We start from the raw sequence: 118699 nt of genomic DNA, 5'->3' as shown, positions 1-118699 counted from the left end.
ATTCCTCTATTTTGATATTCCGTGAAATAATGTTGGCTAACTAAAACCCTCAGCCCTGCCCACATAGTTTTATCCTATTGATGAATATATTTTCTACACGATTAACTACTTTTAAGCACTCCCATTTATTGTATTCTGACTAGAACACGGTTTAAACAAAAAAAGTTCAACAAAAAAACAGTCGCAATGTGCTCACGTCAATGTTGCTGGTAAATGAAAACTTGTTGCTTATAACCGGAATAAACCGATTCAGAGAGAGCCATCGATACTATCGACTGGATGCGAGTGGTGCGCGCCAAATATAAATTGTTTGAAAGTGAATGACCTAAATGGATTTAAGAGAAATTAAATTACCTTTGAAAATTAAACCTAATAGATGAAATTGATAAAATATTCCATTATCTACCGATATACCATATACCGTCGGCTCAACCTCAAAAAATACCGAAAATTATTAAAAGTACCTTAAACGGTGAATTACAGATGACAATTAGAGCCGCAAATCTACTCACTGCACTTTAAAGAAATCACTTAAATCGCCATCATCTATGGTCCAACTTCAGGTCTATGGCCATTTGAATGGATTTCGTTGGTTCTAAAAAAACCACCAGCATTTGGCCAGCACTAAACGCATCGAGAAAATAGCTCACTGCTATGACGCTGAATCAGGGTACATATGGTTGTCTCACTCTAGCATGCGCCAGCTGCTGGTTAACTTAGTTGCCCGCCCAATTTGAAAAATTCAAATGAAAACCAAACCTTTTTGTTTCTCTTTCTTTCGCTTTTTCGCTTCACTTTTTATTTCAATCAAAACTCTCACTCGTTCCACTGCCTCAGTTCCTTTACAAATGTCTCATACCATTATTTTTGAATTAACAAACGTGTGCCATGTTTTAATTTTTGGGAGTTCTTTGATATTTGCGGGGGGAAGTTTTTCAAACAGCGCGAATGCGTCTTATAGTGTAACGAACTTTAGTTATTTTTGTCTTTTAGTTTAGTTTCTCGCGGCTATTCTCTCTCTGTTCTCATGTCATTTCCTTATTCTCATTTCTTGTGCAGCAAAAATACAACGTTGCAGTCGGAATTCATTTCTCGATTTTGTTTCGGGCCTTCTCCTTAACACTAGGGGGGAGAGGGGGGGTACTATTCTCTACTCCTTTCAATGGGAGATGAGATGCCATCAATCAGAGCGATCAGATTGTCTTCCTGATTGATGGATCATTTGGTTAGAGTCCCATTTAGGCGATAGTTTCATATGGGCTTACTTGTTTTTTCTTTTACTTAGGGGGAGGGAGTAATACTTCGCCTCGCTTAAAATCTATATAAATATATATATATATATATGTATATATATATGTATGTATATCGAGTATTCAATCGAGTATCAAGGGGTCGGGTCGGGTCGTTTTGGGTTTGGTTTGGGTTGGGTTGGGTCGTGGTAAGTACTGGATATACAATATATTTAATAGAGGTAACCTATTACCTATATTAGTTAGTGTATTTGATACTTTGCAAGGTAATTGAATTACGTTTACGTTTACGTTTAAGAATTCTCGATTAGGCGATTTATTTCTTACAATACCTACATATACATATGTACATATAAACATATATACGAGTATGTATGCATATGTACCTATGTATAACTCAGTCTAGCACCCCTAGAGATTGAACTTGGATAAAAGGATCGATCGATTCTCGGCTCTCTCTCTCTCTCTCTCTCTCTATCTCTCTCTCTCTCTCTCTCGACTTTATCAATATACAATTGGAGTTAATTAATGTATAATTAATAACTATATATGTATGTATGTATATAGTATCGTATGTATATGTATATGTGTATGTATATGTATATATCTGTAGGTATTTGTATACTGTTTAATAATTAGATTTACGGGGCCGTAATCGACCTAATGTTTGGACTAAAAAATTTCCCATAACTAAAAGGACTAAACACAAATTGAACACACCAAACAATTTCCTTGGAATCTAAAGTGCACTTAACGAAATGAACTCCTATTTGATTCGATTCGATTCGAGTCGAGTCGGCTCGATCATTATACAATCTACATATACAATATATATATGAAATAAATCGTATACACTTGGCCCTGGCGCTTTATCCATAACTATGAGAACTGATCAAATATACCACATGGATGTTTTTGTTTCTTTGTTTTTTATATTCATCTAAACTTCTACTGGTTCTCTAGGCACTTTTTCTATCTGATAGATCTTCGGTTTTTCTCGTTTTTTTTCGTTTTTGTTTTTTTGGTTTTCTGGTTGCATTACAAAAATTACCCAAAATATAAACGATCTACAAATGATGTACTTGTACAGTGCGTTTCGAGACTGTAATTGAGTAAGCTATCATTGAATAAGGACACCAATTGAATGCCAGATATCAAAGTCAAGTCAGTTATCGTTATCATCCCCCCATTGACTCGTCTAATCATCAAATAAGAGTAGACATCTACATATGTGAGTATCGATTATCGGCTATCGGATCAGTTAGGGATCAGAGTATGGGTAAGCTCAATTATCGGATATAATCAAATCGTTTGGCATTATCTTCTCTTCTGCGGAAACGCACTGTATCTGTATCTGGATACAAAAAAAAAACTAATCCCATCCTCCTCATATGGTTTGGTAGCAATAATTATGGAAAAAGGTGTGTATTTTTGGTTTATTTCCTTCTCTCTCTGTCTCTCTCCCTCTATTATCATTGATCTCTTCTCTGCTTCTCACTTAGCTTCCTCCTTTTGTAGGTTTTTCTTTGTTTTAGGTACTGCAGCACAAAAACAGGGATAAAATAAAGATTTGGTAGTACGTTTTGTGGTTTGTAGTATTTTACATTTTGGTTTCGAAACCTACGGTTATGTTCTTAAGTTCTTGGAAATCTCTCTTCGTGTCTTTCTCTCTTCCGATCGCATTTGCTTTCTTTATATTGCTTTCTGTGGTAGGGGAATAAAGTGAGAAGGGTGCCGGGGGCCGGGGGAATCTTTCAAAAACCAACCAAAGTTCTTCCAGTTCTCTTGGGGCTGGTTGCACTGGGTTGGGTTGGGTTGGGTGGTGGGTGGGGGTTATGATTTTTGCCAATTATTGTAACCGAAATTAACCGAAATAAAAACAAATTTTGTTGTAATTTTTGTTGTTTTGAAAATGTTTTTTGTTGTATTTTTTGCTTTAATTTTTTGTTTTTTGTTTTTAATGATACGTTTTTTTCGCTTGTTTTTTTCTTCTTCTCATCTGTTTTGCTTTTGACCAATGTACTTTATGAATAATATATATGTATATATATATATTTTATAATATATAATAAATCATTGAATTTCTTCTGCTGCTTCTTCTAGCTGTTGTTGTTTTATAGATATAGTATGTATATATATATATATATATATGTATTTGTATATATAATTTGTTTAAATATTTATTTTACACTTTCTCTCTCACTATTTTTAGTCGCTTTTCTATGACAATTTTCAAATAATCTATACAATTTATATTCTCCATATTCTCAATATATATATATATATATACATATATATATATATATATATATTTCCATCTGTAGTTTGCTTTCTTTCCTTTTTTCGTTTCGTTTAATTTAATTAATTGTATACTTATGTAAGTGTGTGTGTAGGTGTGTGGGTGTGTGTGTGTTTATGTGTGTGGGTTTTTGCATTTTGCTTTTTAAATTTAATTTACTTAATGTTAGCAAAAATAATTTACTTACAAGTTACAAACAGATTTAGGTTTAGATTTAGTTTCTATATCGATTGCTGCTGCTGCTGCTGCTAAGCCGCTGCCACGCCCACATATTTTGAATTGTATGCGGGCGATATGTATGTACAAAATGTATTTTTTGCTTTCTTTCAACTTCTGCTAGTACATCGACTCCACTTCGTCACTTAATAGCTACTAAATAAAGGATGATTCTAATTAATATACGGTGTAGGGGTATGTGTGTGTGAGTGTGTGTGTGTGAGTGTGTGTGTGAGGGGGTGCGTGGTCTAGTAATAGTAGTGGGCGTAACTTAGACTCTTACAAAAATTGAACTAATACGCGCGAGTTTTAGAAACTTCTCTCTTCTTCCACGAAAAAAAAAAAAAAAAATAACATTCATTTAGGGTCTTACATACGTACATCATACATTATACATTATACATCATAGTACATCTATCTTTTAAGGGACTCTACAATCCACCTCTGGCTTCTCTGCTTTCTTTTCCTTACATTTCCTTTCGTTTCTTTTCGTTTAGTTTAATTTAATTTAAAATTCAATTTTTATACCTGTTTTGCATAGTTTTTTTTTTCTTTTTCTCTTAAACTTTTCAAGCTAATTTCCGCTTCTCGCTTCTCTTAATCCTCATCCAAAAAACAAGAACAGAAAACGTAGTGTATTCGCACAACAAAATATTATAGAAAAAAGAAAATCATAATCAAATGTTACTTTCAAACATTCTTTTGTTTCAGAAGCACAAAAAAATCAAAGCCAAATGGTAATTTCCACTAAATTTCTGTTTTTACAACTTATGTAAATCATAAATGTATGATATATACATATATATATATGTATATATATATATATATTTTGTTGCTTCACATATAGATCCATGTCTATATATTTTTATTTTTTGTTTTGTTTTGTTTTGTTTTTTTTTTGTGTTCATGTTTTGTGTGGATTTTTCAGCTTTTTTTGTAGTTTTTTTTCTCTCACATATTTTTCATCGTTTTTGTTTTTTGTTTTTGTTTTAAATAGAGGTTGTTGCTCAAGTCTTATACGTTTCTTTATAGGGCAAATAAGCAATTACAGAAAATCATAATTGTACAAAAAAAATCCAGAGTGGAGAAAACAAACGAAAAAATGTTACAATTTAAACAATTAGGCATAATAATGACAATGATAAATAAATGATAATTAGCATAGGATTATACACATGTATACATATAATATAAGATAATATAATATAATTTAACAAGAAAGTCCAGCAGCGTTTGTGCCGCCTGCCGACTGTAGTGTCTGGGAAGGGGGGGCACAAAGGGGTTTGGGGGCACTGCCACTAATCCTTTCTGTTTTGCGGTTTGCGGGCCTTCTGATGTGTGTGTGTTTTTTTGTTGTTGTTGTTGGTTTTACCCATATACAATATACATATATAGTGGTATAGTGGTTTACAATAGTTACGATTCTATACCAAAATGTACAATAAATCAACGAAATCTTCAGATACGCGTACATATACATATATACATATAGATATATATATATATTACAATTTTACAGTTTCGACACATTTTCCTAGTACATTTCGCTTTTCACACAATAATTAAATTAAATACAGTTTTTCCATCTGCTTTTCTTGTATCAAATCTGACCGCTTGCCTGCTCGCCTGCTCGCCCGCTCCGTTCCGCTTTGCAACGTACCGTTTCCGTTTCCGTTGCGGTTCCCGTTCCTCCCAGCCCCCCCTTGGATTTCGATCTATATCTCAATCTGATGCTAGTTCGGTAATTCATTTAAATTGTGACTAACTACGCACTAAAAAATTATTACAAGTTATACTAAATTCTAGGCAAATCTTAGGGCGGGGCGGGGTGGATCTTTCGGTTGCGGTAGCGGCTGAGCGGACTGAGTGGGCTTCTGCTCTGCTCTGCTCTGCTACATATTGTATATAAATATTTAATTTAAGCTTCGAATCGAATTGAATTTACTTATAATTAGATTACTTTAGTTTAGGTTTAACTTTAGTTTAGCTTTAGTTTTAGTTTTAGTTTTATTTTACTTTTAGCTTTAGTTATATTAGTATTCTCTGCCCTAAGAGCAATCCAAACGATCGACGATCGACAAACGATACAAACAGAAACAGAAATTGGGTTCTAATTAGCACTAGAAATTTTTATCTTTATGTGTTTTCCCCGTCATTATTCATATTCATCATCATTATCATCATCACCGCGTTTCCTTCTGCTGCTTTGCCTTTGCTTTGCACTAAATTTCGTCTAAATTAGAATTGAATTTCTCATTGCTACAGCTAGTCGTAAGTTTACAATCGCGTTTGCATCCGCGTGCGCGTCCGAATCCTCACTTGGACGCCGTCTTCTTTGTCGGCGACGTCCCCGTTGTTTTCGCCTCCTGCTGTTGCCGGCTGCCGAGCGCATTCACCGGCGAGCTGCGTCGTGCCGTTGGAGAGCTGTTCGAGGAGGCGGCAGATGAATTCGAGTGGGCGGCGGCCACAGCCAGACTGTTGCTGCTGCGGCTCGAGCAGGATATGGTAGCGGCTCCCGTCGACGACGATGACGTCGATGCCGATGAGGAAGCGGATGAGGAGGTGGAGTCGCCGTAGCTCAGCTTGCGCATATTCTCGATGGCCTCGGACCAGTGAATGGCATAGCCCTCGGGATCGTCCAAGTAGTAGGTGCGACTCGGCTGTAAAATTTAGAGGAAAAGGAATAGAGATTAGTCAGACGCTCGAATTGGGAAACATTCACCCACTGCCACTGCCATTGCCATTGCCATTGCCCAGTGCCAGTGGCAGTGGCAGTGCCACTGCCCCGACTTCCCCGACTAGTTCTCTCGCTTTTATCTGTGTTGCGTGTGCAGTTTTCAATGCCGCATTTAATTTGTTTTCATCGCCAACACGTGCCGGAGTCGTAAAGTGCCGCTCAAATGGCTTTTTTTTTTTTAGTGGGCGTGTGAATGGGGCTGTGACGTCACCACTCAGCACAGCCGTCGAATGGTTCAACAAACTTCTCGCATTGCATGCTTCCGGGGTCGTCCCTCTATGTCCCATAGTCCTTCCCGTTGTGCCCCACAACACTTACCGTATGGACAAAGAAGATCTTAAAGTTCTTGTATTCGGCCCGCAGTTCAGGACTCCAGCGGATCTCGCCCTTCTTGATCATCTGCACTGGATCGATGTAGATGAGGCGGGGTCCAGTCGTGAGCAGAAGCATACGCTTGCGGGCAAACAGTCCCTTGCGCTTGTTCACGAATCCCTTCTTGAGGATCACCTCGCCGTCGGCAAACACATGCCACTTGTCAGTCTTCTGCTGCTCCAGACGCTGCAGCTTCTCGGCATCGCTCAAGTCAAAGGAGTCTGGAGGGAAAGATGGAGACATGGAGAGGTTAGAATGCTGCTCACGAAAGGAGGGCCGAATAGATGGGACTTACTCTTAGCTGTGGACCGCTTGGCGGGCATGGCCACTCCCAGTTCGGCGCTGAGCAGGCGGGTGATCTGGCGCTCATCAAGACCGGGCTCCAGATCCCCGGGCACACTGTAGCTGGAGCGGAAGTCCTCGTCCTGGCTGACGCCGGGCAGGTAGGGGTAGATGGGAGGTGGAGTCTGTTGGCGGAGTGTTTCCCAGTTGACGCCGGCGAAGAAGGGATGTGCACGGATGCTGTCGTAGTAGCCGAACTCATCCTGGGCGCCGAGGCGGTCGCGGGGCTCGATCTTGAGCAGCTTCCTGACTAGATCCTCGGCATCCTTGTCGAAGCCCTGCGGGAAGTCCACGGTACAGTCGAGGATCTCCTTGAAGATGACATAGTCGTTGGTGCCACGGAAGGGCGGCAGGCCCGAGATCATTTGGTAAATGATGCAGCCCAATGCCCACAGATCGGCGGCGGGCGTGATGGGGCCGTTCTGCAGGACCTCCGGTGACACGTACTGGGCGGTGCCCACAAAGCTGCCCTTGCGACGGCGAGCATAGCGGCGCTGGCGGTGACGCGGGGAGTCCATCTCGTCGGCGGTGTGCTGCTGATCGTCATCGCCATCATCCAACTCCGAATCCTTGTCGTAATACTCCTCGTCATCGTAGATCAGCTTGTCGCTGTCCTCGTCATCGTCGTCCGAGTTGCCGCGCCGCGTTTCCGAACAGTGCTCGGAGGCAAAGGCACGCTCGCGGGGTGTCATCACCTTGGCGGAGCCAAAGTCGGCGATAAGAGTGTGCATGTCCTCGTCGAGCAGGATGTTCTCGGGCTTGAGGTCGCGGTGGACGACGTTGCGGCGGTGCATGTGCTCGCAGGCGAGCACCAGCTCGGCGGCATAGTGACGGGTGCAGGCCACATCGAAGCTGCCCACCCGGTTGATGTACGGCAGAAGGTCGCCCTTGCGGGCGTAGGTCATCACAAAGTAGAGCGAACGCTGGTCTTGGAAAGTGCACGAGAGATTCACGAAGCCGGGCACACTGGTCATCATGTGCATCACCTCGCGCTCCCGCTTAATGTAGTCCTGTTTGCGCTCGCGCAGGATCAGCCGCTTCTCGCAGACTTTAACTGTAAAGAAAAAAGACAAGCAGATAGTGGGAAATTAGTATCAATCTGTACCATAGATAACGGTAACGGAAACAGCTGTTCGTTTCAATGCCAGACAATCATCGGAGCACCGGCTCTTGGCAACAAAACCACAAAAAACACACACACACACACACAAAAGCAACAACAACAACTGCAATGTGGAACATTAAATAATTCAAATTAAAAATGCGACAAATAAGCACAGAAAACACACAAAATGTACGCGTGAGAATAATAAAACCGCACACACGCAGGCACAGACACACACCACACACAGAACACACAAGCGGCCATAGAAAAAGAAAGAAAAAGTTCGAGTACAGGCGACAGAGCTGTCAAAGTCCATTTGGATACAAGACCAAGGAGATACAAGTCCTCCCCCTGTGCCACTTCGAATGTGACGCTTCTGTTGGCTGGTCAAGAAGAGAGGCGCACTCCACTCCAGTCCACTCCATCTATCTACAAATGTTGCTATCCCTGTCTATCGCCTGCTGTGATTTATTAAAATGAATGAAGCCGCAGCAGCGGAGAGCGGCAGAGACAGAGAGAGAGCGAGATTGTAACATGGCCACAGACAGCCGAAGAGCGGGAGCATGAGAGAATGGAGCTACATACATCGGTAAGGAAAAAGGAGAAGCCGAATTGAAGAAGGAAGGAATTTTGCTCAAATTGCTAAATTAACAGAGAATTCTCGCGTCTGGCGGGGCCAACGAAAGCGAGCGCGCTTGGGAACTTGTTTCTGAGCGGATCTCCCCCTGCTCCCCCTTTATGAACTTCCCTTAAGAAGAGAAGGAGCCATAGTTGAAGAAATTCTAAACTGGTTGTTGAACTGAAATGAGAGAGAGGGAGAGAGAAGCAGCGCCCCGCCGCTCATACAGAGATCTGTCGGCATTGAAAACATAAGAAGAGAAAGGGAGGAGATGTGATGTGATGTGATACAGTTTTGGGCTTGAGCTTTGGCACCGCCTCCCTCTCGCTCACAGACCCGCTCTTTATGCCTGAGGTTAACGGTTCTCCAGAGTTATGGCCGCTTATCAGTAGTTTCTTCCCTTTTCCGCCGCCCTCTCTTTGGCGGACATGTCATGCAGTAGTGTTTTCCTTTATGCCGTTTTTCCAGCGGTCAAGCAGTGTCAATTTAGTGTTTTGCGGTACTTTTCCCCATTTTGATTGACACAATAACACCCCCTCTCTCTCTCTCGAAACCAAGAAGGAAAAAAAGTGAAAAACAAAGCTAAAAATAATAAACTAGAATCAACTACTATAGTATCTGCCCACACATACCATATAGAGGTGAGGTCCCCCTACAAATCCACAATCACAAATCTATAGGCAAAAATAAATTTCAAGATAATTTTTGCATTTTTTTTCTTCCTTGTAGTATGTGTGTTGTTATTGCCGTTTTCTCTCTATCAAGATCAAAACAAAACGATCTGCCAACAACTATTCGCCCGAGGGAAAGAGATGCCAACAGAAAAAGAGGAGGAAAAAAGAAAAATAGAATCGGAATCTAGTCTAAAAAACATCAGGGGGCGATAAGTCGTCGTTGTAGTCGTCGGTCGAGTGGCAACAAAATAAACACGAAAGAGGAAAAACAAAATACAGCAATTAAAAGATTAACAAAATAGAAACGAAAAATCGAAAAAGCGAAAACGTTTTTTATGCGTTTTAAATTTCCCAATAGAACACAGAAGCAACAATAAAAGTGCGTAAAAATAAAATTGACCTTCAAAAAGTTGTTGCGCAAAAAAAAAAACAAGGGGCTTCTATGGGGGAGAATCCCATCGGATAGGATAATCTTGTAGATCTGATTGTGCTTTTGATTTAGACTGCAATGGAATTGGAATCTGAATTGAAATTGGAATTGGAGCACGCTCAAGCAGCGTGTATTCTTCGTTTACCGTTCGTTATTTTGTTGCGCGCCTGTTTGTGCATGTTTGGCCTTTTTCTCCGTTTTAATTGAAAAAGTCACATTATTTATTTTAATTTTTTGCGCGCCATTTGCGGAGCTTGGCTTGCTCGGTGTTTTATTTTCTGATATTTCGGTTCGGATCGCTTTTTCTTTTATTTTTCGTTGTTAAGGTTTAACGGCCTCGGCGATAAGCATAGCCTTGAACTTGGCCACACTGCTTGCAGCATGTGTGCACCAGCAGCAGCAACCACACAAGCAGCACCGAAAGTAAACACACATAAATAAATAGCAAGCAGAGCAGAAACACCAACTTGGGGGCTCCAGCTGCAGATGGGAGCGAAAGAGTCGGCGACAGAGCAGAGCAAGCAAAGCGCCGTCTAAGCATAAATATTTGTCCAAAGCTCCCTCTGCAAAAAAATTCGTTCTCCCTCCCTGGTCGCTCTATCTACAGATCGGTTTTTGGGTCTACCCTTTGTTTTTGCTTTCGTCTGGCGGCAACAACAATGTAAGCGTTGAAAAATTTCCATTGAAAACACAATACAAGCAGTTCTCAAACAGAGATTAGAAGTTCTGGTAAAACGCGCCAAAATGCGCACAGAATGCAGTCCATACTGCAACTTGTTGCTGCAACACGAGCGCAGTGGCTTCTGCTGTTGCTGTCCCCAGGAATGCAGCTTAACGGGTTTTCAGAATGGCCAGAGAGAGAGAGAGAGAGAGATGTAGGGAGAGGGGGATGCTAAGAGCGACTGACTGCAATGGTTTGTTGTGGCCATAAAAACATCCAACAAGTCGGTAAAGCAGTGAAATGGAGTTCTAAAAATAGAACCAAATAAAGAGGCTGCTGCTTGCTTACTGGAGGACAATGACCAAAAATGAGACAAATAGATAAACTGTACTCATTCCCAGAATGGGAAGAAGGAATAGAAACAAAATGCAAGCATAGCCAGAGCTGGACAAGAGAGCGGACACTGCTGTAAACAGTGTCAGGGAGAGGGAGAGAGAGACAGAGAGCGAGCGAGCGAGCGGGAGAGAGAGAGTCTTAAAGCCTTAAGCTCAAGTCTAGCTCAATTAGGCGCAAGGCCGTTGCTGACTCTCAAGCATAAGAGAGAGGTGTTTGAACTGTGAATTGCAGCAAAGAGAGTACAGCGCAGAGAGCGGAATAGAGAGAGAGAGAGATAGAGAGCGATCGCTAAGAGGAAGGAAATGGATCACTTGAAGGGGGGGGGGGGACTATTTTTAGGTTGGAATTAGCTGGAAGCTAAACGGGATTGTTGCCCCTTGTGTGAAAGGGAAATATGACCGCCAGGTGAGAACGATCCCAAATGCAGCCCACACACATATGTATGTAAGTTAACGTACCCAATTCCATTGAGCTCTTATACGAGTTGTAAACAATCTTTGGTTTTCCAAAACGAAAACAATTTCAATCTTGGGCCTCCGCCTAATTGATTTCTAAGATGTACAATCTCAAGCGCCCCCGCCGCAATCCCATTCTTTGACACTCGCCTAAATGGAAAACCAATGTTTGCCCACACCCGGCTTCTCATAAACAATCTCACTCCCGGCTTTCTGCAGATCCTGCACTTTAGGCCTTTTACAGTTCTCTCTTTGGATGACGAAATCTAATACTCGGGATGGCGAAATCAATTGAAATGTTTATAGAAAAACGATTCCCGAAAGGGATCAACGATGCAAAGATCAGAAAGTTCAAACCAGTCTTGATCCAGCAGCGACACCGCAAAGTCTAGCTAAATATTAAGATCGCGCAATCCCTTGGCCCGGAATTCCTTTGTGACCCTCTACTTAAATCTATATCAGTGAAGTTCGAAGTAAAATAAAAACTTTTTAAAAACACAATCCGCTACCGCAGTTGTTTAATTGGCGCCCAACGTGGGGCGACGTTGTCTAAAAAGCACCGAATGATAAAAGTGTTGCGTCGTGCCGAAACCCGAAGGACAATTAATTAATGGAATAAATCCTTCAAAATTAAAAACGCGGAGTGACTGTGTGATATAGATAAAAAAAAGTGAGATAAAAAGGAAACAAACCGGAGCTTAGGGTGTGCAAAAACAAATACAAATACAAATACAAATACAAATACAAATACAAATACAAATACAACGCAAAATACAAATAAAACAAAAAGCTAATCAAGGCAATTCGTAAATACAAAAAAAACCAAAGAAACCCAAAGTTTTTAAAAAAACAAAACCAACAAAACCGACAAAACCAAAATACAAAGAAAGTGAAACGATCAGCGAAGCCAAAGAAGGAAGACCCCCAGAAGACCCAGCTGAGCAAAGAAATTTAAGAAGGAAGACCCGTTCGAAGATCTGCCAAACTAAGAAGGACGACCCCTACCGGATATTTCGTGAGCAAGAGTTGTATTAATAAATATATAAGTTCAATTAGGATATATAAGATTATAAAAACTAACATATAAGAAAAATTAAAAGTGGATCAGCTAACTTTAGATTTTGAAAAACTAAAAATGATTAACTCTCAAGCAAGGACCGATCTCACAGCAGATCTGGTCAAACAATTGATAGCACTTCAAATTTCACAAGTACAAGAGCAAATTGTAAATTTAAAACAGCAAATAGAAACTAAATCCGATCAGGTATCGGATTATCAGGCAGAAACAATAGACGAGACAATAAGAGACGACACCACATTGAAGGTAATAGAATCCCTACCAATTTTTAATGGTGGATTAAACCAATATGTAGGATGGAGGGAAGCTGCAGAAACTGCAGTGAAGTTATATAAGAAAGGAAGTAAGCAATATTATATTGCATTAACAATTTTGAGAAACAAAATAACAGGACCAGCACATGACGCACTGACCAACCACGGGACAGTTCTAAATTTTGATGCCATACTTTCACGGCTTGACTTTGTTTACAGTGACAAGAGACCTATTTACATAATAGAACAGGAATTAAGCGTTCTCCGACAAGGGAACCTTTCAATTATAGATTTCTATAACGAGGTTAACAAGAAAATGACCTTGTTAATAAATAAGACAATAATGACTCACGGAAAGGACAGTGAGATCACCAAGGAATCAAATAAAAAAATTAGAGACAATGCCTTACGCATTTTTGTCACTGGCCTAAACGGCGGCATTGCTGAAATCCTATTTTCATTGAATCCCCCAGATTTACCGAATGCCTTAGCAAAGGTACAGGAATTGCAATCTAATAACATTCGGGCCCAATTTGCCTACCAATTCAGCGGTCCCAGAAATTCAGGGAATAATAATTTTAATACCTTAAGATTCAACCAACGACAACCTAGGACTAACAGTTCACCATTCGACCAAAAAAGGGATTTGCAGAGGAATAACATGTCTTGGGGACAACCCTATTTCTTGGGTAATAGACAACAAAATCAGGCCCCAGAACCAATGGAGGTAGACGAATCTATACAAATCCGGAACCGACAGAACAGCAATCAATTCAGGGGAAATAATAACAATAGAAATTATCGGGAGAATACTAACGGTTATTTTAGGAGAAATAATAACAATTATAGCCAAGCCCAGCATTTTAGGGCAAACGTAGTCCCGAATAATCAGTCTAACGACAATCCAGCGCAGAAACGAAAACTAAACGAAATGTCGGAACAACCGGCTAATAAAGCAATGAGGATAAATAACATTGAGGAGGATCATTTTTTAGATCAGCCCCCGAAGTAGGTCTGCCCTACCTAAAAAGAGTAGACAAAAAAATAAACAGAGAATTAAAAGTTTTGATAGATACGGGAGCAACTTCCTGTTATATAAAAAAAGGAATTTACGACAATAAAAATGAATTACCAATCTATAAGAAAGTTGCTACAGTGAATGGGTTTTCAATAATTAAATATTTCCATAATATAACAATTTTCAACACAAAGCAAGTGTTTTATGAAATAGATGGAATGGAGGCAGATTTACTAATAGGATTTAACCTATTAAAGAAAATCGGAGCGGTTATTGATACAGGAAAGGGGACTTTAAGTTATAAAGACAATGAGGAGAAACTAATATATGACGAGGTCCTTTCTTTAAACAAATTAACCTTTATAGAAGGAAAAACCATCCTTCCGTTGAAGGAATATATAATAAAAAAATATTTTGAAGAAGAAAAAGAAATGAAAAGCGATTCAGTAAAGGTAGAAGGAAGTTTATATAGCTTGGGATCAAAAAATCCTGAGCACGCCGACGAAGAATTATCCGTCAATAGTTTGGGATTCAAATATCCTGAGCCCGCCGTCGTTGAATTATCCGACATCCAAAGTTTTAATAGTTTGGGATTAAAATATCCTGAGCACGCCGTCGTTGAATTATCCGACACTAAAAGTTCGAATAGTTTGGGATTAAAGAATCCTGAACACGCCGTCGTTGAATTATCCGACAATAAACAATTTAAAAGTTTGGGATGCAAAAATCCTGAACGCGCCGTCGTAGAAATATCCGACATTCAAAATTATGCAAATTCTGAATTGAAAAAAATGAAATTGTATAACACAATAACCTACAAAGAGGACAATTTAGAAAATCTCAGAGAGAAAATGGTATCTATCATCGAAGAAGACCATGCCAATATAAATTTACAGTTACCGTTCAGAACGGATATAAAAGGAGAGATTAACACTGAACACGATAGACCGGTATATGGCAAGCAGTATCCATACGCTTATTCGGTTAACGATTTCGTTAATAACGAAATAAGTAAAATGTTAGATGAAGGTATAATCAGACCTAGTAAAAGCCCATATAATTCACCGGTAATAGTAGTACCAAAGAAGGGAGTAAATAAGGACGGAACTCCTAAGCATAGATTAGTAATAGACTTTAAGAAACTTAATGAAAACACTATACCGGATAGATACCCTATGCAAGATCCTTCAGTAATCCTTGCCAATTTAGGTAAAGCAAAATATTTCTCGGCCATTGATTTAGAGTCAGGTTTCTATCAGATTTTAATGAGGGAATCAGATATTGAAAAAACATCTTTTTCCATAAATAACGGCAAATATGAATTTCTAAGAATGCCTATGGGATTGACGAACGCTCCCAGAATTTTCCAAAGGGCAATGGACGATATACTTAGAGAACAAGTTGGGAAAACTTGTCACGTTTATATGGACGATATAATAATATTTTCAAAAACTATAGAACAACATTATAAAGATCTAATTCATATAATTCAGATATTGCAAAACGCTAACATGAAAATTTCACTAGAAAAGTCTAAATTCTTTCAATTGGAAACCAAATTTCTGGGATACATTGTTTCCCAAAATATCATTAAAACAGATCCAGACAAAATCTCCACAATACAAAACTATCCAATTCCTAAAAATATCAGAGAGCTACGTAGCTTCTTAGGACTAACAGGGTATTACAGAAAATTTGTCCGAAATTATGCCACAATTGCCAAACCTTTAACAAAATATCTGAGCGGAGTAAATGGGAAAGTTTCACGAAGGGCATCCAAGAAAGCATTAATACAGCTGGATGAACCAGCAATTGGAGCATTTAATAATTTAAAGGACAGTTTAATAGCACATATTGAATTAGTACAACCAGATTACAATAAAAAATTCACATTAACCACAGATGCATCGGACATAGCAATAGGTGCAGTTTTGTCGCAAGATGGGAATCCCATAACATTTATTTCTAAAACTTTAAGTAAAACCGAGCAATTATATGCTACTAATAAAAAAGAATTATTAGCTATTGTATGGGCATTAAAAAATTTGCGAAATTATTTATACGGAGTGAGTGGAATTGAAATACATACAGATCACCAACCTTTGTCCTTTGCAATGTCGCAAAAAAATCCAAATGTTGAAATGAAACGTTGGTATTACTTCATAGAAAGTTTCACACCAAAAATCATTTATAAGCCAGGCTCAACTAACGTAGTAGCGGACGCGTTATCTCGGATTAAAATAAATCATATGACAGATAGTGATGTCGACCAGACAGAATCAGAATCAGACATAAATACTCAGCATTCAGCAGAGAGTAGTTTCGAAAACGTCATTCAAGAGACTAGCAAGCCTCTAAACCAATTTAAACAGCAGCTACTATTAGCGCAAGGGAGATTCACAGTTCATGAGTTAGTAAGAGTTTATGAAAATACCCGACATATTATTGAATTTGATACGGTTGACAATCTGCTAATCATTTTAAAAGAATTTATTCAGCCTCACTTAACCACAGGAATACACTGCACTTTAGAAGATTTATACCTTATCCAAAATAAGCTAAAGGAAAACTTCATAAATAAATTTCTCTTCACAAGAAAGTTCCTCCAAGATGTAGTAAATTCAGAAGATAAAGCTATAATTATAGAAGAAACACATTGCAGAGCCCATAGAGGACTAGACGAAAATTACAAACAAATAACTAAGCTGTATTATTGGCCAAACCTGCACAAAAAATTAAAAGAATATATAAAAAATTGTGAGATCTGTAACAAAAACAAATATCGGAGACACCCTGTAAAAATTCCAATTGGGGAAGCTCCCATTCCAGCAAAAGAAGGAGATCAATTACACTTAGACATATACTATGCCCAAAACCTAACATTCATAACTTGTATAGATTCTTATTCCAAATACTTGGTGGTCAAGGAAATTCAAAGTAAATTAAACATTGAAAATAAGGTAATGGAAATTTTACAACACTTTCCGTTAGCAACATCATTAATGACTGACAACGAACCAAGCTTTACTTCAGCACAATTTAGATCATTCATACAAAGAAGTAACTTAACTATTTATTATGCTGATCCCAGACACAGCACCTCAAATGGTCAGGTAGAAAGGGTACATTCCACACTAACAGAAATAGCGCGGTGCATCAAGGATGAACTAAATCTAACAGATTATTCAGAAATAATAATAAGGGCGGCACTGAAATATAACCTGACGATACATTCAACGACCAATCAAATGCCATATGACATATTGTATAACAAAATAGAACACAAACATAATCCAATATTACTTAAGGAAGCTCAGACCAAAATGCTTAAGATACATAACAAAGATAGAAGAGAAAAAGATTATAAAATAGGAGAAGTAGTCTATGAAAAGAAATTCGGGGAAAGAAATAAACTTCAATCCCGATACAAAAAGCAGGTAGTTAAGGAAAATCGACCGAATAAAATTATAATCAACAATAGAAACAGAATTATACATAAAGATAACATCAAATATTAAATATTTTTTCCAGAAAATGTATGCGAATATACTAATACTGACTTTTGTTATATTGACGACTGCGGAAGTAATTGACTATACGCATAGTGACTATCTATTGCTCAAAGACGACAGAGACGTTTACACTTATGAAACATACGCTGAACTTTTCCATATTACTAATTTGAGTTTTTATAGAGAGATAATTGATAAAGAATCCAAATATGTCAACAAATCAATTAATTCAGACGATGAGTGGGAAATATCAATGGACTTAAGTCTATTAAAATTAATGATTTCAGAATTAGTTCCAAAACGGAAAGAAAGGGGAATAAATGAATTAGGTACCATTTGGAAATGGATAGCAGGCAGCCCTGATCATGACGACTTTTTGAAAATACAAAATAAAGTAAATGAATTAACTGAAAATAATAATAAACAATTTGTAATAAATTCCAAATTTTTCAAAGAAATTGAATTGCTATCAAATTCATTAAAGAATGTCATCTTCAATGAAGAAACGATACTGAGAAAGCATCGTTTAAAATTAATAACTTTTGACCTACTAAATTTAGTTGATACCATAACCCTCTTAAAAGTAAACATTTTCAATACAAAAATTTTAAATAAAAACGAAATAGAGGACATTTATAAGCATGAAAAACATAATGTTGAACTGTCTGATCTGTTGGACATTGCAACGGTTAAAATAATTCGAAATGCAGATTTAATAATCATTTACATAAAATATCCTCAAATTAAAGATATTTGCAAGTTTTACCATGCAAGAGCCATCTCACAAAATGATGGAATGTTAGTTATAAGTGAAAAAGTTTGTGAATGTAAGGAGAAATACTATTTAATGAATAATTTTAAAAGTGAAACTTTTAACAATTACGCACAAATAAATTTAAAGAGTACCTGTTTCACCAATTTACTTAATGGCTTTAAAGCCAACTGCACTAAAAAAAGGGAAAAAAAACAAAGAAATAGACATCATTCAGGATGGTGCCATATTAGTTTCAGGCAAAAATATCGTAGACAATACTACTTTGTTAGGATCGTATCTCCTTATATTCAACAACACAATTGTAATAAATAATATAAGCCACATAAATGATAAGGGTAAAATTCTAAAATATATATCGCATCATAGATATAGCGATTTTGAATTAGTTGATTATATACAATCAAATGATAAGCAATTTTCTTTTGATAATGTTAATATTTTAAATCCCCTTATAACATTAGGTAATACGGCCTTACCATTAACAACATTATTTTTAATCATTTTGATATTGTTAATGTTATTTTACTTCTGCTATAAATTAACCAAATTTGTACTTATTAAATCAATAAGAATACCGTCAGAAGAAATAGTGGAAAGCAACATTCAAATACTGTCAGAAGAAATTAGAGCTCTATCAGAACTTCAAAATGTATCGGGACGAAACATTTAAGAATGGGGGGAGTTAACGTACCCAATTCCATTGAGCTCTTATACGAGTTGTAAACAATCTTTGGTTTTCCAAAACGAAAACAATTTCAATCTTGGGCCTCCGCCTAATTGATTTCTAAGATGTACAATCTCAAGCGCCCCCGCCGCAATCCCATTCTTTGACACTCGCCTAAATGGAAAACCAATGTTTGCCCACACCCGGCTTCTCATAAACAATCTCACTCCCGGCTTTCTGCAGATCCTGCACTTTAGGCCTTTTACAGTTCTCTCTTTGGATGACGAAATCTAATACTCGGGATGGCGAAATCAATTGAAATGTTTATAGAAAAACGATTCCCGAAAGGGATCAACGATGCAAAGATCAGAAAGTTCAAACCAGTCTTGATCCAGCAGCGACACCGCAAAGTCTAGCTAAATATTAAGATCGCGCAATCCCTTGGCCCGGAATTCCTTTGTGACCCTCTACTTAAATCTATATCAGTGAAGTTCGAAGTAAAATAAAAACTTTTTAAAAACACAATCCGCTACCGCAGTTGTTTAATTTGTATGTATAATATAAGACGTTGTCTGTCTGCGAAGGCGTTTGCCGGCATCTTTGTTGTCTGCGTTTCTGTCTTTCTGGTGTCATAAATCTGACAAAAATGTGTCACAAATGAATCTTTTGCTTCGTGTTCCCTTGCCAATTCTCCACTTCCAATTTCAATTTCATTAATTGGCAAACGCGCAACCCGCTCTCAATGACGTAACGCTGGGCGCCTGGTTCGCTGGAACCTAATTTGAATATTTCCACAAAGAGCACAAAAAGAAGAAACACAGAAAAGAAATATAGAGAGAGGGAGAATGAAGCAGAGGCCAAAATGTGACCAGGGGGACATCCAATAAATACAAGCACACACACACACACACACACAGGTGAGCAGTGGAGTATTAGAGAGAAAGAGAGCAAAGAGCCTGCGAGTGATTTCCACGTGTGTGCGTGTATGTTGTGTGTGTGTGTCATAATCATTTTGTTTTTGGGAGTTTCGTTTCTCCTTTTTTGTTACTCCTCTCCCCCTTCGCCAATCTTTGACCAAGTTTATTGCTCTTTGGAGTCAGCGGGGGTGTAAAGTGGGGGCCACTGGCGACATATTGACTGCACGCAAAGGATTTTGAATATAACTGTTAGCCACACACAGAGAACGAGAAGATAGACAGCGACAAAGAGAGAGAGAGAGAGAGAGAGAGGCGGCACAAATGTGGGACAACAGTTTCGCTGTGTGCGTGTGCAATAAAAGAAATACAGTGGCACCAAAAAAAACATTGTCAGGCCTGTGGGACACATCTACTGCTGCTTCTCGCGACTTCCTGGCGCTATTTAATTTGCTCATAAAGCGTCGTCAGGCGGCACAGCCGCTCCGTGGAAATGTCCTTGGCACGTGCACTAGCAGGCCACCCACTTGCCACCCATCTACCACAGCACCCCCTCTCTTCGACTACCTTTGCAGCTGCTGCAGCCATAAAAAAAAAAGAACACAAGGGAACTCGGAACGCAAGGTGCAAAAAAACGGAACAAAATTATGAATCAGCCAAAGATAAAAGCCAAAAGCTTAAAGGATTCGGGTTGAATGACCTAATTCCGGGGCCCATATCATGTTACTACGAGTACCGTACCCCCCCGGAGAGGTGGGGAGGAGGAGGCAGACTATTTCAGTTGAATACCCTGCTGCTGTGACTGCTGCTGCCCTCAGCCTCAGCCAGCTGCGACTGCGCAGCAGCAGCTGCTGTCCAAAAATAAATGTGTAATTAAAAATAAAACATACAGAAAAGAAACGAAAAGGAGAAAAAAGAACAGGGGCCAAGGAGCGCTGTTATAAAGGTAAATGAAAAGAAAATACAACACGAAACAGACAGACCGACACTCCAACCCCCTCCTGAAGGGAGACTCGAGACAAGAATCGACACGAGAAAAAGGCGAAACGAGTTCGAGAGAGTTCAGTGGCCCAAAAGGGGAGGTGGAGGTGTGTGCCCCTACCCCGAAAGAGTACTTGAAAAATATTTAAATTCCCATTAAAACCCAGCATTAACAACAACTGGTGCTAATTTTCTAGACACTACTGTAAACAGCAAGCAGTTCAAAGTGTAAACGCTGCGTGGGTGCACAGCTCTAACTGTATCGCACTCGCTCTCGCGCTGCGGCTAGAAATTCCAGGAAATCATTCAAGCAGAGCAGCTGCTGCTTGCTCTTCTCTATATTGTATCTCTCTTTGTTAAACCAGTGACGTCTGCGCCAAGGATTATCTGCGCTTTGTAAGAAGCATCAAACACAGAGGCAGAACCAGAGCACGTGTTACTGAGAAAAATCTTCCGTTCCCTCATTCAGGTAAATGAAAAATAAATATACTTCTAGTCGTCGTCATTTTTGTGGTTGTGTGTTGTTGCAAAAGATGATGAAATACCGAGGCAGGCAATGTGAAAAGCCAGCCCCTGCCTATGGCATAGGAGAATTTCGTATGGCGTCAAATAGACGCCGCAGTTGTCGTCATTGAACGAAGCACACACACACGCACACACACACACGCATACTCGTACGCAATGCGTAGTCACACAACACAAAATGAAAACGAAAACTGCTTCGTTCATGGTGAGTAGTGTGTGTGATGGATGGAAAGGAAAAGGCTGCGGCGGCGGGCAGCAGCAAGTGGGAGGCAAAAAGAGCTTTGGCAACATTTGTTGCTAGACATTTTTGGCCTACTATAATGTTTCAATCGATGTATAGTAGGAGGTGGGGGCGGGGGAGGCGTAAAATGGACACCAATCTGTTGACCTTCAGAACTGTCAATATTTGCCACATTTGTTGCACTATTTACTGCCGTTCCGCTCAAAAACAACAGCAACTGCAACACGACGATTTCAATGTCAAAAGTGCAAACTAATTTTGTTTATTCAAATTGTTTATCAATTTTTGTTGTTGTTGCTGGGGATTTCATAACATTTCCCAGAGGCCAGACGCCACAAGAGAGAGGCACACGCGTTCGTTGGGGGAAAAGTTTTTACGACTTTCGTATGCGTGTGCGCTTCTCTATTTTTATACAACTTGACTTTGTTATTATTGCCTTTCGTTTTAAATGCAATTAAATGGGGCACAAAGCCAGCAAAGCGAGATAAATTTTAGTTGTATGTATGTGTATATTTAGAGAGAGGGAGTGAAAACGGTTAAAGCACTGTTGCATTCCCCTGGTGTATTTATAGTATAAGTATGGTGGGACATTCCCCATCTTTGAGTTGCATATTTTACGCCTATCTCTCCGAATGCCTCCCCGTGTATTAATGCACCTTGTGCACTACCATTTGGACTGCTTTCAGCACTATACCGCTTGTTGCCAACTGCTTCCCTACTGCTTCTTCACTGCTTATCAAATGAGCTTAGTTGCAATTGCATTTTCCAGCCACGCGCCATTCATTCGCTCCCTCCTCGTATCGTCCCTTACTCTTTCACGCTTCTACAACTTTGTTTGTTTCGGTTTTTGCTGGTGTTTGCATTTATGCGACACGTGCCGGGGCTTCTGTTCCCCTGTTTTTCTGCTGCTGCTCCAGGGCATATTGATTTGCTGTTATGGCAAAATCATTGCCACCCCATACACATACACTTGCACACACACACACACACACACACCCAAGAACACACATGCAGCACCATACACAAAGCGAAGCAACAACTGTGAAAAATCTTTAAACAAATTGGCTTAACACAAATAAACAACAAGGTAGAACAAAATAAGTGGGTATATATGTACAATCTATATGTATATAACCTCTAGAAATCTAGTGAACAACAACTAACAGCTGCTTTTACTTGTTTCCAGACAACTTTATTTGCTGTTAATTGAAATTGCAATAAAAGATGAAAGTGGAGTGTGGCGTGGCGGGGTGGGGTGGGACGGGGCGGAGGGGGAGAAAGAGATTGGGGATAGGCGAACCAGATTGGCGACACTTGTCAACTTGTTGACGCTTTCCGACCGACACCACTGCTTGATTATCACACAAAACAGCTGATCTTGCCTGTGTGCGATAGAAAGAGAGCGAGAGAGAGAGACAGAGAGAGGGTAAGAGGGAGAGTGCAAGAGTCCGTACCCGCACTAACGTCAATCAACAACAGTTAGGCGGCTTTTGGTTTCCAATCGATAAACAAAACGTAGCAAAAACAGAAAGAAGGAAAGAAAGAAAACGAGAATAAAGCTGGCGTCAATACCGTGCGGGCGTTATCAGAGCAGACGCCGCCGCCTACTGATGTACTTATGCTGATAGCGAGGGTAGGGTAGGGGAGAGGCGGCAGACTAACGTCCAAATTCAGGCGCGTTTCGGTGTGTGTTTGGGCTATTTGTTTGCTCTCTGCTCGCTGATAAAAACTGTTAGGCGAAGTGATGAAATTACCAATAACAAAAGAGTCACGTGAGTGGACACTGATATGCTTGCTATTTTTGTGCCAGCGACAACTTTGTTGCTTGTCCGTCAGCCATATTCTAAAGGTCTCATTCGCTGTCCACCCCACAAGGATGCCCATTGTCTTTTCGATTAGATCATAGTCATTGAAGGTGTTGCTTTACGATAAATGCCAGCATCCTGTCTACCAAACGAACATTCTCATAACGATTTGAATAATTTTCCTCAAGTTTAGTGATTGATCTTGCGCCACTTTTGTCACCTGTCAGCAGCCGCACGATTGCTGTCCTGAGCGCTCTCTCTCTCTCTCTGTCTGTCTTTTATTTCTACTGCTTGTCCTCTCTGCTGATTGCGCTGCACTCTCTTTTGTTAATCTAGGCTTCTATGACTTGTATCAGTCTTTGCCCCTCCTCTCCATCACTCTCTCTTCTAGAATCGCACATCAGCGGAGAGCATTTTCTATTCATATGCACTAATCGCGAGTGGGGAGTGTATTTGTATGGCGGCGGCGGCGGCGATTGTTGGCAAGATATCTGCTAAGCAGGTGACAGGCATCGCTGACGACGACGGCGCCGTCTCTGTCTCTGTCTCTGTCGCTGTCTACATGGCGACCGCATTCTCGCGCTGGCGCCAAGCAGAGGCCATACAAATGCTGTGGGCGGGCAGCGGCAGAGCGAAAGTGAATGCCAAATGTAGCCACGCCTTGTAGCTCAAGAGGTGAGTGGGTGGGTGGTAGACAGTGTCCGTTCAACGGTTGATTCTTTTACAGTTACTGCTTAAGGTTCTCTTTGTCTTTGTTCTCTCATCGAGTACTTACTTGCATACTCGCGTCTCGAGTGAATGTCCACCGCCAGGTAGACCATGCTGAAGCTGCCCTCCCCGATGTAGCGGCCAAAGATGAAATCATTTGGGGATCTGCGAGGCGGAGGATTCTGTTGTTGTTGTTGCTGCTGCTGTTGTTGTTGCTGTTGCTGCTGCTGTTGTTGCTGCTGTTGTTGTTGCTGCTGCTGCTGCTGCTGCTGTTGTTGTTGTTGTTGCTGCTGCTGCTGCTGTTGCTGTTGATGCTGCTGCAACATGTCCAGGAGGTCCTTCTGCTGTTGCTGCCTCAATTCGTGGGAAATTCCATTTTGGTACTGATGCCGACAGCAAACTTTGCTGCACTGCGGCGTCGAGGCAACAGACGAACTGTTGCTGGCCACCGCTGCTGCCAAAGGCGATGTGTGGCCTGCGAGAGAACAGAGAACAGAGAATGGAATCATTGCCACATGTTGATAAGGGAAGCTTATACTCTCCTCTCACACTTACCGTTTGTCAGATACTTGTTGCTGCTGCCATAGCGGCTGTTGTTGTTGTTCTCCGTTGTTGTCATCGTCGTTGTGGCACTGCCGGTGCCGATAGTTGTGGCAGAGGCTGCCCCACAGCCGCACGTGTGCTGTTGCAATCGGGACGCCGCTGTGGTGGCGGCCATGGCTTCAACGACGACGACCAGCTGCTCTTTCAGTTTCAGTTCCATGAAATTCGATTCGCTTAAGGACACTGGCGTTGTGGCTTTCTCCTTGGCCATTGCCGACGGCATGGTAGCCGCTTGTGTCGTTGCTGTTGTGGCAGCAATGTTGAACGTTTGCTGTTGCTGCGACGACGTCTGTGTCTGCTCAATGCTGCTGCAACTGCTGTTGCTGCTGCTGCTGCTCGAAGATGCAGCCGAGACGATGGTGGCGGCCGCTGCAATGCTGGCCCCGCTGCAGGGCTGAAGCTGCTGCTGTTGTTGTGTACCGTTGCTCTGCAAGGAGAGAAGACAGAGAACGATCTGGATGAGAACAGGTCAGAGTTTAAAGCAGTTCCAACTCTGTTAACTTAACATGGGCAGGGCTCCCCACTCTGTTAATCAACAGTGGCCGGACCCCAACACGCAATAAATTAAGTTTCTGCTGCGCAGAGGTATAGGCCGCCCGCCCTCCCGTCTACCCGTCCTTCCGTCCACCCGCCGCTCAAAAAGACAAACAATAACACAAGAAGAAGCAGCGCGCTCCAAAGCGGAACTCAAGAACAGGTCCACAAAAGGCAACAGCAAAAACAGAGTCTGCCCAATGGTCCGTCCGTCCGCCATTGACGTCGTCAAGTTCATTGCCGCAGAAGCTCTGCTCCGCTCTGTGCTCTGTGCTTCTTCTACGCTTTAGTTTTTGTGGGATTTTGGCGGGGTTCAAGGACTTGGAGCATGAAAATATAATAAAGTTCATTGCCACCTGTTTACATTTCTATTAGAAGTTTATGCTCGCGGACTTTGCCTCTGCCTCTGCCTCTGCCTTTGTTATTGCTTCTCGTTTAGCGGGGTTTTTTTTTCGGTTTCATTATGCGAGACACAGATTGTTGTGGCGTGATTTCTTGGGAGGGAATCAAAGTTATAACTAAGCCGATGGCGGGGGGTAAATGTTGAAAACATAACAACAACAAAAAATAGAATCCAAAAATATTGAGAGCGCGATCAATTTGAAATGTTTTAATAGCAAACTACTTGCGAAACATTTGTCGCCAGTCATGTGATACGCCTTCGAGATGCTTGACCGGCAAGCAGTCCATCACGCTGACTTGTGCACCCTACAGAGTTTCACAAAACGAAACCGAGTCGAATATTAAATAAAATGTGCAAATTCTCAAAAATGGAAGCAGATTAATAAATAGCAAACCATAAACTGGCCAAACAAATGAAATTTAAATACAAAAAAAAATTCAATAAGCCATAAAAAACAACAAGGTGAGCAAATGCGTCAATGAAAGTTGAAGCTTGGAGCTAATTTTAGAGCAACAAAGAGATCGGAGATAAAAATGGAAGACCAGACCCCCATAGACACAGCCAGGCTTCGGCATCGGCATCGGCATCGGCTTTGGCTTCGGCTTCGGCTTTGGAGAGCAAATAACGAGAAGAATCGAACGATCTATTTTAGTGATCGAGCGAGGGGGAAGGCCCCAACTAAAAAGAAACCTAAGGGCCACAGGGCCATCCAACAGGTGTATTATCAATTAAGTGGATCGAGGGAGATAGCATAAGCATTCTTTGCATTCGTCAATGAAAACAGTCTTTCTGTTGCTGTCTCTCCCTATCTTTATGTGCGTCACACACATTGGAATGCCGTTGGTTTACTTTTCAGACACGCACACAGAAATGGAAATCAGAGATATTGGGCGAGCAGATAGATGGAGAGGGAGAGAGGAAAAGAGAGCCAGCTAATTGTATTCTGTTATGCTTCGCTCTCCCTATGTTAAGACATGACCTCAACGGCATGCCACACATCCACATCCACATCCACATCCCCGAACCCGAACCCGACCCCCCTCCTATCGGGGTGCTCTACACACCCACGAGTCAATCTAAACAAAATAAACATAAAATTCTTCGATATTTGAACTCTGCCGCCGCTTCAACGCAGCGATAAAAAAAAAGTTGCCAACCTAGTTTTTAAGATACCCTCTAAAGAAGGGTATTACTGATGAATCAGGATTGTACAGCACATTGGACATATTTCTGAACCTAAATTCCATATTTAACAATAACGGAACAACTAAATCCCAAGTCTTAATCGTTCTTAAAAGAGTATTTCGAGCGTCGTTTAACCCAAAATCTTGCCTTTCTTTCTCGTTGTTTCTTTTTGGCCTTTTTTTTGGCGACTGTTTGGCTAATTAAGCCGACGACTACGACGACGATCTGCGTCAGCGGCTCAAAAAAAAACTGGTCAAGAAACCAATTGGTGAATGGCAGAAATCCACCAACAAAAAACGACTACAGAAAGATACAAAAAAAAAAAAAACCAAAAAAAAAAAACAGGAAATACCCAAAATTCCAAATCGTCTTGTTGTCCATTACATGGAGGTTTTTAAACCAGATTTTGTTCCTTTACGTCAGACAGAGAAAGACACGCCGCCACTCATTTGCATGGGGCGGGGGGTCCCAGACAACAAATATTATTATAATAACAATAAGAAGATCCATAATAATGCTGAGGAAAAGTTTTAGAGTATCGAAAGTTTCCCCCACCCCTGCTTCAAGAGTGGGCGTGTATCAGCAAAAGATCCACCATATGACAAGAGTCGGCAGCAAGATATCTGGGTGTAGATATACATATATACATATATGTAACTGATCTATAAACATAGAAGAAAACGCTCTGCCGCTGCCGCTGCCTCTGCCTCTGCCACTGCCACTGCTCTGCTCTCGGACGTTGTTTTGTCGCGTTGTCTGCGGCGTCTAGACAAAAATGACATTTAAATTAATCTATTTTATTGCCAGGCCAACGCCAATGGATGGGGTACGACGATGTTCCTCCACACACCCCACACCATACACCACACACCACACAGATCTAGAGATCCCACCACCTCGTCGTCTTGTGTTCAATTTATATTTATAAATAAGATTTTCGTCTACAGAATGCAGCCAATTGAAAGACAAAAAATGCAACCACAAACGCCACTGCGAAGAGAATCTCTGATTAAAACACGAAAAGATACAGGCAAATGGGATGGTAGACGGGTAGAGGGGTTTGATTTGGTTTGGTGGTCTCTCAAGGTATTGCAAAAAAAAAAAGTAGCCAAAACTTGCTAAATATGTATACAGCAAATGTTTTTAATTTTGGCACCACATAAAAATTAAAAAAAAAAAAAAAAACGCTAAGCGAGGCCACACACAAACATACAACAAACAAAAACTATTATTAACATTTCAATGTGGGTTTTGGTTTATTTGTTGAATTAACAACAAGCCCCCCTTCCTTTCTTCCTTTCTTCTATCCTTCCAAGAGATGGCCGCTGTTGCTGCTGGAGAAGTGGGGAATGGTATCCAATCGACCCGTGGCCAGGTGCGTGGGAGAGGCGGGAGTTAAGTTAGATCTGCCAGACCCTCAGCGGATATTCCCGCATTACCTATTCTGAAAGAGTACTGGAGGGTACTAATACTCTTTTGGCTTATGCGGACCGGACCGGACCGGACCGGACCAGCCCCCGTCCAAATTACGGATCATAAAAAGCGCCTCTGCCCAGATAGTGGGGGAGGCGAAAAACCTACAGCCATAGCTACATGTGGGCGTGGTATTTACGCCTCGCCTGGCATCAGCAGGCACACATACCATGCCACACATTTCTTTTTTTTTTTTATACACAAAACGGTAATAAAAAATTCGCGGAAATTTTTTGCGCCTTTTGCTACTCTTTTTTTCCTGCTGCCTCTGCCTCTTCCCCTTCCTCCCCCTCTCAGTCCACAATCTCTTTTGTATTTTTAGCCAACGCCTTTTGATTTCTATTGGATGGAACAGATCAGACGATGGATCCGTAGTCCCTGTCTCCCCCTCTCAGACGACATGTTTTGCATAATTTAATCGGCGAAATGTTGGGTATACGTATGGCGTGAGGTAGGTTTGGGTTAAACCCGATATATAGCACCATACCTGCTGCAGAATCGGTAAACCTTCCATGATATAAAAAAAAAAGGGGGGAGGAATATACAATTTAAACAGAAATTTCGAACATTTAATTTTGTGTTTGGACTGTCACCAAATGAAAGGCCTGCCTGCTGCCGCTTCGCTTCTCTCTCTCTCTAAACAAAATAGTAAAAATGCGCTTATGAATGAAAATGCCAAGAGCGCGGCAGGGGGACGGGGGACAGAGAGACGAGTGCAAGCAAAACAAGAATGCAAATGCAAGTCTTCCTTTCCTGCTCCCACTCTCACGCACAAACATACACCACACTGCTTGTGGCGCCCTGTATTACAAAACTCTCTTGCTCTCTTTTTATGCGCTCGCTCTCTCTACTTTAACTGCTTAGAATGGGGAGAGCAAGCAGTAAGACCAAGCAGTAGGCCAGAGCGAGTCGGAGGTATGAAAGAAGGCGCGAGCGAGGCGTAGAATACTAAAGTGAGAGAGAGGCTGCTGCTGCCTCTCTCAATCTCTCTGTTTGTGTATGTTGTAATTGCGATTCACGGGTACAAATTCCAATGGGCACACGCACTACGAGAGGGGGTGTAGAGGGGGCTGTATGCGAAGGTAAAGAAGAGGTTTTTTTTTGTCGCATACACACACACACACACTGTGCCATAAAGCGCGCGTATTTTTCGGCTATGCGCGAGTCTCGTCTCTATATGTAGTATGTGTGTCTATGAATTTTTTTGCTTTGATTTTTCACATAAAAAATGTTCATTAAGTATTTTTATTAATTTATGTTTTTCTTGTTTAAACGCTTACGTCGAGAGTAAAAACAGCAAACGTAACGTATCGGCAACGTAAGAATAATTCCGTTTCGTTTGATGGGCAGCGAGACGCAGTAGGAAAATTTGTATAACGGCGACAGCAAGACGGTTTCAAAACGGAACAGGAACGTTTACTGTACATATATGCATAAATACGCTTGTGTGTGTATTTTTTATAGGAACGGTACTTTTTTCGGCTATACGTAATTTGACTAATGAAAACAATTTGTTTTTTATTTCTTCGTTTGAAACATTTGAACACAACACGGAGACGAACACTTCAAAAAAATATTTTGAGAGTAGAGAACGAATGCACTCTCTTTGGCTCTGTGATATTCCTATTTTATGTAATTTTTTGTTTTTTTTTTTTTGGCCTTTTGTGGAGTATTATTTAATCGCACTGCGGGGGCCCTAACACCACCACACTTTGTGTATGCGCGCGAGTGTGTGGCTATCAGCGGCCGTTTGAATGTATAGGTGTGTGCTTCCGACGATCCGCGGGAGCCCAACGTTCGTTCGGTTGAAAGCGCCCCAAAAGTCTAAGCAGTGGGAAAAAAAGAGCATGTGGATACCCCAAAAACGAAGCAGTATCAAAACCCGAAGACAGCCGAGAGCGAGAGCACACGAGAGCGGCGCTCGTGAAGTTAAATGGGGCCAAAGCAGCGCAGTCGCCGCCAGCGCCAAGGCGAACAAGTTGCGCGCCAGTTTTTTTTTCTGCTCTGGCTTGTTCCTTCTCTCTCTCTCTCTCTCCCTGTCGCTCATTGCTGCTGTAATTGTTGCATTGTAATTGTTATAAATAAATAAAGTCCAAAGCCAAAAACAAGTTGCATCTCGCTCTCGCACACAGCCAGCAAAATGAACAACATCCCAAAAGAAGAGAAGCGAAGCGCTCTCTTCGCCCTGAGTTGTAAAAGAGCGACCGCATTCCTAACTGTAAACAAGCAAGAAGAAGCAGAACGGGAGAGAGAGAGAGAGAGAGAGAGAGAGAGAGGGAGAGACAGACCGAAAAGAATGCGGCGCTGCTGGAAAAACTAGTTTTTCCCGCTGGAAAATGTGACAAAAACAAAAGAGGCGAGAAAACAGAAAAAAGAATTTTAGGAATTTTCATGCACCCAAAAGAGAGAAGCAAAGAGAGAGCGGACCGACTGCGAAAGTCATGTAAAAATAAACAACAAACGGAACAACCGAGAGAGTGGGACAGAGACAACAAGGAAGTGCGGTCAAAACAAAATGCGTGAGAAACACGATGGCAGAAGAAGTGGAAGAGGGAGGCGCAAGGAAAACTGAAGTGGAACAGGCAGAGCAGCAGAGGAAGAGGGCAAGAAGAAGACAGACAACAGAAAGATAGACAGAGAGAGGAGAGGGAGAGTCGTGTAGTAAACAAAACATGAGCGGCGCGACTGCGACGCCGACGTCTGGCGCTGACGTTTTACGTTTACGTTTTGACGTCGCAGCTGCGGCGGCAGACTTCAAAATGTAAATAAATATTATCAAATACACGTGTGTGTGTGTGTGTGTGTGTGTGAGGGAGTGCAACTACGAGTGTGTGTGTTTGTAATAATAACAACAAATAATAACTATAAAAGAAACAAGAAAACAAAAAAAATGAGCAACAGAAATGCAAGTGAAAGGCGTCTGCGTTGTCTGCTTCCTCCTTTTCCTCCTCTTCCACTGCTTCATCATCTTCTTTTGGTTTTGCAAAAAGGAAACGGTACAAAAAAATGTTGTCGACTGCGAAGATGGTAAAGGAGATGAGTAGTGAAGAGAGGGAGACAGAGGAAGATGGGTGAGATATGTGATGCAGTGGACTGAGGGAGAGAGGTAAACAACTTCACATTTGGCTGATTGCAGACGGACAGACAGAAAGAGATAGAGGTGGAGAGAAGGAAGGGGCAGTGTAAGGAGACAAGAGAAAGAAAATTAAATAAATAGATGATTTATTATTATGGGGCCGCGTTTGCCATTCAAACTTGTATTGTTTCAAAACTACTCTTTTTTACAGATTAATCGCCATCAAATTGATTATTTAATGTCGAAAACCAGCATTAATTATATATATCTTTTCAAATACATTTTAAGTATCTTTATTATATTTTTTTTGAGTCTTTTGTTTGCTTAAATGTCAAAAGGGAGCTGTATTCCAGCAGTTTTAACTACGGTTTTTTTTTTTTTTGAAATAAATTGTTTTACCGTTTTTTTGACTCTGTCTGGCAGACAGGCGGCAGCGACACGGAGACTTTATTTTTATGGCCCACCCCTTTCCCAGATGTCAAGAAACTTAATTATACATAAATGTCTATTTTTAAAAACAATATACCCACATCGGTGCATGTTGTTTTTTTTTTTTTGTTGTAGGTATATATTTCGTTTTGCATTAATTCAGTTTTATTTTGATGGGCTTTAAAGCGGTTCTTACTGAATTTATTGTTTTTAATAGAAGTTTTTTTTTTTTGTAAATAAGTTGTTCCTGGACTTGGAGTTTTTTTACTCCAGAATTAATTAAATATAGAGAAAATATTAAAATGTCCAAGACAATTGCAAAATTGTGTTTTAATTTTGTTCCTGACTAGCTTGTGGATAGTCTTAACATCTCCACAAGACTCTGTCCATTCGGATTTTCCAAGCCTTGCTTGTGTTTTTGCTCATTTGTAAAAACCCTAAGTAAGTGTTCTTAACATTAATTTATTGAACAGTACAGTTATTGTTTTATTACCTTGATTGACGCCTTGAATCGGCGCACGACGAAGTTGTTGAATTTATTGGACCAACTTTTGCATTTCATGAGGAGGCCGGAGGGGACCGCCGCAAGCGAATGCGGGTCGGAGATTTGGGTGGAAAAAGACAACGGTAAACACTGGATGTCTCCTTCCGTTGCTGCCACTACTCCTATTTGGTTTTATCTTTGCTCGATATAGGTGTTTCTTCTTGTCAGATTGGAACAGGTATTGTTATTTGATTAATCCTCTGCTGGTGCATTATTTGTTTAATTAACACTTTGATTTTGAACAGTTTACAGTTATTACACACAATGAGCCACAGGCACAACGGTTCTTCACGTTCACACACAGAAAAAATTTGACGAAAAGGACAACATTTTCTATCGTTCTTTGTTTTGGGATTTTCCTTTTGGCGCGCAGAGAACTCAACTGCTTAGGGCCGTTTGGTGTTGCTGCTGCTGTTTTGCCGATTCTCGTTCTTGTTTAAATAATACTCAAGCACGCAATTCAATTGTAATTTCCGATCTTCTCCGTATTTGTTCAAATTACTGAATATTTTCGACCAAAAGATTTCTTAGGTTTGGACTTGTGTTTTTGGCCTTTGGGTCGACCAAAAACTTGAACTTTTGAATAATTCAGAAAAAAATTCGACAAGATGGTGTTGTTTACGGGTCCGCGGAAAAAAATGTTTGAGACAAATTTTCCCACTTCTTGTGGTCCTCGCTTTTGTATGTTTCGGACTCATGTTGCTGGCCACCGTGTTGCCGGTACGGTAGGAAAAGGTAAGGGACAGCAGGCGAAACGGCACAGAGAGTCAAACGCATGCAAGATAAAATTCACCCCGATTCTCAAACATACCGTGATTGTTTACAGCGCTTGTAAGCATTCACAGCATAAGACACGGTGAGGTGAGGTGGCTAAGTCTATGAAATGTTGCTGGGCCTTTTTTGCCTATTGTCCATACCTTTCCATGGCACGCGGTTGGAGTCAAAAAGAGAGTCTTACGCTCATTTTGCGCCCCATTTTTGAGCGATGAACAAAATAAACAAAAACTCTCTCCCTCTCGGCATGAATGTGGAATGAAAGTGGAACGCTTGGAAGTACGGCCATACAAAATGGAACATTTCAAAAAGGCGCGCAGCGAATGAGATTCGTGGAGGGGATTTTTGCTGGATTGTGGAGGGAAGAGATAGAAATTCTTGAAGGAGCTCTAAAAGAAAAGAACGAAGAGCAGAGGGAGAAAATGGAATGCTGTAACGGTAGATGATGGATATGAAAACAGTTAACAGTTAACTTTAGATAAAGCAAGGGAATATATGTACTTGACAGGCTATGGAACGCTGTTATTTAACAGGAGGACAGAACAGAGGAAGAGCAGGGAGATCGATCAAGTGAATCCAATAGAAGTGCACCCAAAATAGTACCACTTTATATGGCATTAATTTCACAAGCAATTTGCAAGTCATGGTTCCGTTATTGGCGATTTGCGTTTTTTTCCCTTGCATCGAAATTTGCATGCAGCGGTGGCGGCCCCCCATAAATTATTTATGGGGCAAGTGACGCACTTGTTTTCCTCTTGAAAAACGACCTGCTTTTTTGGTAATTTTTCTGTTCAAGAAAGATCTTTTTCGAAACAACACAAAAACAACCATGAGTCAGGGCCGACATTGCTCGGGGCCTTTGACAGTTTTTCCCGAAATTTCTGATGGCAGTTGTAACGGTTTGTAACGGCGCTCACTCTGTGCCACTCTGTGTGGCATGCATCTGTCTATCTGTCCCTCTGTCTCTCTCTCTCTCTCTTTTCATCCACAAGAAACCTCAATTATGTGCATTGCTGGAATTTCAACTATTTGGAGCTCACTCCATTCAATCTGCTTGGTCTTGGATCGTTTCATTGATCGGCGCTCTTAAGTTCCTCACATACAGTCCACAGTCCACAATTCACTGTGAATTGTGAATCCAATGCTTGGGTCTCTCTTTGGCAGTGTTCCGTTTTGTCCCAGACGTTCCTTGTTTTGGTTTCAATCAAGCGCGCGCCTTTTTTCGCATGTGTGTATGTATGCGAGAGTGAATATTGCCTGTGTGTGAGTGCAAATTCACTTGTCTGTCGTGGCGCAGTCGCTGCCTCTGCTCGCGTTTACGTTTTTACTACGAAACTCAAGCAGAGGTGCGAGCGAGATGCAGCGAAAACAAAACATTAAAATCGAGGGGGAAGATGGCAGCGCGGTCGCTGCTCTCTCTCATACTCTCTTTACCCTCGCCTTACCCACTGCCTTTGCTGGCGACGTCGCTGTCGCTGTCGTTGTCGTTGTCGTTGTTGTTGCTGCTTCTGTTTCGTCATAGAGTTTTTCCCCTTTACGTTTGTGGGTTTTCTTTGATATTATTATGGTTATTTTTGATGTGATTAATTCGAAATTTGTCTTTTTTAAAGAAAGCTGTATTATTTATAGTCGGGAATTTCTAGAACTATTTTAAATCAAAAAGCAATACATATTGCCAAAAAATCTATCTGCCGATAAGATACGGTAAACTTTGTACGGACCAAAAATAACTAAAGTATCGATAAAGCCTCAAATGGATGGAGGCAAACCATATTTTGGACTATGACGGATCATATCTTATACGAAATTCCAAACAAGAATCATTAAACCAATTGATTTCTTAAGTTTAATATGATTTATGAACAATTAATAATAGAGGGACAAAATTTGGCTGATAAATCATGCCAGAAACTTGAGTTATGGATGGTCTATTGGGGTCTCAATGCTATAACTCTGCTTTTTGGTGGGTAGATTGCTGAGAAAATTGAGCAAAGCTTCAGAAATGTGAATTACATTACAATTGAATGATTGCTGGATTGATGAGCGAATTTTTCATGGATACATCACAAAAAAAGAGGCTAACAAAATTATGGATGGGTTTTTTTTACTCTTTTATAGATTTCTTTGTGAATGGTTTTCTCTGAAATTTGATTAATAGCTAAGAAATATGAATTGTTTGTTCCATTTTAAGGGAACCTTCAATTTTCAAAAGTGTATGTGCACTTAATCTTATCTTAAACTTTTTGAAAATCATCTGCATCTAATCCTAAATCAATAAACCATTAATCCTCTTAGTTTCTATATAGGTTATAAAGATTTTTTGGTTTTTTTTTTTTTCGAATCAAATTTTCGTTGTATTTTCTTGCTTTTTTTTGTTGTTGCTTTTGGGTTCAGCGTTTTAGCATTTTCTGGCTAATTCATTTGTTAATGAGCAAACACAAAAGCCAGCGGAGAAGATGCTGCTGTGGTTTTTGCTTCTTCCGAGCAAAAAAAAAATATATATATTTGAGGAAATTAGCATTTTTAATGGTCGACAAGTCCGGAGTTCGGCGAGACACAATGTCGCCTCAAAAAATATATAGATGTACTCCGCAGAGACTGAGTGAGAGCGAGAGAGAGCTATACCACCGTGTATATGTTTTTATAATACGAAAATTTGCATAAAACAAATCTACGCTTAGCATAAAAAATTAATTTCTCAACAAAAATTCAACTAAAATCGAAGATGGTTTTTGGATTAGTGGGGATTTCGCTGTAGTGGTTCGGCGAAGGGCGGGAGGGGGTTGGGCATTCCAGAGACCAGAAAAGCGAATCATTAGCAAAGATAGTTGTATGTAAGCCCCTGCCCCAGCCTCAGCCTCAGCCCCAGCCCCTGCGGAGGCTCCCCTTTGGTGGAGATCAGATCCCATAGTGTGATCTTTGGTTTCGTTCGGCTTTCGGTCTTTCGATTGGTCTCTGGCTTTGCCACCTGTTTCGTTGGGGATCTGGGTCTGGGTCTGGGTCTGGGTCTGGGTCTGGGGCTCAGGTCTCTGGGGCTGGGGCTGGGGCTGGGGCTGGTCTCGTTTAATTACTGTCTTCCCCCCCTGGCTTAACCGGTTCGGTCACCCCTCCTCCGTAGGCCCCTGGAGCTCTCCATTTAGTTGTCACTAAGTTTACCCATTAATAAAAGCCGCTGACTGGCGTCCGATGGGTCCGCGGCGGTGGTGGTGGTGTGGTATGGTATCCCAGAGTTACACATCAATGGACCCGACGATCCGTCCTCAATTTGTTTAATTTATTAGCAAACATTGGAACGCAGTGCAATGGTGGGGGCAAGGGGAGGGGGCATCACATTGATCAAAGAAATATTTCATTTAATTGTTGAAGCGAAATATTTTTGTGGTCAATTATGAGGCAAACAAAACATTTCGAGGGTACAGTTTAAAGGTGGAAATGTGTGTGTATTTTCTTTCCATTTTAAATATTAATTTCAGTGGTTTCCCTTTGGGGCATCTCATCGATTCAACCTCTGAATATTTATAGTTCCTTTGGGGCACAGCCGCCGGGGCAGCAGTCCAGCTAAGGGAAGCTGAAGGTCATGGGAATGGGGACTCGAGATGGAATACAAAAGGTTAAGTGTCTTTGGAAATGATTGAATGGGAAGAGGAGAATTTCCATACAGAATCCGAAAAGACTCCATTCACATTTGTTCTAAAGGAGAGCCCCAAATAGGTTCTCCAGCCGAATCTATCCTATCCTATCCATAATTGCATTTTCTGGTTTAATCCAATTACAGTTTAAAGGTCAAATCAATCGGTGCTGAAATGCCAAAGGACTACAATACGTTGAAGGATGGCTGCAGAAATGGCAAATGGCAGGCAAAAACAAAAACCCACATGGTTTTCTATTCAATTATTTTCCATTTCCCCCTGCTATTTTCCAATGCAACGAGTAATGGCAATAGAGTTCTGGAGTTTAATGTTTGTTTCATGTTTTTTTTTCGCGTTTGGTTTTTGAATTTCTGTTCGAAATTCGATTATAAATGAATAGACGTGTCGTCGCAACGGCAAAACAATTGAATTAAAAGCCATAATTTATTAATTAACACCACGCGTGGGATACATGCATGTAGCCCCCCCCCCAACCCCCAACCCAACCCCCACTTTCTCTGCCACTCTTTCCACTCCTTCTTGTTTTTCTATGTGCGCTCTCTTTCGAGGGGGAAAGGCCAGAGCGAACAAATCAACAAAATTCACACGTGTCTGCTTCCCCCCCACCGCCACACTGTGCAACACAGTTCTGCCTAGAACTCCATGCCACGCAGCAGAGAATACATTGCGCATACGCCGCGTGCGACGGCGACGGCGCCAGGCGGCGTGAAAATGAAATTGGCGCCAAACGAATTTGCAACGGTCAATTAAAACAAAAACAAAAAAAACAAGCGGCAGAAGGAAAATGGTAAAAACTCCCAACCCCTCCCACAAAACAGCAACCCCTCCTTAACGGTGTGTTAATAAATTCTAAACGCTCTCTTTTTTATGTGCCATCAGGAGGGGAGGGGAAGCGGTAAGCGGGGGGCCGGGGGACGGGGGCCGGGGGCGGAGACTGCAGTTTAAACAATAAATAATTTCTAGGTGGCGCCTCAATGGCGATTGTCGTTCCACTCTCTCTGTGTGTGTGTGTGCTTAGTGCACAATCCATTCCCACGTTCCCATTTCACGTGCAACACGACAAGTGCGCCGCGCCGTACAGCTGTGCGGCGAGTTACCCTTCTTCTGGTGGGTTCTAGGGCATCGGGGACTGTGATAAGGGTTTCCCTGAGAATGGAAAGCATTTGATTGAGGAGGGTTTCGTTGCGAATGGCAGGTTTGGGGGGGATGTAATCACATTTTAAGTGAAGTTCTGGGGGCTCATCGCTGGTTTGATTCAAGATTCATGGATGGAGCTTAAAAGCCACTTAACAGATCTTTCAAAGGAACAAAGAGTACGCATCATTCTGTAGCCACAAGTCGTATCCCTTCTCCTTAGACAGAGCATCGCCTAGTCGTTATGTCCCACCTTTCTTCGTCTTCATCTCTCCCGTGGCTCTGCTTCCTCTTTTTGCTCACCTAAATTCGTGTGTGTGTGTTTTTGTTGCTTCTAGCGCAAAGCGCAATTGATGATTGCATGAATATGTTTTCCTATTGCGTCGTAGCGAAAATGTAGTATGCCCCCATTGCGACGTCCGTCTCTTTCTGTGGCAGAGAGCGGCAGAAGGGCGCACCGACTGGGACGGTGACGGGGGCCAGGATCGACACTTTTGTTGGGCTTTTGTATGAGCGAAGCTCATCTTCTAGTTCTTTCTTTCGCTGCTGCTGCTGCTGCTGCTGCTGGTGTTTGCCGCACGGCCTCTGCCTCGTGCTTGGCATTCAAGTTCAGCGTTGGCAGAAGCAGTGCAACAGAGCGAATGCAGGGTATAGTTAAGCGATGGTAAGGCAGGGCACGATAGGTCCACGCGCAGTGTGTGGATGCACTAATTAATGCACAAGAAATGAGCGTGGAGCGTGGAGCGAGGGTGAGAGAGAGAGATGGGACCACACCTTACCCTCCTATGGGATATACCTTCCGAGCAGCAGAGTGTAGACAGGAGGAGGCACATCGTAACCGTACCAGACAACGTTTTCTACGGCCATGTGACCTTTTGTGTGTGTTTTCAAAACGAGTGGGAAGCGCGCGCTGATGTATGTGTGCTTGTGCTTGTGTGTGTCTGTGTGTGTGTGTGTGTGTGTGGTTTTTGGCGCGTGTAATGTTCTCGGCCTCAACTTTGACCTTTCGCCACTCACCTTTCTCATGTCCACCAAACCGAAAAGCGAGTGCAGGCGCCTGTACCATTTGTGGACACAAAATACTACTACGCGAATGAACTGCTTGCTGGCTTTCGCACTTGAATTAACGCAAAGCGCTCGGTTTAAAATCCAATTCAATAGAACCTTCCCTTCCCCTTCCGTTCCGTTCCGTTCCGTTCTGTCCCTTACCTTCCCCGACTTTCCGTTTGTTTTCGTTTTCGGTTACGGTTTCTGTTTCTGTTTCTCTTTCGCGCTTTCCTCGTTCCACGTTCCTCTTTCCTCCTTCCGCTTTATTTTTGTATTTCCATTTTCTGTGGTTTTGTTGCTATTTCATGTTCAAGTGCAAGCGGTTGCTGACCGACGACGACTGAAGTGCAGTCGCCCTGCCTGCACTGCTTAAATAAGTGCAATCCGCAACTGTAAAACTGTAAAAGAAAGCAGCACCAGCACCAGTACCAGCCGGCCGCTGGGAAACGAGAAGGAGAGAGAGGGAGAGATGGAGAGATGAAGAGGCTGAGCGTAAAATGGTAATCATATGCTGAGGGATAAGGAGGGCAAGCGCCACCTACGTGGGCGTCTGACTAATGGACTTTGCCCCAGAGACCGCTATCCTCCAGCGAATCCCACTGCTCACGATAGCAAAGTGGCGAAGAGGGGTAGGCAGGGGGTAGCAAGGGGATGGATAGATAGAGAGATAAACAGAAGGAGGAGAGCGAGTGGGCGAGAGGAGCGTGACAGGTCCTCAAGGATTTCGAAATAGAAAATAAATTGGAAACGAGTCATTTGCCTGATGAATAGCTGGAATGAATGACTGGCTCTGGGAATTGTAGTTCGAATAAAATACGCCAGCCCCGAATGGACTTCCCATCGGGGACTACTAGCGATGTGAATATTCAATGATCCGTTTGGGAATAGTGAACTCTAATCAAATGATGCATGAATGATGAAAAGCTGAGTGAAAATGGAAAAGTCATTTATAAATGAACTAAAGACATTAAGTGAATGATTTAATGGGATTGTGGATATTTATTATTGATTCATTTGGGGTATCTTGGACATCCAGACATGGAGATATCTCTCTAGTCTTGGGCTGTCAAATTGGAGCGGGAGAGCGAAGCAAGTGAGCCGGGGGTTGGTGGCCACTAGTTTCATCTAACTAAAATCAACAGACACATTTTCTGGCAGTGATCTTTAGCGAATAAGCTTCCTAAGAAGCCAAATTATTATTGGTCGTATCTTTAGATCCTTCAAGGCTAATCCTTTGATTAATTCCTCACAATATATAACCAACTTTCAAGTTCAAAGCAATTGAATAACCAATTCACAAAACAATCAGTGCCCTTTTGTGAATGCATTGAATGCGAATCCAATGTCCGATTTATGAAATCCAAGCCCCACCGGCCCTGGCCCCTGGTTACGCATCGAAATGCACAGCTCGGGAAATCACATAATGTCAAGCTGTCACACAAAATGGACACCGGAAAGTCCACACAGCTTTCCCTACTTTCAACTGAAACTGTTACTGTAACGCTGGTGTACATGTAACTGTAACTGTAACAGACGCCCACTGGATGACCTATACGCCCACAACATGGGGACCAGAGAGCGCAAGTGGGCGTGGGCGTGGGAGTGGGCGTGGGAGGAGTGCTGCTGCTGCTGCTCTCTGTTCTGGTAACCCAATTACAGAGATCAAAGCCGGGCCACAAGGCGAGGCACTTTGACCTCGTACAACCATTCGTGGGACACCCGCCCACTCGTACACTCACTCTCGAGTCCTTTGCTGTAAGTACAAATTGCGCCAAAAAGTATGACATGAATGGGTCATGACGTCTAGTCCACCATTAGCAATGGAAGTGCCATAAAATCACTAAAATACAAAAAAAAAAGAGAGACCAAAACTTGTTTCGGGGCTAATTACAACAGACTGACGACGACGACGCTGATGGTGATAATAGTTGAACGTCGATGCCCTCCAATGTCAAATGACGGCAGGCCCGACACGTGTAGACCCCATTGGATATGCCTTTGAGGCGCAACGAATCCACCGACGGGCACCGCGCCACCGATGACGCCGACGGACTTGACGATTGTTACGCTAATTTCTTGGTCACAGAGTCACAAAAACACCATCCAGCAGCGGTGATATTGACGTATACGTAATCACTGCTGTGACGTCACTGCTTAAAGTCGAGCAGAAAAAGCCGTGTGGCCGGGCGGCAAGCAGCAGGCGGCAGACGGCAGACGGCAGGCGGCAGACGGCAGACGGCAGGCGGCAGGTCTAAAGCTTGGTTAAAAAAAAAAAGAACAGTAACCATGTCACGACACGATGATGATGATGCCTGCAACAGGCGAAACCACCAGTCCAGAGGGAGCAGGAGGTATGCTCGTACATTGTATACCCTCTGAAGCGATTATATAGGAGTATGTATGTATGTATCTGTGTCCTGTATCTGTATCCGTATCTTTATATACAGCTCTTTTCCGGTAAATAGGTTACTACGCTCGCAACGATGCCGCCACGAAGTTTTACGCTACAACACCCGCACTCGTACTCGCACTCGTACTCGCACTCGTACTCGTACTCCTTTTTTCTGTCCTGCTCGCACGTCACTTCTCGTTCGTACTCCTGCCTCCTGCTCTCGCTCTCGCTCTCGCTTGTTACGTCACTGGCAAGAGTTGCATTTTATCGTAAAATGAACGATGACGGGACATTTAGAGCGACGCTCGTGCTCGTGCTCGTGCGCTTCGGGTTCTTGGTCGTCGGTTTTTTGCGGGCTACATAGGCGCTCGGCTGGTTGGTTGGTGGTCCGCTTCGTATATGGGACGCGCGTAGCGTAACGTAAAACATGAAACAGGACAACGTAAATGAATTTTGCATTGAATGATGCTGTGGGGGGGGAGGTGGAGACTGGGAGTGCGGAAGGGTGGCCCATGAGTAGAAGCGGGAAGCCAGGGCGGACGAGTTGGTCTCTCGCTCTCTTGAATGATGAACGAATGGAATCCCTTTGAGTGATTGAATGCAATGAGTGGTAGCCATAGTGAATACTACGAGTACTGAATCAGTTAAGAAATGAAATTGGGGGTAAAGAAAAATATGAATATTCATTAGTGACACTGTTTTCGAAAAATCAAAGATATTTCGTGAGTATATTACTTTTTTCCTGCAGTTTCCCATTAATTTCGTTCAAATATTCAAGGTATTCATGGCTTTCTTTGATGCCTTAGTTGCCTTTCCTTCATTTTATTCATTATATTCCTGCCCTCTCATTGCCATAGATCAATTCATTGAATTATATTCATTAATATACAAGATCAATCCGCATGTTCAACTAAATTATTCACCAGCACTCACTGCTATTCGGGCTTATTCATTAGTTAACAGTGGATACCACTCGTATACGTACGAGTATGAGTACGAGTATATACTCGAAACAAAGGCTTCTGCTGCTGCTGATGCTGCTGCTGCTGCTCTGAATGAATAAATGAGTAAACAGCGTCAGAGTCAAGTGGCTTCAACTTGAGCTGAAGCAGCAACAGGATGGGGCAAGGACTCCCTACTCTTTTTGCCCGCTACGTGCGGCATTCAGTCGTTTGCTTTTGATGCCACCAGATGCCAGGGCTAAGTATTCTTCGCCTCAGAATGGCACAACACAGAAACCCAAATGTATCGTGTAAATATTTTATTGCACAATGTGTATATCCAACAGATACAGATACAGCTCTCTCGTGCGCCCCAAAACGCACACAAGGATACATAGGATATCCTATGTATATATGTATGTATGTACATGTATTCCCGATTCGCTGTACATAGATGGAATCGTGGCGTTCGTTAGAAAAACCGAGTGAATGTGGAACAATGCAACTGGAAATGGAAGTGACGTGACTGTACCCCGGCTCTCCACTATATATAGGCCATTGGCATATATACGAGCCACAAATGCAACCACTATATACTATATATGTATGTATCTATGTATCTATGTATCTGTATACCTATATGTATTCGATGCACTGCGTAGTGGAGCACAGCTTCTTGTTCGTTCCTTTCGTTCAATGGAAAATTTGCTTGCCTCGCGGCGTGGGCATCATTCGATAGGGGCTGTTAACCCAGGGTGCGCCCCCACTCTTTGGGTGCGTGCGAGGGGTGCGGTGGGGTCTGTGGAGGTCTTCCCACCTCCTTGTAATGAGAATTTATGCGACGACCTGATACGGAAAGGAGCGTGGGCTTGGTCTTGGTCTTGGTCTTGGGCCAGCCTCAAAAGATTGGCCATTAAATTGCAGTTTGGCTATTTATAGGATGGTGCGGATACACCAAGTGCGGTGCTTCCAGGAAGAGGGAGGTAGGTGTAAGGAGAAGCTATGGCTCAAGGGAAACTTGAATATAAAATTGGTACAACGAAAGGTATCCTCCGGCCACGGGATAAGCTTATGTTTGGAGTACATAAAATTAGAAAGGATTTATCGGATTTGGGGTTCGGTTTGGCCCTTTGGATTCTTGGTAAACTACTAAAAGGTGGCATAATGTTCTCCAAATTGCGCCACGCTGTGCTCGGATAGCAGATGAATGTTGACGGAAATTAGTTGAATTTTTCCGAGTTTTTACTCCGGCATTTAGTGTTCTTCAATGGGATTTTTAGTTCTCGTTCTTTCTTCGATAGTTCCTTCCTTGCTTCAGTTTTTCAGTTCCTCATTTCTGGCCCAAGTTTTTTCCCATGATACCATCAGCGCCCTTTTCCATTGGTTCTTCATTAAGTTCGTTTCAGTTCTTCAGTTTTTTTGGACGCTTACTTTTTTCGTTTCCCATATCTACTATTTCCTCCAGCAGAGTCCAACATTTTTGTTCTATTCCTTTTCCTGTTTTTTAGTTTACTTTTTCCTTTGCCCTCGCCTGAAAGGTGTATTCATTTCAATTTAATTAGATATTTTAACAAGTTCTAATTGGCTTTTACCACCGCCCCCCAAGCCCCCCACACACACACCCACACCTACACCCACACCTTGAAGCCACGCCCACTGGCAGGACAAAGTGCAATCGGTAGGGAAGTTCATAAAAGTTCAGCGAAAAAGGGGGGTGGGGGGGGAGGAAGGGGCAAATGGCAGAGGCAATTTCGCCCACGTCATGGCCAAGGCAACCGACCCGACACGACACGACAACTCTGTGTGGCATCAGCGTCAGGCATCAGCATCAGGCATCAGGAGGGGCATTATTTCCATGCGGCCCACGCAGGACAGATTGTTCTAGGTCCTGAATAATGCGTCTTTCCACTTGTGGTCCTCCATCGCGGCTATCCACCCACTGATTCTGCTCCTCCTTGTTTGGGTCTCCTCCTCTTGGCCTTTTGGTGACGTGGGTAACGTTGATCCAGCTGTTCCTTCTCCGTTTTTGCAGCCATATGTGGTTGGTGGCGTGCGTGGGTGCTCCGCTCTGCTCTGCAAATAGAAAACTCACCGTCTGGCAGTGGGAAACAAATCTGTAATCAACCCAAGGGACCTCCCAAATATATATGTATGTGTGTATATTTCTGGGCTCATTCTTATTAGTTGTAGGATGCAAAATGATGAAAGCTGATGGCCCGGGATATCCATCAAAATCTATTGAGCAGCTGCGACATCAGTTCTGCCAGGATATGTATGACGCGTGGCTAGGGATGGGGCTGGGGCTGGGACTGGGACTGGGGCTGGGGCTGGGGACGATGAAGTTTTTTCCCCCTCATTTAAATTGTTAACCCCCCGTCCCGGTCTTGTCCTGCGGCATTATTGCTGACTTGACATTGATGTATTTGGTGACAAACTGTTGCGGTTTATTATCGTTTGGTGGCGGGCTTTTTCTAGGGGCTCGGGGTGAGGTACAGTCAGTCACGTAATTTGCTAAACATGTCACAGCCTGCAGCCTGGTGGGCCGGGGGTGTGCGCGAGATGATGTGCAGAATGAGAAGTAGACACCCCCCCATATGAAGAAAATGGCAACAGCAACAGCCTCCGCGGCAGCCTAAAGACAATCGATACATCATTTTAATTGTTGCGATTTGAGGGGTGGATCATGCATACATATGTATGTGTCTGAGGGTAGATGGGATTGGATGGGGTTGGCCAGACAGAGACAAGTAAAGCCGGGGCGATATATGTGGCATTTGAATAAGGCCCAATCATTAGCTGGCACAGCAGCATGGAGCGGCAACTTGCGTACAAAATACAACATAGAATGCTTAAAAATACATTTCAACAGTGTTGAAATATCAATCGATAAGTAGTCGATATGCTACAAGTAAGTTCACTAAGTATTTAGGCAGCAGACGTGTGAATTTCTATGACAACCCATCGGGACTACAAAGATTTGATTGAGAAAAGGTAAGGTTATGGAAATTCGTTTGTAAATCGATCAAAAAATCGATACTTTAAGGCAGAAGAAGTGATTCATGTGTTAAATATTTAAGGTTTTTATAAAGAATTTGTGCGTTTTTCAATGAAAATCTAATGAAAATGCAAACATTTGATGGAGAAAAGGTCAGTTTATTGAAATTTGTTGTGTAAATCGATAAAAAATCGATACTTTAAGGTAGAAGAAGTGATTCATGTGTTAAATATTTCAGAATTTTGATAATTGCAAAGAATTTTGGCGTTTTTGGATGAAAACCTAATGAAAAAGAAAGATATTGAACCTTGTTTGTAAATCGATTAAAAATCGATACTTTTAGGGGTAAGGCAGTACAGTTTTCGTGGTATTTTGATTGATAAGATTCCGAAATTGAATAGTATCTATGGGGATATAAAGACGGAGATTCGCCTGCTCTGAAACTCCTCTCAAAAGCCTTAGCCTAACAACATCTCCGTCATGGAAGTTCAGTGATCTATTCATTATACCCACGAACTGCTGATCTCACTCCCGAGAATAAAACCTTTCAATAACACACATCAGGTACACGACAATTTGCCAGTCGCAAGTCCAAAAATCCAACTGAAATCCGAAAGCTAATGCTCGTAAATCAAAGTACTTCATACCCATAGATCATCCCCAGACCCAAACATCCCACAGAAGGTCGTTCAACCCCCGGCAGGGGGACGTGTCAGCCTCCTTCGTTTCTCTCCTTCGATTAATTGCTCTACATGGATATGGATATGGATATGGATATGTGTTTATTTTTGGATCGGCAACCGAATGAATGGCCATTAGCTTTGGCTACAAAATTGATTATTATTGAAATATAATCCCCAGGTGTGCGACAGAGGAGCCTTTTTTTTTTGTAGTTGTTGGCGACACAAAAACACAAAGACGGCAATTAATTTAATTGAATGAGAGATTTAGAAGCGATTATATATGGAATGTTATTACAATCTGAAGAGGGTGGAGAGGGGTTGAGGGGGGGGGGGGGGGAGTATAGTTGTAAGCGCGTGTCGTGTAAACATGAAACAATAAAACAAAGCGCCTGAAAACGAATGTATATCAGCATGAAATTATGTTGGTATTTGTGTGATGAATCTGTGTGAAAGAATCTCCACTAATACCTTAGCATCGAATCAACCTATACATAGGAGATACATATATATATATATATATACATAGTATATAGTCGTATGTTTCCTAGTCTATGGCCTCTGGCCATGCGAATCAATGAATGGAATTATAATGAATGAATGAATGAATGGAGAGGCCACCGCCTCCCTCTCAACAACAACAACAAAAAGCGCACACAAAGCGCCATTAAGCTTACGTCTAACCGATGGATGGGGATGGATGGGGCTGTTGTTGTTTTCCTACAAATATGCTTACTGATACAACAAAATATAATTATATATATGAGTACTCTGAGTACATACACCAATACAGTCAGTCCTCCTCCTCGTATGCAAACTATAATTCAAGCGCGTAATTGAAACACAACTTTCGATGGTGGCGACCCACAAATAGAGATGACTTTTCGAATGCTCTTTCGGCGTGGAGTAGAGTGGGGGCCTTGCTTATTCAAGATTAAATTCCCTTTGAGGTTTGGGTTGTATAGTTGTATAGACATCTAACCATTTTGGGAGTATTCCTAGTAGAATGAAGTACATATTACTGTGGCATACATTCATAGCTCTATAAGGCTTATACTATGATATTTTTAAAGCTTCCCAAAGAAATCTTTGATCCATCTGCATCGTAATATTCTCTAAGTTTTTTCTTACAATATTTCTTAAGACATATCTACCAGAGTTATTCTTAGGCTTCTCCAGGGAACAGAACTTTCCATAGAACGATCTTCACGATTTCTGAGAAACTCTTTCAATAGTTTCCTTCTTGGCAAAACCACTTAAAGCGTATACATTCCTTCAAATATATTCCCTTTTTTTTTCTATGAATGGTTGGGCATTCCCCCTTCCCACAAGTTCAAGCGATTGGGCGGGGGGGTCATTTGGCAATCTCTTACTCATAAACAAATCAAGTAAATTCGCTGACAGACGAAACAGATTGAGAATGATTTTAATTCAGATTTTTCCTCTGGCAGTTCACAGATCTTTATACACTCTTTAGCGACTAATCAGCCAGACAGACAGATAGACAGCGATGTACCCTCGACCTTCAGGAGAGAGGGGAGGGGGAGGGGGAGGGAGAGGGCGTTGTCTGATCTATGGCTTTGTCTTGGTTTCAATTTTAGTTGTAGTTTTAGTTTCAGTTTAGTTTTGGGTTTGCATTCATAATTTACTTTGTTTATTCCACTCTGGAGGCATGATTCAGTCGAACTTCCGATAAGTGATTGCCCGCCGCCAGTCTGTCCGTTCAAATAGAAATCAAAACACAACTTCCGTTGAACTTTGAACTTTATTCAGTCATGTTTTTGCTGGCTCTCTATTCGAAAAGGTCAGCGCAACTGAATGCAGATGGGGGTGGTGGTGGTGCTGAGTGGGTGCTTTAAGGGTATGGGGGGTGGCCCGGTCGAGTGCCCTCTTAATTAGCTTCCCCATTTAATGGTTAATTTTTCAAATGGATTGGCAAACATTCATTCCGTCAGTCTGATTAGCATTTGAATAAGCAAACATTTTATTCCCCCTATCTCGTTCGAGGGTTTTCCTCGTTTCGTTTACGTATTCGTATTCGTATTCGTATTCGTGGGTGTTTCAATTAATTAGCCATCGAGATATCGTGAAATGAGTGCATGAAAGGTGCGGAAGGAGGTGCCTTTTTATAGTGCAATCACCAGTGCTTTTTTTATGGGTATTTCTTGTACGAAAAAAGGGGGTACTATTTTTAAAACTATTTCTATGCCCAGTGAAAAACGCCCTGAGATTCGAATATTTACCCTTGGCCTATAATATTTTTTTGGCCCAATACTACGGGGCAAGGACATTTCGATAGACACCTCCTTGTTCTAATAACATTTAAATTCAGTTCTTATTAAAATTTTTTTTTTTATCAGACAAATTTTTAAATATATTCTTTTAAATAAAATAGGAGCTATTTCGATATTTAAATAATAACAATTTGTATTATAAAATTAAAAAATTCGATTTCTTACTGGGGTCCCTGTGTCCTATAAATATTTTATTAAATAAAATATATTTACAAAAAATTAAATATATGGATAATATATATGTATATTTGATCGTGTATTTGTATTTAATTTAATATGAATATTTTTAATTCATTAAATTTAATTTTTAAATCAAAGTGAATGAATCCGATAGATGAATGTGTTTTTTTTATATCTACAGTGCCTTATTTTTTCTTTGGCTCACTAGAATTCATTGTTTTTATTGGTACATGGGAGTTTTTGTGATCTATTCAACTGAAAAATATCAAGTTTTGATCGTTATCAATGAATCAAGTTTTCTATTCACATTATTCACTTGAATTTCGAGCACTTGTATGACGATTAGCTTTATAAGTTCATTTCATGATTCATTTAGTTGTAAAATACCCCCGCCTAGGGTTATCTAAAGTGGCGCCTTAATTTTTATACAATAGAACCGCCCACCCCCAACCCCCAGCGCCCTCCCCTTCAGCCTGATTACAGTGTTTGTCAAAAATATTTGATCAGCAATTAAGAGAGTGCGCAGAGTGGAGAGTGGAGAGTGGAGAGTGGAGGTGGAGGGTGGAGAGCAGGCAGTGGAGTGGAGAGTGTGCGAATGCAGTGCGCAGTGACTTGTGTCGTGAGTGACTGTCTCGGATGACGATGATCATTGCGTTTTTTCATCCATCCAGCGTTGATTTTGATCAATTGCTGCGCACTTTCAGCGATAACAAAACAGAAACAAAAACAGAAACAGAAACAAAAACAGAGTGGAAAAGTTCCGTTATATTCCGTGTTATTATTACAGGGTGAAATCTGTTGGGGAATCTGGGGCGATCCCCCAAAATCACAGGAAAAATGGCGCAGTGCAGAAAAAATTGGATCTGAAAACGAGGCCTTCTTCCACCACAGATTCTTGGCCTCGTCTACAAGATAATGATCTCTCCCTCTCTCTCTCTCGCTCTGTCTCTGTCTCCCTCTGTTTTTCGTCGTATCTGTATCTTTGTTTACGCAGAAGAAGGCAAGCAAAACAAAGAGCAGACAGAGAGTAAGAGCAAAACAAAAACTACGAAATGATGGAGGAAGAGGCGCTCGTTCGCGTTTGCGTTCGCGTTCGCTTGTTGATGGGGAGAGAGGGCCAAAGACCTTATAAATCACACGAGCGTAGCATGACTTGCCATTATACCAAACACAGTGGGGCAGAGAGGGGCTAGTTGGGGGCTAGTGGGGAGGGGTGTGCTTCAATTTAGATACATTTGAATGTGGTGTATCTAGTACTAAAAATAGTTTCAGTCTATCGTTAAGGTACGAGAGTAGTATGCCTCCCTGCCAGCTGCGATCAGTCACAAGGTGTTGCACGCCCCCCAGAGGGTGCTGTGTTTGTGTGTGTGTGTGTGTTGCATGTTGATGATGCAACAACAATGAGGCAGCAGCAAACGACGCAATTGCCATGCGAAAGTCAAAGCAAAACAAAAAGTGCAACAACAACAAAATCATGGTAGAACCTTTGGATACCCTTTGACTTAAAGATCGATAGTTTGCCAATAAATGTATGGGATTCTGTGGGGTCGTAGATTATCCATAAGAAAACAAATGTCTGGGGGGTTTGTGGGGAGCTTGGAGATGGAATTTTCACAGAAAAGGTAGTTCCTTGATGGATATTCCAAAATATGGTGAAGATATCACTGTATATCACAAATCCCATCAAACAATAAATAAACAAATGTTTCCCAACTAAGAATATATATACTTTCGATGCCAAAAGCCATCATCAAATCGGAATACCCTCCATGGAAAGGGTATACAAATTGATGAGCACAATGGAGATGCTTCTGGTGGACAAAGGGGCTGACGGCAGGAGGGACAGAAGATGCTACAGTTGTGGCAGAAGGGGCAGGCCAGGGGGCCAGCCGAGGGGGGATAGGGTAATGCTAAGGCGGAACAGCATTTTTTTGTTGTATATTTTTTTTTTCAACCCGGTTTAGTCTAGTTTTCTAGCTGCTGGGAATTGGCGAATTTCACAAGATTGCGACGATTCGCGCCTTTTGTCGCCAAATTGCAGATACACAACAAAATAACAAAGGGAAGGCAAATAGCAACAACAACAAAAGAATGCAAAGATAAATAAATACAAATAAAATACAGATACAGATACAAATTACAGTGGAAAATGCTCCAGAGGGAAAAAATCAAAGTTTGTTGTTTTTTTTTGGATTAATTTCTGCTTGGATTTATTTTCATTGCTTTATTTCGGTTTCTTCCTGGAAATGTTGCGATTTTTGGTTTCCCTTGAGATACAAATTATCAAAAAAATATTGTTTTTGTAAAATGTTGTCATGTGATAATTATCAACATTCCAGGCGTTTCTTTAAGAGCATCGTTCACTGTAGCCGAGTATCTGTATCTGTAACTCTGTATCTGTATCTTTTGTGCTTACCTTGGCTGGTCGATGTGACAGGGGCGGGGCGCCAGATGTGAAGGTGCTTGGGCAGGGGCAGGGGCAGGGGCAGAGGGGCGCTGCAAGAGAAGGTGCCTGGGACAGTGGCACTACAAGGGAAGATGCATGGGGCAGGGCCGCCACAACGGAAGGAGCATGGCGGGGCATGGGGCGTTGCAGGCAGAGTAGGTTGATGGGGAGTCGTCGCCGTCGTCGTTGTCTAGCAAAAAAGGGCGGAAATTCAAGATGCTGCGCAATATGCCGGCGGGGCAACGAGCGTTGGGGCAGCGGCAGCGGCACAGGCAGAGCGATACATGAGGCACCTCTGAAGCCTCCTCCACTGCCGCTGCTGCTGCTGCTGCTGCTGATGCATTTTCACATGCGAGTAAACAAAGTTATTGGAAAATTGTATTTGCGCATTGTGTAATAGCCGCAATTGGATTTTAATTGTAGATTGCCTTGCCCCCCTCCCCCCACCACCAGCACCACAGACATTCCTCTGGGGCCCTGCTGCTGTTCGTGTGCGAGAGAGGGAGAGGGGGAGAGCGGGGTACATATGATTCGAACATCCAACATGTCTTGAATTATGGGTTCTGTGTGGCTCAGCCAGCACTTGCCCAAGCGAAACCCTCTCCCGTCCCCAGTCTCCCGTGGGGGGCTGCGATCCATAGCCGATCATTAGACTGCTGCTAGATTATTGCATGTCATTAAAAGTAGTTCAGGTGCTGAGAACGGTATGATATTTGCTCAAGGTCTGTTTATTTCCATCAGAAATATATACGTATAACTATTTCTGGCTTAAAGCTAGGGAAACGTATCTTTTTTTTTTTGGGGGTGAGTTACTGCTTAAAGTCATGTTTAAATTATAGCTTCCTAAATGTTGAAATCTTTCACCTGATTCCGTGGCAGCTGCAACAAGGAAATGACTATATCTCCCGCAGGGAAAAACTCCTCCACAGAGTCATCCAAAACCATCAATCAGGCAGTGCTCTTGCCACCCCATCGCTCTCTCTCTCTCTATATATATATCTCTTTGCTCTGTCTATCTCTAAAAGCTTTATCCTCCTAACAAGCAAGAAATAATAGCATAGTACTGTGTGTGTAGGCCTCTACCAAACATTCAGTGGAGGAGGCTTCAGGGGTGATTGCTTTTTGCTTCAACGGAATTTCCATTTTGTAACAGTTTGTAGTGCAATTGCAACAAGACAGCCCCCTTCTTACCCCCCCCCGCCACCCCGCTTATGTTTTCATAAATACGAAATTGAAAGTTTTTCAACCGACGAAAATTCTCATAAAAATTGTTCACCCAAACCGCATACAAAAAAAAACAAAAACAAAATATGAAAAAAATGAAAAGAAATAAAGAAAAGTATTTTCAGAGCACCCTTGAAGATATTCCCAAAAAAAAAAAACAACAATAAAAAGCGAAATACTTGAAGAGCAAAAGAGATGGAAGGAGAGGTGGAAAAGAGAGAGAGAGAGAGAGGGAGAGAGAGTGAGAGATAGACAGATAGATGACCGGGCCCCAGTCGAATGAACGGGCGGCATTTCAATCAATTGGCGGCAACAGCTGCCCCACCATCTCCACCCCTGCCACAGCCCCTGCCTCTACTTGGCTGCCCACGTTTTGTGGCAAGAGGCACCGCCACCGCCGTAGCGTGGATCTGTTTCGGGGAGAAACTCATAAAAAGCTCCCACGTTTGTGACGACGACGACAACGACAACGACCACTGTTGTCGTAACTTTTGGGGCACCTCCCTGCTGCCCCACCGCTGTTGCACTGCTGCATTGCCGTTGGCGCCTCTGCAACAACTCAGAGGCGGGCCCCGCCTCTCCGCTGTCGGTGTTTTCTGGAGACTGGAGGCTGGAGGCTGGAGGAAGCTGAAAGCTGCATTCGAGGCTTAACGATGGTTGAATGACTGGCGAAACGGAAGGGAAATTAGTAAGTATTTCCTCCGTTGGGGAATTATTAGGGGTATGCAGAGGGTTTTTTCCCGGCACTGAATTGAATTGTTCTTCAAATGCACAAAGGGCTTAAATGGGCAGCAAAGATGATCAATTTATGGTCATAAAATGGCTATGTTTCCGAGGAATATTTGGGGGATTTTAATGAGGGATACATATATCGATACATCGCCCTCTATTGCCCTCCGATTGCTCTATCTTTCCCATCAGAGAAGCCTTCGATCACTCAAAGACGACTCTCAATCCCATCCCTAATTGCGATGGGCTTTTCTTTTTCGATTGATGGCCCCACTCAGATGCTGTCATGTTTTGCCAAAATCCACATTTCCCAATAGCAAAAAACGTGTGCTTTGGCTCTGGTTTTTAATTGCTCTTTCACCTTCCCCCGAACAACAACAACAAAACCTCAGGGCATACACCAACGCCATCCCCATACCCATCCTCCTTCTCATTCTCATCATCATTCGAATGATTCGTTTGGTATCTCGTGGCCATGCTACGAGTATCGACAACGGTACACCATCACTCGCCGAGTGGGCAGGCATGGCCTGACATGGCACTTGGCCGTTGGCCGTTGGCCATTGGCCATTGGAGAGTGGCGAGTGGCGAGTGGAGAGTAGAGATTAACGCCCGTTTCCGGTAGTTAAACATTTTTGGCCAAATGAGGCAAACGAATCTGGTTCCCTAGGAGGGAGCCCGAGTACCAGTACCTGTACAGTGGAGAGTGGAGTACCCGAACGCGTACAAAGTGGAGGCGGTGGAGGTGGGGGCCACAACTCGAGTGGGGGGGCAATGGATGTGGGTGTGGGCGTGGGCGTGGGCGTATGGGTCAGTCTGCTGTGGGAAAAACGTGTTGAAAATCCATTCAGTTTTTCGGTTTTTGGGTTCTGTTTTGGTTTTGGTTTTTGTGTTTTGTTTTTGTTTTGGGTTGTTAACTTTAATGCCACAATCAAAACCATCGATAAATGAGAAGAATGGGAATGGTGCTTGTTTCGTTCGGTTCTCCCCCTAGGTAAAAGCACGTTGATTGGAAGTGCTGGTAGTTATGCTACCAATTATCGTATAGTTTGATGCTCAACAAGACAAGATTTTGTTTGGAATTTTTTGGAATTTTTTTTGTCTAATTTTATGGGGTAGAATGTTTTGGTTTTTAGGGGAATGTTTTGCTGGTTTTCTGGGGGGATGGCAGGGACCTATGGTATAGGGAACTCTCAGAGAAAAAAGACTTAAAAAAACAAACAAAATATATTTGCCCAAACCTTCTTTCTCTTTAATTTCGCGATTTTTGTATTTAAAAACCGAATATCTAATTTAGTATTGGTTGCCAACTGCCTTGTTGTCCAAAATATATCTAATATATGGTTAAATGCACATCAAAATATCTAATATGGAGTGAATTTTTTATTAAAATCAATGAGCGCATTCACCCGCACATTTTAATCAGGGATCAGTGATGGATTTCCGACGATAGTGCTGGTGAACGCACATGATTAGTGATTTTAATGCATAAATTCATGCATCAGATATTCAGAAATGGAGCGTAAAAATAGTACGCTCCATTTTCTTTATACATGATCCATTGCTCGTGGGCTTAGATATATCGATAAATTCACTAAATCGATAAGAGAAAAGAAATAAACAGCAAAAGGTGACTGTTTTTTTGCGGGAGACGCGCGGCTTCAAGGCCAATATCGATAAGTTCTGAGCCGATTATATTAACGATGGCGCGATAGTTACATGATGGATGAAACCCGATCAATGATGCATGATACAAAAGGTATGAATCATTAAACTGTATCATGTATAATGATGGAGGATACATGATGGATGATGCATGATACATTGTGCTGTTGAACGTTCCATTTTCATGGAAATACAAATAAATATTGTAGAACTTATAGGGTAAATGATTCCATATCGAATATATTCTAGAAACATATATATGTATATCTATATACTCGGAGGCAAGACCCCTGCACACTCGCCTCGCCCGCTTGCGCCAATACGAGCACGAGTACGAAATGTAATAGGGCGATAGATATTGTATATAACGATAGATGGAATACAAATCTTTCTGGATCTATGGCTATTTCTCTCTTTATTTTATTGCTTTTGAATGCCCTTTGGCATTCATTTGTCCACCATTTGAAATGACAATCAATAGCTTGCACACAATATGTCATACTCATTTCAAGGTTATCATTCCATCACTTTCCCTACATCCCTCTAAATACACATATCTCTCTCTCTCTCTTTCTGCATGTATATCTCTTTATCTCTCTCTTCCGTTCGGTGTCTCGTGTAATGCTCATTAAAAGTCCTCCTCCTCCTCCCGCTCCCGCTCCCTGCCGCATTGGAATTTGGGTCATAAATAAATTTTCAATTTTCATTGTGACTGACACCTAGACATAACCCATTATGCACTCTCTCTCTCTCTCTCTCTCTGTCTCTGCCTCTCCCTCTGTCTCTTTCTGTACACACATCAAAGTTCCATTCCATACCATACCATTCCGTTACGACAATTACTCGTAAATAGATTTGTCGACGAGGTTGTGGCAGTGGGGCAGCGGCGCAACGGGGCACTGGCAGGGAGGGCGGCGGTAGTGGGGCATAAATCACTTTTCTCAGTTCCTCTGTTTCCTAAATTTCGTGTTTAATTGATTTTACACCTACACGTGGACGGGGCGGGAGTGGGTGGGGGTGGCAGGGTGGGAGGGTGGTCTAAAAGCTTAACCAAATGGCCTGGTTTTTTCTCCTGTTTTTTCCACGTGACAAAAGGCACAAACATTACATGCACGTGATACTAATGACCAGGGGGGGGGGGGGGGGGGGGGGGGGGTCGTTTGGGGGCGGGTACAGGTATTCTAAAGGGGTTAGGAGGAGGGGCTTGCACTGTAAGTATGACTTGGCATTTTTCACAGTTGACACACTTTCCCATGCCCCTGCCCATGCCCCTGCCCCTGCCCCTGCCCCTCGGGGAGTGAAACGATCAAAGTGTTACTTTTTTTTTTTGAGCTTCAGATATTGATCCCCACTTTCGATCGGGTTCAAAAGCGAACCTTTGTTGTTTATTTTTTGGGTTAAGGGAATTGGAATTCGAGCCGTAGATGATCGCATTTGTACGTTAAATGATCTTTGGTTCCAGAGTACCATGGAATATTTCTATGAAGTACTTTAATGGCGAAGCGACATGTTGATTGATGGGCAGAAGAGTGAAAGAGAGAAGGAATGGGCCCCTACGAGTATGGTATATCTAAAGTCAATGAAAGAGGCAGGACCCTCAAGAAAATATCATCTAGATGATCATCTTTGCGTAGGAAGGCATCTAAACTTAGAGATAGAGAAACTTACCCGAGAATGACCCACGATAAAGGAAGAATAAGTGAAAGAAATCATAGCACTTCTGAAAAATGTATCATCCAAGAAGAGTCTAAAGAAAGAATCACTCAAAAGAGAGCAAAGATCTGGTAAAGTATCATCTTTAAGTAGAGATCTCTAAAAGAGAGGAATGTTCTCTAGAAAAAGAAGATCACACACATCTAAAACAGAGGAATTTTTCTAAGGAATTATGCCCCAAAAGAAAGTTTGATTAAAAATATCTGGAAAAGCGTGGTAAAGCACCAAGAAAGGGGAAATACCTCCTCTATAGTTAGCTCTCAAGTTATCCAACCACTTAGCCATAGAGAATCCAAATACCCAAGGACCTTCCTCAACTGCTCAGCGTATCATCATGTTTCATCCTCAACCGTCAATCGTTAACCGTCAACCGACAATCGTCATGATCATTATGCTCATCATTATTACTCCGTACAGCAGCGGCAAGCTGTTCGTCTTACGATTATTATGAGTATTTCCATTTCCATTATACGACCCGAAGAGCGAGGGCATTCCATCGAGTGAGTCGTCGCATAAAAGTCGTATACGACCCGCAAGTTGAAGCTCTTGGAGCCAAACCATATGGTCCCCCTTGGAGGAGGAGGGCTGTAAATCTTTTATCAAATCAGCTAAATCTGCCACGCCTCTAATTAAGTGTGTACTCGAGAGAGAAGGTGGCAGGCAGGATCTGGCATGGAGGGGCGGGGGGGGGGATAGGTACTTAAAGTCCAACTTCAATTTTCTGTTTTGGCTTCCTTTGGGGAGGGAGTATGCTCCGTCTCTTTTATGGAAGCATCTAAAAGCGATTTTTATGGCATATTTAAAATTGCATTTAAATTTTCTGGGCGTAACCGAGTGGTAGGCAATGGCAGTGGCATGGGGCAGAGTGGTAGCTGGTGGTGGTTGTGGCTGGAAGGTGGATTGGTGGATTGGTGGGGGAGGTGGAGGTTGGATTGAGTCCACACGCATTTGAATATTATAATTGTGGAGTTTTGCAGTCATCGTCTGAATGATTCTTTGTCTTTGGCTTTTCCGGGGTTAGAGCACACCTCAAAACACCTCTCTCTCTCTCCCTTTCCCTCTCACTCTCCGTATGCTGCATGCCACATCGGCCCTCTCCCTTCATCCTCCTTTCTATGCCGTATATTTTATGCCGCTAACAATCTCATTAAAATTTTATGCGTATGCGTCTGATGGCAGTAGAGTCGGGAGTCTGGCCACATTCCTTCTACAGCCTTCGGCTGCCACACCCCCCCTCTCTTAGGAAACCCCCGCCCTGTTCAGCCTAGAGTAAAGGTGATAATGGGAGGCATAGGCATGGTGGATGGTATGGAATGGGATGTGAGGGCCGACTCTCGCTCGCTCCATGGAAGGTGGAAGGTGGAAGGTGGCAGGTGGCGGGGAATCATCTTTGGCGAGGCGTCTAAATTGCTACAATTACGTTTAAAATGTGTGCCGAAGATGGAGCAGAAGGCTGGCGGAAGGAGAGGCAGACGAAGCAGTTATAGAAGCGAAGGAACACAAAAAAAGAGCTGTAGAAAAAAGGCAAAAAAGTGAAAGAAGAGCTGAAGGAATAGGCTGAGCAAAAAAAAGGAGAAACCAAAGATTTCGAGGCACTAGTAAACGCGTATCTTTGATAGCAGAGTAATAGATACACTTTCTGATCTATGATTTATTCTTAGGGCCGATTCCTTAGACATTTTTTGGGTAATTTTTCCAACAAGTTCTTCATATAAGGAATGGTTCTTCTAGTGGCAGCTTTAAGACATAGTAATGTATGATTGAGGCAGTAAAAATAGACAGATCTATACTTTTATGAGTCGCAAACATTCGTTATCGTGTCGTATAATCCTCTGGAAGGGTGCAAAATGTTAAGAACCAACTAGAACCCATAGCGACCTTCGAATAATTGCCATCATTTATGCCTTTAGGCACAAGTTCTGCTCTATTATATCCTCCTAGCTCCTTAGATACCCCTGCCACACTCCCCATCCCCCCCCCCTGAAATTGATATCTAGCGTATGGCCACCACCGCAACCCCTCCTACTGATTTCTTTCAACAAAAATTTAATTTTATGCAAAAATATCTAGATATGTATTTGTTTTTTTTTTCTGTTTGTTTTTTGCCAGGCAGTGGGTGGGTGGGGGGGGGGGGGGGCCTGCTCCCAAAGAGGGGCATTAATTAACACATGTCTGAGCGCAAAAAGTTATTTGTATTTATTTTGCAAATGTTTTACAATGCGGACACGCCCACACACGGGGCAGCACGGCACACCCCGCCCCTCACCGCCACGCGAAAGGCGGGAGAAATGGTAGGAAAATTTCATGATTCGTCGGTCGGTGGAAATATTCTTCTAGAAAATGAAAGAATGCTGCACATGTTCTTTCGCTCTTTTCTCATTTATGTGTGTATTTTTTTTGTATTTTTTAATTTTTTTTTTTTTTTTTTTTGGCTGCATTTTCGAGGTGGCGCCGTAGTCCGCGTCGCCGTTTGTTGCGCCTTAATTGCCAAATGGTTCAAGGCCGCATCGGCATCGGCAACGGCATCGGCGTTGTCTCTGCGGCATTAGTGGCATCGCCAAAGTGGATTTCGCTGTAGATGCCACAACAACAACAACAACAGCAACAAAAACAAAAATGTTGCAAACAGAGGCTGACAGAACAAGGAGGCCTATAAGCGGACATCTGTCTGGTCACCTTATTGGACAACTCAGGCGTTAAGTGGGTCAATGGACACGGGGGTAGGCCTCATTCGATTGGAATAGAAACGAATACAGAGCGAATACAATGAATAGAGGGTATCAGAGGTGATCTAAAGCCTCTGCAAGCCCCATCAAACACACACATGAAACCAGTCGGAACTCCAGTCAGGACTCGAAATCGATGGCTCACTTCCTTTTGGCCATTTATCAAACCGCTTCGAAACCGTGCAAAATCGTGGACTCCACAATCTCTACCTTGATTCATGGCCAAAAAATTATTTCTGCTCTATTTGATGCATTCACTTAACTCCGAATCCTAATGCCCCCCCCCGTGCCCCATGCCCCATGCCCCATGCCCCATTCCCCAGCCGCACTTCAATTCGGTTGATTCCACCTCTGGAGGACCCCATTCCCCGCTCGACTCTGAACCGGATTCAATAACAAATGATTTCCTTTTTGGCCGCAATTCTCATTGATTTTCTTCCACTATGGAAAACTCTTTCTTTTCCGACTCGTCGCAGCTCATTTTGCTAAATGAAAAACGCTGGAGCGTTGCTGCTTATTTTCGTTGGGCAGCAGCCAAAAGCAAGTGGCCTTCTGTTCCTGATCCTTTAGCAGGACCCGCACCCGTACCCGTACCCCCGAGGATTGCTCGGCAAAAAAAACCGAAACAAAGCATACAAAAAAAATCTGAAATAAAAAGAAAGCGGCTGGTAAAAGAGCAACGAAGTTTTTGATACCCTTTTTGCATCGAATTTCGAGGTGTTTCTGTTTTGCAACCCATTAGAACCCTTCAAAATTGGTTCGATCTTCGAGTAATACAATTTTCTGCACTAAAAATACATTTAAAATCCAAATTTCAGACATAAGGAACTCGTTTTTAGATAGAACAAAGAGTTAGGGATGATAAAGGATGATCCAGAGCATATATCCCGCCTTTTGGAGCCAAAAATGTATCCCCCTCTTGATGGCGAACCCCTTCCTATAGTCCGCATGCCCCATCCATGGGGGTATTCTACTTTAGAAATCCGAAAAAAGCGAAACAAATGCACGACAAATGAAATAAAATGTGTGAATGTTAAAGGAGTGTGGGGGCATGAGGCGACATGTGCTTGCATGTCGCAATCGCAATCGTCTTCAACATCCTGACCCCCCCCCTGCCCACCCTGCCCTGTGCCCCCTTTTGGCACAAGGCGAAAATGTCGTTCAAGGATTTGTTGTGGAAAATTTCTTATGAAATCGAAACAATTTGCAATAATGTATCTTATGTCAATGCACGCGTAGACGGTCACGCCTTGCCCCCCCCCCCCCCCCGCACTCCCTGCCTCACTTGGGGTCTAGGGAATTACATTATATGTATCCCGGGGTCCAGCACTCGGGCGAGGGCGAAGGAGAGGGTGTTGGGCTGAAAGCTGAGTGGTTTCTCTCGTGGCAGGGTCTTTGGGGTTATTTCTGTTGCACGCAATGTCAACATCATGGACTGCAATTCAATTTCCTGCGACAGCGAGGGGGTTTCTTTTCTCTCCTTTTTCTTTGCTTACAAAAGTCATTGGCAGCAGGCAGAGCGCCTTTGGACCAGGTCCATGGTCCATGGTCCATGCTGTTAATCGATTGAAGGGTCTCCGGTTTACGGTTTCTTCAGCTTCTAAAAAAAAGATAAAGATCAGGCATAGATGGAGCTAGGTTTTAATCTTCATTCTGCAGGGACTTTAATCAAAATTGAACAAGGCTGAAACCCAAATACAAGAAGGAAAACCTTTAGCCAGAATCAAGGAGTGGCTACTCCTAAAACAAACATCTTTTTTAGCTCCTAAATTTCTAGATAAAGATTAAGATCATCCCCCAAACTTCTTCAAACTTCCTCAGAGTCTTGCAAGTATTCAATAAATTGAATTTGTACAATTTCAAAGATTAAACTTGTGACAGGGCTGTGGAAACGGGGACGGGGGACATGGTCGACACCCAATTCTTTGACATGAAATAAAATGCCAGAACGGAGTGGAGTGGAGTGGAGTGGAGCAGTCGACCGGTCAAGACACATAATCGGCTGGGTTGTGGCACTGCCACTCTGCTCTACATGATTTACATTTTTTGTCAATAGAAAATTCTATTTTATGTTTGGACTTTGCTTAACAGTTGTACATCCCAGCCACCCCCCCTCCGCCTCGAGAAAAGGGAGAGAGAGTGTCATAAAAGATTGGGTACCCTGGCAATGCCTGGGAATGTATATCCATAAGGGTATTCCCATTAAAGGAACTTCTTTATAGAAATATAATCAAGCTTTTCGTACATTTCCCAAAAGATAGAGGTCTTCGAATCTGTTGCTAATCGCAGATGAACCACTAGTCTCCTTAGCATCTTTTAGATCGAACCTTTCAACCTTTTCTAGGGTATTATCCGTAACAGCCATAAGCCCTGTCTCTCTCTCTGTCTCTGTCTCTGTCTCATGCTGCATCTCCACTTCTCGTTGTGTGTGTGTGCCGACGCGTCTGTTGCTACAAGCTACAAGGATCATGTCCTTGTTAACACGCCATAAAAGCTGTCAAAACATGTACGGAGTATATGTCGATAAGTCCGGGGTTCAAGCCACCCAAAAGTCGAGTGTCAAATGGGCGAGAATGCCCCCAAATGGGGCACACACACACAGAGCAGCCCAGCCCAGCCCATGGGGACATTACTTGGCTTTGATTCCGAAAGGAAGTAAAAGTCCGAACAAGAAATACTTTTGGGCCGCGCCAAACCAATTGCCAGTTTATTACTTACAATTTATTGGAAAGGACAAAAACACCACACAGTGGGGCAAGCTGTGGTGGGAAGACTGGCGGGGTGTACGGGGCTAAAGAACTGTGACTCCCACAGAGCCGTAAAAAGTCTATATAAATAAATACAAATAAAAGCAAATAGATGGCGAAACATACAACAAAATATGTATTCATGCGGCCAGGACATGGATGCTGCTTGCTGAGGATGGAGGATACTCGTAGAATAATAAAAAAAATACACACACACACACACATTGGAGAGGACAAGGCAAAGAAAAAAAGGGTTGATTGGGGTAATGGGGCAACTAAAAAGCACTGAAAGAAATCTATTTTCCAATGAGTTTTCAGCTTGAACTTTTTGGTAGAGATCTTGAGACTTTTAAAGAGAGATCTGCCTGGGAGATCTTTTAATCCCATGTTCTTCCATGGAACTTCCTCTTTTTTCTCTGATCTCCGATCTCCGTGCATTTTCGCTCAGTGGCCGCTTGAAGAGTGGTTTGACCAAACAAACGACAGATGATTCTGGCATTTCTTATCCAAGAGGGAAAAGGGGTGCCCCATAAATTACGGCCCCCCTTGCCCCTTTCGGCCATATACAATTTTTATTTCTCTTTTGTAAATCATATTAAACGAATTACGATGAATTATGGCCCACAATCCATATGTGACTCTTGCTTTACAAGAGCGAACGAAGGGGTATGCCACAAGAGTAAGTAGAGGGGTGGATGGGAGGGGTGGAAGGTGTTTTCGGGGAGCACTGCAGCATTATTATTTTTATTTATTTATTTCGCATTTATGTATGCCATTTAAATATTTTAAATGATGCTATTTTTCACATTTTATTACCAATTTTATTTGCCACACGAGTAAGCAATGACCAAGGGCTTCGGGCCCCACCCCCACCCCCCACCACCCCCCCGTCCCGTTCCGTCTGGTCTCGTTTCGTCTGGGAAAGTGCAGTGCATTTATTATAGTAATCTATATGTGAAAGATATATAATTATATATGTTTGCTATTTGTTTTAATGGCGCACAAAACCTGAGTGAGTGCCAAGCGCAAAAAAAACTTTTGCCTGAAGCATTTATTTATGATACCTTGCAAATGGAGGGTATGATGATTTGACAGGGAAAAACGTCTGAAGACTGAAGAGGATATTTATCATCAGTAGCGAAGATACGGTCCCTCATTGGAGCTTATTTGGATCTATACCCTAATAGGCCGAAATCGAAGTCGAAAGACTCATTCGAAAAACAAGTATAATTTTATTGTTTGTAAAGATATTCCAATGAATCTCTAGATATGACACTGTCATATGTTTTTACAGAATTTAACAAAAAATTATTAAGATCGGATCTCTATATATCAATCTTAGAGATCAAAACTTTGACCGTCGAATAGAGGCGTATATCCCATGAAATATGTTTCTTCTAGGGTATATTAACGGCCTATTCATTCATTTCGCAGCCTGCTTACATTTTTGAGCATTTTTTTTCGTAAGTTGTGTACTGTTTTTATTAATTTTAGTGTTCCTCTTGCGGCTCATTTGCTCGCAAGACACCGGGGCTATGGCTGCGGCTGCGGCTCTGCGGCTGTGGCTGTGGCTGACATTTAATTACTTTTCTCGACTTTGACTGTTGTTTTTGTATTTTGCATTTCGCTAAGTGCACTTTAGATGAGTCGCGAGAGAGGCGTGTGGAGCGGAGGAAGGGTGTACTGTCATGTACAGAGGTCAATGGAGGCATAATTACCTGACGGACGGACTCCGCCGACTTCACCGGCAATCGACCGACCGACAGACCCAACGACCGACCGACCGACAGACTGTTTGCTGTTAATATTTCGTTGACTTTTGGGCCGTGCCACATTAACATTTTAATGCGGGACTGAAGCGGCGGCACGTGTGCGTCGTCTGCCCCGAAGAGAGCGGACTCGGCTCAGACTCGAGCGGCAGACTCACATAAATTAAGTCGCGTGGACAACGCTGCGTATGAGCGATGAGCGTCGAAACGGGGCAAATTTCATCAGCCCCCCCCCTCCCATGGACAGGGTCACCGAAAGATCATTGCCAACCTCTAGAATATATATCTTTCGCTGCGGTTTAATGAGCGCTGAACTTCGTAAATGGATCCGTAAATGGATTTGTTGAGGTAATTACAGGGTATCTCAATGATGGGATTTCTTTGAAAACCGAATGAATGCCTGCAATTAGCTTGTAAACTGCAGACTGCAGACTGCAATGACCGAGGGGCACTGCCGCATCACGCGTCACACATGAAACAGGGCAAAGAAGGCGCAATAGTTTGATCCTTCCCCCCCCCACCACCTGCCTGCCTATTTTGATCCCTAAAATCACATAATAATCGCGGATTATTTCCGACTAAATCCTTAAGAAAACATTTGTAACCGTATGCCTGGAACAATGGTCTGTAATTGATACCATTATCGGGGCGTACAAATTCCACAGCACTGCCGACACTTATCGCATCCGCTATGATATCGATGTTTGTGCAATAGCCACGGTTTTCTCGGAACCATAAACATAAACATTAACAGGAATGCAAGCGCAGAAGCGGTCTAATTCTATGAAGTCCATGGGCAGGGGTATGTTTTCCATAGAGTTTCATTGAAGCAACACGAAGACCAACTTCGCACCCTTGGAATGGTTCGGGGGAAGTACCGGCTTACCGCATGTCAAGTGAATGCTGACTGGGTCTGAGTCTACACTCTTATATGCCATCATCTGTGTTTGTCTTTCTCGAGAACGAAGTGATATAGATATAGAAGGATAGATTTAGATCGTGAGCTGGATACTTGGCTAAAGAGTGTAGCTTTGATGATCGGTAAAGATATAATCGGTGTAGAAAATCGAATATTTGAAGCTATATAACATATCGTTCCAGCGATTGGCTGTCATTCATTTCCCCCCACTGCAATCATTATGAAACACTTCCTTCCCTTGACTACACGTCTCTATCATTTCATTTATTTAAAACATTGTTTTGCTTCCAGTTTTGCCTGGGCTGCACTTTGAACATTATCATAATCTACCCGGTACTCGCATTGACGTCAATTTGTATTTGTTTTTCGAAATGCGAATAACGCGAATGCGAGAGGAGGCAAAGGGTTGCGGGTTGCTGGTTGGGGGTTGGGGGTTGGTGTTGTTGGGTCGTTTGTTGATCTTTCGTATAATTTGTTTATGTGCTTTACAAAATTAACTTTTAATCTATTTTTATATATGTACATACAACTACCGAGTATCATCACACAATGATGCGAAATAATTCGCCAATTTTGTGACTCTCTCTCTCTCTTGGCCTCGAGCCGATTCGCGGAATTCATTTATCAGAATCAAAGATTTTTGGTTGCCATTTCGCATTGTATCTTCTGCTGTCTATTCTGTTCCGTTCCGTTCGGTTCCATTCGGTTGCTGGTTATTTATCTGGGGAGCAAGAGAGAAAGAGCAGGAGAGAGAGTGTGTGGTGTGGTGTGGTGTGGTGTGGCACATGTTTTGATTATTTTGTATGAAAATTAAAATGCGTTTGCTTGTAATTAGCCCGAAAGGAGGAGAGTCAGTGTCAGATGGCACGCTTTTCCTGGAAACGTTCGCTCATTGCCATTTCGGGAGATTGTTCCACAGCGATGATGATTGCTCCCTCCCTCCCCTGCATTGGTGATGAGGTAATCTTTTTCTTTTTTGGCAGCTCCATTCAATCAGTCAGCCAATTACTCAATTTGATTTTGCAATTAACAGTTGTGCCTCTGTTCTCTCTCTCTCCAAGAGGCTCTTTGCCGCTGACTCAGCAAAGGAATTCCAATTGTACTCATTCTGCACTGAGGGATTTCTTGCGCTATCTTTTGGTACCCTTGGTGGCATGTGTTCTGGGTGTTCTCAAAAAAAAAAAAAAACAGCTGTCGGAAGTGCTTTGATTATGGCTTGAACAACAATTAGTAATACTCCACAAAAAACGATAAGCAAATTTCTTCAGCTTCAATCTGAAACATGTGCATGGAGAGCTGTTTTTGGGCTACAACTGCATTTTGATTACTGATTTCTGAGTAAACTCACACAAAAACAGCTGTCGGTGGGTTGCAAATGGCAATCATTCTGTGATTTTCTATGATTTTCGGATTAAAGTACAGTTGTGCGTTCAAAAAAACATATTTTCCAAGGATTTATCAAGAGTTTTCACTAATTATGCCTTCAATTACCATTAAATTGATTAAGAAGCAATCAATTTTGTTTCATGCATCGATAAATCCTCGATAAGTAGCTGATTAATCGATAGCATCAGTCATTTAATTGGTGCAAAAGTACAGTTTACACACAGCAAGGTGCCATTCCATCTGCTGCATTTGACAAATTTGATTCCCTTGATTTAAGCGAATTTTATATATTTATTTCTCTGGATAAAGCCATCCCATCCATCCATCTGCCCGTCGACCGCAATTCGATATGGAACGCATATTTTCGGAATATATTTCGAGCTCGAAAAACAGAACATTCATCTTGCTCAAATGGCAGACGAATGGGTATTTATTTTTATACGACAAACGAATTGTTTTTAAAATAATATTGAAATGTGCAATGCAATTCCCGAATGGTGTGACATAAATCAATTCTGGGCTAATTAAAAACATGTTAATTGCGCCAAACTGCCTGTATTTACTGTCGAATATACTCGTGAATATATATTTGTATGTATTCATTCACAAATCGACCAGAGAGACGGAGAGAAAGCAGAGGAGTCGTCCAAGCGGGACGCATAAATTAAGGCCGAAAAAAACACACACACACATACAATTTGATAAATGCGTGCGAGGATGTTGATTTTGAAATAAATAACTTGTGACATACGAAGCGAATGTATCTTGCAGATACAGATACCTGTTTGACCTTCGTGCTCATTATGAATTCGCATGCAAATTAGCAAAGTAAAACAGACACAGAGAAAAACACAAAACAAACAGCCGATAACCAAGATAAATTGAAGCAAAATTCATGCAGAAGGTTGTATACCTCCGAAACTGAAAATCCGGCTTCCAAAACAACAAATCCGAAGACTACATTTCCAAAATGCACTTGCTAATGAAGTTTAACATATTTTGTTGTGCATCTATACGATGCATCGTACAGAATGCGCCAGCGAAAGATACAGCGAAGCGCAAACAAAGATAAAGTAGTTTTCAAAACAAATCGTGGAACAATAACACACTTTTCTATGGCTATATCGTATTCTTTTTCTAGTTCAACGAGCGCATCGAACGGGGCCAACAATTCTCAAATTGAAAGCCATATCGTGACGCTGACAGTGACGTGGTAGTCATAGATCTTTGACGTCAGCTAATGAATGGATTCCGAGAAACGAACTCCATAGTTGAGGCCATCGGAGGAGCGATAGGGTTAAAAATAGCCCCATATTATGTTTACCACTTGCATGAATAGCAGACGCAGAGGCTTGACCCGTTTGGAATGAAATTAATAAGTTTGACAGGTGCTTGGGGTTGGGATTAGGTTGGGGTCACCATTAACTTGGGTACCTATTATCTATGATACAATGCTATTGTATGACTGTTGTTGCACAAAACTACTTGGTTAAGTCATAAGAGTAGAATTAAAAAGTTTTTGTAGGTTTTATTATAAACGTTAACTCATTGTCGGGCTTACCAATTTTGAAATTTCTGTAAATAGCTCAGGCTTTTGTAGATTTCCAAGATAAAATACTAGCATTTAAGATTTCTTATGATTCTACAGTAAAATGAATGCAATTAAAATATTGTAACCGATAAAAACCTTTTATGTCGGGGTCACCACTTTCTGTAATCCCTAAAATATTCACCCACCCTCCAAGTCAAACCTGGTCTTAAAAAAACCATAAGTCACCTAACCATCTATATATTTATGAAAACACAACTCTAACTATTGTTTAAGCATTTTCACACATTGTCGAGGTCGCCCGTCTACTCGTGTATCACAATTACCATGCACCAATTCGACTGCAGAGACATAATTAGCACGTTTCTGGCTGTTCCTATGGCAAGACCGACCCCCCGAACGAAATGCAATTCATCAGAGAGAGTTCTTTTGCAGCAACATCAGACACCCGACAGACCTATGCAAAAGAGAAACAGAGCAGACCAGAGAGCGACATTGTTGATATATGATAATCGCCTTGGTGCATGTTTTCTTGGGTCCAGTTTTTCTGTGTTCTGAATATACGAGTAGTACACGGAGAAGGTAGACATAAGGTAATCACGCGGAGGACCCGTTAATTTGACTTTGGCTCCGAAAAATTGGGGAATACTTGTTCTGACTGGTTATTTTTAGAATTTATTTGCGGATTGTTATATGGGTATAAACACGGCGCAGGCACTTAAAATGATAATTAGACATGACTACTCGTAGATTGAGTGACAAATCATTTGCGAAGTTCCTTGAACCAACAGAAAGACAGATAAAGTGTGACTGGAGATCTGTATAATCTGTATTTCTGTCGTTCTGTATATCGGTATATCTGTGTTAAGGTCAAGGCAAATGATAATTGAATCTTGTCAGGAATAGATTGTAAGTTCTTTAATAAATAAGACTTTAATGGGAGAACTTTTTTACGATTTGGGCAAGAGTTTGGGTTCCTTGAACTGTTTGGGGGAAGATAAAGCTGTTTGAATAATGCTCGGAGCTTGAGTTCAGGGTTAACGTTGGTAATAAAGACAGGATGGGAATAAGGACAGGTATTCTCATCGTTTTCTATGGTTAAAATTCCATAGTACGTACGAACTGTTAAAGATCTCCTTTACCCTTGAAATAATTTCTATTTCCTGTGAATGCATAAACGTGAATGCATATACATACATATCTCCTTCCACGATCGCATAACCCCCATAATCCCAATGATTTAATATTATTGAAATCCGATATACAACAAATATCGAAACAAATTACTGAAAAAGCAACAATTCGTTCTCTTATTTTGTTATTAATGTTTGCATTTGGGTTAAGAAATTATTCGAAGACAGAGAACAGGGCGCCAGGGTTGTCATTCTGCTTGTGAGTGTTGGCTGCCTTTTCTCACACTCACACTCACACACTCATATACATACATGCACACATTTGTGTTAATTTGTAATTTTTGTTGTTGTTTCTGCTGTACTTGAGGAATTCTTTGCTGTTGTTTCTGCATTATTTATACGAAATTTTATCGTTGTTTTTGTTGCTGCTGTCGAATCGCTGACGGACTTTTTTTTCGCCGATGTGGTGTTAGGGTAAAATTTTTGTTTCTGTTTCGTCTCTCATTGTCAGTCGACGGTGGCATTCTGTGTTTTGATTACGCAAATTAAAAGCGTCTAGACAGGGCAGACGAGCGGAGAGGGGGTCCGGCAAAGGGATTGGGATTGCCAGAGGCAGACATCATGACCGACTGACCGACGCGTTATGCAATCGCATTAAGAATTATTATGTTTGGAATAAGTAACGGGTACAAACCGCCGTGGGTGCGGTGTGGATTACATTCTTATATAAAAAGTCATTGGCTCTTCAAAAGCATTTTTGAGGCTTGCATATGTGGCAACAGCGTGGCCGCACGGTTTACTTGGAATTCGCAACGTTTGCGGCAATGAAATACAAGCAAAACAAACAAACTAGAAACTAAAGCTGTTGATTCGGCAAGTTTGATACAAATTTTGCAGTTTATGTTAATTCTCTTACTTGTCTTACTTCTCTTATTTGAAATCTTTGGTCCACATTCAAATTTAAATTCAAATTCAAAATCGATAAGTGGATGACACCGGCTATCGCCCAATTAGGCCCGTGCCTAGACTATCGCACATGTGCAGGATATCGATATGGCCCTTGCGCCATCCCGTAATCTCGTTGCGCAGCTTTGATTCGACGCGTTTTTTTTAATCTGCCTTTTGCCGAGCAATCCGTCTATAAATATTCCTGAAACATACGAAATAATATATATTAGTGTTGGCTTTAATCGTATTTCGGGTTATAAAATGGTCGTGTGGGTGCTTCTTGACTATTTCGACCTCCCACACTTTTTGCTGATCAAATTTTTTATTTTGTTTGTGTATTATTTGCTCTGGGAACTGTCAGCACAGGGTTAAGTGGATCAGGACATTTGGGGCGACCCCAAACGGCATCCGTTTACTGACCGTCCTTCGAACTGTGGAGGGCAGTGCACGCAGGCTCCACTGGGATTACCAGGTCAATGTACATGCTGCCTCGCGCGTTTTCCTATTGCAGCAGGCACGCGCGGGCTGTGTTGATCCCGCCCCCCTCTTGCAATCTTAGGGCTCCAGCCACGCGCTGTTTTTTCCTTGCTTCTCCGCGCGTTCTCCTTTGTCTTGCAGCCACGCGCGTGATTTTCTATTGTTCCCCCGCACGTCTCCACGCGCCATTTTTGCAGTGCTAGTGCTGCAGTCCCGCACTTGATCTTCTGGTGTTACGCGATATACGCAGATATATTGTTAAATTTAGCGCACGAATCGTAGAATACTGGAGAGTAGGCTCCTACCCGCGCGTGTGTGAAGTGTGTGTTTAGTGGAGAGTTGTGACGCAGCTTTAGAAGTGCATATACATACATATGTATGTACATATGTATGCATGTGAAAAGGCAGCGTAGAGCCATCCCTCGTGCCTATTTTGGAGAGAAGCCCAGTGTTTGATTTGGAGAAAATTGGTGCAGCTGCGTCACGTGTTTCTATAGTGGAGACTACCACAAATCTCCACGCTCCTATTCATCTGCTGTTGCGGAGAGTAACTGTTCCTTCGCTCAGTGGTCCCCCTCGCACGTGCCTATAGTGGGCAGTGGTGGGAAGAAGAAGGAGATGGATGGACACTGCAACAGCAGCCGCACTTCATTATAAGCCGAGCATATGCCCTGCTCCCCCACTCTCCACCTCTTGGTCGGGATAATTGAATATGGTACGATGATAATTTCATTTTACGCTTTATAAACACAAACTGCACATTTTAATGTTCTTCTCATACTTTCTCTGGCTCTGGCTCTCGCTCCCGCTTCTTTTCCCCTCTCTCTTGGCAGGGTCTATTAATGCGCTTAACACAAAAGCTGCTGCTGTTCTGATGCTGATGCTGATGATGATGGGCCACAATCCAAGTAAGCCATAGTTTGTGGAGGACGAAAAGGGAAAGGAGCAATGTCAGAGGCGGGGAAGCCACCGGGACTGCGACTGCGACTGACACTGGTCTGGAAGTGGGACTAGCAGAGGCGGACATGGCTAAGGGACAACAACTGGAGTGGTCATTGGGGGGTACCAGGGGGCAGCAGAAACGTTATCCATCTGGACGAGCGTAGGAAGGCCGACCCTCATTGCGATGGCCACTGTCATGGTCGGGGAAAATTCATCGCATAAATCATAAATATCGATTGCCAATTATCGCCCAATTGGCCATCCCACGCAAATATCCCCGCGGGAGAGTAGGCAATTCAAAGAGAGCGAAAGTCAGCAAACGGACAGAGGGACAGAAAGAGACGGCAGCATTGAACTCCGATTGCGGTCAAGGGAGATGGCAACAGATGGAGAGACAAAATATCAGCTTCTATTAAAGGAATGTTGGTGTAAGGTGCAGATCCACCTTTCTCACTCTCTCTCTTTCTGCAGTGCAATATAGCTTTGCCTCACCCCTCTATTTATATGTTTTTCAGAGGGACCGTACCTTTGGTCATGGAAGAAAGGGATAGATAATGCGAGCGAATATCACAGACAAGGAAGAGAGGAAACACACTGCATACGCATGTACATATATTAATACAAGGTAAGGCATTTTTGCTTTCACGAAATTCACTCAAGGAAGACAGGAAAACCCAGACAGACGGCGGGAGCCCCCGCCCGAAATTAACCTTCAATTGAAGCGCTATCTGGTTTTACGACTACGAATATTAGTCACAATTTGCGTTCCATTCGAATTCGTTGTAATTATTTACATCGAAGATTGCGTTGACGAGACAGACAGACAGCCAGACTTTACTCCGAAGGCAAATACTTTGGCGGGGACTTACAATTTCCATGAACAACGCCGACAGCGACGGACGGCGGACAGACAGACAGACAACGACGATGCCTTGAATGCCAAAGTGGCGACGGCGACGGCGACAACCCGTATACCTACGACAACTGTCAGTTTTGTGTATAATCTATATCTGTGGGATTGTTGTTTCTTGCAAATTGTTGTTTTTATATTTTGTTTTTGTTGCTGTTGTTGTAGTGTTTTTGTTTTGGGTTGCCGTGTATTGTTGTTGTGGAGCGTCTGAGAAGCGCCTTATCAGCGGCGCCTCCAGAAAATATGTCACACGTACGCGTCAAATTTTCTCAGAAAAAATAAACCGCAAAATAAGCATGATATGCCGCCAGATATGAGGCGGCAGCATAGGCAGCCGCAGCCGCAGTCGCAGCCCCCATGCGTCTGTATCTTTTTCGATTATGCGAAAAACACCCAGTGTAACTCAGGGACTCTCCAGGGACCCAGTAATTTGAATGAGCTTTTGACTTGTGAATAATATAATTCTATATGTTTTCTAGGTATTATTCAATAACAGATTCGTTTGATAAGGATCCCGATTCTATAAAAAAGGTAAGGTCAAGATCCAAAGATCTATTTTTGTATATATTGCTGAATAATTGTTTCAATTCCATACAATATCAGGCGAATGATCAACAGATCGAAGAACATCTCTTAGAATTTTACTGGTAAGTTCTAGCCATAACTGAAGTGGATGTTTTTCCGAGCAATAACTCCATATATGTATGTATGTATTGCTCTCTTAAATGCAATCCTTAAATGGACAATCCATGCACGCTCAACTATTATAAATTCACAATAATGTGTTATCGCCTCCAAATTCCAAATTTCGATTTATGATATTTCTTTTTGTTGTTTTTTTTTTTTTGCAAAACAAAACCATAAACTTGTTTGCTTCGCATTCGGAAAAGGGGATGCCCCCAGAAATAAAATAAATATAGAAAAACCAGGAAAAATAAAAAACCTTCATGCGCACACGCACACAGGGACTTACATATACATACATACATACATATGTACATATGTACATACATACATACGAGTGTACATGTGCTTGTACGTAAGATTTTTATTGCATTTGATGAACATTTAATTTTGATTTAATTTTTAATGATGCCACAGCATGCACTGTCCTCCCTGCCGCCCTGCCGACCTGCCCCCGTGTATATATCTCTCTTATTATTTTATTATTTGTACGGATTGAGATACGTGATAATCGGTGATTATTGCCCCATTACTGCGGCCACCCACACCGCGGCGTCAGCGGGTTGGGGCGAGGGGTGGGAGGCCCACCAATAACAATGACAAACGATGTTCATATTATAGTATATATTATTGTTTATATAGATTTATTTTCCAATGCTGTCTGGTTTTCGCGGTTTCATATACACTTTCGGACGGGGTATGGCGATAAGGAAATCCAATATATTCCAACAAAACTTGCATTTAATGTCATTACAAACATTATAATCAACGAATCATTGAATTCGGCTCATAATATACTGACTTCTCATGGGTATTGTAGGATGGTATGAAAAACTCTGTTTTTTTTTCAAACATATTCCATTGAAATTCAATAAGCAATAGCTTGGGATACAAATCGGTTCAGTGAATCCCCAAGATACATCTGAAAGTGTATCTTTGGCTTCGTTTTCAGATTCTATTGCTCTTTTATTGCAGTTGCATTTCGCAAATTGCCATGCGGCTTTTTTTTTATTTATTTATTTATTTTTTGTTTAAATTTTAATGATGGCCAGAGATGCAGCCCTCGAAGCCCCAATCCCCCCTCCCCCACCCAATCACACGACAAATAAACAAATTAACTCTAAAAATCATTGAATTTGCAGTTGCATCGTGTGTTCGTGTGTAATGCCGATTGTTTAATGTAATTGTTTTGTTTATCAGTGTTGCAAATATCCCCCAACGATGGGGCACAAGGGAGGTGTTTCCTGGGGAGATGCCGTGTTGCCAGCAAAATGCAGCAGTAATAAATAATAGCATCAATAAATAGAATAATTATGGGGGAATTTCGGCAGGAGAATCAAATAAATGTTTATTTTAATCTTTAACCCCTTTAAAGGTCAATTCTACGAAGTAATCTATGCGATTAATGGTCCAAATATTTACTCAAAATCTCATTTGACCATCAATCGCTGGTCTCCGATCATTCGTTCTAATGAAATTTCCAGATTCCAGATAGTTTAATATTTATAGAATTTTTTTTCATCAATTTCACAGAAACCAAATGAAAACGAATGATTATACTGCGAATAAAGTGAGTGAGTGGACAGCAGGGGCGGGGACCTGCTGCTGGTTCTGGTCTAGTCTTTCCGATAAGATATGGCGAAACTATTCTTGTAAAATGAGTTTCACTTTTCCTTTAAATTCGTTGGGGTTTTTTTTTGTTTATTTTCCCCCTCCTCGACCTTGTACTTTGCACAATTACTTCATAGATTTCACAATAATAATAGAAGGAACGGCTAGAGCAAGAGAAACAAACGAAGCTACTAGTATAACGACAATGTCATCATTCTGTGGCACTCATCGACGGAACAGCCAGTTGCCTCGGCGTTTCGTTTGGTTAATTATTTAGTTATTTATTAATCGACGCACGCCAAAAGCATGCACAGGGCACGGGAGCAATTAAACGATTGTCAACAATACAATTTATGAATATTTTTGTTTTTTATTATTATTATATAAAATTCTATTCAAAGTCAGTACAGCCCAGTCGCATGCACAGTCGAGATGCCTATCAGCCTCAAGGGGAAACGTATTACATGGATTGCCCTCAAGATTTTTGTTTGGATTAAAGCCACAGAAATACTTTGGTCTCCACACATGCCAGCCACAAAGCGTACTACCACTATATAAAGACCCACCGATCGTTCTGAATGATCTGTCTATAGTTTCTGTTTCAAACAACCAACACGTTGCCGGTTGCTGTTTTCGATATGAAACTGTCAGTTCTTACTTGGATTTCGCTGGCTTTGCTAATGGTGAGAGTTTTTTTATAGTGGGTTCAAGAGGTGACTCCTGGGAGCGACCGAGGTGGACTGCTGCAAGACGCGTCGGACGAAAAGGGAATACCACTTGTTCGATTCGGATTGTTTTCATTTAAGTTAATATCGTCTATAACTCGTTCTTTGGGGAAACCTCAAACTATCCCCAATCTAACATATTCTAATGATATTTCTTCCACAAAATTAGAGCATGGCTGCAGCTCAAGGGCCTGCCGAGGCGGCCCAGGCGGGCATCGGTGCGGCAGCTGGAGCTGGCGCACAGATCGGAGCCCAAGCCGGTGGTGGGGCAGACGCAGCCGAAGGCATGGGCGTGGGCATGGACGCGGGTGTCGGAGGTGGAGCCGGAGCCGGTGCCGGAGCAAAGGGAGGAGCCGGAGTTGGCGGTGGCGGCGGTGCCAAAGGCCGACGCTAGAGGCGGCGGCACTTCCGTTTGAAATACCATTTGGCTTTTGCTGTTTGTTTAGGGCACGCACTTGTGCGTCGCACTTGCCCCGTAACACTCTTGACTCCCTGTGGCACTCACACTTACACTCGCACACTCACAGTTGGTGGCACTCGTAACCCCCTTTTCACACTCTCATACAGACACAATCGGAGTGGCGCCAGTTTTTACGAAGGAAAGATTGGTGAGATTGGAGGCGCTCAGTGTCATAATTGATTTGAAATTGCGTGGAGTCGCGTCGCCCCAATGCCTCATGCCCCCCCCTCCCCCCCAAAATGCTGGAACGTACACCTCACGATTCCACGAATCGGCGCACTTCAAATGCCGCACTTTTGGCAGCTTAAATTCCATTTAATGCCATTTTTATGAAATACACCTTCAAAATGTATCTATCTGACGATTGTATCTGTATCTGTATCTACAAACGCTGTCGCTGTCGCTGTTGCTGCCTTCAAGGCAGGCCACAGAAATAGAAAACTCATCAGCAAATGTTAAAAATATCAACAGAATTTCCACATAAATCAAGTGATCAATAAATAAATAAAAATATGGCAAACACCGGTCCCCCCCTACCCCCTACCCCGTCCCCCTCTCCCACCCCACTGCACACCGCACAGCAGTAGAACCCGCAGTATTGTGAAATATAGCAAATAATAAATAAAATGAACAAAAAAAAAGAGCGAAAAAGTCATCGCAGTGGCCTGTGGCCGTTGTATTATTTTTGCACAATCATCGAAAGCTGATTGTTTACACTAGGGAGTCGATGAGGGGTGGTGCGGGTGCGGGTATGGCAGGGGGGTGTGGGCTGGTTTTTTTTGGGTGGTTTTTTATGAGCGCAAACACTGGGAATGCTCATCGATTGGAATTTCGCAAAAAATATCGAAAATATATCGAGGGAAATTTCAGTTGATTTTTGAACACTAAAGATGGGAATTGAAGGGAATAAGGGTATGTCTGGGAGAGCTGAACCATATTGCGATATAATATTTTAATATCTTATGGGTTTTCTTCCGCTTCTCATAACGTGCCCCCTAGCCCCCTAGCCCCCTAGCCCCCACCTCGCTGCTGCGTTTGAACTTGAGAGGCGAGACAGAACTTTGCCTGCGATTGGCAGTGTCCTTGACATAAGCCATGGCTCATGCACCTGTCCCATCACCCGGCTGCCACTGACACGCCTTAGATAAGATTTCTTTTACTGTCAGCCCACGTTTCGGAGCCGTTCCCCGTGCCCCTCTGCACCTCTCTATACCTTTGGAGCTGTCTCCTGGAGTGATTATGCCAACATTGCTTGTGCTTGTGCTTGTGCCTCTGCAACTCTGCTGTCCCGCCTCCCTTCTCTGCTTCGAATGAACTTGAAACGAGTCACGTGCGAGGCGCCAATGTGGCGATATAATTGCCAATATAATCGCTGCCGCGCACTGATAAACATTTCGTGCATTACGTACGTGGTACAGTGGGGCCAAACACTGCCGCCACAGATCCCAATGGATATGAAAGCAGTGATTTTTGGATCTACTAAAAAAGAAGATTAGTTTTCATAGTTTCCTTTGAAAGAAAGTGGACTTATTCCTTATATTGTTCCACTTAAGACCCCAATAGATCGGTGGCTTACCAACCATCGTAGAACCAAAGATTTCCAGAGGTCTTGGATTTCACTTCGAAATTGGTAGAAGAAATTTTTGAGTTTTTGGTAGAAGATCTTCTGAATCCTTAAGGATTCCATGAGTATTTCTAGCATTACCATTATTCGATGCCCCTTTCCTGCAAAGGTCTCAAAAAATACTACATTTTTTTTTTTTTTTCGCAATACTTCCATGAAATGTTCGTGGGGCTGTTCTTTCAGGCATTCCTCATAGTAAAGACAGTGTTTTTGTCCCCTTTTCATTCATATTTTTAACACAACTCTGCACCACTGTCTCCAGTCTTCGCGGGACTCGCGTGTGTGTGGTCTCTGAACTCTGAACTCCGGACTGTGGCTTTATGTTTATTTGCAGTTGGAATATTGGAGCACTTTGCCTGGCCAGGTGTCTGCCTGCCTGCCTGCCACAGTTATGGGCGCTGTTCTGCGAACCATCCACTCGTAACTCGTAACTGGTAACTCGACACTCGACCCTCGACCATAGAGGCCCGTCCCGCGTGTAATTCCAGTGGCATTTGCCCATTAAAATTGATCAACTGCTAAGATTTCCAGTGGCAGAATTTCCAGAGAGACTCGCTTGCACTCAATGTTCCCACAATTTGCAATTGGCGCTTGATTTATGCACGTTTCCTATTTATGCAAATTGAATTTTCATGAGATACATATAGAGGATATATGTATAAGTATGCTTCCCAGCAACGATGGGGCTATGGCCAGCCCCATTGAACAGGAGACATTATCCAGTCGAGCCCTCCGTGCGGTCATAAGATACGGGTATGGGTATTCCGCACTTTCAGTAGCTCGTCGCTCGTAAATCATTCACAAATCGCATTCACGTGAGGCTCAGTGAGTACTCACATGTGGCGGCAGGGGCCTCCTTATCGCGACCGGATGACCCATATATGTACATATATAAATACATATATTATATAAGATATACATATGTATGAAAAGTCATTAGCTTTTGTCTAATCTCTGGGCTCTGGCGTCCCTGGCGCACAAAAATGCGCATTAGAAACATTAGGAAATTGCGTTTTGCACCTAAGCCACGAGATACCCGATGAATACCCATGAATATGCCCATGAATACCATCTACAACTCGTAGAATCATTGAAATCAATATAATGATGATATCTGCAAATATTTTTTAAGGCAATTCCCAAATTAATAGGCAAATATTAGCATTTGCTTAATTAGTTTTCAACTAATTAACAACCTAAATGACTTTAGCATACAGAAAATATACAGAAAGAGAGAGAGGGAGAGAGAGAGGGAGGAAGGAACTGTCAGAAGGGCGGTAAGGGCAGGCGGCACTGGGTGTTGCAGGAAATGCTGGGGGTGATTGGTGGGCGGGTTGGGTGGTTGGGTGGAAATTGCATTAGCCGCAAGCGTGACTTTGGCAAATGAAAACAGATGTGCGAAAAAAACGTGGAAAATCCCCTACAATTAAATGGAATTCGAATTCTAAGGAATATATATTTTTCTAATCTCTCAAGAAAGCCACGATTACAGAATACGTTTCTTGTATGAATTGGATGCTATACTAATTGGGATGTCTGCCTCCAGAGACTAGCTCTGTTTAGCTCCAATATTTGGATTGCAGTTGTTTATCGATGATAAGTAATCGATTTTGCTTTTCTGAAGGGGTAACATTTGTTCTTTCGATGCCAAAAATCAAAAGCGATGTAATTTCTGTTTATAATCGAATAACAAATGCATTAAATTGGATGATTATCGAGACATGTATCGTTTATCGATAAGAAGTAATCGATTTAAAAAATATTTTAATAGCTCTTCTGAAGAGGGAACATTTGTTCTTTCGATGTCAAAGATGCAAAGATACTGTTCGAAAAGGATGTAATTTCTGTTTAAAATCGAATCAAAAGAGCATTAAATTGGCTGATTATCGAGATTTGTATCGCTTATCGATGATCAGCTATCGATTTATATCCTTATATCCGATATAATACGTTTTATGTTATATTGCGAGATCTCTATGCCAAACAATAATAGATCACATAGAGTACACCCAGAATTCCATTCATTAAATGATCATTGATCGCCCTTTTTGAAAGCCACAATATATTATACAATAAGTGGAAAGTCTATAGTACATTCGTAAGAACATTCATTGATTATGTGATTTCGACGATCCCAAGTGAACTCCTAACTGATTTTCGTATGCCCAAAGTCGACACTTGTCATACTAATCGAGTGCTAACATCTCTATACACTGTTTTGATAATTAAACAAACAAACAGACAATTATGCATGCATATTTACAGTTCCTACTGTAGTTCCTACTGTAGTACTGGCATTATGCATCGAAAAGGTGCTGGGCGGGCAATATGCGCCATTGGGAATTACGCATTCGATTTGCTAATTGCCACACGAGTGCCAAGTGCCACATAGTGCTATATATAGAAGCCCACCCGAAAGCGGCTGAAACTGCGTACTATTTTGGATGGAGATGGAGGTGTATGGCTGGTGTATCCCCTCTCCCGACTGCCACTGATTAAACGTTAAAATGTGCATCGACTATCGATAATGATTCGCGCCGTGTGTGTGTGTGTGTGTGTGCGTGTGTGGCGGCTGTAAAACTACGCAATTGATGAGTGGAGTGTAAATGGGAACGTAAACGACGTCGTACATCGTCATCATTATACGTAGTACGTACCACGCGGCCCAGGCGATACGCTATTTGTATCTGTCAGATACTCTCGCCCGTACTCGCTCGCTGTTTGATTTATGAACTGCAAATGCGACAATTACTGTTACTTTCGCGATGCATGTATTTATTCTTTTGATTGTATTTTTGTTTTTTTTTTTTTCTGCTCAATTGAGTCTGAATATCGTTAAAATATCTGTCATTGCCGCTTGCATAATTAATAAGTAAAATGCAAATCGGACATAAACCTTTCGTATACAGTATACAGTATCTCAAGCGGCATTCAGATACAGTATCTCTAATTACGAAATTCAATTTCTGCCAATGGACCAAAATGCTGCAAAGAAGCCAGCGGGTCGCTGCCACTGAAGTCGAGTGTCGAAAATACTCGAAAGATCTAATGTGAAATTGTGTTAGAATTTTGTGTATGGTGTGTGTGTTTTTTTTTTTTGTCTATGAAGACTAGGGTGTACCTTTTAATCTCTTTAAAGTGAGTTAAAGTTAGTGGAACATTTTGAAGTTTTATCTACCAAAAAATAGTTGTATTTTTAATGATTTTTCTGCCAAAAATCATCACCATTTCCTTAGAACCGAAGATGCTATGGTAGATATATGTAGAGGTATCCAACTTGAGTGTCAAATACAATATGCCCCAACGTAATCGATGGGATCGGCAAGAGGTATAGACAGAAGACAGATTGGTCTCAAGTCTAGACTCCACTTCACTCTCCACTCCACTCCACTCCACTCCACTATGCGATGCGATGCGGTCGAGCGATGCCAATTAACATTACAGCTACGATTCGTATAGATTCGTACGAGTACATATGGAAACTTCAATTTGTGTGCAATTGAAGAACGGATACGCGGCTTTTGCTTTCTGGTTGTGCGCCTTATAAATAGACCTCTCAATATTTATTTTTGGCCACTCTTCAGCATATCGTATCGTATCGTTGTACTCTATGTACTCTCGTACTCGTCGCGCCTTCGCCGAACGCTTTGATGTGTATTTTTAGACATTTGGGCAACCAAATGAAATGCTTGAAATCATTTTCAAAGCTAAGTGGTTGTTTGTATTTGTTAATAACTTAAACAATAAACAGCACACACCAGCAGCATTCGATGCTCGGATTTGGATACGGGGGATTCAATCGATCGAAAGACTCTGAAATATATGAGGGGGGCGCGGGGAGGGCGTCACTCATTGAGGCTTTGGAGGCTTCGATGCTTCCAATGGGTTATGACAACTCTCGGATCAGCAAATGGAATTGCAAATTGGTTTTTATTATTAGATCGGGCAGAATATTTATAATTTGTTTATAAACATTTCACATTCAGAGCTAATGAATTCTCTCGCCAGCCAATCATTTTGTTTGCTTCTTATGAAATTATTGTGTACTTTATGCGATTGATTGTTGTTTGATTTCATCAGTGGGTTTGTTTTAGATGGTTTTATTGGGGTAATCCATTCATTAACTCCTCAATTTATTCATTGTTCGAGTTGAGCGAATGATGAATGTTTCATCAGTGATTTATTTCACGCACTTCTTGGCTTTTATTCTGCATAGACATAAAAAAAAATTTGCATAATTAAGAAATTTAATCCATGATACTTTAAGATACTCTTATACTCTCTATATTCATAACTCATTTATTCATGAATAAAATAAAAATATATATTTCAATAACTTTTACATAATTAACCGTTTTGTCTGGTCTTATACTAGTCTTATAATATTTTTAAACTCTTAAACTGGTTTTATAATATTCTTATACCCCTCATGAACTACTATTCCGCTAATCTCAGGCATGTTTAGGTCTTATACAATTTGTACTCTTTTTTACTCGTGTACCACTCTTATAAAACTCTTATATTACTCCATAATCTTTCTATCATTCTTCCTTTAAATTAGAAATATTTTTAATTGAGTACAAAATTATTATTGAGTAAAAGCAATTGAAAAAATGTCCCCAATCGATTAATGAATCAATGAAAAACAATTAGCTCCTTTAATCGAATTAAATTTTGCAAATTTTAGCCGAAATGTTTTGCAAAAATTAGAGAAAATTAGCAAAAAAAAAAAAAACCCTAATTAAAAGAAGGTGACAAAATGGAAACGCGCCTCAGGGAATTTCACAAGTTGATTATCAGGCACGCGAAATCGTCGAAATTAGTTTTATTTCGAAAAATTCCATGCCACAAGCACAAGAAAACAGCCATAGAGAACACACACTGAGAAGCGTGCCCGAGTCACGCACTCGAGACGTGGAGGGAGGGGATCGGATCTCCAGAGGAGCGAGGGGCTCGTTCTGGGAGGAGGTCTACGACTTAGATGGAGCCTCAGACCTAAACAGAGCTTCCCCCGAAGCGCATGATCATCATCATGAGAGCGCGAGCACGAGCACATGCCGTCGAAAAAGTTCTTTCACCTTTAATTTTAGTTTCATGTTTCAGATCGTGGAATCGTCACTCGGATCCGAATCTTTCCCGACTGCCAAGTCGACTGGGCGTATATTTTCAATGTCAGAAGACCAATAGATAAGGGCGGGCAGCATTGATAAGGGGCGGGGCTGGGTTCTCGCTGACTGGGAATTATAAACAAATTTATTCGCGCGTGGCAGAGAGACCGAAACCGAAACCGAGACCGAGACCGGGACCGACAACGAGAGAACGAAGCTCAACAGGTGGCGTCGCACTGACGGCCGACTCTTCTCCTACGGGAAAGATGGCAGGGCGGGTGCATGATTTCATTCATGATATCAGCAATACTCACACTCGAAACACTCACACTCGGACACTCCGAGCACTCCGAGCCACTCCGAGCACTCGTTTTACGACATTTCTTATATTTTTGGCAACATTTTGTTGATTATTCAGTTGCACTTTTGCCGCTTATCGATAGGAACATTTTTATAGCATTCTATTTCCGTTTCTCTGCCTCCATTGTATCGATTATTTAATAAATAATTTATTTTGTTTCGCTTATCTTTCGTCGCAGAGTGGTTTTTGCGTTCTTTTATTCGTTCGACGGCGGAGCGACGGGGCGGCGGAGGGCCGGAGTGTGCACCTGCCAAAAAAAACATATTGTTTATATTCGGGCGCGAGTACTAGTGTTTTGTTGGAGTATCTGTTGGATTGTATTTCTTGCGCTTGCTGTGTGGAATGCGCTCCTCTATGGGTGCTCTCTGATAAGCCCCACCGCCAAATCGAAGACCGTTGGAGCTGCCTCAAGGTCAGCGGCGATAAAAGCGGCTGTTTCCTTTTTTTTTTGTTGTATTTATTTTTGGGAACATTGGAGTGCAACGCGCAATCAATGATTGAATAATAGAACTGAATGATTGAGTCTGGCGGTGCAAAAGACAGTATAAGAATGAATGGATATTGTACGAGAGATAGTAGGAAACCAATCGAATTTGGATAAAGAAAAAGATAAAGATAAAGATAAAGAGGGGAACTATGAATAGAGTGAATGAATTGGCTGATGGGATTGGAAATACTATTACTTCTCCTGAAAGAACTCTAACGCGTATTCTGCTCTTATAATACTCTTATACTTCTGTTATAAATAACTTTCCTACAATATCTTTATTTGTACTCTACTCTTATACGTACATACATACTTATATACTTATACACTTCCTTTACTAATCTCATAAAACTCTTATATTGCTCTAATGGAATTCTAATATCATATTAGTACCCCAAAACTCCTATAAAACTCATACACTGATCTGTTACAACTCTTATATAAAGCTTATACAACTGCTCTTATGCTGCTCGTATACAACTGCTTTAAAACTCGTATACATCTCTAATTCTGCTCGTATACTTATCTTATACCACTCGTATACAACTCGTATACAAATATTATATAACTAATATATAACTCTTATACCAGTCTTGAACTGATCTAATACTGCTCTAATACAAATCGTATATTACTCGAATATTGTGAGAGTGAAACGAAGTTAATACTTGGATGCAATTTTTATATCTAAATTTCTCCGAGCACGACTTCCTTTCTCAGATGCGCCATGATCGATCGTCTATCTCCATCGTCGTCTCAGTGGTCGTATATTCGGTACTATTAAAGTATGGCCCTACAATTACGGATCAATAATATAAGCTAGGGAGGCCGTAATGACTGATAGGGGTCTTCCCACCACAATACTGTTCTTATACTCCTCTTATACTACTCCTATATTGATCTTACACTTCCATTATTAATAAACTATATTATTCGAGTAATTCATGGGCATTCCTTTACTCATTCATTCTCGGAGTACTTGCTCTATTCATTCATTTATCCATTCATTCATCTGAAACGCCCTCGCCAATACATTCATCTGAAACACACACACACACACACACACACACACACACTTTTTGTGGGCGTGTGTGACATTCGAACATTCGTTCGTCAGAGATTGATATCACATCGAAGAAAATGCCACAAAAACCAGCGAAAAAATAGATTGATCGAATCGAAGTCTGGCCGCAAAAACATTTGCTCAACTCATTTGAGGCTTTCTCGTGGTACAGTGGGTGGGTGGCACGGCACCGCCACGGCTGCCCCCGTGATGGACCCAGGCCCCTCCTTCTGTGGCGGTGGTGGTGACTGGCACATGAAGCGATCACTTGATCGCACGTGAACGCCATTCGAAGCGATTGCGAAATTCCGACAAAAAAATTAGAAAAATGTGTGAGACCCACACCATGCCATGCCATAACTCGGGAATGGATCCGTACCGCACCGCACCGCACATACAGGGGGAGGGGGGGGGATGGGGACGCTTATTATATTTGCATAAATCATTTTCTGTTCCGCTGTTTGCCCATGAATTTCCAATGTTTGTGCACCATTCGGTGGCCCCAATTCTCGCGGGTTCTTCTTCTTCGCCGTGCCTCAAGTTTTTATTGCATTTCGGGTTTTTGTGCGCCAAGCCAAACCAAACATTTCAAATGTTCAAATACAAATAGCAACAGCACCAGTAATTTTTATGGCTTTTCTGTTGAAAAATGCGCCAAAATGTTTGGATCATTTTTGGTTGCTCTCCGCTCCTCTGGTCGGTCTCCCCTCCTCTGGCCCCGTCTCGTCTCGTCTCGGAGGAGATTGAGATTCTGTTCTGCTGCCATTGCAATTTCTATTTGTGGGTGAAGTCTATTTTTGATTCAGTTTTTGTTTGGTTTTCTTTTTTTGGTCATGTAATCGTTTGGATCTTGTTGCTATTTTTGTGGTTCTGTTGGCTTTCGCCTGTGTGAATGTGAATGGGGTTTATTTTTGTTGCGGATTTTTGATTGTTTTCTGAATGTGTGAAGAATGTGTATTGGATTTCCTTGTGTGGTGGTCGGCAGGGGTAGGGGGGATAGGGAAATGATTGAGAGGAAGGCTTTTGAAAGGCGATTCTTTGACAGTTTTGGGGTCTTATTTACATTGAATTTTTTGCTTAATTGGGAATTGGAGATTTGTAGATGGATAATTTATTGATGAAATCAATTCTTGGTAAATAAATGGATGGGTTTCCTTGGAAATCGTATTGGAAGCTCTATTGAGAAATAGAGACTTGTGGATAGATCCTTTTAGGCTTTTCTTTGATCACATATCCACTGGTAAATGTGTCTGCATTCTGAAATATGATAACCTTTTTGCTCTTTGATGAATCCATTTGTATATTGAGAACCAAATGGTCTACAGATTCACGATCACTACGCCATCACGTTCCACCTGTTGAACGTATCGCCAGCGTCTAAATGGTCCAACATTTAGGTTTCTGTTGTTGTTGTTGTTGTTGTTGTTGTGCCCCCATACCTCGTAGCTCTCCGGTTTCCGCCCCATTTCCTTTTCAGCCAAACACGTGCCGGAATTTACACGTTCCCCTACCCCATCGCCCATCCCCACCCCACCGTACAGTCGGCGCATATCAGGTACTACAACAAGCAACAGCGAAATACCAAAAAGAAATGTGGTTGGTATTTTGTTGTTGAAAAATTCAATCGAGAAACGAAATATCACTCATACGCCGCGTGGAAGGTATTCGAAGAGCATAACATCACTCATACGTCATGTGGAACGCACACGCACCAGACTCCCTTCCTCCTTATCTATCTATCTGTTTTCCTAGCTGGCCCCCAGAACCCCCACCAGCCCACCCATATATATGTATATATTGGTTCATTCACAGTTTTGTCTGTTCCCATATCGTATTTCCTACCATGACGCTCTGCTCTGATCAATGGAAACGCGTCAAAAGCCGCCACCGCCACCGCCACTGCCAGCGCTGCCTCGAAAGTGAATAACCACTTGTGAATGCAACACCACCCATCCACCGAATGGTAGCAACGGCCCCCAACCTTCTCTGCGATCCGTCTGGCCATCTGTTTTGATGCGGAGGTTAAACAACAAACAGACACATAGATGCACGCGCGCCACAAAATGCACGCCCACATGCGAAAATATACGCAGCCCCCTTCCCACCCACAGCCCCCCACAGCCCCGTGAACCCTGGAAGAGCACGCTCCAATAGCCTTCTCGGAACAACCTTCTGATGTCTGCCTTCTGCCTTCTGCTTGCCTCCTGTTTGCCCCACTTTTGACCGCACGCGCAACAATATTCTGCCATATGCAAGACATCAACCATGGGGCTGCTTTGTGGGGCAGGCATTCTGGGATGATGATCCCCCGTTCGAGACACCCGACGGTTGCCACCGATGATTTATGCAAGACGAATGGGGGCACGGGGTGGTATCTTTTGGGTTATGGAAAATCGCATTTTCGCTCCAATTTTAGACACTGCATTCGCGCACTCACTTTCGCCTGCTGTTTGCCTTCTCTTTCGCCTTTGCTCTGGCTATAGCTCTTTCTCTATCTCTATCTCTATCTCCATCTCTATCTCTATCTCTAGCGATCTCTTGTTTACGCGAAATTCCTACAATGTCTAGAGAGACGGAGAGGCCGTCGCCCCCTTTTTTTTTTCTTCAATGCGATTCGTATCGGATCGGGATCGGTATGAGGATGGGGATGGGGATCGTATACAAAGTATCGTATTTTGCTGATGTTTTTTTCGTTTTTGTTGTTGTCTTTTGGTGTTTTGTATAGCGCGTGTGCAGGTTTTTTGATTTATTTGCTGACTTGTCTACATTTCTGTCTCTCTGGCTGTCTGTCTGGAATTGTAGTTGGTACTGTGACTGGAAACGTGTGTGGTGCACAGGTTGCTGGAAGTGGAGAAGCCGCACTGTAGTCCAGTTTACAATTTTTTGCAAATTCGTTAAAAGTTTGCCTCAGAAAATGTATTTCTCAAGAAATTTCCATGCAATTTTGGTTCAGAAATGTAGGAATTCATGAAATCTACTGATGCCTGAAGAATTGAAGGTGATCCAGGACTTACTCTCCAAAAAAACATTTAGGAGGGGCTAAATGTTCAATAAGAGGTATGTTTGGAACTGGTTCATTAATGGTTCATTAATTTATTCAATATAAATCTAATGAAACCGAATTTGGGAATGTGAATGAATGTCTCTATAAAAATATTATAAATATTGGGAATCAATCTCTGCAGACTGTACCAGTTCTACGGAACTAGTTCATTGATCGGTTAAAAGGCCCTCCTTCTATGATAGAATATGTCTTGGAAAAATGGTTTCCAAACAAAACTAGTTCTTTAAATGATTGACTGTGAAAATAATTTGTATTTCCGTAAAATTTTGTGACTATTTTCAATTAAATTTCGCCTAATGGTTCATTATTCGAACTAGTTTGAATATCACGTTTCCTTTGACCTTTTTATCGAGGGCATCGATGGGGGGTTTCACTTTCAACAAAAACAAAACAAAAACAAACAAAAAACTCCTTTAATTTTCGTACTTAAACTGAGTTTATTGCCTTCGCTGCTGCGATCTTTTTTTGGCCAATTTATGATAAGTGCTTAATGGGCTATCTCCTCCCGCCCCCTTTCCCCCCTCTCACTCCCTTGTGACTTCCTCTCCTTCTCCGTTTCTGACAATTTTTTGTGGTTTTTCTGCAACAACAACACCCACACACGATATTTATATGACAATCATTTAAATGTTTTCTGTTTGGCCTGTCGCCGCTCTGTTGCGGCCTGTAAACACAAACGCGTTAATAGTTTGCCATTTGTTGTGTGTAAGTTTTTTTTTTTTTTTGCAACCTCTTTTTTTCATTCATTTCATTTCATTATAATTTTTATTTATTTTCCCCCCCGTCTTTTGTTGCTTTCCGGGGCGACACGTGCCGCCATAAAATATATTATTGACCAAAAGAGAGACAATATTGACAAATCCAATTAACTGAAGAAGAAGCTGCTGCGGAAGATGGGTTTGGAAGTGGAATTGGAATTCGAATTGAGATTCAGATTCAGTTTGGGGTTGGACTTCCTCCATCCCAGAGGAAAACAAAAGAAAATAATAGTAGAGCCAAAGATTATGTTTCAATTGGGAGTTTATTTTTTTTTTTTTTTTTTTTGTTTAGAGTCAATGACGTCAGTGGTCTTTGAATTTCTGAATGACTCTCTGATAATTTGCCGGCATTTTATCAGCCCAAGAAATAAACCCCTGAAAGATAACCCTGGCGCGCGTGATATATAAGTGTATTTCTATTCGCATTTTATATGGCAGATGAATTTGCCAAAAAAAAAAAATACAAATCGCATGTGATTTACGCGAAAGAGTCACACGACGGCGAGCTGCGACGATCACGAGTTGGTATTATGATTGGACCCATCCGATGGATATCTTCGAGCGGGGAAGTACTTTGGAACTGATTGCGCTTTAAGTGTACCAAATTGGAACGTGATATGGGGGTGTGCTGTGGATTATCTTCAGGTTATCTACGGTCATTTGACGTCAGTCAAATAAAGCGAGTGCTGGAAGGGAATTGATGTGAAATTATGTGGCAAATAGAGGGAGAGAGAGATATTGAAGGGTGGATGGTGTTATAGGTGTCATTTTTAAGGGAAATAGGGGAGAAAGGGGATACATGTCTTAAATATTATTTTCTTAAAACATTCGATTGATGATTTTTCATGAATTACTACCAGATCTGCCTAGATCATTGCCTTCATTCTGCCTTTAAGGGAACTCTGGCAAAGGATTAGTTATAAGAATTTAGGTGGGATTTTCCCGTTTTTTCTTCAAATCAACTTCAACTTAATGAAGCTCTTTCTAGATTATGTTTATTTCTACTGCACAGACCATAAATCCAAACCCCTTTTGGGTAATACGACATCTTAATCCACTTTTGAGGTCTAATCAAATCATCATCGGAGCCACAAACGACAACCGGAGACGAGCGAGACATCTTCCTCCTCTGAGAAATCACGTAAAAATAATCAAAGAGTTCTCTCAACCATCTCTCACTCTCTCTCTCCGTCTCTCTCTTGCCTTCTCTGGCCTTCTCTGGTGCTGATATTACGTCAGTGCTGCTGAGGAATATATTTCTTTGGTGTTTTTCTTTATTTTTGAGGAAATTTAATAATCGTAAAAACAAAAGAAAAGGAAAAAAAAAACAAGAGCAGCAGAATAATAATAAAAGAGAGAAACAGAGAGAGGGAGAGGGAGGTAAATATATATATATCGAGAGAGAGAGAGAGAGAGAGAAACATTGCGGCATATGACAAATGTGCGATAGCGTTAAATAATTTTTATGATGCGTTTGCCATAAAAGGATGGGGCCAAAGGCGGGGAGGGGAGGGGGGGAGCACATATCACACGAGCAAAAGAAGCCCCCCTGCTCACTCTCTCACTCTTACTCCTTCTCCTTATCGCTATCTCTTTCCACGTTTGGCACTCGTGCCAGAGCCAGTGCTTGTGCTGCCGGTGGCCTTCTCTCACTTAACTAATCAGCGGCACGTGTTCTTTTTGCAACAAAGTGACAATTTCCTCTGTCGTCTGTTGTGTCTACAGACCATCCATATACAAATATGTATGTAAATACGCCGCCTCTCCCCTTCTCCCCTTCTCTTTGTGTTACCTCTTTCACTCTTTCACTCCTTTATTTGTATCTTTTTTCTGGGTTTTTTTCTTTCTTACGTGTGCTATTATGGATGGGCATTAATGGATGGAAAAACTGAGTTTAAATGGACTATGGCTAGGGCTTGTAACTGAAGTAGCGCCCACCTTCAGGGATATAGAAAAGAAAAGGCGAGAAAGTCGGGAACGTTTTTCATTGAATCATAAATCCAAAAATACGCCTTTTAACCATGATTTCTTTAGATTAATAAATATTGAAGAGTTTAAAGTAAATTTTCCAAAGAATTTTCCAAAAAACTGTTTCCTTTAAGGAATTCCTAGGGTATTCTCCCTGTTCATCAACCCCTTCGGCTGCTCATCAACCAGAATTTTTTTGTTTGTATTTATTCTTTGGTTTTTATTTTTTGTTTTTTTGCATTTCTTATTTCTGGTTTTTGTTTAATTTGTTTATCGCTTGCGAGAATTGCAACTGTTGCGGAAATACTACGTGCCGAAATGGAACGGGCCCACAAAACACGCCCCTCCACACACACACACACACAGCCCCCTCCCCCCCTTGCAGAACGGGCCGCCACTCATCGAGAACCGAAACTCAAAGTCCCCCAATTCCGATTCCAATTCCCATTCCATTTGTTTGTTTATTGATTTTTAATTCTGCCAACATTTCATTGCACAAAAATAATGACAAATGCTGTTCTGGCATTAGCCCCGTAACGATCCTAAGGTCTTAGAGCAGCGGCGACAGGCAACATTTTTCGCTTCGGTTCGCTTCGCTTCTCTTCCGGCAACAAACGATAGACTCAAAAAACACAACGTCAACGTATTGCGTATACGACGAGGTGTGCCAATATTTATAAAAGCTTTTCAAGGCACGCAAAGGGGAAAGCGGAAATGTCTAATGTCTACCGTCTGGTGTCTGATGGATATATCGCATAACAGATATTAGATAGGGGAAAATACTATATACAAGATAAAGATAATGACATTCAGCAAAAGGCCTGTAACGTCATTGGAATTTTTTGCATTTGATTTTGGGGGATTTCCACAACTTTTGCACATCCAACAAGTTTTTCCTGATTTAAATAAACACATAAATACCTCTTTATAGTTGAACAATATTTAACCACTAAACCGTGGACATTTTTTTTTTTTTTTAATGGATTTCTGTTTTATGTTGTGTTTATTTGAAATTTAAATTTCCATTGAATTAAATATAATTGACTGCCGTTTTATTTGCTTTTAGAACTACCTTTGGTGGCTATTTATACAATTTAATCGAATTAAATTTTTACCCTTTTGTGGCATGTGGGATGTGGCCTGTGGCCGCCTGGCCCGGCCCGGCCTGGCCTGGCCAGCGATTAATTCCAAATGTGATTTCCAAACAGTTAACAATCGCAAATTACAACAATTTTACGAGTACCGTGCCGGTAGCCTTAGGCCCCCTCATCGAATGACAAAAGCCAGAAGTGGAAAGAAAAAATTGACAATAAAAACGATTGAAATTATCGACACGCGTTGGTAATTGAAACTACTGCGATTATAATGCTTTATAGTCATAGTCATAGTCATTCTTGGACAATAAAAAAAAGATACACACGTGTGTGTTTTTTAGGCCACATTTCAATCATTTTGGGACACAATTGTTCAGGCAATTTCGTTTATTGTCGGTCTACAATTACATCCATGATAATGATAACGATAATGATGATGACGATGACATGGCCGATATTCGATGATAATTATCGTTTAAGCTGTCATTCGAAATTTCATTGGAAATTTCAATTGCGTCTTAAACGACATGGAATAATATACATTGTATATGCATACACAGGTTAAAACTCCCCCAAATTGAATACAAAAAAAAAAACCGGGGGCTAGAACAGATGGACCATCGTTCAAAGACCGGGATTAAACGGATGTATAATTTCGATTCCGTTTCCCCCGGTAATTGCCCGACAATTTGCGTTTTTTTTTTTTGGGAGATGGGGAATGCATTTCTGACATGACACACACGACGAGCAGACAGACAAACAGCCCCGGCTATTGAATAAAATCACACACTCAAACACTCGCTGGCTATAATCTGATTCTCATACGAGTGTGTGGTACTCATTCCCATTCTCATTCCCATTCGCATTCGCATTCGCATTTGTTTGGCATTCGCATGGCAATGACACACTAAAGCCAGCCAATGGCATAAACATCACAAATAGCATAGCATAACAATCGAATAACAATCGAAGCTGGAAATTGTATCGATTTGTGCGATGAACGGCCGGCGGGGGAGGGAGGCAGTAGAGATAGGTGATAGGTGACAGAAGGGAGAGAATGAGAATGTTTATCCTTTGCTGGGGTGGGGGCTTTTTTGGTTGAATATAAGTTGCGGTTTTTTTGTGGCATGTTGCGGAAGGGTTGCCGAATTGACGGAGGGGCACTACTGCATTACACGTGACATGTTTTCCCATGCCTATAGAAATACATAGAACTTGGTGTCTTCTGGATCTATAGTATATTTTGTCTAGTATTATTTCTAGTATTTATAGATTATTGTTTGTATTTTTTCTAATATTACATCGATTTTTTTTAAAGTATTTTTTAAAGTATTTATATTTTTGTTCTTTTTAGTATTTTCGTAAAATATGTTCCATTTTTTAAATTTATTTTTCTTAATTTTATTTTTTTCTAATATTACTTCCAGCCTTTTTTTTTTAGTATGTTTCAAATAATATTTCTAAATTGTTTTTTAATATTATTTACAGTTTCTATTTTTTATTTTCTGAAAACTATTTCTGGAATTTTATTTATTATTTTATTTAGTCGTCTATATTTATAGTATTTTTCTGGAATATTTTTTCGAGTATTTTAATGGTATATTCTATTAGTATTGCCAGTATTTTTCGAATATGATTATTTTTTCACAGTCCCTGATTTCCCATTTCATTCCTCAATGATTCCTCATGCTCATTTCGATCTCCATCTCGTCCGATTCTGCAATGAGTGGATGTGACCCATATACCATACTCTGCCACACTCGTATTTCCACTACAAATCCACCTTTGATCTGCGTGGACGAGGTCATACCCCTCTTTGGATTCGATCGATGCCCACATCATACGGAGCCCGCCATATGACTCAATGACTTGTGCGAGATCGTAGTTAGCCATTTACAGAGTGGTTCCGAGTGAGTACACTCAAACCACTCGTACGTACACTCACATTCGTACAGCGACACTTTGCACTTTGCCCATAAATGGCAATGCCATAGCGAGCAAGCGCTGACAGCAGCAGCAGCAGCCAACGCCAACGTTTACTACGTTCAACCCAAAAACAAAAAACCAACAAACAAAAAAAAAAAACGAAGCTTTCATTCATAAAAATCGCCAAAGGAAGCAGCAAACGCTGGCGCTGACTGCAGCAGAGACTGCGACAGAGGCAGCAACAGCAACAGCGACAGCGACAGCGCGACACATGCCCAAATTTGTGGCATCCGCCGCCGCCGCTTGTGGGGCGACGATTCGTGAGCGGGCGATTAGACGACGCCGACAGCGGCGTTGACTGCGACAGCGACAGCGACCTCATTCGCAGCGTCAAATGCTAATTAATATTTTTGTGTGCGCTTTTTTTTTGTATTTTTTTTTTATTTGCTGCCTTCTGCCGCTGCTGCTGCTGTTTATGGCTATCTCCCTCTTTTGGGTTTTGTGAATGAGCGAATGTCTCTGTGCTCTTCGCACTCGCACTCGATTTCCTTTGCTTGGCGATGATCTGCTCTCTGCCCTGCCCTCTGCCATTCATCATTGTCAGTGGCAAGCATCAGCATCATGGCATTCGGAATCAGCGCGGGATCAGCAGCAGCACAGTGGTCCGGTCCATTCACAAAACACAGCGACACACTCACACGCACGCACTCAGAGATACACCCAGAGATACACTCACACTCACAATCGCACACATATGTAGATACAAAAGTGGAAGTCCGGAACTGGGCGCTTTGTGGCGGTTCCTATCAGATCTGATCTGTAATTAGTCGAATAGATCTGGAATGAGAATCAGAGACGAGTCAAGAGACGAATGAGATTCAGAGACAGGAGAGGGGCATGACAATCATTGAAGGAGAGTGTTTAATCTGTGGAGAGAGGGTGGTAGCCACATCGAGGGCATCTGTAGAGAGGGGATACAATTATTGGGTTTCATTTCATATATTTACTTAATGAATGTGGCACTGACAGGGAATTATGAAAAAGTAAAGAGATCTAGCTGGAATATAAACTAATTTATATAGAAAAAGTATTCAATATCAGATATTTATCGATATACATATATAGATTATAAATACTAATGGAAACAAATATCGAGGGGTTTCTGATGGAGAGATTTAGTTCTGGGATTTGCTATATGTAGACATGCAGTCGATCGTTGTGTATCACGATTATTCAGCGATTATTCGATAAATTTCGATAAACGTTAAACGAACTTTGAATCTCTTCGATTGCCTAGGGTAATAATTTTGTCAAGTGCTTTATTCATGACATGCCAAGGCAATATGATCCATTCGATTGAACTTTGAACCCCCCCACCCCACCCTCCACTAATTGCCAAACGACAGATCATTAAGATCTCCGTTAATCGTGGATGCTGGTTGCCCAACAGCAGCTTCGTCAGCGAGAGCGGCCTCTGGAAGATTAATGATGTTTGTAAATGGATTTTTGAGCAATTTTGTGTGTGTGACTTTTTAGCCAAGAGCCACCACCGATTCGAACCAATCCGATCCGATATGATCCACTGGCGATCCACCAGCATCGGTGGTCGGGTCGGTCACTTACAGACACGTGGAGGCGACGATAGAAATCTGAGGAATGTAGGTTGATGCTGATGATCATGGCTCAAATAGAAGTGAAAACTACAGACACGTTCCAGTCATGTGTTTGGGTGTTTTTCGGGTGGCAGGAGGAGGAGGCCTCGCTTCTGCTGTTGCGATGATTACAGCGTGAGACGCCAATAATTGTTGGAACTTGTTGTTGCTGTGGCTGCTGCTGCAGCCGGCGAATGTTGCCCAAAACCGGCGCAAGGCAGAATGCAGCGGAAAAGCCACTTAACTCCAACCAGCCACAGTCGGTTAACAGCGGTGCAGAGTGGGTGGGGGGTGGAGGGGATGGATTGGTTGTACGTTGCACCCACCATCTCGCACTCCTCTGCGCACTGCCTGCCCCTTTAGCTGGCGGCAACTTGTTTGCATTGCCACTCTGACGACAACGATGCAACACCACTGGCAATATCAATTTGTGTGTTCTCTCTCTCTCTCTCTCCATCTTTCTTTCTGTTTTGGGATTTCAGTATTTTTTCTGTATTTTCTGTGTCTGTGTGGTTTTTTTTTTTTTTTTATTCCTTCTGTGGCCTGCTGAACCGGTCTGCATCCGCATGCGACATTTTGTATGCCATTCACATTCCATGGCAGCTGACTCACGCTGCCACTCTGCCACGCATCGCATCGCATCGCATTCGAGCTGCGTCGGTGGCTACTGCCTCTTGCTCTGTGCCACCAACTCGAAGTAGAGTCTCGATCCATCCATATCCGCCACTCACGCGCGCAATATTCGCGCCTACCAATGCTGTTTCCACGTACAGTGGCACCACACTAGAAAGGAAGATACCGACATCGGGTAGACTTTTTGATTTTGATTAGTATTTTTGGCAGTGGCAGAACTTCAATGGAAGTCTGTCTGCAGGTTGCTTGAATATTTTCTGCTTTTAGTATTTCTGGTTTTATTTCAATTATTATGAGTAGTTTTTCTGTGTTCATACGGGTATTTCTAGTATTCGTTTTTAGTATTATATTTAGTATTTTTCTAGGATTGTATGCACATTTTTGTTGAAATTTTTTGCATATTATTTTTTTAATACTATTTTCAGATTTTTATTTTATTTTTTTTTTTACTGATATTTCTATTATTTTTAATATTATAATTTGGTAGATTTTTCGATAGCCATTTTTAATAATTGTGTAGAATTATTTCTAGGATTTTCCAGTATTTTTCTAGTATTTTCCAGTATTTTCTAGTATTTTCCAATATGCAAATCCAGTTTGTATATTTTACTAAGGTATATTTATTAAGCATTTTGTAAAGTTTTTAAGCATTTAAAATGCCATTCCATATTTCTATATCTCTGAAGTATATTTAACATTTTCTTGAACATTTGCAAAAAATTTATATTTATAGGACCTTTTTTTAAATATTTATGAAGCCATTCAACGCACTGTGCCCCACAAAAAAAAAAATGTATGTTGCCCGCCTGCCTGCTCTGCCCTGCCGTTTCTCTGGCTGGGTCGGTCTTTTATTTGTTCCGTTTGACTTTATTTGCTGTTGGTTTTTTCTGCTCTCAACCGGATGTTGTGGGAATTTTAGCATTCTGTTGCTGCCACTGGCACTGCCTCTGCTGCTGCTGCTGTTGCTGCTGCTGTTGCCGCTGCCTCTGTTGCTGTTATTAACTGTCATATGCGTCGCTTAAATGCTTATTTTGTAATAATAAACTGTCATGTATGGTGGTTACCCCCGCCATCCCCTCTTGTGTGGTGGTTAAAGTGGGTGGGGCAGCTCCCACACGACTGACTTAGTTATCAGTTTTTGTGTGTGCGATGCAGTTGCAGTTGCAGTTGCATTTCCTCTATGTGCTTTGCGTGGCGCGAAATATAATGACAGGCGGGGTACGCCTGCTTTTTCGCACATGCCACATGTTGTTCCAGGGAAAAGTGCACCCTCCAGAGGCAGAGGCAGAGGCAGAGGCGGAGGCACGGGCAGAGGCACCCCCTATGCGTGTCTAAAGTCAATTTGCAAAGGAGAGCCGGCCTACCTTTTACCCTGCAATGGACTCTCGACGTATACTTAATATTTGCAAAATTTACTTAGGGTTCTCTCCTCTCCTCCTCTCCACTCTCCTTTTTTTTTGTTTGTTTGACTTTCGGGTGAACCGCAAAGTTGTGGCCCATTTGGAAGTTGCAATTTCTTGAATGTTTTTTGTTTTTTTTTGATGGTTTGAGTTATGAAATTATTAAAATTATCAACTCGTTAGGTGGTGCTACCTTTTTTGAAGAAAAAAATAAAGCTAGAAATGGGGGAAGTTTCGTTTGGGGTTCAGCAAAGAGTGGGGCTCTGACCCAAGTGAAAGTTTTCTTCTATGGGGAAGGAGCTGTGCAAATGGTGGGTGGGGATATGAATCATAGGATATCTACCCTCTAAAATGTATCTGAAGTCTGTATTTTGATTAAGAAATGAATCTTTGAAGGCCAGCATCCAGTAACCAGATAGAGGGAATGTCTTAGAGACTTAAGTCTATTAAACGCTATATTTTCATACATTATTTATATTTTAAGATGGTTATTGTATAGAAAACTAATGAGAAATCCACTACAAATCAAACTAAGAAGTGCAGGAAGGGCAAGTTTTTACTGAGAAAGAGTTCCCCTGAAGATATTTATATCTTCAGAGCATTAGTCATCCATTAGATATCCAATACTTGGATCTATCTTGCCCATAAATAAACCCAAGAAGATTGATTTGTCTAGACCCTAACAACACAAAAATTAGTTCACTTTCTTATCATATTTTGGCCTTGCCCTTGGAGTTCTTATCACTCTGCCGACACACCCATCATTGCCCCACCCCACCCCCTCTCTGGCTGCGGAAAGAACACTAACAAATCAAAACAAAACAAAATTGCCATAAATCTAGAAGAAAGACTATCGCCTGCAATTATCCGTGATATCATTGGAGCCATAATACTCGATGGAACTCGCCGAAAGCAAAGTTCAAGTTATGAGAGCCGCGATAAGGGCGGCTCAAAGACCGAAAAAACAGAAAACAACAAATAAACAGTGTTTATAATTCATGGAACTAATAATTTTCCTCGCTTTTCCTCCTTGTGATAAGAGGAAACCCACCCCCCGCCGCCACCAGTTGGCTGGCTCCACCGCTACTCTGACATTTTGCGAAAATTCCCCAAACGCAAATTATTTGGTCACGCGAATAATTTATTATGCGACCTGTTCCTCCTCCCCCCACCCATTCCGCCCGACATTCAACCTTCCGCCGCCGACATCTCGTGACGACGCGGTCTCCGACGACGGATGCGGTATGGTATGAAAAAAAAGCCCCAATCCCAGTCCCAGCCCCCAGGCCCGAGGCCCGAGGCCCCAGGCCCTCGTTCCAGTTTCAATCCACAGACAGCGGTCGACCGCCCACGCCCACTCATGGAAGCCGCCCGCCCCCTTTTGGGGCCGACCCCTGCTGTTGGGTTTGTTTTTCATTCATTTGCGAGATACGCGAGACACAGAGCGTACTACGAGATACGATTACTCGTACAAGTGGCTCCATGAGATACAACCGACTGTGGCGACTGTGAGATACTTTCCGACTGTCTGGTCTGTCTCTCGTGTGGGAGTGTGTGTGTGTGCATTCATTATCGAACCTTCTCCTCGCGTATCCAGAGCCCCAGCACCCCAGCACCGCATCACCCACTCCCACATTTTCTTAATGAATGAATTGAAGATAATTAATTCGTCGTCGAGTGACTGCAGTTCTCCCTCTCCCTCCTCCAAATGTGGAGCCCACAGCGGGAGGATGAGCAGCTCTGGGTTTTGGGAAACGAATGGAACGTCGCATCATGAATGGCGAAAAGATATACTGTGTGCGATATACATGATACGCGACCCACGCGAAAAAGGGGAGAACTATCCGCCTTCCCAGGTGTGTCACTTCCACGTGTCCCATGATCCTCTTTACAGATCCCTGCACCAAATCCAGGGATCATCTGATGGATGGATCCTAAGGAGACTCAAGGGCATTTATTCTCTGTAAATAAAGAATAGATCTTGATTGCGATGACAAAAAACTGTTGAGGGATGCATTTCTCCATCTGAATTTCTCTTTTAGTATATTTGCAGTCTTTTTTTTCTCGCAATTATGGATATATATATATGTAATTTCTGAATTTATGCAGTATTTATTTCTGGTATTTTTAAAATTTTTTTTTCGGTATTTTTCAGCATATTTCGCCCGTTTTTGTGCATCTCCCAACTCCATCTATAACCTTCTAATGCTATATTTCCCCCAAAATGTCCATAACCCAAGAGCCAACGTGAGTGTTGCATGCACCTTCCCTTATTTGAGGCCACCATCTCTACGAGGAAGTATCATGTTTACAGGCGTGACCGAAGGGGGTAGCAGCCAGACCAGACCCCTGGCAAGGGTGGGCGAGGGCTTGGGCCTCGGCTCTCGGGCCAGAGCCAAGGCAGCAGCAAGAGCCATGGATTGGATGGTTATCATGCAATCGCCTTTCGCTTTTCATGGCGGCAGCAATCCGAATGTTGTATTCATTTGTGTATTCGCTTATTCGTTTCAACTTTTTATTCATAGAAATTCCTCGCACTTTTATGACTCGCGCTCGTGTGGTCGATTAAATTTTCGAGACTCAACCAGCAATCTGCATAGTTTGCATAGTCGCCACAGTTGCCTCCCCCCTTTGTACTCGAACCTCGTGGCAGGCACAGGCACAGGCACAGGCACAGACAGTGTCTCTCTCTGCTGCGGATCGCATGATTCACTTTGCCACATGCCGCCTCCCTGCCCTCGGCCACCCCCCTCTCGCTTTGTGGGCCAATTAATCTCTCTGGCTATTAAAATGTTATTACTCAATGTCTGTTTTTCGGTTTGAAGGGGGTGTGTGTGTGTGCTGTTGTTGTTTGTATTTTTTATTTATTTTTTTTTGGCTCTGGGGGAGGCGTGATGATGAGTGCACCCCCCGTTACCCTTTCTTCCGCTTAATTTTTGGTTATTTATCTAATAGTTTCTTATCGAAAACTTCCTTTGGGTGTCGTCCACCACTGGAAGGGGGGGTTGCTTGCATGACTAATGCTCTGATAAGGGTTAAATATTGGGCTGACAATTCAAATCAATTTTCATGACTCAATTGTTTATGGGGGAATCAACGTTTTTGTTTGGTACTGATCCAAACTTCAGAAGGGATATATTTTGGGGGTTTTCTTGGTATATACTGTACATACTGTCTTTCTTGATTATCATGTGATAATTTCTTACACAAAAAAGCGTATTAAATGTATCTCTTTATATCTTTAAATTATTTGGATATTCTTCTCGTTATTCTTTGCGGTTTGTTAAACCCCCGAAAAGCGTGGAACTTGTTTCGTAAATATCTTAATTTTTATTTAGGAATTTCTTTTGCCGAAAAAGATTTTGTTTTATTTACAGATTTATTGCATTTCTTTCCAGTGAAATAAGAGACCCAATCAGCATATGGCAATGATATTTTCAATGATCTGGGGCTGGGCTCTTATCGGAAATACCGAAGCTTTATTTTTAGAGCAATTCTGTACAAATTCTGAAGTCCGAGCCGTGCGATGTCGTCAATTTTGATTCACGTGCCAGGCGGATGGTGTCGCATGAAGTCATGCCCCAATCCCCGTATCCGTACCCTCTTCTCTCCAAGCAGTCAGCCTCCTCTATAGCTCTCGAGTCTCGATTACGGCCTTGGTGGCGGTGGCGGTGTCGGTGGCGGTGTCGGTGGCGTCGTCGGTGGCGTCGGCGGCACAAACAATAATAATGACGCCATGGAATTACCGATGAGACGCCTCCCTGGGTCCGTTTCGCATCATTGTGGCAGAAATAGCAGCAGAAATGGCAGCTGTGCTGATAAGTTGCAAAAGAGAACAAAAACAAAAACAAACAAAAAAGAATAATAATAAAATACAAACAAGCATCACACAATGCAATTTTCGCATTAAAAAATCCAGACGAGTGACGAATCGAATTAATGGATAAAACGAGGAGAAATCGGATATCAGTGCATTCGATGATTGGAATTTGGTTAAATATAGCAATATTAAATTGCGATATTACGAGAAAAAAAATGGAATATTGCGATATGATGAGAAATAAAATGGAATTTCATTCGATAAACGTTCAAAGGGAGTTTTTTTTTTTTAGTTCAACGAGGGGCTCTCCAGAAAGTCTTATCAATTGACAAGAGATAACCACGAAAAATAAATAAATACTGAAAATACCACATCTAAATACTGAAAAGATCCAATTAATACTGTACAAAATACAACAATTTAAATAAAAATACTGCAAAAAATTGGAAAAAATATCAAAAATATACCCAACAAAAGAAGGAGAAGGAAAATATATAAAATAACAAGAAAAATACCTAAAAATACCAATTAATACTGGAAAAAACACCAAAAATTTTAAAACTTATGACTGCAAAACATTGAAAAGAACTAGAGTCGCAAAATTATGATAAAAATACCGAAACATGGAAGGAATTTGCATAGGAAAAATGCCACAAAATAATTGGATTACAAATGGGATTCTTCTCTTGGGTAGTAGGAACGGATCTACTTGTTGGCTCCAATAAAACCAATCATCTAAACAGCATTAGTATTATGTGCTTCCATTACCTAAATCGAATGAATCAGAGACCCTCACCATCATCATAGTCTTCCTTCTCGAATGTTTTATGCGTATCTGTATCTGTATCTTTGCTCTGTTGCATCCCCATCAGCGCTTTTGGTGGCAATTGTGGAGTCTGGTCGCGATGTCTCCATTTGTTTGTCGCACATTCACAAATTGTTCTTCTCCATTCTTTGTCATTAAATGCTCCACACACTCAAACATTCATACACTCACTCACTCTCCCTCTCTGTCGCTCTTTCAGTGAATGCTGAATGAAAATGACCGCTGGAATTTATGGGTGTCTCCTCCACCTCCTTCTCTATCCCCCCCCCCCCCCCCTCTTTCTCTTACCCTTTCTCTCTCACTGTCGTTGGCTCTCTGTGTGTTTGCTCTTTATCTGGGCAAATATTTACGCTGAACTTTCGTGTCAATTGATGTCACATTCCTTCTCCTTTCTCTTTTCTTTTTTTTTTCGCTGTTCGTTTGTGTGTGAAATTGTAAAGAAAAGTGTGGAATTTTACTGCCTTCTGACCTGCCACTAAATCAGCTGATAATTTGCCATCGCCATCGGCATCGCCACCCATCGGACGATATCTGTGGGTGTTTGAGTGTGCATCCAAGTCTCTCTCTCGTAAGTGTTTGAGTGGGCGCCAGATGAGGCAATGAACAGATTTGCTGTGCGTAGGGTAGGGTCATTGATTGGCCTCCGTTTCCCATGCCTTCCTCTGCTTTGAACTTGCACCACACAGCCGGTTCGCCTTGAGGCGGGGGGAGGCCGGCACGTACTCTTCTGGAGAAGCCAACAGATTAGGGCAGCATTTTACCATATTTCTGTGGCAGGGAAAGACGAGAGTGCAGTAGATGAAAGCATATTAGGCCCCAAATGATGGGATCATCAAGAATGGGATTGTACGGGATTTCGAGCATATGCACTGGGATTAATCGGTATGGAGATACATAGATTTATTTAAAATAAATGAGTTAAAGGATCACCTACTGATGTCTTTATAAAACATTAAAATTACATAGATAATACCATATAGAATAATGCCTTCAAACCGTTAAAAAATACAAAAAAAAAGGAGTTTGCTATGTTTCGTGCAGCATTTTCCGGTATATTGCTATAGTTTTCAGTAATTTGAAATTTTGTATGCAATTTATTTCAGGTATTTGAAGGTTTTTTCCCCGGTATATTACAGTATTTCTGTAGTATTTTGTGTGAACTTTTCTCTGGTGCTGTTTCATTATTTTGTGTGGTATTTTTCGGTATTTTCGGTATTTTTGGTATTTTTCCTGTATATTTTATTTTTTATGTTTGAGGTTTAGTAAAAGTTAAGTTGAATCCATAATCAAGTAATAAATTTTCAAGTGCTTTGCAGAAACAACTTTTAACCGAAAATGAAAATCAATTAACAGAGAAACCCAAATAAATACATACAAATGTACATATGTATGTGTTTATGTACGACCATGCATGAATTTGGAGGGTGGGGCGGGTTGGTGTGGAAATGGCTCTGTATTTCTCTGACCAGCAGAATATCGACTGGACTGGACGGGACTGGAAAGTGTTGACAGGCAACAACACCACACAGGCACCGCACAGGCACAGGCACAGGCATCTCGTAACCACACGAACGAAATCCATCATGATAAAGTCTGTTGTTGTTTAAACAATTATTAGTTAAATTAACTGTTAATTTCAATAGGCGGCGGTGTCGGTGTCGGTGGCGGTGGCGGTGCCGGCGGCCACACAGAGACCATACTCCATGACACTCTTCATGACAGAACCATCCGTGTGATATATGAGGGTCCTGGACACATCGACATGGCTAGAGGGAGCAATGGTTTTTGGAATGAGTTCTGGCCACATAATGGTGGAGGGGGGGAGCGCATTATTAATGCGATTATTGGAGAATGAGAGGCGTCACTCCGCACATGCAACACAGAGATCCCGCATAAAGTTATAGCTGGAAACAGAGAACATAACAGAACCGAACCGAACCCATCATCATCATCATCGATGGACATCATGAGCCCTGGAATCGATGTTCGTTTTGTTGTGTTTGGGTATTTCCGTGGCAAATTGCAGTGGAATACTAATTTACAGATACAAATTGATGCCTGCCCCGACGCCGCATCGCGACGCTCTGTCTAACGATAGTGGAGGAGGAGGAGTAGGAGGAGGAGGAGGGGGGTATTCTATTCCCCCGCTCATTTGTTTGGCGGTGGCCGGAGGGGTGAAATTTTCGGGTGTTGTTGTTGAAAATTCGAAAATTACGTGACTGCATTCGGAAAAAGAAAGGCGCAAGAATTTGTCGGAATGTAGCAACAGAGGTGGTTGGGTGGGGGGGGCCAACTTTGGCTTTGGCTCTGTCGCTGAGCTGAATTCCAAATGAAAGAGAGACGAGACCATCCAAAGGGGGTGGGGTGGGCTGGGGATGGGCTTCGGCTTCGGCTTGGACTTGGACTTGGGTGGGGAACGGCTCGTGCGACCCCCAATATGTCTTTGTCGTCGGATAGGCCTTTTTCCGTTGCTGTTGCTGTTTCTGTTTCTGTTTTTCTGTGTATCTCCTGTGTCCAGGCAAGACGCGAGGTCCTGCGTGTCTCAGGGCATAGATTGCCCCACAGAAATGTGAAAAAGTAGGAAGAAAATACATTTCAGCAATAATGTTGTTAATTTTTTAAGTTGATAAGGTCAAAGGGTAGCTGAAAATAAGGCTAAACTTTAAGGGCAGCTTGTACAAAGAAAGATGTCCCCGTTTTTGATGGAATAGGTACGTACAGTATGTCAAGAAACTCTTTACACACTGAAAATAAATTAAATTTTTTGACTTTGGATAAGAAAATAATGGCCTTTGGTTCAAATTTATCAAATTTTTTTAATTCCTAACCATTCAGGGATTAATTATAAAGTAGCTAGTGAAAAAAGAATAACAAAACTATAAATAGGTAACTTACAAAACAACAAAAACAATGATTACTCATTTTTGACACTGTCAAGAAACTCTTTACACAAAATATTTTCATTTTTTAAATTCAAAATTCTTCGTAATTATTTAATATATTTAACTTATTTTAATATTTGGTATGTCCTCCCTTAGCATTGACTACATGCTGGAGCCGTTTTTTCATCGAATTTATCAGTTTTTGTAGGTCATACTCAAAGGGAATCTTTTGCCACTCTTCCAGTATGAATTCTTTTAGCTGATTGCGGTTTTTGGGCTGTCTTTTCCCACTTTTTTCTTCAAGTAGGCCCACAAATTTTCAATGGGGTTAAGATCGGGACTCTGGGGTGGTGTATCAATAACTTTTCCACAGTTGTAAAGCAGCCAAGCTCTCACATTGGACTCTTTATGTTTGGGATCATTGTCTTGATAAAACTTGAATTTAGCCCTATTGTCCGTAATGAGACCAAATTTCTCCGCACTGCTTTTTAAATTTGTTTTTAAAATTTAGAGGTACTGTTTGACATCCATTGTGTTCTCAATAAATGCAATATTTCCCACTCCTCGGATAGAGATGCACCCCCAAATCATAACCGCAAGTTTTCCAAACTTTACAGTCGGAAAGATGTTTCGGTTATCTAAAGCTATTAACGGCTTGCGCCATACTCTGGGTGGACCATCATTGTAATAAAGCATCATTTTTGTTTCGTCGCAATATATGACGTCATCCCAATACTCTGCCGGCTTACTGATCATGTTAACAGCGAAAGTGAAGCGCTTTTCCACATTGACCGACGAAAGCAGCGGTTTTTTTCGTGCCATTCTGGAAGAGTATTTATGGCGTAGAATAACCTGGCGTACTGTTTCGTGTGAAACAACCAAGTCAAGTTCTTCGTCAAGTTCCTTGGCCAGAGTCCTGACCGATATTTGTGGATTCGGATTAACTTTCCTCATGATTACGCGGTCTGCCCGTCTGTCTATCTTCCTTTTACGGCCACCTCCACATTTTGTTTCCAGTCTCCCTTCGTTCTTCGCGAAACTTAGGACATTGTAAATTGTTTTCCTTGATACTGAAAACATGTCTACCATGTCTGCAACAGATTTGCCCAACTGGTGATTATAGTAAATCATTTGGACAACGTCAAACCTTAGTCTTTTGCCAGGCATTTTAAAAATTTCAGAAAGTTAGTCTGTAGATGTCACCCGGTCAAAATTTCGCAACCAAATCAAAGTCAATGCAAAAATAGAGCAGCACTGAGCAACGCCAAAAGCATAGATTACGGTAAAGTCCCGTTTTTTCTAAGAACGAGATCAAAACAGAGCTCGAAAACGAAATGTGTAAAGAGTTTCTTGACAGTGTCAAAAATGAGTAATCATTGTTTTTGTTGTTTTGTAAGTTACCTATTTATAGTTTTGTTATTCTTTTTTCACTAACTACTTTATAATTAATCCCTGAATGGTTAGGAATTAAAAAAATTTGATAAATTTGAACCAAAGGCCATTATTTTCTTATCCAAAGTCAAAAAATTTAATTTATTTTCAGTGTGTAAAGAGTTTCTTGACATACTGTATGTTGATGAAATGTGTTGGAAAAAAGGTCAAACGGTGGCTTTAAATCGTTGAAAATTGCAAAAAAGTTGCTTTATGGAAAGATTATTCTGTTGGTAATGGAAAAGTCAAAGGTTGCTGATGATATAGGAAGGACGATATGGGAAGAATAGAGGACAGATGGAAGACTTCTATAAGTCTCTGCCACTCTTTCTCTCTCGCTTTTGCTCTCTTTCCTTTAAAGCACTATCATCTTGAATCTTCTAATAGTTAAACGGGGCAAATGTTTTCGTTTTTATCCTCACTTTGTACACAAATTAGTGGTACTCGTAATACTCGTTCTGTTGACACTTTGCCATGGCCAATTCCGAAAGCGGAATGGCTGTCAAAAGTAGGAGGTGGAGTACCGGGAGGAGTACCATTGGCATAATGGGAGGGGTACCAGCAATAGCTGTCAAAAGCGAGGATGGAGGAGAGGAGCAGAAGGAGGTGGCGTTCTCTCGTGCGTGCATTGGTAAATCGTCACACGATAGTGTATTTCGTGTCTGGTTCTTTTTTTTTGTTACTCTATTTGCACAGTTCTGGGCGGGTTGAAGTTGGGAACGGGTGTGGGTGTGGGTGTGGGTGTGGAAGTGGGTGACCCCGCCGCGTTGTAGAGGTGGTGACCCCGTGCCCCATTCCATTCCAAGCTCGGACTTCAGAGGACGGGACCCTTCTCTAATGGAGTTGTAATGAGTGTGAAAATTAATGTCGTCACATTACTCACGCACCCAAATACAGGAGGAATTGAAAAGAACGAAGCGCCAAGTACGGGTGTGGGGGAGAAGGAAGGGTTTCGTTTGCATGGCCGTGGGTTGGAGAAGGGCAGAATGGGAGCAGGGGGTTTGCATCAGCGTTTCCTGGAGGTGGGGGAGGGTTTCTTCTGGGAATGGGAGTGGGAATGCCAATGGGGGGGTGGGTTATGGGTTCGGTAGGTGGGGCACTCGCCCTGTTGATGGTTGGCTCTCTGCTAATATTTGCGCTTAACTGGAACTGAAACTGGAAGTACACGCCGTAATCAATTGTGAATGCTACCAAACAGAAGGCCGGGAGGTGTTCTGCAATGGGGTGTAGAACCACATTTATGGGAGAAGCGAGTGAGTCATGACATTGCTGATAAGATATAGCCCCGATATACCATGCCGTATACAGATTATGCTGAGCCGAGAGGGCAGAAGATCTGCGATATGAATGAGGGGGACGCACACAGACGATACGAGTCTTTAGTGGGATAATATTATGAGAGGAAAGACGAAAAATAAACATCTAAAGCCACAAATGAAGTGTCTATTCATTGCAAACATTCATTTCTATTCATTCCTGTCTATTAATACGTAAAAAATACTTCAAAAATAGGGAAAAATGCTTAAAGTACTTTTAAGATTATTTTCACTTTCCCCAAAAAATACATACACACAAATGTATGTATGTAAAGGTACAACATATAGGTATATGTATGTATACTTTTCCGTAATTTCTTGATGCTTTTATGCACTTTCATGCACTTACTTGCCCCCACTTTTCTTTATTCAACATTTGATTCAATTCTTCATAGCTCGCACGGCATCCATCACATTTGCTTTGCCTCTTACTGCCACCAGACACAGTGCCTTTCCTCCAGTGCCATCAGCCATCAGCCATCAGCCACCAGCCACGGCCGCAGCAACTGCCTCCTGCCACTGCCTCACCTTGTGCCCTCTGCCTCCTGCCTGCTGCCTGCTGCCAGTGCCTTTGCATTGAAGGTAAGTCCAACAACTTTTGATTTATTTACACATTTGCTGAACCTTCAAAGACAAACATACAGACAGGCAGACTGTTAAATATTTAGATTCTCGTTACTTTTTTTCGGGAATTGTAAATCACTCTGCGAACAGAGACGGAGAGGCAGAGGCAGAGGGAGAGAGCGAGAGATAGAGGAGATGCCGAGCTGCAAGATACATTTACCGTACGAGTGGTACATAGCTGCAGTGGCACGTAAATCGTATCTGGCAGATGCGACATATTTAGATTAGCTACCAAGTCAACTGCAGAGCAGTGCTCTTGGGCAATTAGAGGAGAGGAAGCGACATATGGTGGAAGCAGGGTGGCACTTATGGTAATATTGCGGAGGGGCAGAAGGTATCTATAGAATAAATATGCATAGTATATGTTCTATATCCGTTCTTTCTTTCTCAATGATCTTTCCAGCTTTTGGCTATATTTAAATGGCATTTAACGCTACTCCATCGATAGATTGATGAATGAAGCCAAGAAACAAACACAATTAGTTCTATTCGCAGATTTTTTTTTTGGTATGTTTAAACTCTTCTAAATATACCCACAAGCATTTGTTTACCCTAACGATCTGAGTAGACCCACATGACCTTCAACTGGGTGCATGAGCACCCGAACGATTCTTAAAGATAGATTTCAATAGAGTTCACATCCAGAACCTGTTCCGCTTCGTTTTTTGCAGAATGGTAACTATTTTTAACCCCAATGCTGAATTTTTGATAAATGTTGATGGATTTTTGTGTGTGTGTTCTCTGTCGTCGCGTGTGGGGGTCGTCGGTTCTCTCTATCTCTCTCTGTCTCTCTGTGTCTCTGTCTTTCGAAGAACTCGCAAAAATATTCATTACGAAAGCTAAAAAGACAACAAAACAAGCCAACCCGACAATCGACAATGGCATAGTTTTTGTTTTTTCTTTGTTGTTGTTGTTGTTGTTGTTGCTATTTTAGCTGTTTGTTTATTTGCTTTTTGCAATTCTATTTTTATCATCATGCAGTTTATTTATAAAAATGGAAGGCATTCGGCGGGGGCTCCATTATCTCAAAACTAAAATCGGAAAGAGTGGAGCGGAGTGGAGTGGAGGGGAATGGAGGGGAGTGGAGTGGAGTGGAGTGGAGCGAACGAATAAACAGAAAACTGAAACAGAAAACAGAAACAACAATAGCGAAATCAGCAATAATGACCGCAAAAATAATCATGAAAAATTACCAACAGGCAGGCAATGACAAAAACAAAAAAAAAAAACCAAAAAAAAAAACAACTGATTTACTGAATAACAAAACAATCATAGGAACACCTTGAGATTGAAAGTTGGCGGACAGAAAAAAACTATTTATGAATACTTTATCAATCAGTGAATGCGATTCCAGATAGAAAAAAAGGCAGAGAAATACTTGTATATCCCTGAATAAATACCTTCAAAGCAGACACTTTAATCGTCCGAATATTTAGACCAGAAACCATTCACAAACATTCACATCAAACATTCCCTCATTCATGAATACTCTTCAGCATTCGGCAGTTCATTCAGCAGACATCAATCCGTATTTATAGACGGAGGGAGAGCATTCCTTTCGCTTTTATTACAAACGCTTGTGGCCCAATTATTGCTGCTGCAAAAACAAACGAATTAAAAACTAAAAATACTCAATTTAAATGGCAAAAATTTCTTTGAAAATATTTAAAAATAAAAACCAAAAATGCCTCTAAAGTTGTACAGCCGAAAATATACCCCAAGGCGAAATGTCAGGGGGGGAAAAAAAGAAGGAGGCCAGGGAACGACCCAAAAAAAAAACCTCAAAAGTCAGGAGTTCTTTTTGGGGGCAGGGCATTTTGTTACGCATATCTTTCCGGCACTTAGTTCTATCCCTGGCCCTACTCTCTTAACCGCAAAAACCAAAGCACACACACAGACACAGACACAGAAATCCAAAACGGAAGTGCCTCTAATTTCAATATGGCTGCCCCGCCGCTTCCTCTCTCTGACAGAGAAACATTTTCTGACACAATTTCCTAGATTTATTGCCCGCACTGCCACACCAGAAGCATGCAGGGAGCGTTCAAACATGAATCTGTGGGGTGTGATCTCTCTCTCTCTCTCTTTCTCTCTCTCCCAGTGTGGCTGGGCAAACAGATTCGAAATTTTCTTTCGAAGCAACGAAAATAAATCGAACGCTGATTTCTTGGCAATGTGTGGAAGTGCCTTACCTTTTGACCAACATACCTTGGCGCCACGCACCCACTGTTTTGGGTGGGCGAGAGGGGGGAGGACGAAAAGCAAACAACAACAAACTCTAGAGAGAAAAAGAGAAAAAAAAGTCACCTACGTCCTGCAAATAAATCAAATAAAATCGATGATTTTCCTATTACCGTTATGTTATGTCATGTTCCTTCCTGCCACCGCATGCTCACGGCCGGGAAGGGGAAGAAGGGGGGAAACGGAAACGATTCGGTCAGAAATCGGGGAATAATTGTGGCCAAAAACCAATGCCCGCGAGCACTGACATAGACATTTCAGATTGCACCAGGGGGGAGGGTAGGTAGGAGGAGGGGGCGGAGGAGGAGGAGGGGAGTGGAGGTTCAATTCAATGAAACGGTGTGACAGTTTTCATAGGCATCGAAACTGAATGAATTTCTGATAGTTTTGAAGGCGGAATGGCAATGCGAATTTAATTACGTGGAATCGACGAAGGAATACCCTTCATGACGATGCCACAGGCATCTAATGCGTCGATGACATGAAAACCCACCCTTAACTGCTGCTAAGCCACGCTGGAAGAGAGCGAGAGAGAGCGGGAGACACGCCTCCCGGCTCTCCTCTCATCTGCTAACTTTTTTATAGAAAGGGAGAGTTCTAATAGTTCTCCATTTTGTCTCGCTTGCAAACCCCAAGACCTAGGGCACACCGCCCCCTCCGTCCTCCTATTATAAGCCACCCTTCGCGAATATTGGTTCTCGGCCTGTCAGAAAATGACAAATGAATTTTGAAATAAGCGGCGTTTTTGGATTCCGGATCGGGGATCCGTTTGATTGTTTGTTTTTTGCTGCCACAGCCGCCACTTGGTTGCCGGTTGCTCTGTCTCTGTCTCTGTCTCTGCCTCCGCCTCTGCCTCCCTTTCAAGCTGCAGCCCCACCTCCGGCCCCGCAGAACTGATGATGGAGCCCCGCCGCACAGAGAGAGAGAGAGAGAGAGAGAGTGAGAGAGAGAGAGGACGTGTGGGGTGGGTGTGGGTGCCAATGATTGGCATTGAGCAGAAAGTTAAATTGATTTCAATGCAGAGAGAAAAGCAATTGAAAAGCGCAGCGTTTTGTGAATGCGGCTGCCATTTGCATATCGAATGGCAATTTACCGTTGCACTTGACAGCAAGGCAAAGAGGTGGAGGGGGTCAGGATGAGGATGAGGTATCTGTAAGGGTAGAGAAGGGTGTCCCACAGATACATACCGACATATGTACATATATCTGAGAGAGGGGGTGGGGAAGTGAGTGGGGAGGCTGTGTGAGATATTCAAGTTTTCATCTGTTTTTATGGGTATTTAATGTGCGGTTTACGGTGGATTTTTGATACCTTTTAGGGAGATATTTTGGAGGGTTTCTTGGATAGTACACAGATTTTTTCTTCGATTTCTCACATTAGTTCCAATAGTTAATCATTGATAAGAATGGTATTTTTTTGTTTGCCAAATTCTTAGATTGCAACTTCTTTCATTCAATTATTCCATTTATTCATTTTGGTCAAGGATTGTACTTCATTTGCTTCTTTTTATACCCTGTACTCGTGGTAGAAACTGACCTGTGAATATCTTGCGAATGGCTTCTCTATGTTTAAGCCATGTTCATTTTTTGGTTCCTCCTTGGTTATGTTCTTCCTTAATTTTGTTGGGTGGTTTTATTTTTTTATATTTTATTAGTTATTTTATTTTATTTTTTTATTTTTTTAAATTACTATTTTTTGTTTGTGTTTTTTTATATTTATATATTGTTTTATTTATTATTTGAGTATTTTTTTAAAATTAATTTTGTCTTTATTTTTATTTTTTTTATTTATTATTTGTGTATTTTTTATTTATTATTTTTGTATTTTATTTAATATTGCCCTCTTTTTTTTTTGTTTTTTTGCATACATTTTGCTTGATTTTTCTCTATTTATTTGCTTCAATAGTTTTTGTGATGCATTTCAAAGCTCCATTCATTACAATCCTCTCGCACTCTTTCTCTCTCTGTCTCTCCTCTCTACCAATTATTATGAGTCCTAATTATTCTGACATTTTCCCCCAGAAAATAACTTTACTTTTGGGTCTGCATCCAATTATAGAAGTTTTTACAAACGAATATTCGCATGATTTCTGGGGAAAAAGTGGATATATTTCCTGTGATTTGTATGCTACACGCAGCCACAGCTTTTGCATTCCATTTCATTCCCTTTGCTTCGGTTCCCCTCCATTCCATTCGCTTATTTTTGGGGCGGACTGCTGCCACATTCCTCTGCCCTGCTCTTTGATCATTTCCTGGTAATCCTTGCCCGATTGTTTGGAGCCATTTTTCCTGTATAGCAAATTATTGCAATTGAGTTTATTTTCATAATTTTACACAAATAACTTTTTTATGACCCAATTATCCCCAGAATGCGATGCCCTGCCCCCAAAAAGTAGAAGCCAAACAAAGGCTGGGGTTCTTGTCGCCTGGAAATCCCCCGCTCCTAAAAGTTTTCCCACTATACGAATAATTTTGATACCCTAGTGTCTTGACTATGGTCTGGATGAGGAGATGATGATAGCAAGGAAGGAAGTATCTTAGTGGAAAAGACTTCAAAATGATGAAGATCTTATTAAAGATGAAGACCTGTTTTGTAACTTATGAATTCATGGAGATCTATGAGGCTAACATGAACTAAAGGTCACTTTCTGTGAGTTTTGCTGGGACATATCTCCAAGAACCTCAAGATCTCCTTACGGTCTGAGAATCACATAAATATATCTCTGTTGTTCATAGCTTAGAGGCATTGCATACGCTGTATATACTCATATGTCGAAGGTGGAAGGATTGTATCGTATTATCCCTAAACCTATTCCCATTCGAGTTTTCCCCGAGGGTATCTTAAGTTCCGATAGCCCAGATAGAGCCCTTATTTCCTGCTTGTAATTGCAGCCACAACGACGATGACGATGGGCGATGATGACGACAGACGGACGGCCGATGGTTTTGTATTTTATTTTCTTCTCACCTGCTGGCTGCAACGGCAACATGCGGCAGGCAGTGGTAGCAGCAACAACAAACGATGGCGACGACAATTACCTGGGCCCGTAATTTGCAAATTATTTGTGGCGTGCATTATGGGCCCCCAAAAGCTTCTCCCAGGCCCCATCTCAGCGGGGCCTTCTCTTCTCCTCTAGCCCTCTTTTCTGCCACTTCTCTGCCTCTCCTTCGGCTCTCCAGCAAAGTTGTTGTTTGTTTGCGGAAAACATGTGAGAACATTCAGTGGGCGGGGGCGTTGGCTCTGGCTCTGGCTCTGGCGTTCCCTGCCAATAACTTCCGCGGAAATGTTCAACATAAGTCTCCCAGTCTCCCTCCCGCTCCCCTTGGCACTTTGCAGCGCCCTTCCCACTCAACCTCTGCCGTTACACTTTCGATGTGGCTCTAACGGAACTTTGGATACGTGCAGGAAACTAGAGATGGGAGAAGAGGTCTTTAAAACGTGCCTCTGACTAGAGATGGGAACGGGCCGGGAATGGAACGAACTACTTTGAACGATATTTGATATTGAAAATCTCACAAATGTTTTTTTTTCAATTAACGATTGTGGGTTGGGCCACCCCCAACGTTGATGGCTCCTGTGCTTCGCCAGAGTCCACTCACATCTCTCCTCTAGGGCTCTGTTGGCGCTCTATTCTCCTGTGGCTCTCTGATTTCTGTCCTAAAAGTCTGGTGGGGGCTGGGGGTAAGGGGCTCTGGCGTTCTGGTCTGCCTGACTGCCTGAATGCTTGCCTGGCGCCAGGCGTGAATGTTTCTCCATTGCAATTTTTCTTATGGTCCGCCACTTGGGCCTCGCCTCTGGGGTTCCACTCCACCTCTCACGCTTGCCCCTATATCATTTTATGTTTTTTTTTTTTTCTTCTTTGCTGCTGCTGCTGCTGCTTTTAAGTGGCCCGTGTGCGCCGGCAATAACGAGGCGGCAGCACCAACAGCCACCAACAGCAAACTCAAACTCAAACTCAGTGGTAAATGAGAGTAAATGCAATAATTGCAAAGTTTATAACATTAGCATGCGGCAGAAAGAGTGCGGAGGGGAGCGTGGAGGAGCTGTGTGGCAGGAAATTGCAGCCACCAACGCGACCCAGCGGCTAACGACCACCAATCGACCCTCAAAAACACCCAACCACCCACACACCCACACACCCACATACCCACACACCTGAAGAGAGAAAACACATGGGAGAAATGGTTATGGTTATGGGAGTGGGAATGGAAATGAAAATGGGAATGGGAATGGCGCTACCTGGCAATTAGACATTCATCCATCCATAAAAACCTTCCAACAATTAAGTGCAATCTCCTAACTAGACCACAACTCAATAAAAAATCACACACAAATAATGGTAATAACAGTAGAAATTGTAATTAAAAAGTGGAATTGAATGCACAGCTCATGAGAGACGATGTTCCACAGAGATGATTTCCATAAAAGATGGAAACAAATGTCCAAAATATGCTACTGTTATATATGGACCCAAGTTTGAATACACTTCCAAAGTACTGGGGTGTTTCTCCATCCAATTACCGTATTTCTTCGCTACCATTCTCATAGTCACGTTTTCCCTATATATTTTCCCCTCCAATAAATATATCTTCGCCCCACGCGAACGCAGTAAATCAACCCATTGACAGGCGTACAATCCGATAGCCACAACAATTAGGTGGTGGAGGGAACGGAACGGAACGGTACGGGAGCCCCGAACAGTATGGAGAGAGCCCAGAACCGGAACTGTTTGTAGGTAGCTCCTAATTACAACTCATTTCCAAGCCCGTTCTGACATGATTGGGGCAACCCACACACCGCACAGCACCGCACAGTCGCTCCGAGGCAGAGCCAGAGCCAGAGCCAGAGCCAGATACAGATACAACACACACTCATTCGTGGCAGTAGTAAACACAGATACACTTCAACCTCTGCTCCATTGCGTTGGAGTTGCCTCTGCCTCTCAGCGCATGCGTCACTCGCCTACTGACTTCCGAAATGGAGGAGGAAAAGAAACGTAAGATACTCTTACGGAACGATCATTCTTCTAGGGGTTTCCCAGCTCTGGCTAAATACTCTACCAAATCATAGTACCCTCTGCCAAAGGGCATAAACGTCGGACGGCAAACGGCATGACTAACGTTGGCGTTGGTTGCTTGCCTTCTCCTCTGCCAAAAGTGTCATCGCCAAGAAACGGAAATTCAATTTCCGTCACGTTCAAAGGCAGAAATTCACTTCCTCGCCCCCAAAAACGTTGAAGAGACGACGACGAAGACGACGACGTCTACGGAGGGCGTACCATTCCGCTTCATTCCGCAATACCATTGCGTCTCGTTTCGTTTTCGTCATGTTTCGTTCTTCTTATACGCCGCCTCTTGATTCTTCCTTCGTTTTGAACCAACGAAGTTCCGCTTGATTAACCCTTTGATGTGTTGTGTCTGGGTTGTGTTGGTCCTAGAAACTTGATATTGATCAATAGTTTAATAATTATCGATAAAACAGGGGAAAAGATCGATAATAAAGTGCTTGGTCGCGGGGGAATGAAGATAATGATCGATTTTTATGATATCGAACATGAACGATTACCGAAAGCACGTGCACTAGATCGACAGCCAATGAATAGTGATAAATGTTGATCGATAAATATCGATACTATATATTAATTAAAGTTTTTCCATCTTTTATATCAAATATCATGGGCTTTCGAAGTTTAAGGCCGCAGCCCGCTCAGTGTCCCTCCTCAGGGCCTTCATAATGAGCATTCAGTAGAAGCATCGCCGTCGTTATTGACGCCACAGCCAAGACCCAAGACAACTTCTTCTGTGCTTGTCTTTGGCTCTCTTTTGTCTTTGTGCTTTCCTCCATCGTCGTCGTCGTCGTCGTCGTCGTCGTCGTCGCCGTCATCACCGTCACCCACTCAAAGTCAGCGCCTGAGCCAAGTGACCAACTTAATTAAGCGTGAAAGGGAAATGCTTCCTCCCACAAGACACACAAGAGCCCAAGAGGGACCCCCTCCCCTCTGCTCCCCCCTCGCCACGATGAGTAAAAGGAAGTAAAGTCTAGAGTATGTTTTGGGGCCGGGCACCCGCTCTCTTAAAGCCTCTTAAACGAATGGAAATACAAAATGTTTTCTACCCAGAACAAAGCCAACAAATTGATTCATCAAAATTCCACATTATTCCACAGATTTAGTTAAGAGGCGTGAGAGAAGGCAGGGGTGGGGCAAGTCGTTTCACCGGTTAAATGAAACGGTGTCATAAGAAATATTTTCATTAATTTGGTAAAGTAATTTCATTGCCTAAAGGCAGGGAATGGCTTGAAAGAAGGGGTAGAAGGCGTGGTGGGCGGGGGAGGGGGAGGGGGAGGGGAGTCCCTCGATTGAGTTGCATATAATTGAAATTTAAAGCCAAAGACAGAGTTAATTAGGGAAACGATTGAAGATTGAAGTGGGAAGATACTCGTATTTATGTTTCGGTGGATGGTATTCCCACACTCTTTGCTGGACTCTGGGACCATGAGTACCATTCCCATTCCCCAATCCCCATTCCCCAACCCGTACGATACGATCTTTGGTCATGCAAGCGCCTCGTCTTCGAGCCTCTAGCCTCGAGCGTCGTCTGCAAGCCATAAACTAAATAATAAATAATCTGGGAAATACAAATATTCGTGATTTGCATTCGCAAAAAGCCAAAAGCAAGGCAACAGCAACAGCACCAGCAGCAGCAGCAGCAGCAGTGGAGGAGCATCATCAATGAACTTTCGGGAACAGGCAAGGCCTTTGGCCGAGACATGGAGTGGGCTTAAAGCCAGGGTCTGGTTCTCTTTCGGTTTCCAGCTAAATTCCACTTGTCTCTGACTCATTCTCTGGTCCCCCTCACAACCTTTACTTTCTTGTTGGGTGTAAAGTGGAAGTCTCCCCACTTAAAGTGGTAGTCAGAGAGAGAGAGAGAGAGGTTGAGGCAGGCGAAAAATGCTACAAACAATTAATCCAAAAATGCCGAGGGGCATAACCGTTTCACAGCGTCGTTTCAGGGCTGGCAAATACATAAATAGTAGCCATGGGGAAATTTTAGCCTGGAGGTGAGTGAGGGAGTGTAAATTATAGTGGATCTTTAGTGGCACCTTAGGGTTTTTCTATATCTTAAGAAGCCATTGAATTACTAGAAGATTTGGAGCGTGAAAATCTGGCATTAGCTATCAGCTGGAATATTTATGCTCCATTCAAATCGACTATCCATTCCAAATTCACATTTTACATAAATTCCAAAGAACCAAAGAACTGGTTACAGCACTGATACCCAGATTTATTTGGCGAACCAGTTCTCGTTCCATTTCCGGCTGTTCCAAAGAAGAACACAACACTGTTTCAAATCTCATTCATCTGAATTCTCAAGAACAGGCTTCCGCTCTTCCAGGCATCGTTGAACCTGCTTAAATCTCTCTTCTAAGCCTTGCTCCAGCCCTGATTTCTGAACCATTTTATGGGAAGATAGTAAGGAAAAGAGAAAGAGGTAGAAAAACCGTTACGCTGTACAAAAAAAAAAAAATAAAATAAAAAATTTGCACATGTGAAAACGTAGCAGAAGCTTTCAGGATAAGAAGAAGCAGAAGAATAAATTGCGAAAAGTAGAAGAGGCGATAAAAAAAAAAACAACAACCAAAAACAACAACAACAACGAGTCGCAGCGCAACTTCAAGTGGGAGCGAGAGGGAGAGGGAGAGCGACCATTTCTCTTGACTCATTTTTTTTTTTGGACGAGAAGTATTTTTGTATTTTTTTCGTATATTTATTTTTTACTTTTCGTATTATTACGGTTTGTTGTTGATTTGTTTTTGTTGTTGTAGTTGTTGTTGTTATTGTTATTCTTGCACGTTTTGCGGCGTTTGTCTTGCGGTGCAATCCCCTTCGTAGCCGCTGGCCCCTCCGCATGCCGCATGCCACCGCCTGCTGCAGAAGAAGTGGAGCTTCTTCCACCTTGGCTTGTGGTTCGGCCACTCTGCCGCACTTTCGGTTAAAAAATTCCAACCAAAATAACAAAAAAACAACAACAGCCACGAACGAAGCGGCGGCAGCACCAGCAACCATCATGATGCTTTATGGACTTTGGACTCGCATTTTGGTGTGGCTTTTGTTGTTGTTGTTGCAAAAAAAAAAATAAACTTAAAAACGAGGCATTCACCAAAAAGGCAAAAAATGAAAAACAAGCTACGACGAGGAGGCGGCGGGGGAGGCGGCGCTGTGGGATGGAAGAGGCGGAGGAGCATTGGGGATTGCATGAAAAATCGGAAACAAGAAAAGGCAACAACAGTAGAACCCCACTAAAAGTTACTTTTGGGAATTCGCTCCGTGAGAGATTTGTGATTTAATCTTTAATTTATGTGTATGACAAACCAGTAGAGGGCTTTAGATAAGATTTTCGAGTGAAGTAGAGGGTAAATCCCCGCCAACCGAAAGTCAAATGAAGCGATATGAAGCGATTAGCTTTAATCGTGTGGTAATACGAAATTTCGCTGAATTATACTAAATTTTGTTGACGAATTTCTGTGGAAATCTCTAATTTTTAAAGCGGGGTGTAAACTTATGTATTTATTTATTATAATTATCTATTTATTATATATTTTTGTATTATATTTATTTATTTAGTATAGTTATTATTTTTTATTTATTTATTGACATTATTTTGCTGCTTTTCTGTAAGAACATCTTGAGTTCAATTTTGCTGCATTTTATTTATTTATTTGTACTCCGGCTGGCCCTGGCCCGGCCCCATCCCTCGGCCATCAATTAGTTTTGGGATGCTGAAGTCGAGAGACAGCTCACTTGACCATTGGCAGCATTTCAAGCCCAATTCCTGTTTAGATGTCATAGCCAATATTTCACAAGTCAACAGAGGGACAGACACGAGACATGGACGTGGAGAAGCACAGAGATACGGAGAGAAACAGAGAGAAAGGGAAAAGAGTGAGAGGGAGAGTGGACACACAGATGGAGGGAGGCCACATCACCCTCCCCCTCCCCCTGCCAATCCCAATCCCAATCCCAATAGCCAATCCTTTGGTCAACTTGAATCTGCTACTCGCTTTTTGAGTCATTATTTATTTACACTAGAAATGCATTTTCTTTTCGTTTTACCCCCCACCCACCACGTCCCATCTTTCTCCCGCTCTCTTTCTGCTCTTCCTTTCTGCTCTCCCTTTCTCTGTGTCTCTCTCTTCGAAAATTGAGCAATTTATAACGATGCACTTGACGCCGAAACAAATCCACGAAGGAAGCTCAAAGGATAGTCGAAGCTTTTGATACCCTTTAGAAGAAA

The 118699-nt window shown here is 42.0% G+C and overlaps 2 protein-coding genes across 3 annotated transcripts; one reads left to right on the top strand and one right to left on the bottom strand.

The window, feature by feature from the left end:
* Window positions 1-5760: 5760 nt before the first annotated feature.
* LOC6601047 (3-phosphoinositide-dependent protein kinase 1) lies at window positions 5761-32863 on the bottom strand. 2 transcript variants are annotated; one of them, XM_026993890.1, is made up of 6 exons: window positions 32228-32863; window positions 24587-25061; window positions 24099-24506; window positions 7170-8270; window positions 6821-7095; window positions 5761-6425 (listed from the first exon to the last, which is right to left on the bottom strand). In XM_026993890.1, the coding sequence occupies exons 1-6, from the start codon at window positions 32294-32296 to the stop codon at window positions 6081-6083; spliced, it is 2673 nt and encodes an 890-aa protein (XP_026849691.1). In that variant the 5' UTR covers window positions 32297-32863; the 3' UTR covers window positions 5761-6080. The 2 variants fall into 2 exon arrangements, with proteins under 2 accessions (XP_026849691.1, XP_026849690.1); XM_026993889.1 differs by lacking the exon at window positions 32228-32863 and adding an exon at window positions 29510-29638 and having other exon boundaries at window positions 5762-6425.
* A 38295-nt stretch (window positions 32864-71158) lies between these two features.
* LOC6601076 lies at window positions 71159-107123 on the top strand (the record flags this gene model as incomplete). The annotated part of the gene is made up of 5 exons (XM_026993959.1): window positions 71159-71171; window positions 71254-71363; window positions 72128-72179; window positions 72252-72295; window positions 106937-107123. Coding segments are annotated over exons 2-5 (354 nt in total), but the record flags the coding sequence as incomplete, so codon positions are not given.
* Window positions 107124-118699: the final 11576 nt, after the last annotated feature.

This window comes from Drosophila persimilis, unplaced genomic scaffold, assembly GCF_003286085.1.
Source record: "Drosophila persimilis strain 14011-0111.01,24,50 unplaced genomic scaffold, DperRS2 tig00000977-arrow-arrow-pilon, whole genome shotgun sequence".
Lineage (NCBI taxonomy): Eukaryota > Metazoa > Arthropoda > Insecta > Diptera > Drosophilidae > Drosophila > Drosophila persimilis.
Note: the sequence above shows the minus strand (reverse complement) of the source record. Positions and strands in the feature narration are given on the sequence as shown.

Bases quoted from the DNA above. Each gene is read 5' to 3' on its own strand.
- LOC6601047 (XM_026993890.1), bottom strand. From the start codon at position 32,296: ATGAAATGCAAAAGTTGGTCCAATAAATTCAACAACTTCGTCGTGCGC. The intron at 8,271-24,098 runs GTAAGTACTCGA...TTTTCTTTACAG, and splicing joins CTCGAGACGCGAGTATGCAA to TTAAAGTCTGCGAGAAGCGG. The intron at 7,096-7,169 runs GTAAGTCCCATC...CTTTCCCTCCAG, and splicing joins CAAGCGGTCCACAGCTAAGA to ACTCCTTTGACTTGAGCGAT.